Consider the following 144,179-nt stretch of genomic DNA (forward strand, 5'->3'; position numbering starts at 1 on the left):
TGGAAAATTCGGCAGCATTTCCCCTGTAAATAGGCCATCCCGAGAATTTAACTCGCTCAAAATCAACAACAACAACCACAATAACCAACCTAGCAACTCCAATAACCAATCCGAAAGACAATATTACATTAATACTCTCTTTTTCATCATTCGACAACTTTCCAAATATTCAATTAATGGCTTACTTTCAAGCCAACATCAACGCCTATACATTCAAATACTAACCCAAACCCATACTAACAACATTCAAGAATATTCTAAACAATTCACATAATATTTCCAACGATCCAACAATTTCTCCAAATTGGGCCGAAAACAGCCCCAAAACCGAGAGCAGCCCCTTTACCACATTCCTCATTTTCAAGTCATGATTTGTATCAACAATCTACACTATAACGATATAATTCTCATAAATATAAAGATTGCATTAATTTCACAAAATTCTCCAAATCAGTCCGCAATATTCACCATATCAATTTGGGACATTAAACTCTCATTTCCAAACTAGAATTCATAACGACGACAACTAAAACACTAAGCGATATTGATTCATCCTTTGCCAAACATTGGGGCTATACACGGCCACACTACACACATATACATATATTAATGATTTTTATTCTCTTCTCCACTCTACAACAATCAAACATGCTACAAATTTTTTTTTATTCATTAACCCAATCACACCCCCATTTACACGGCTAACTCCCCAAGCACACAACCCACTTCCAACATACGATATTTCACCAATTTCATCCATATTAACATACCACAATATGCATAAAACATTTATATCCCATAAAACAATAGAAATTTTTACCTTTGTTCTTTACTCCACAAGAAAGTTAGGGTTTGCGATTTACAAAAATGGATGGTTTGATCGCTCCAATAATGCTTCCACGCTACTTAAGGACCTCCAAATAGTGGGTTAACACCAAGGAATTATTTTTGGGAAGGCTAGAAATGGGGTTGGATTTTTCTCCTCTTGGCCGTGAATAGTGACGCCGTGAACAGTGTGTCGTGAACAGTTCCGCCGTCGTGAACAGTTCCGGCGTGAACAGTAGCCGCCGTGAACAGTAGCCGCATGAACAGTTCCGGCGTGAACAGTAGCCGCCGTGAACAGTTCCGGCGTCGTGAACAGTGACCGAACTTCTCTCTCTCTCTCTCTCTCTCTCTAGTTTGAGAGCTTCTCTCACTAACTCTATTTTGATGGATGAATTTTGTGAATGAAATGGTGTATTATGAGTCATCTTATGACCATATATATGTAGCCCATAACATTGACACATGTCCCACTAATTTACTTGGTTAACTTTAATTAATCAATATGTGCCACTTAATAACTTAATCATAGTTAAATAAATCTCTAATCTCCACTAATATTTTCATACTAGTTGAAACTTATAAACACTCGTGCACTCATTAAAATTGAGAATTAAAAGTTCCTATTACATATCCCAAAATAATCCCGTCCTTAACTTATGTCGATTAACTTATGAATAATTTGACGTATAAAAATACGGGGTATAACATTCTTCCCCCCTTTAGAACATTCGTCCTCGAATGTTAAACTGGTCCTTAACTCCCAATACTTACTCAAGTGTTCTCTTATTTAATTATGCTCCTCACGTGCCTCTTTCATTGGTTGATTCGCTTTAATCCATTATAACGTACTACAGGTCTTTACATAGTCATTCCTGTAATATTTCCTCTTTCTGTTGCTTCCCGAGGTAATAATTCCACGTCATTGCCTTCACTCTCCTCTTACTTCGCTGTCCGTTGTCAGTTGTATTGCGAGCTCTTCCGTTGAAATATTACTTTCTTCCTTGTGCGTTTAGTCTTAACTTGACTCCTTCTTCTTCCAATTAATCCTCCTCTTCCTGTGTTCGCTTTCACTTTTGTTACCACTTGACTTTTATCCTAAATTTTCCCTATAGAACTTTGTTAGTCTTTCTTATTTTATATTTGCTTTCCCGTTTCACACTAATCACATCATATCCTCTAGTTACTTCCTTGCTAGGCTTCACTCCCTTCTATAATAATCCTTATGGTTTTCATATTACATCCTGCGGACTAGGCGTACCTAACCCTTCACCTTTTCTGATTGATCTTGCCCCATCGGTATAAACCTTCAAGGCACATTATGAACCTATATTTCATTCTCCTTTTTACTTATTCCCGGAAAAATTTGGGCAGAGGTTCCTCTGTATTTCTTACTATTCCAAAACCTGTACACAGAAAATACCAACCATGCCTCACAGGGCCAACACATATACTTATTTATATATCATATCATATCACATCGTAGCCACACAGGGCTAATAATTACAAATAAAAGTATACAGATGTCGAGACTTACCTCACACGCCCACCTCAAACGGCACCGGTGACATTTCCCGGTTTATTTTCTTTTCAACCTTCAACTTTATATTTCCATCATACTTCAAATAACTTCTCCAATACACCTCTTTCGCACCATTACTTACCTGCGCACTGTGTAGCTTCCCATATCATCAATCACTGTCTTCTGTCGATACCGTTCTTCGGCTGAAATCAAGGGTTAGTAACAAAAGGGAATTCATTTCCTACGGCTGGCTCTATCGCACGATCTAAGATCCAAAGAAAGGTAACATCCTAAATGTCCTGTAGCCTCCTGTTTATAGATGTGGTGCACAACACACCGATAAACAAGACTCTACTAGACACGGTCTGTAGACATTCCGAGGACAAACCGCTCTGATACCACTTCTGTCACGACCCAGCCCCGTGGGCCGCGACTGGTGCCCTACTTGGACACCCAGACAGACAAACATATCAAATCGTAACACACTTATCCAAATCAAATCACAAACAGATAGCATATACGGCCATAATTACTATATGCCGTCTCAAACTATATCAAACTGTTCAAACACATCTCAACGCAACCGTATGCAGATATATATGTACGCCGACAAGGCTTTATTTCAGATTTAGGTAATTTCCAGAAAAATTTCGGCAGAGTTTCCTTTGTTTTACGGACTATCCAATATACCCTGCACGCAGAAAATACCAACAAAAGCCACACAGGGCTAACCAAGCAATATATAAACATATGCGGACCGGCCGCCTCGGCGTATAGGATCGCCCAAACAACATATGCGGACCGGCCGCCTCGGCGTATGGGATCGCCCAAACGACATGTACATACATCCATACAGAAAGACCCTAACCCACAAACATGTCCACAGACCTCTAAACAGACCGACAGAATCATATGACGGGACAGGGCCCCGCCGTACCCCTGAACAAATACATATATACATAGCGAACAAATGTATACCAAAATGTGTGCTCTGAAATGAGAAGAGCACTCCAAACAGCAGAAGAGGATGTCCTAAATGGGTAGATCACCAAACTGTGCGTCTGTACCTGCGGGCATGAAACGCAGCCCCCCCCCCCCCCCCCGAAGAAAGGGGGGTCAGTACGAAATATGTACTGAGTATGCAAAGCAGAATATACAGAAAACAAACCTGAGACATAAACGAAGCAGAAGTGCCGAACCTAAGTACAAATCCAATCATATCAAAATGTTTAGTTTCAAACATGTAAGTCATGCATAGGGTACAGAAGAATATGGTCGCCCTCCCGTCGATGGCGCCATAACACAGCATAACACCAGAAAGTTTCAAATCTCCGTATCCCCGTCACATATCACATCACAACATAACGCCATACACAGCATAACACCAAATATATGTGGAACCCGACCCTCATTAGCGAGTAGCTCGGAGAACCATAACACAACATAACTTCGGAGTATATCAAAGTGCGCACGATAACAGAACCGGCCCGGGAACCGGCGAAAGATATAACAGAACGCACGAGTAGAGTCGTGAGTAGTCATATGCATAAAATCATTATCATAAATTCAAACATAAGTAAAAATGATCATATTTGAAAATCGAAATAATAGTCTTAACAAATTCTTTCCAAAGTTTCCAAATTTCATAAAGGAAAGTCGCGGGACCCACGGGTGGGTATTTACCCGAGTCGGGCCCGCCTATAGAAAACATACATATCATATGTCATATAGACTTCTACAAAAATATTTGAGTAATCCGAGCATATTTGTGAAAGGTATGGCATTCCAAAAATTACGAACTTCTTTAAAGTGAACCCTTTTTATGCAAAATTCGGAAAACGATTATTTCAAAGACATAAGGGTTCATATTTCATCAAATCATACATAAGAGTGCCAAAGAACATATACGAATCAAAACATGCTCGGATTTCGGATTTGGAATTTCCTTAAGGCTCTAATTTAGCCTATGTAAAACTAAGACATGCCAAAAAGAAAGGAGGTTACTTTACATACCTCGTACGCACTCCAAGCTAGCCGATCTAAAGTTAATCCCAATCTACGCCTCGGGCTCCTCAAGGTCTACAAATATGCCAACCAATATCCAATATTAACCATAGGCACTTAAGCAATTATTCATTCCAAACTAACTCTAAATCCTATGGAAAATTCGGCAGCATTTCCCCTGTAAATAGGCCATCCCGAGAATTTAACTCGCTCAAAATCAACAACAACAACCACAATAACCAACCTAGCAACTCCAATAACCAATCCGAAAGACAATATTACATTAATACTCTCTTTTTCATCATTCGACAACTTTCCAAATATTCAATTAATGGCTTACCTTCAAGCCAACATCAACGCCTATACATTCAAATACTAACCCAAACCCATACTAACAACATTCAAGAACATTCTAAACAATTCACATAATATTTCCAACGATCCAACAATTTCTCCAAATTGGGCCGAAAACAGCCCCAAAACCGAGAGCAGCCCCTTTACCACATTCCTCATTTTCAAGTCATGATTTGTATCAACAATCTACACTATAACGATATAATTCTCATAAATATAAAGATTGCATTAATTTCACAAAATTCTCCAAATCAGTCCGCAATATTCACCATATCAATTTGGGACATTAAACTCTCATTTCCAAACTAGAATTCATAACGACGACAACTAAAACACTAAGCGATATTGATTCATCCTTTGCCAAACATTGGGGCTATACACGGCCACACTACACACATATACATATATTAATGATTTTTATTCTCTTCTCCACTCTACAACAATCAAACATGCTACAAAAAATTTTTTATTCATTAACCCAATCACACCCCCATTTACACGGCTAACTCCCCAAGCACACAACCCACTTCCAACATACGATATTTCACCAATTTCATCCATATTAACATACCACAATATGCATAAAACATTTATATCCCATAAAACAATAGAAATTTTTACCTTTGTTCTTTACTCCACAAGAAAGTTAGGGTTTGCGATTTACAAAAATGGATGGTTTGATCGCTCCAATAATGCTTCCACGCTACTTAAGGACCTCCAAATAGTGGGTTAACACCAAGGAATTATTTTTGGGAAGGCTAGAAATGGGGTTGGATTTTTCTCCTCTTCGCCGTGAATAGTTCCCTACTTGGGCACCCTGACATACCTATCCATATCGAATCACATACAAATAGCACATGCGGCCATAAATACTATATGCCGTCTCAAACCATATCAAACTGTATCAGACCCATTACAACGCAACCATGTGCGAACATATATATATATATATATATCAAAAAGCCGGCAAGGCTGTCAAATGTATCAAGAGCCAACAAGGATATCAAATGGCACAATGGCCCAAAACACGTATACAAAATGCACGCCGACAAGGCTGCCATAACAAATGAGATCATACAAACCCAACTGTACAAAAGTAGGCACACACACCCACAAATACGTCTACAGACCTCTAAACAGACCAAACGAATCATATGGCGGGACAGGGCCCCGCCATTCCCCTGAACGAATACATACACACATAGCGAACAAAAGATATGCTCTGAAAGGAGAAGAGCACTCCAACAGCAAAAGGGGTGTCCTAAACCGGTGGATCACCAAACTGTGCATCGGTACCTGCGGGCATGAAACGCAGCCCCCCGAAGAAAGGGGGTCAGTACGAAATATGTACTGAGTATGCAAAGCAGAATGTACAGAAAGCAAATCTGAGATATAAACGAAATGGAAGTATCAAACATAAGTGCAAATCCAACATATCAAAATTTGTTTGCTTTCAAAAACATGTAAGTCATGCATCGGGTACAGAAGAATATGGTCGCCCACCCGTCGATGGCGCCATAACACAGCATAACACCAGAAAGTTTCAAATCTCCGTATCTCCGTCACATATCACATCACAACATAACGCCATACACAGCATAACACCAGATATAAGTGGAACCCGACCCTCTTTTGCGAGTAGCTCGGTGAACCATAAACACAGCATAACTCCGGAGTATATCAAAATGTGCACGATAACAGAACTGGCCCGGGACTCGGCGAAGGGAATAACAAAATTCACGAATAGAGTAGTGAGTAGTCATATGCATAAAATCATCCTCATAAATTCAAACATAAGTAAAATGATCATATTTGAAAATCGAAATAATAGTGTTAACAAATTCTTTCAAAAGTTCCTAAATTACATAAAGGAAAGTCGCGGGACCCACGGACGGGAATTTACCCAAGTCGTGCCCGCTTATGGAAAACATACTCGTTATACGTAATGCAAACTTTTATAAAAATATATCTTGGAGCAATCCGAGCATTTATGTGAAAGATATGGCATTCGGAAATTTCGAAGTTCTTTAAAGTGAAACCTTTTTGCGCAAAGTTCGAAAAGCGATTTTTCGAATACGTAAAGGTTCATATTTCATCAAATCATACATAAGAGTGCCAAAGAACATATACGGATCATAACATGCTCGGGTTTCGGATTTAGAATTTTCCTTAAGGCTCTAATTTAGCCTATGAAAACTAAGACATGCCAAAAAGAAAGGAAGTTGCCTTACATACCTCGAACGCACTTCCAAGATAGCCAATCTAAAGCTAACCCGAATCTACGCCTCGGGCTCCCCAAGGTATACAATTACGCCTCGAATACCAAACATTAGCTAAGGGCATTTAAGTCATTCATTCCAAACTAATCATTAAATTCTACAGAAAATTCGGCAGCACTTCCCCTGTAAATAGGCCATCCCGAGAATTTAACTCGCTCAAAATCAACAACAACAACCACAATAACCAACCTAGCAACATCGGTAATCAATTCGAAAGGCAAATTAATAATAGTAGCTCTCTTTTACACCATTCGACAACTTTCCAATTATTCTGTTCAATGGCATACTTTCAAGCCACAATATCGTTCGTACATTCGATTATTAACCCAAATCCATACTAACAACTTTCAAGAACATTCTAAACAATTCACATAATTAAATGTGTGACCGATGTGGTGGCTTGAATGTGAGCCGTTGAATTGAATATTTGGAAAGTTGTCGAATGATGAAAAAGAGAGCTATTAATGTTATTTTGTCTTCCGAATTTATTATTGATGTTGTTAGGTTGGTTGTTGTTATTGTTGTTGATTGATACGGCCGAGTTAAATTCTCGGGGTAGCCTATTTACAGGGGAAATGCTGCCCAAATTTCTGTCGAATTAAGGGCGAAATTGGAATTTAATGCCCAAAGAGTCTTTAGCTAATGTTTGGCATTTTAAGGCTTATTTTTAGATCGTGGGCAGCCCGAATCATAGTTTGGACTTAGCTTGAGTTGGATCATATTGGAGAGCGTTTGAGGTATGTAAAGGAACCTTCCTTCTTTTGGCATGCCTTAGTTTCACATAGGCTAGATTAGAGCTTTAAGGGAATTCCAAATTCGAGATCCGAGCATGTTATGATCCATATATATATTATTTGGCACTCTTATGTAAGTTTTTATGAAATATGAACCATGATGTATTTGAAGTAATCGGTTTCCGAAATTCGCATAGAAAATGTTCACTTTAAGGAATTTTGTAATCTCTGAATGCCATACTTTTCGCATAGAGGCTCGGATCGCTCCAATAATTTTTATAGGAGTTTGCTTGATGTATAATGGGTATGTTTTTCATAGGCAGGCTCAGTTCGGGTCTATACTCGTCCGTGGGTCCCGCGACACCCTTTATGTAAATTCGACAACTTTGAATCAAAAAGTGATAATTATTATTCCGATTTCGAATATGACTATTTTACTTATCCTTCGGATTTATAATAATGATTTTATGCATATGATTCCTCACTACTCCGCTCGTGCCTACTATGATATCGTTCGCCGGTTCCCGGGCCGGTTCTGTTGTCGTGCGCTTTTTGATACATTCCGGTGTTATGCTGTGTTTATGGTTCACCGTGCTCCTCGCTCGAGGGCCGGGTTCCACTTATGTTTGGCGTTATGCTGTGTTGTGATGTGTGACGGGGATTCAGAGATTTGAAACTTTCTGGTGTTATGCTGTGTTGTGGCGCCATCGACAGGCGGGCGACCACATTTTCCAGTGCCCTATGCATAATTTATACTTTGGAAATAAACATTTTGATATGTATTATTTTCTATATATCTGATTCGATTATTATTCAGATTTATTTCTGTACCTTCTGCTTTGCATACTCAGTACATATTTCGTACTGACCCCCTTCTCCGGGGGCTGCGTTTCATGCCCGCAGGTACAGACGCACAGCCTGGTGGTCCACCTGTTTAGGACACCCTTTCTGCTATTCGGAGTGCTCCTCTCTTTCCGGAGCTTATACTTTTGGTATATATATTTATTAGTGCATTTGTATATATTCGTTCATGGGTACGGCGGGGCCCTGTCCCGTCATATGATTCTGTCTGTCTGTTTAGAGGTCTGTGGACATGTTTGTGGGTTAGGGTCTTTCTGTATGGATGTATGTACATGTCGTTTGGGCGATCCCATACGCCGAGGCGGCCGGTCCGCATATGTTGTTTGGGTGATCCTATACGCCGAGGCGGCCGGTCCGCATATGTTTATATAATGCTTGGTTAGCCCTGTGTGGCTCTTGTTGGTATTTTCTGCGTGCAGGGTATATTGGATAGTCCGTAAAACAAAGGAAACTCTGCCGAAATTTTCTGGAAATTACCTAAATTTGAAATAAAGTCTTGTCGGCTTCCGCCATATACTAGAATGAGTTGATAGAATTTGAGATAATATTTGATAGATGGGTTCGGGTGCCCAGATCGGGCACTAGTCACGGCCTACGGGGTTGGGTCGTGACAAAAGTGGTATCAGAGCGGTTTGTCCTCGGAATGTCTACAGACCGTGTCTAGTAGAGTCTTGTTTATCGGTGTGTTGTGCACCACATCTATAAACAGGAAGCTACAGGACATTTAGGATGTTTCCTTTCTTTGAATCTTAGATCGTGCGATAGAGCTGTGCTATTAGGATGATTCTGTTCTGATCTGTTGTTGTTTTTCTTTCAGTGATGCCTCCGAAAAAAGCGACGGCCGCCCAGAAGAAAAAGGGCGTAGTAGGAGAGACCAGCCGGGCTCAGAAGGATACTCGGACCCTTGCTCAGATGATGCGTGATATTACGTCCCGGCCAGCCAACTCTGCTACGTCTTCATCGTCAGAGGAGTCTGGAGTAGCTTCACCATTAGCTCCAGGGGCTCCAGCTCCTCAGCCAGGGGCGGAGGACAGGACACTGAGAGAGGCTGTGCAGTTATTGACCACTCTGGTAGCGGGACAGGCTCGCAGACGCGGGCGGAGAGATGATGATGATGACGATAGGCGTGACAGCCTGAGGGTTCGAGAGTTTCTATTATGTGGCCCTCCAGAGTTTTACGGGTCTAAGCCCAACGAGGACCCCCATGACTTTATTCGGGGGATGCGGCGCTCACTAGATTTGGTCAGGGCTTCAGAGACTGAGTCTGTTGAGTTGGCTTCGCATAGACTACGGGATGTTGCTGCTCACTGGTATGAGTCCTGGGAGCTATCCAGGGGTGAGGGTGCTACCCCAGCTACTTGGGACGAGTTCGTGACTGCTTTCACTCACCACTTTTTGCCCCTAGAGTTACGGCGGGCGCGGGTTGACCGATTTTTGCATCTGCAGCAGAGGGGTCGGAGCGTCCGTGAGTATAATGTGGAGTTTGATTCTTTGGCCCGGTATGCACCTGCCATAGTAGCAGATATGGCCGATCGGATGCACAGATACGTGATGGGGTTAGACCGCTATTTGATTGATGGTTGTATGGCGGTGGCATTGCAGGCAGACATGGATATTGCCCGACTACAGGCTTATGCCCTGGGTATGGAGGACCGACATAGAGCTGATTATTCTAGCAGAGATCGGGACAGGAGGTCGCCCAAGAGGGCCAGATTCGCAGGTTATTCTGGAGATTCTCGAGGCGGACAGCCTCAGCAGCAGTAGTCAGGCAGACATCCTCCTCCGTCAGGCCGGGGTACACAGCCAGCCGGTAGGAGATTTGACAGTGCAGGACAGTCTGGGGCCGGTCAGAGCTCCAGAGCATCAGGGTCACAAATAGCTAGAGGTCCCAGCCAGTCCAGACCACCCAGGCCCCGTTGTTCCCATTGCGGGAAATCTCACCCGGGAGAGTGTTATCGACTTACTGGAGCTTGTTTTTCATGCGGTGGTCAGGGCCATCTTATGCGAGATTGTCCGTTGGCGAGCGGTTCTGGTAGTGTGGCTCAGCCGACGGGGTCAGCCGCTGGTTCATCATCTGCTCCATCAGTTGCACGCCCTGCGGGGCGAGGTATGCCTGCACCGGCGGGACGCAGTCGAGGTCGTGGCAGTGCTTCAGGTTCTAGCGGTCCTTCGAACCGCATTTATGCCTTAGCCAGCAGACAGGACCAGGAGGCTTCGCCTAATGTCGTCACAGGTATATTACTGGTTTTCTCTCGTGATGTGTATGCATTGATTGATCCTGGTTCTACATTATCATTTATATCTCCACTCGTTGCTGATACAATTGGGATAGAATCCGAACCGATAGAGCCTTTTGAGGTAGCTACACCGGTAGGGGACTCTGTTATAGCCAGTCAGATTTATAGAGATTGTTCTGTGATTATCTGTGGCCGCTGCACTAAGGCGGATTTGGTGGAGTTAGATATGATCGAGTTTGACGTGATTATGGGTATGGATTGGCTAGCTTCTTGCTATGCTAATGTTGATTGTCAAAAGAAGATAGTCTGATTCTAATTCCCAGGGGAGCCAATTATAGAGTGGGCAGGTAATACAGTATCGCCGAGGGGTAAGTTTATTTCATACCTCAAGGCTGAGAAAATGATCAGAAAGGGGTATATTTATCATCTGGTCCGTGTTCATGATTTAGAGGCAGAGGCACCGACTCTTCAGTCAGTCCCAGTGGTTAATGAATTTGTAGATGTATTCCCAGAGGAGCTTCCAGGTCTTCCTCCCGAACGGGAGATAGAGTTTGCTATTAATCTGTTGCCAGACACTCAGCCTATCTCTATTCCTCCGTACAGAATGGCACCTGCAGAATTGAAAGAATTGAAAGAGCAGCTGAGAGATTTATTGGAGAAGGGTTTCATTCGGCCTAGTGCGTCACCCTGGGGAGCTCCGGTATTATTTGTGAGGAAGAAAGACGGCTCGCTGCGGATGTACATTGATTATCGGCAGTTGAATAAGGTAACCATCAAGAATAAATATCCCCTCCCCAGGATTGATGATTTGTTTGATCAGCTGCAGGGTGCCAGGTACTTCTCGAAGATAGACCTGCGATCGGGTTACCATCAGGTACGGGTACGAGAGGCTGATATTCCCAAGACAGCATTCAGGACCCGATATGGGCACTATGAGTTCAGAGTTATGTCTTTTGGGCTGACAAATGCCCCAGCAGTATTTATGGACCTGATGAATCGGGTATTCAGACCGTTCTTGGATATGTTTGTGATCGTATTTATCGATGATATTCTGGTTTATTCTCGGTCAGAGGCAGAGCATGCGGACCATTTGAGGACGGTACTTGGCACACTTCGGCACCAGGAATTATATGCTAAATTTTCTAAGTGTGAATTCTGGTTATCTTCAGTGGCATTTCTAGGACATATTATTGGGGCTGATGGCGTCCGGGTGGATACCCAGAAGATCGAGGCCGTAAAGAATTGGCCTAGACCTACGACGCCGACAGAGGTGCGTAGCTTTCTGGGATTGGCTGGTTATTATCGGAGATTCGTGGAGAAGTTTGCTTCCATTTCAGCGCCTTTGACAAGGCTGACTCAGAAGGGAGCTAAGTTTCAGTGGTCAGATGCTTGCGAGCGTAGCTTCCAGTTGCTGAAAGAGAAGTTGACTACGGCTCCAGTCCTGACTCTTCCGGAGGGTCCAGATGGGTATGTGATTTATTGTGATGCCTCTGGTATTGGTTTGGGATGTGTGTTGATGCAGCACGGCAGGGTGATAGCTTATGCTTCCCGGCAGCTCAGAAAACATGAAAAGAATTATCCTACTCACGATTTGGAGCTGGCCGCGGTCATTCATGCTTTGAAGATGTGGAGAAATTATTTATATGGGGTTCACGTTGACATTTATACAGATCATAAGAGCCTTCAGTACATCTTTAGGCAAAAGGAGCTGAACTTGCGGCAGCGGAGGTGGTTAGAGTTGCTGAAAGATTATGATGTTGACATTCTCTACCATCCTGGGAAAGCTAATGTTGTGGCGGATGCACTCAGCCGCAAGTCTATGGGCAGCCTAGCAGACGTGCCATCAGAGAGTAAAGAAATGGTTCGCGATATTCATCAGTTGGCTAGTCTTGGAGTTCGCTTGGCTGATTCTGGAGATGTTGGGGTTTCTATTCGAGGTGTTGCTGAGTCCTCTATTACAGAAGATATTAAGCGGCATCAGTATGAGGATCCTATTCTGGCACAGTACAGAGACGCAGCGCTGGCACAGGAGAAGACTCCGTTTGAGATTTCACCTAATGGAGTGTTATTTCACAGAGGCAGATTGTGTGTACCTGACGTTGCAGGGTTGCGGCGACAGGTTATGGGCGAGGCACATTACGCCCGATATTCTGTTCACCCAGGGTCGACGAAGATGTACCATGATATCAAATGCCTATATTGGTGGGACGGTATGAAAAAGGATATAGCAGAGTTCGTTGCCCAGTGCCCTAATTGTCAGCAGGTGAAGATTGAGCATCAGAAACCCGGTGGGTTATTGCAGGAGATGGAGATACCAACGTGGAAGTGGGAGATAATTAATATGGATTTCATTGTAGGCTTGCCTCGCACTCCACGGAGGTACGACTCCATTTGGGTTATTGTTGATCGGCTGACGAAATCAGCCCATTTTCTTCCGGTTCGGACCACCTATTCAGCTGAGGATTATGCCAGGCTTTATGTCAGGGAGATTGTACGACTTCATGGAGTTCCTGTGTCTGTTATTTCCGATAGAGGTGCCCAGTTTACAGCTAAGTTCTGGAGATCGTTTCAGGAGGGATTGGGGACCCAGGTGAGCCTGAGTACAGCCTTCCATCCCTAGTCCGACGGACAGGCCGAGCGCACTATTCAGACATTGGAAGATATGTTGCGTGCCTGTGTTATTGATTTCAGGGGTAGCTGGGATGACCATTTACCGCTTGTTGAGTTTGCGTATAATAACAGCTACCACTCCAGTATTCAGATGGCACCATATGAGGCTTTGTATGGCAGGAAGTGTAGATCACCGATCGGTTGGTTTGATGTTGGGGAGACTGAGTTGATTGGCCCAGATGTGGTCCAGCAGGCCGTGGATAAGGTGAAACTTATTCGAGAAAGATTGTTGGCAGCCCAGAGCCGACAGAAATCTTATGTCGATAAGCGACGTCGACCGTTAGAGTTTCAGATTGGCGATTGGGTGTTCCTGAAAGTGTCACCGATGAAAGGTGTTATGCGATTTGGCAAGAAAGGAAAGCTCAGTCCGAGATATGTTGGGCCCTATCTGATTATTCGCAAAATAGGCAAGGTGGCCTACGAATTGGATTTGCCAGCTGACTTGGGAGCGGTACACCCGGTATTTCATGTTTCTATGCTTCGTAAGTGTATTGGTGACCCTTCCAGAGTCTTTCCTGTAGATGATATTCAGGTCACCGAGGAGCTATCTTATGAGGAGCAGCCTACAGCCATATTGGATCGCCAGGTAAAAAGGTTGCGGAACAAAGATATGGCTTCTGTTAAAGTGCTGTGGCGGAACAATAACCGAGAGGAAATGACCTGGGAAGCTGAGGAGCATATGAAGAAGAAGTATCCTCATTTATTTTCAGAGACTACAGGTAATCCAATTCTCTATTTGACTATGTTGTTTGATAAATGAATCGTTGATCAATGATTGTATTGTTGTGATAGTTAGTAAGGAAACTCCCCCAAATTGTTGTATGACCGGTAAGGTTAATCTGACATTCGAGGACGAATGTTCTAAAGGGGGGAGGATGTTAGAACCCGTGTTTTTGTACAGTGGAATAATCCGAATTTATTTATGATAAGCTAAGGACAAAAAAAAAATTCGGGATACAAAGTCGGGATTCTTAACCTTCGATTTTATTTTGAGATATAAGTTGTGCATGAATTTATTGGTATGGGACACTTAGGAAAAATTGGGACCACAATTCATAAAATTTGAATTAAAAATGTTGTGCAATAATTGGCCCTTTTAGCCGTGTGGTCCATTAAATGGTCCCACACCTTGTGTGGCCAATTTTAATTGGTCCAACACATGTGTGGGCCCAAGGACACATAGAGGAATTTTGTGGAGGTAAAAAGAGGACTTCTAAGTCATCTTTGTCACTTTCAACACTTAGTAAAATATCAAGAAAATTGAAGGCCATCACCAAGCACCTCACGGCCAAGAACAAAGGAAAACCCAAATCAAATTCAAGTCACTCCAAAATTATTTCCTTGATACAAATCCACTATATTGAAGCCCCTAAGTAGCGTGGAAGTATTGTTTGGGTCATCCAACCATTAGTTGTACCCATTTGCAAACCCTAACTATTTGGTGGATTGAAGAAAAAAGGTATGTTTTGCTCTTGTTTTTGTGTTGTGAACATTTATTCATGTTATGGTATGTTAATAGGGATGGAAATCATGAAATATAGTATGATTGGAAGTGGGTTGTGTGATGGGTGTTCTAGCCGTGTATATGGGTGTGACAAATGGAATTGATGAATTAATTCTATATTATGTCAGATTGGTATCGAGTGGGGAAAAGAATAAAAATCATCGATACATGTATATGTGTAGTGTAGCCGTGTTTATAGCCTCCAAATTGTAGCAAAGAAGGAATTAATCTCGCTTAGCGTCGTAATGGTTATTGTGATGACTTGTAGGTTAGAAATGAGAATTTAATGTCCCAAATTGACATAGTAAGCGTTGCGGACTGATTTGGAGAACTTTGTGCATTGAATAAAATTTGTATATATAAGAATCATTAACATGTGTATGTGTGTGGCGCGGGCGAATGTGAGTTTTATAATGTGTCGAAGATCGTAATACTATCGCTTAGTATTTTAGTTATCGTCGAAACGAATTCTAGTTGGAAATAAGTGTTTAAGTGGCTCAAGATTGATGTTGAGAAATTGTGGGCTGTTTTGAGGCTAGTTGTGCGTTTGACGTAAATTGTATATTTTATGAAAATCATATCGTTATATTGTGGATTGTGGTACAAAACATGACTTGAAAATGAGGAATGGAAAAGGGGACTGTTTTCGGCCAAACAGTGGAAAAATTTTCGGGTCGTTGGAAATATTATGTGGATTGTTTAGAATATCCTAGAATATTGTGGTAAAGACTCGGGTGGATAATTAAATGTGTGAGCGATGTGGTGGCTTGAATGTGAGCCGTTGAATTGAATATTTGGAAAGTTGTCGAATGATGAAAAAGAGAGCTATTAATGTTATTTTGTCTTCCGAATTTATTATTGATGTTGTTAGGTTGGTTGTTGTTGTTGTTGTTGATTGATACGGCCGAGTTAAATTATCGGGGTAGCCTATTTACAGGGGAAATGCTGCCCAAATTTCTGTAGAATTAAGGGCGAAATTGGAATTTAATGCCCAAAGAGTCTTTAGCTAATGTTTGGCATTTTATGGCTTATTTTTAGATCGTGGGCAGCCCGAATCATAGTTTGGACTTAGCTTGAGTTGGATCATATTGGAGAGCGTTTGAGGTATGTAAAGTAACCTTCCTTCTTTTGGCATGCCTTAGTTTCACATAGGCTAGATTAGAGCTTCAAGGGAATTCCAAATTCGAGATCCGAGCATGTTATGATCCATATATATATTCTTTGGCACTCTTATGTATGTTTTTATGAAATATGAACCATGATGTATTTGAAGTAATCGGTTTCCGAAATTCGCATAGAAAATGTTCACTTTAAGGAATTTTGTAATCTCTGAATGCCATACTTTTCGCATAGAGGCTCGGATCGCTCCAATAATTTTTATAGGAGTTTTCTTGATGTATAATGGGTATGTTTTTCATAGGCGGGCTCAGTTCGGGTCTATACTCGTCCGTGGGTCCCGCGACGCCCTTTATGTAAATTCGACAACTTTGAATCAAAAAGTGATAATTATTATTCCGATTTCGAATATGACTATTTTACTTATCCTTCGGATTTATAATAATGATTTTATGCATATGATTCCTCACTACTCCGCTCGTGCCTACTATGATATCGTTCGCCGGTTCCCGGGCCGGTTCTGTTGTCGTGCGCTTTTTGATACATTCCGGTATTATGCTGTGTTTATGGTTCACCGTGCTCCTCGCTCGAGGGCCGGGTTCCACTTATATTTGGCGTTATGCTGTGTTGTGATGTGTGATGGGGATTCGGAGATTTGAAACTTTCTGGTGTTATGCTGTGTTGTGGCGCCATCGACAGGCGGGCGACCACATTTTCCAGTGCCCTATGCATAATTTATACTTTGGAAATAAACATTTTGATATGTATTATTTTCTATATATCTGATTCGATTATTATTCAGATTTATTTCTGTACCTTCTGCTTTGCATACTCAGTACATATTTCGTACTGACCCCCTTCTCCGGGGGCTGCGTTTCATGCCCGCAGGTACAGACGCACAGCCTGGTGGTCCACCTGTTTAGGACACCCTTTCTGCTATTCGGAGTGCTCCTCTCTTTCCGGAGCTTATACTTTTGGTATATATATTTATTAGTGCATTTGTATATATTCGTTCATGGGTACGGCGGGGCCCTGTCCCGTCATATGATTCTGTCTGTCTGTTTAGAGGTCTGTGGACATGTTTGTGGGTTAGGGTCTTTCTGTATGGATGTATGTACATGTCGTTTGGGCGATCCCATACGCCGAGGCGGCCGGTCCGCATATGTTGTTTGGGCGATCCTATACGCCTAGGCGGCCGGTCCGCATATGTTTATATAATGCTTGGTTAGCCCTGTGTGGCTCTTGTTGGTATTTTCTGCGTGCAGGGTATATTGGATAGTCCGTAAAACAAAGGAAACTCTGCCGAAATTTTCTGGAAAGTACCTAAATTTGAAATAAAGTCTTGTCGGCTTCCGCCATATACTAGAATGAGTTGATAGAATTTGAGATAATATTTGATAGATGGGTTCGGGTGCCCAGATCGGGCACTAGTCACGGCCTACGGGGTTGGGTCGTGACATGGATGACCCAAACGATACTTCCACGCTACTTAGGGTCTTCAATGTAGTTGATTAACACCAAGAAATTATTTTTAGGGAGGCTCAAAATGGGTTTTGGATTTCCCCTTGGCTGGCCGAAACAGTGGAAAAAAAAAAAGGGCTCTCAATGTCTTGTTTTCTCTTCTAAGTGTTGAAATGAGTGAATGAGGAAAGAAGACTTGGTTTCATCTTTTAAGTCCCCTAAAGAAATATCTCCATATTGTCATTGGCCCACACAATGTGTTGGACCAATTAAAATTGGCCACACAAGGTGTGGGACCATATCAACTTACATGGCCACCAAGGCATTTTTGCACCACATTTTTAATTCTAATTTTATGAATTGTGGTCCCAATTTTTCCTAAGTGTTCAATGCCATCAATTTCATACATAACTTATATCTCAAAATAAAATCAAATGGTCAAAAGTCCCGACTTCAAATCCCGGAATGGTCTTGGCCTTGAATTATCATAGTTAATCCGGGTTGTCCCAATGTATAAAAATACGGGACGTAACAATTACTAAGTGTTGCGAGAGCCTTTTAGGTGAAAATAATCTACAGCATCAAATTCCTTTTTTTTTATATTCACAAATAGTATCAGCCACACAGCATACAGGAAAAGTTGAACTCCGGCTATGAAAATAGAATTGCAGGATTAAATGGCTTAATTGTATTCATATAAACCTAAATACCTTACCCCCCTGACATTGATTTTAAGAATAGTACAAAGATGTCTTATCTACAATGGGATTCACCTTCTACAAACAATGATTGGAACTTAATATGAAAAAACTAGTGCCCGGATCTGATCTTCTGGTGCTGTTCAATCCGTTACTGGTTATTCTGTGCCTTCAGACTAGGCAATTTCTGTCGATGAGTCTGTCCAAGAAATTGAAATATGCTCGTCTCCATGTCTTTCGAACGAGTAAGATACTGTAAGGAACAAGAATACCTGTAATAAATCCCAATCCAACACTCACGTAAAACCATCTATCATGAAATTCGCCACTGCTGTCATTCTCTAGTACTGTTCTATTGTCTGAGTTTCCATTTTGGCATAGTACTAGAAGCGGAGCTCCACAAAGATGGGGATTCCCCTCAAATGCAGACTCTGTAAAAGTTGTCATCTGACCCTTACAAGGAACCATACCAGATAAATTGTTGCTTGAGAAGTTGAGATAGCTCAAGAATGACATTGATTCCATGCTTGATGGGATGACTCCAGAAAGCATATTACTCGAGAGATCAAGCGACGCCAACTGATGTAAGCTTGAAATGTTTTCTGGGATTTGTCCACTGATTTGGTTTCCAGACAAGTTCAAAACCATGAGGCCATGCAACTTTGTCAATTCCACAGGAAATGCTCCATTGAAGTTGTTCCTAGACAAGTCTATTGAGGTCAGAAGTGATAGAGTCTTAGTGTACTTTTGAAACTGGTTTTTCAAATTCACTCCCAAGCTTTCTTCATAGTAAATCCCTCTATACTTCCCGTACAACAGATATTCATTCACCTTTTGCTCCTGTACCATGGCCTTCAGGTCTCCTAAGCTTGTTGGAACGGTGCCAGTCAAGTTGTTTTCTGCAAGATCAAGGACCTGCAATGAACTCAGATTTGATATTTCTGAAGGAAGTTCTCCAGAAAATGAGTTTGACCTTAATCTGAAGATTCTAAGATTTGGAAAACCATCAGAGATCCAAGAGGGAAACTTTCCGGATAGTCTATTGTTACCTAGATCAAGTGTTTCCAAACTAGATAAATTTTTCCAAGAAAAGGGGATCCCTCCTGAGAATTTGTTGTCATTTAAGTGAAACGACTGAAGCTGGCTCAATTGGCCCAAAGAACTTGGAACTGAGCCAGATAAATTATTGCTCCCAAGGTCTAAAGCTTTCAAGTAAGAGCACTCCCCGATGCTTGAAGGGATGCTTCCCGTTAGCTTATTGTTTGATAAATCAATGACTTGAAGAAGGGTCATCTTTCCTATAGTAGCTGGTATTTCACCCAAAATTTCATTACCCGAGAGAGACAAAAATATCAAGTCTGGCATGACTTCAGAAATATTCTGAGGGATTAAACCTTGAAACTTATTGTTTGAAAGATCAAGCAATTCAACTGGGACACTAGGTAAAGGAACGGTTCCCTTAAATAGGTTAGAACTCAGATCAACATCTGCAAAGGGGAACACTGATAATGGATTTGGTAGATTACCGTTTAACTGATTAAAAGAACAATTCAGCAGGGATAAATTAGATGAAATTTCCCAAAACCAGCCTGGAATGGAATCTGAAATACTTGCATTTGAAATGTCTAGGAACCTGAGCTCCTTTTGAGACTTGAGCCAAGTAGGAAAAGAAGGACCTAAATGGCAAGAACCCATGTCAAGATTTCGAATCTGAAATGGAGGAATCCAGTTGGGGTTAACGTTCAAGGTGAAGGAGTTGGATGAAAGGTCAAGAATCTTCACTTTGCGCAGGTTCTTAAAATGAACTTCTGATAGAGTACCAGTGAGGAAATTAGAAGAAAAATCAAGTACAGACAATTCAGAAAGCTGGCCAAAACTCTCCGGTAGAGTACCATTTAGCTGGTTTCCTGAAAGTCCCAAGTTGGTCAAATTATGAAGCTTTCCTAAAGAAGCTGGTATAGGGCCTTCCAAAAAGTTGGAAGCTAATCCAAGTTGTTGAAGGTTTTTCAACTGACCCAACCATTCTGGTATTTTACCAACAAGACTGTTGCTGCTCAGCCTCAAGTACATCAAACTAGGCAAAGGCCTCTTGGAATCACATTTCTCCATTCCTTCGAGTATCTCAGGTAGACTTCCTGTCAAGTTGTTTCCTGATAAATCGAAGCTGATTAAATTGCATAGTCCTCCAGTAGTACTTGGTATTTCACCTTCAATTTTATTAAAAAGAAGATAGAAGTGAGTCAGATAAGTCATACTCCCGATGGATCTAGGCAATTTTCCATGTAGTTTGTTCGAACCTAAATCAAGAACTTCTATCTGTTCCCAGCTTCCGCCAAATAATTCAAGGCAATTGGCGCTAAGGTTGTTGTTTAGCGCAAGGTTCAAGTATCTTAACCTTGGAATCTCACTGATGCCAAGTGGAATTCTGCCTCTAAAACCACAGTCGCTTAAGTCTATATATTCAAGAGTGCTGATATTTACAAGCCAACTCGGGAACATTGAGTTGAAACTATTGAAACTAAGATCAATAACAGCTAATGAAGTGAAGTTGACAGGAGTAAGATATGAAATGGAGCCAGACAAGCCACAAGTTGAAAGATGCAACTCTGTTAACTGTGGAAGCTGGTTTAGCATTTTCAACCAATTTGATCCTACCATAGAGAGCTCTACTTGGTTCATACTGAGATACTTTAAAGAAACAAGATCAGTTAACCACTGAAAACTTTCAACAGTCAAAGCTGAGAATTCTGAAGAAACATCAAGATACTGCAAGTGAGAAAGATTTCCCAAAGTTGGAGGTATTGTGCCAAAGAAACCAGCTTTTGATAGATTTAGATATTCCAAGTTCTTCAAAAAACCAAGAAATCTTGGAATTAGGATTCCACCAAATGCGTTTAGACTCAAATCCAAGTATCTTAAAGATTGAATTTTTACCAAAGAGGGCCTAATCTCCCCACTCAAGTTCCAAAAACCATACCTGGTAACATCAGCAGAACTGACTGGAAATGGATTGTGAAGGTCTATTTTGATAACAGAACCAGTAGTGTTACTGCACCCTATTCCTCTCCACTTACAACAGTCTTTTCCTTGCCATGAGGAAAGCCGGTTCTCAGGATCATTCAGGCCATTCTTGAAATCAACAAGTGCCTCAAGATCATTAGCTGAACAATTGCTAGCACCGTTTTGGGCCTTACAAGCAAATTCTACTGCTATTGAATGTAAAATGACAAGAAAAAGAATATACACTTGAAGCCTCTCCATCAACTCCAAGTCTTGGAAGCAGAACAAGCACCCTTTTCTTCAGGATGGGATTAGATGGTTGAAGACAAATGGTGTATTATCAAAATGGTTGTCACTTCCCATTAGCTGTATAAAGTACAAAAAAAGGGATAAGGAAATTGGTTTGCACGTTTAGTCAACTGGTCTCTATTATCATAGGATTTGGAAATGATTTTGTCATGTTTTCTTGAGCGTCAATCTTTCGGCTATTGTCGTTAGCTTTTGTTCTTTATCTTAACAACTTTCCAGAAGTCAGCAATATAACAATAAACAAAAGATAGATCTAGAAGAGTTAAAGATGGTTTCTTACAATTATTTTTCTTTTTGAGTATTATGTGTTTTGAAGTTGACATTATTTTGGCACACTTTAAAAGAAAAGTGAAACTGAAAATATTGTTCTCAAATGATAGCAGACCAAAAAGAAGACATGTTTTGAACAAATCTACGGCTATCGAGACAATTGAGGCAGGTTTCGGTTTTAGTGGTATTACTTTAGCCATTCAAGTTAAGATGATAATCATGCTGGAGCTGTATAGCTATTGCTTTTACGTCAAGATCAGACAAGGGGACAGTGAAGAAGCGAGACTTTGTGGGGAAGTGGAATCCTTAATCTTAACTGAAGGAAAATCCATTGTGTATTTTTGTTGGACATTGCTAAAAAGGTATTTCAAATTTGCAACAGCTTAAGGAACAAACAATTTTTTCCCAAAGGAAGCATACAAGTCCCGTTTTGTTCTCAAAATTAAACAATATCTGAGAACTCATACAACTTAGTGCCTTTCGTAGACCCTGGAGCATCAGTGTATGTACAAAATCTTCATTGCACTGGGACATCTCGTATATAAATCAATTAATACTCAGTAACACTATGAATTAGTGGAGGTGAAACAGGAAGAAAAAAAAAATTCAAAGATGTTACAAGCCGAACTCCATCTGAGCAGTATCGGTTCCTTTAAGATGAGTATAAACGTGACTGCTCATTATAGCTATCTGATAATAATGAATCAACCACCACCACTATCTCATATGAAAAGGTTACTCCCAGGAATTGAAGCAGGAAAACAAGCATCTTTATGATTCTCTTTGGTACTTCATCAGAAAATGCAGTATACATATATACTGGCTTTCTGAATGCATATGCTCTTCAACATCATGATGATAGATTACCAGGCTTCTCCTCATTTTCTGAAAGGACATTGTTGGGTTCCTCTTCTGTGTTGGTACCCTCAGTTGGTTCAGTACTAGGAATCCCCCCATTTTCCTTATTAGGCACGTCACCATTTTCTGATATACTCTTGGCCTCAGAATTACGAACTGGTTTTGGAGGTTCTCTAGTTGCCAATAATCGGCTAATTCCATCAAAAAGAGTTTTTGCATCGGCTATAAGAGCAGCTCCACCAGGATAACAACGGCCAAAGCAAGTAACACAGTGTGGGAAAGCTACCTGGAAAGGTACATAATTTGTCTATTTGAGTCAACTGGGGCACAAATCTCAATTGTACATGAAGGTCAAACAAGTTCATATGACGCTACCTCAATAAATGCTCGACATAGTGATAGGAAAAGCAGAGACTCGTTCTCTCGAAGCATGCGAGTAGTGTTATATCTCAGTAAAGCATCAGAAACAGCCTGCAATCCTTTCACCAGTTCTTGACCAAGCACGTGTTTTAAACTTAAGGGAGCACAAGGCCTTAATTCATTCATTGCCGCAGAGACACCTGCAAATTACATACAAAGGATGCAAAAATAACTGGATTAGTGTAAAAAGACTATTTAGCAATTAGTTGAATCATAAAGCCAACAATTTCCTTTCCCTTTTTTTGAGCTTTAAACATAAAGCCAAAGGTTATTTGATCAGCGCAAAGGTCAGTAGTTGGAAAAGCTATTATCTTATAGATACCAAATACAGTGGCCAAACTGACTTTCATTTGTTCCTTTTTTATTGGCGCGGATGGGCCCGTGAATTGTGATGAATGGAAGGTATAAGAGGAAGCCTTCGGTGGATTAGAACCTGACACCTAATTGATGCAGGGTGGTGTTGAAACCATTAGTCATGACAGTATCAGCTCAATAGTAAATTGATCGAGATAACAATTCATACAATATGATACTCTGCAAACGTTCCCGTGATTTAATAGAAGCTCAATCTTCTCCCTATATCAAAGACTCAGCTTTTACCACCTGTAGGTCGTAGCACTCAATGAAGATACTTTCACCCAAATTAGATATCCTTAGATTAGATTACTAGATAAACAATTTTCAATTCTGTAGTTGAGTTCTCAATTATAAGATAATCAGATATCATCATTAGAATTCGAAAATTCCGGCAACCACAGACGTTTTTCAAAAATGACTTAAAATCAATTTCAACAACATGAAACAGAGTGAACTCCACACAAGTTACAGAAAAGTGAGTGTCAATCTCTAAGGTCTTTATTCTTTGTTTACTCATGGAAAATGCAAAGAATGAACTTGTAGGATTCTAAAAGACGTTTGCCTTTGCTTGGTACGAGACCACAGGCAGCGCCACAGACATTAAAGCATTTTTTATGACATACTTAAATCCATAACACCATTACTTTGTTAGAGTACTCCAGCAGGAGCCCAAAGCGCAAATTTGAATTCAAAACCTAGATATTTCTCATGCTGGCCTAGTAATCTCATATTTTGGTACTTGTCCTTTTCTTAGTGCATTAACTGTTGCAGGCAATGAACAAGAGGGAACCTTTGCAAAGGAGCTTAAGTGAACAAGAGGGAACCTTTGCAAAGGGGCTTAAGTAGTGAACTGATTATGTAACGTACCATTGACAAATACAGCCAGAGGTGGGTGCTCCATTAGACTTGAGGGAGGAGTAACATCTTCATGACTTTCTTCACTCAAACTGCTGGCAGGAAAGCCGACTGCTGGTAATGGAACCCAGCGATGAGAATCGAGGACCAACTGGAATCAAGTGAAGTATACATATTACCAATCCTGACTGAAGAATGATACTGCTTACTTCAAAAGATAACTTCAGGTCAAAGTGTTCCCATTTAGGCCGACTGTTAGGTACAGAATTTTTACCATTGGTCAAAAATATATACCTGGAAATTCTCAACAGCGGCATTCATGTTCTTCAAAAACAGATTTAGGACCGCCCTGCAAAAGTCATCAGAAAATGAAATGCATAAAAGGACTAGCTTAATGACCAATTTTAACATTCCAAAATCAAAAAGAACACAGGAATGTACTCTTCAAAAAGAGGGGGAAGCAAGCCACGGAAGTCCAATCCAACCCAACCAAGCCCCATAGCACAATACTGTCAACAACAAAGGATTAAAACATCAATAAGTGAAATAAATCCAAGATTAAACGCGTGAATAAGTATATAACAAATGCAACAATTTAAACAACTATTGCAAGGCTACGAAACAAGCAATAACAATCTCGCCAATGCAACTAAGAAATATGAACCCCTAAATAGATTAAAGAACCTTTTGACTAAACCTAATGGCTTCAAATAATACTGGTTTTCACCTGAACTCGTAGATAATAACCAGCGAAGAACTGATGCCTGCTGAATCCCTCTTCAATCCCCCCCCCCCCCCCCCCAACCAAACCAACTCACACAGAAAAACCTCCAAAAGAAGGGGTGGGGAGAAGCATACTTCCTAGTTCCCCCGTCGCAATTTACATGACAGTCTTGCCTTTGGAAAATGTTTGACATGCTTCTCAAAATAATACAATTCTATAAAAGTTTCACAAATTTCAAGAACTTAATCTCACTTAGTAAGCAAATTTTAAACTTTGATATCATTCATACTTCCAACTATTACTAATATTCAGACATTCCATTGATTCTTAGTCTGTGGGCTGAAAAAGCTCGCCGATCCAAGTGAATAATTCTTCTGGACTCTCTTTGCTTCCCACCCCGAAACTGACCCACGGCGCAACGCCCATTCGCTTCGCGCACGGGAAGGCAATGGTCAAATTAACATCTTAACATAAAACAGGATGGAGAGAATATAAGAAAAAGTCCGCAGGCATACTCTTGTAAGTAATAGTTCTCGTTATAATGGGACATAAAATAAAGATATTTCTACCTTATTTTATGCCATCAGAGCCAAGTCAGTTTAGATTTTAAATCTGTCAAGTAATTGAAGTTTTCAGCCTGCAAAGATTTGAATTTATTTCCCATTTTTAATGTGGGAGAAGGACAAGAAAGTCAATGCCATCTGCGTTGGTTTCATTGAGGTAGGGGCCAAAGAGTGGAGAAAGATTAAATTGAAATAGACTGAGTAAAGTGAAGCGACTAGAAGAAAACAAAGGGATGGATTTCGACGCTACTCTTTTAGGTTTCAGTCTAGCTTTTGAGTTATATTGCTCTTCTGATTAGCTCAGCACACAAGTATACCCAAAGGTGAATATGCTTCGTTCCTTTTGTGCTCCACCACCCGCCTTCCTGCCCCACCAGAGAGAGGGAGAGAGAGAAGAAAATACAATTGCCTGCTTTTTGCCTTTCATAAATCATATCAAAGTCTTGATCTGGAATGTTTTCAGCAGGATGGCCAAAGTGCAACAAATTACTTGAATAATACGGGCAAACTTAAACTATCTTTCTCCAACAATTTCTGGGAATTTGCGATCCCTTTGTTTTGTATTCAAAATGCAATACATTTTATTTCATGTGTTTAGTATTCATGGTGATTGCAAGCAGAAGACCTCAAGGTTGATCACAGCCAAATAGACCTTTTATTTCAGCAAAATGAATTTAGAGGAGCTGCCTAGCACAAATAAATATGTGCTCACCATGCACTGATCAAGAATGTTTGATAAAGAACCTCCTTCAGTGATCTTCGGTAGCATCAATTTTAGAGTTCTAAGGTGAGAAGAAATTTGATGCATGGCCCAACTGAAGAGAAGTCCACCATCATAGTTTTCTTCCCTCCCTGAAGTATCATCAGCAAATATTGCACGGTACTGATTAACAACATCAAAGAGATGCATCCGATGACATTGTATCATCCCTTTAAGGTATTCATAAGCATTTCTCTGATCCAAGTCATCAAGGATCCCAGAAAGCCATGCCTGACGGCACCTTAGAAACTGTTGAAGGGGCAAAATTGGTCAACTATTGGTAAAAACAGAAAAACTAAATGCAATAACTGAAGACTAAAAGCAATTGGGAGAAGTAGGTGTTGGGTAAAACCCAGTGTTGTTCAAGTATATCAATCTCACCTGTAAACGCATCTCATACTCATTGAATACTCCTATTCGACGCAAGTATCCAATGATACGCAGGCATTCTGGCAACTGCAACATTAAATTGTAAACAGTAAGGTCTTAAGCTTCATAATTTGTGGCGAACTTCGATTCAAGTATGCTCTAATAGCATTACTGTAACAAGGTACACATAATCTACGCCAGACATCACCTGAATGTTTGACCTAAGTCTTTGGAGAAGCTGAGAAAGAAGAGATTGGGTAGTTTGCCGAACTTCTGCAGCAAGTGCTTGAATGACAGGTAACCTTCAGGGGAGGCGAAAAAGAAACAGAAGTATCTTAATAAGCTTTCATCAGATTCAGTTTAGATCAGTTCATACAGAAAAACAAAGAAAAGGACTCACTTGGGGTGCATTGCTGATAGCTTGGAAACAAATGCTTCTAAATCAAGGGCTTCGTCATAGTTTCCATTCCTCACACATCTGAAAAACCAGGAGACCACTTAAGTCTAGCACCACCAAAGCACTGAAGGTAAAAAATATGATATTGGTCATTCACTAATATGAAATATTAATAATTAATTATACACATTATGTTCTGAACACATAAAGCTTCTTCTTCAAACTTGACTAAATATAAACAAAAAACTTAGGTCTTTTTATATGCTAAGCCCCACACCCAAACCCCTCTACCTAGAACCAAACACTACCTCCTCTCACTTTACTCTCTTGGTGACTCGAACTACCAACCTCATGGCTCATGGTTTGAGGTAAAAGGTCCTTTCCATTAGGCTAAGCTTCCTTGTCTAAAAGGAAAAGTTGGTTATTACAACTCGATTACAATGTCTGCACCCAAATCAATCCTCTCACAAATTTACTTGCCAAATACATAAACTGCACTTATGAAGGTGGGTTGGTGATACCAAAGAACAAGAGTATAGGAGAAAGAGATTGGGATGAACTTCGTGTTAAAGGTCCTATCTATTGTAAAGTTGATTGAAGTGCAAACTTATGTTATCTTTTGTCATCATTAGCAGGTACCACTGAAATTTTATCCCTTCAAAATCATGGATGCAGTTTCAATTCTAACGTGTGATCCTTACAGCATTGACGAAAACATACGTGTCCATTAGCTGAGGAATTTCAAGCAAGTCAAGCAGAGTACTATGATTTGCAAGCAATGTTTGGTTCATCTTTCTCTTCTCCAGGATATGTTCTGCAGAGGTGCTGAACTCGCTGCAACCAGAAGTTAGCTTAGGTATCTCATTGATCTGCAAACGAAGAAACACAACCATAATCTTTTTCGCCCCTTTCTACCTAAAATTTTTTATGTGAGAAAGATATGAATTGCATCTTCAAACTTGCACAGTTACAGGTGATAATAAAAGAAAGCAAGAGCAAGAAACTAGCCAATAGTTTTGCAACTACAACCGCAGCATATAAAGGTGAATTGAATAAATAATGAATCACCAGCAGTGAAGCAGTCTTCTTAAGCTCTGCCCAAAACAACGGCATATAGGGTTGAGATAAAACAAGTATAGCATACGAGATGTTCCTTGGTTCTGATCACTACAAAATTTGATGTAAAAGTTGAAAGGTTCAGATAAATATAAACTTGATTTTGACTCAATATGATTAAATCTAGTAACAAAGTTAAAGGGAAAAATTTGCACATTCATTCTCTCAATTTGAATTATTTTAAGCTGTTGTGGGATTACACGGGGTATGTTGTTGTTCTCTCAATTTTGAATTATTTTAAGCTGTTGACGTAACATTTAGTTCTGAAAAAAGCAGAGGGGAAAATTTTTATTAAAAAAAATATTCAATGTAAAGACGAGCTGATGACTTGATTTTTATACGGATAAAACAAATACTTCTAGCTTCAAATTGCTCAATCCTCGTAGCATTTTAAGGGTTTCTCTGATTAATTTTGGTTGTACTTTGAGTTAAATGGAGAGAAGTTGCCCATATTTAACAATATTTCATGTTATCAATCAATTTCAAGAATTAAACTGTACCAGCCTAGAATAGGTTTGATCGTAACATTTGGTGGGATGATATCTCTTGAGTTTATTTTCCAAAAAAAACAAGTAGTTACACAAGATATAGTAATTTTACAGGAGGCGTGACACGCTGGCCGCTGAACTGTTTCGAGGAAGAAGTGAGCCCACCGGTGCTCAACAAGGAAATATACTGTGCAAGACAGGAGTAGCTAAGATGACTTTTTTATTTTTTGGAGGCGCTTCTACAATCCAGGAAGAGATTGTTGGCCACCCACCTCTACTCGGAAAGGGCTTACCCGGCTCTACTAAGGAAAAGCTTATAACTTTTGAAGGTTTATGGTTTTGACCTCTATAGACAGAGAACAAAATAGGTTTTGAAGAATAAATTGAAGAAGGGCCAAGAACACCTTTGAGCTTCAAAGACAGAGAGAAGCCCTTGGATGACAACAAGAAAAGTAGGAAAATTCGGAATACAAGATCAAGCCATGCTAACAGCATTCATGTTCTTCTTCAATTGTAATTAGCATGATAATATCTTGTGTGCTTCTCTATGCTTTGTTAACGCTGGTATGGAGTAACTATTTCTGTTACAGTTGAGGATTCAAAACCCATGACTTGAGTTTATTTCATTGATCTCAATGCTTTTTGGTTGGTTGATTTTGAGTTTAACACATTGCTTTATTGAAAAGAGAAACTAAGTTAGATAAATTTTCTAATGAATAAATTCAAAGATACAAACATTGAAGCCAATTATAACAACAACAGCAGCATACACAGTGTAATCCCACAAGTGGGGTCTGGATGTACGCAAACCTTACCCCTACCTTTGTGGGGTAGAGAGACTGTTTCTGATAGAGCCTTGGCTCAAAAGAAGTGTAACCAAAGCAGGATAGAAAGGAAAATAACAACAGTAGAATTGAAGCCAATCATAAGGCACACCTAAATTGAATAAGCTATCCGAAAGGATCCTTAGAAGTTTTGTGTGGTTAGCTTAAAGGAAATAGATTTAACCAAACAAAAACTCATGCACTAATATTCCAGTCACACTTTTTTGGAAATCTATTCGAGCTATAGCAATGCAACAGACCAAATCCTTAATGTGAGTCTCAGTTAGTAGTCCTTAGGATTACTATATTTTTTATATACACTTCTAAATTAAATGAGTACTAAAATAGCTACTCCTTTTATCCCAATTTATGTGATACTTTCCGCTTGCCGAAATTCGCATGAACTTTGAACAACATTTTAAGATGTATTATTTTCACCAAATTGATATGAGAAAAGTTGCAACTTATAGTACTTCTCATGTAGCTTTCAAATATATAAACTTTAATCTTAAAATATAGAGCTGATGTAATCCAATAGTTGAGTCTCGAAAAGCGAGAAAGTATGGCATGAGTTGGGAGAAAGGGAGTATTAAACAAATTTAACAAAAATTCTACGAGGAAAAGATAAAAATTACCAAGGAGTGAAGATGGTTATCAACAAAAGAAACTTGTTCGCGAATGGCATGTAACGCATCAGCAGCAGATATAAAAGCGCGATAATTACCAACGGCAACCTCTTGCATCTGCCTTCGAATCCTCTCGGCATCTACTCTCAGCAGTTCCGGTTCCTGCACAAATAGAAATTCACATAAGGAATTCATCCAAATGAAATGAAGTAGGACATTTGAAAGATGCGTTATTACTTTGTGAAGGCGATCGAGAGTGAAAGAGAGGAGTTCGGAGACATAAGGCTGTTGTGAAGCCGATGCAAGTGGGAGAAGTCCGGTCACCGGTGATGATGAAGCTTCCTCCATCCGATCTTCCGAATCCATTGTATCAGATCTGCAATTTCACGGGAGGATCTCGGCTTCCCCAGAAATATATGACTAAACAAATTTACAATAGCTGTAAAAATGGAATTCCCAAATTTTAACTACTTACTTATTCACTGCCAAAACTTTTTGTTGCTCAACACCGTTAAAGCTCCATTAGTCCTTCATACTTGGTAGCATGCTACTTTTACATAGTCCACTTTTAAATTATTGATTATAATGACTTATGGTAATTTTGATGTAGTTTTCCAATACATAAATTTTATTTTAAAAATTTAAAGATTCTAGGTTCAAACACATGATAAAAATTAGAAAGTTTGACTCTCCAAAAGTGAAAAGTGTCAAATAAATTAAAATAGAGAGAATAAATAAAAGTGTATTTTTACTGTATTACTTTTATCTCTCATATATTGTATTCTAATCAATAAAGGTTACTTCAAAAAACAATTGACGTGAAGGACAAAATAGGAAAATTTTAATTAATTATATCTTAGTTTTATAAATTCACAAGTATTTTGGGACCGATACTTTTAGGAATGTGGACAACTAATATTTCGGAATTATTTTCCTTTGGGGAAATTTGTCTTTTAGGCCTCATTTGTTTGCACTTAATAGAGGTCTGAATGATTCAGACTTTAAGTCATTAAGTGCATTTGTTTACGTTAAGATCTAAGCAATAAACTGCTCTGAATATGGTTTAATCATTAAGATCTTGGACAAAGTCTTAATATCAATAAAACATATTTTTGTATGAATAATTTTTACCACCGCTCTATCCACAACCACCAGCTACACCCCATATCACCCTACCACTATTGTCACGCCCCGAACCATGGCCTGGACGTAACACGGCACTCGGTGCCTGACTGCATGTGACCGAGCGAACCACATGGCTTGCTGAATCATCATGATACATAACATAAGCGGAATATAACGTGAATGCATGATGAGCCTTTATAAAACATGGTAAGTCATAATACTTAATAGAATACTTGTTTAAACATGAGTGAGCCAAAATGGCTATACGACTCCAAATGTCTGACATGACATAACTGACTTGTCTAGTCTATGAAACCTCTATCATGAGTCTGACTGGAAAACATACTTACTGGGACAAAGCTCCCAGCATACCTTTAGATGCAAAACTAAATAAAGAAATACAATGTCTAAACCCCGAATGAGATGGGGCTCACCAATAAGTTGGTACGTGCAAATCCTAATGAGTAGAAGCGTCGTCCTGTAAATCCGTACCTGCATCGTGAAATGCAGGCCCCCGGGCAATAAAAAGGGGACGTCAGCACATTGAATGTACTGGTATGTAAAGCAACCGAAAGAAACAACATGGGACATGGAATAACATGATAAGAACTAAAACTGAAAACTTGGACATGAACATGAGCATGAGCATGAGTACATATATATATATAACATGAGTAAAACATGATAAGTAGGGAGAGCATTTCATAAACCGACACATGATATCACCACGTGGATACGTGGAGTCTGGTACCTTGCCGGACCAGCAGAGCCCCTATACCTTGCCAGGGTATAAGGTGGTAACGTGCCTAATGGATCCATTCAGTGTAAAATTAAGGTATCGTCCTAACTGGGCGGAGCGATCCTTGTCCTATGGGGCTACATAGTTTCAGGCTATCTGAGCCTTCTCGGTAATTCGGGCAACTCCCAAAACATGAACATAATATAGTTGGCTAAGAAGCCCATGACTTTCGTGAATTAACTTGTACTTTTCTTGTAATCATGATTTCACGAAATAACTTGTAAACATGGTTTCATGAAATAGCTTGTAAACATGTTCTTGATTTATGAGTAATACAATAGTTCATAATCATATATTTGTAATTGACTTGAAAACATGCTTGTAACTTGCAAAATAAAATCATACAGTTTCATATGAACATAATGAGAACACATGAGAAAGAATTCATGATTCATATCTTCTTGCTCCGATCTCTGATTGGCTTGGTCCTTATATCGTTAGAAAGGTATTTCTACATACTACAACCTCATTGAGGGTACTTTCCCAAATTCCAAACCGATCAAGGAGTTATCGCTGCCCGAAATAGGCTTATCAACCATTTTCGCAAAACGTTCAAACCTTCAGTGTTTCCACTAGAACTCTAATGATATGAGCTTAAACTCAGTTCCAAGATGCGGGGTGTTACAATATCTCCCCCTTGGGATCATTCGTCCTTGAATGATGGGTCATGGTTAAGAATATGGCTGGACATGGCTTGACTACATGAACAAGAAGGAAACATGACATGAAATATGGAGACTGAACTAACATGACATGGTTATATGGAAACATGAATACTGAGGCATGAACATGGGCACTGGATAGCTGACATGAGCGTGGAACATGAGACATAACATGACATGGTTACCTGAAAAACTGACATGACATAGTTTCATGAAAACATGACTGCTAAATCGTGAGACATGAATAGAAAATACATGAACTTGAACGTAAAACGTGAGGCATGAATACATAAAGGACATGACATGAATACTAAAGGCATTTACCTTGAAGTCTATCTGCTTTCTCTTCAAACAAGTGAGGATATCTGTTTTTCATGTCTTCTTCGGCTTCCCATGTAGCCTCTTCAACCTTTTGGCTCCTCCATAAGACCTTTACTGAGGCTACTTCCTTAGTTCTCAACTTGCGAACTTGACGATCAAGAATGGCTACAGGGATCTCCTCATAAGTCAACCCATCCTTAACTGTTATAGTATCAGTAGGAACAACCAACGATGGGTCTCCTACACACTTCCTCAACATGGACACATGAAACACGGGATGTACAGCAGCCAAGTCTTGTGGCAACTCAAGTTCATAGGCCACTAGACCGACCTTTCGTAGAATTCTGTAAGGTCCAATATATCTGGGACTTAGCTTCCCTTTCTTGCCAAATCTCATAACACCTTTCATGGGTGAGACTTTAAGGAACACCCAATCATCAACTGAAAATTCTAAATCCCTTCGTCTCACATCTGTATAAGACTTCTGGCGACTCTGAGCTGTTTTCAAACGCTCCTGTATTAACTTGACTTTCTCCATAGCCTGATAAACTAAATCTGGTCCTAACAACTCTGCTTCACCAACATCGAACCAACCAATTGGTGATCTGCACCTTCGCCCATACAGAGCTTCAAATGGTGCCATCCCAATACTAGCATGATAACTGTTATTATAAGAAAACTCAATGAGTGGTAAGTGATCATCCCAATTACCTTTGAAATCCAAGACGCATTCCCTCAACATATCCTCCAGAGTCTGAATAGTACGCTCTGCCTGGCCATCTGTTTGTGGATGAAAAGCTGTGCTGAGGTTCACCTTGGTACCCAATCCTTTCTGAAAGGATTTCCAGAAGTTCGCTGTAAAATGAGCACCACGATCTGAAATAATGGACACTGGTGTCCCATGCAATCAACCAATCTCATTAACATACAGCTTGGCATAATCTTCTGCTGAATCTGTGGTCTTGACGGGCAAAAAGTGTGCTGACTTAGTAAGCCGGTCAACGATCACCCAAATGGAGTCATGTCTCCTAGATGAACGAGGTAAACCTGATACAAAATCTATATTTATCATTTCCCATTTTCAGACAGGAATATCAATATTCTGAGCCAAGCCACCAGGCCTCTGGTGTTCGGCTTTCACCTGCTGACAATTCGGGCACTTAGCTACAAAATCTGCCACATCCTTCTTCATATCGTTCCACCAGTAAATATCCTTGAGATCATGATACATCTTAGTGGAACCTGGGTGAATGGAATACCTGGAATTGTGAGCTTCTGACATGATTCGCTCTCTGAGCCCATCTACATCTGGGACACATAATCTACCTCGGTACCTCAAGGTACCATCATCTCCCCCTTGTTCGAAAGTCGTTGTCTTATGCTTGTGAATCCCCTCCTTCAGCTGCAATAAATAGGGATCACTAAATTGTTTCTCCTTGACTTCAACGACTAAAGAGGAAAGAGCACTATTCCGAACAACCACACCACCATCTTCGGAGTCCAAAAGTCGAACTCCAAGATTGGCCAAACGGTGAACTTCCTTTGTCATAACTCTCTTATCCACGTCTACGTGGGCTAAACTTCCCATGGAATGTAGACTAAGAGCATCAACTACAACATTCGCTTTCCCCGGATGATAGAGAATATCCACATCATAATCCTTAAGCAATTCGTGTCATCTTCTCTGTCTATGATTTAGCTCCCTTTGCTTGAAGATATACTGCAGGCTTTTATGATCTGTGAAAATATCAACATGCACTCCATATAAATAATGACGCCATATCTTAAGTGCAAAAACTACAGCTGCCAACTCTAAGTCATGAGTCGGATAATTCTTTTCGTGAACCTTGAGCTGGCGAGATGCATAAGCTACAACCTTACCATGCTGCATCAAAACACATCCGAGACCAACTCCCGAAGCATCACAATAAACCACGAACCCTTCAGTTCCCTCTGGCAAAGTCAAAACTGGAGCAGAAGTCAATCTCTTCTTTAACTCTTCAAAGCTTCGTTCACAAGCATCTGACCATTGGAACTTAACTTTCTTCCGAGTCAACTTAGTCAACGGATCAGAGATAGAAGAAAATCCTTCTACGAAGCGTCGATAATAGCCTGCCAGACCCAAGAAACTTCTTATATCGGAAACTGAGGTGGGTCTGGACCAACTCCTTACGGCATCAATCTTCTGAGAATCAACTTTAACACCTTCACCTGAGATCACATGGCCTAAGAATGCCACTGATTTAAGCCAAAACTCACACTTTGAGAATTTTGCAAAAAGTTCGCGATCTTTAAGAGTCTGCAACACTATTCTGAGATGTTCTGCATGATCAGCCTCATTACGGGAATACACCAAAATATCATCAATGAAGACAATGACGAATAAATCGAGATAAGGTTTGAAGACCCTGTTCATAAGATCCATGAAAGCAGCTGGCGCATTTGTCAACCCAAATGACATAACAAGAAATTCAAAAAGGCCATAACGGGTCCTGAAAGCTGTCTTCGGAATATCAACTTCCTTAACCTTCAACTGATGATAGCCTGTTCTGAGGTCAATTTTGGAATAACATTGGGCGCCCTGCAGCTGGTCAAATAAATCATCTATTCTAGGAAGAGGGTACATGTTCTTAATGGTGACCTTGTTCAGCTGACGGTAGTCTATACACATACGTAAGGAACCATCCTTATTTCAGACAAATAAGACTGGTGCACCCCAAGGTGAAACACTGTGCCTAATAAACCCCTTATCAAGAAGATCTTTCAACTGGGCTTTTAACTCTTTTAACTCTGTTGGAGCCATCCTATATGGCGGAATAGATATCGGCTGAGTATCGGGAAGTAAATCAATTCCAAACTCAATCTCCCTGTCAGGAGGGACTCCTGGAAGATCTTCTGGGAAGACTTCTGGAAATTCATTTACAACGGGAACAGATTGAAGAGTTGGACTCTGAGCATCTGAATCCTTGACTCGAACTAGATGGTAGATATAACCTTTGGAAATCATTTTTCTGGCTTTTAGGTAAGAAATGAATCTACCCCTGGGTACTACTGAATTACCCTTCCATTCTATGACTGGCTCATTAGGAAACTCGAATCTTACCACCTTAGTTCTACAACATACTGTGGCATAACATGAAGCTAACCAATCCATACCCATGATCACATCGAAGTCTACCATTTCTAATTCCGCTAAATCAGCTATGGTTCTGCGGTGATAGACTAAAACTGGGCAACCCCTATACATATGTCTAACTGTGAGTGATTCCCCAACTGGGGTGGACACCTCAAAGGGTTCATACAATTTTTCAGGTTCAATACCAAATTTCTTAGCAACAAAAGGGGTTACATAAGATAGGGTGGATCCTGGGTCAATAAGGGCATATACGTCGAAAGTGAAAACTGTTAGAGTACCTGTAACAACATCTGCACGAGCTTCTGTATCCTGACGGCCTGTCAATGCATACAAACGGTTTCGCCCCCCGCTTGTGTTTCCAGACCTAGTTGCATTGTTCCCCTGCTGGGCCTGATTATTACGAGGGACTACTGAATTTATGGATTGCGTCACATTACCTCCAGTACCCTGTCTGGCTGATGGACAGTCTTTCTGAAAATGACCCTTCTGACCACATCTAAAACAGGCATCAGTACCCACACGACAATCACCTGAGTGTCTCTTATTACACTTGCCGCACATCGGATGAGTATAAGTCGACTGACCCCCACTATCCTGAGAGTAAGAACTTGATGGCCTGAAATTCTGCTTCTTATCATTACGGAACTTAGGAAGTGGGGCACTTGCTGTGGACGGAGCAGGTACTGCTGACCTGTTCTTAAAGAATTTCCTGCTTCGGTTCCCGCTGAACTGTCCGGTAGACTTGACCCTCTTGTTGAACTCCTTGTCTTTCTCTTTTTGTAAGGTTTCTTCCTCCTTTAGCCTTGTCTCATTGCCCTGTACAAAAGCAACCATCTTGGAAATGGTCATTGCCCCATTCTGTGCAACAATATTGGCTTCATCATACAAATGGGAATCAAGACCTCCAACGAATCTTCTCACTCTTGCCCTAATATCGGGTAACATGTGTGGGGCATGCTTAGCCAGGCTAACGAACTCCAAATAGTAATCTTGAACTGGACTGCCATTTTGTTTGTGCTTCAGGAATTGTTCAGCCTTAGCTTCTCTGACCTCTACTGGCATAAAGTGGTTTAGGAATGCACTAGCAAATTCATCTCATGTAGCATCAGGCGCATTCTCACCTAGGGACAATTCTCAAGATTCATACCACGTGTTAGCAATGCTCTGCAGCTGATGAGCTCCAAAAGTAGCTGCTTCGGTTTCGGTAACTGTCATAATCCTGAAGATCTTTTGGAAAGCATCAATGTAGTCCTGAGGGTCTTCATCCTTCTTCGTCCCCGTGAATACTGGGGATTCATTCTGAGAAAATCCTTCGTCTTAGAAGACTCTCCATTACCTCCTCAACTTGACCCAGATTCCTGACGTTGGGACTGAGCTGCTACCAGTTGTGTGAGCATATTGATAGCATTCCTAACATCCCCATCTGAAGCACTAGGAGGTGTAACGGTAGGGACGGCTGGAGCTGTTGCCTGAGTCGGAACGGTATCTTCGTGAGCTACTTCCGCGGCAGCCCTTTGGCTGGTGGCTGTGTTTCACTTCTTGTAATTTCTTTTGTAAGGCATTTTCTGAAAAATACGTACACGCACGAATTAGGAAGCCATCCTAATAATACTGCTCTAACTGCACGATCTAGAATATGAAAGAAGTGAGACAATCCTGAATGTCTTGGTGGTCAACTGTTTATATGTGTGGGGCCCTCACACATATAAAAGAGACCCCACTGGACACGGTTTCATAGACTCCCTAAAGATCCTTGAACCTAGGCTCTGATACCAAGATTTGTCACGCCCCGAACCATGGCCTGGACGTAACACGGCACTCGGTACCTGACTGCATGTGACCGAGCGAACCACATGGCTTGCTGAATCATCATGATACATAACATAAGCGGAATATAATGTGAATGCATAACGAGCCTTTATAAAACATGGTAAGTCATAATACTTAATAGAATACTTGTTTAAACATGAGTGAGCCAAAATGGCTATACGACTCCAAATGTCTGACATGACATAACTGACTTGTCTAGTCTATGAAACCTCTATCCTGAGTCTGACTGGAAAACATACTTACTAGACAAGGCCCCCAACATACCTTTAGATGCAAAACTAAATAAAGAAATACAATGTCTAAACCCCGAATGAGATGGGGCTCACCAATAAGCTGGTACGTGCAAATCCTAATGAGCAGAAGCGTCGTCCTGTAAATCCGTACCTGCATCGTGAAATGCAGGCCCCCGGGCAATAAAAAGGGGACGTCAGCACATTGAATGTACTGGTATGTAAAGCAACCGAAAGAAACAACACGGGACATGGAATAACATGATAAGAACTAAAACTAAAAACTTGGACAAGAACATGAGCATGAGCATGAGTACATATATATATATATATATATATATATATATATAACATGAGTAAAACATGATAAGTAGGGAGAGCATTTCATAAACCGACACATGATATCACCACGTGGATACGTGGAGTCTGGTACCTCGCCGGACCAGCAGAGCCCCTATACCTTGCCAGAGTATAAGGTGGTAACGTGCTTGATGGATCCATTCAGTGTAAAATTAAGGTATCGTCCTAACTGGGCGGAGCGATCCTTGTCCTATGGTGGCTACAAAGTTTCAGGCTATCTGAGCCTTCTCGGTAATTTGTGCAACTCCCAAAATATGAACATAATATAGTTGGCTAAGAAGCCCATGACTTTCGTGAATTAACTTGTACTTGTCTTGTAATCATGATTTCACGAAATAACTTGTAAACATGGTTTCATGAAATAGCTTGTAAACATGTTCTTGATTTATGAGTAATACAATAGTTCATAATCATATATTTGTAATTGACTTGAAAACATGCTTGTAACTTGCAAAATAAAATCATACAGTTTCATATGAACATAATGAGAACACATGAGAAAGAATTCATGATTCATGGATTAAGCTAGGATTCCTAATATCCGTAATGGAAGATTAGGAATACAATAACGAACATAGATACAAAATTCACGTACATACATACATAATTACGAGCTACCAATATGTTGGGTTTAATGCCCTAGGATTTGAACTTCATAGATTTTATGAAACGGATCATGGGGCAGAACGTAGAGATTCCCACATGTGGATGGAAGTTCTACATACCTTAACTTCCTGCTTTTGGGTGTATCACAATGTCCTCCAATCCCTTCAACTTTAATCTATAGCAATACAGGTCATAGGGATTCTATATTAGCAACAATATCCATGCTTTGTTCATCTAAGCATTTTATCAAACACTTGGTGGGCATGAAGCTCCACAACCCTCATTAATGGCGTTTTCTTCACCAAATCCTCATTCTATTACTTCTAGTTAATTATACAATCTCAATTAGATGTAATTAACATCATTCTTCATCACTCATATGAATACAACAATCCCAAGTCAACAATTCAACAACTCTAGCATAGTTCATATAATTCTCTTCATCAAACCCAATTATTATTCTCCCAAGAATTCATCAATTCACAACTATAAATGATTAGGGAGTAAAAACATTACCTTTTATGAGTAATCACCACGAAATCAACATCCCCAAGTTCGATTTTTAGCTTAGAATGACGGCAACAACTTGTACTACACTTTATCCTTCACGATCCTCGGGATTCGGGGCCTTCAACTTGGTTGATTCTCTACTTTCTCTCTCTAACTCTCCCCCCTCTCTCTCTCTCTCTCTCTCTCTCTCTCTCTCTCTCTCTCTCTCTCTCTCTCTCTCTCTCTCTCTCTCTCTCTCTCTCTCTAAAATCTGAAAATTGGATGAAATGTGGCTGCTAGGGTTAACATTTCCCTTAAATACCAAGGGGAAATAGGTTTGACCCAACTTGAAATCGGGTTAGGACCTTTCTGTCTTAAAACATCCATATCTCCCTATCCCGATGTCACATGTGGGCCCACGACCTATGGTTGGAAAGTTATTTAAATTATCTACAACTTTCGTTCTTTGGGTTTTCCCAAATTCCCAATTTATGATAGGGTTATGGCCTCTCGAAATCAGGTGACCCGAAACGTACTTACGGACCAAAATACGCCCCATGTTACAGTCCCGTAACACGAAGTATGGACCGTAACTTGGTACCGTACCTTGGTGAAAATTTCCAGTGAGGTTCTGGAAATTTTTGGTGTGTTACGGCTCACTGTTACGGCCCGTAACGTCACCGTAACGCAGACGACATTTCCAGCGAACAAGCTTCAGTAAAATGGGCATAACTCTTTGCACAGATGTCCGTTTGACCCCCATAATATACCGTTGGAAAGATATTTCAAAGGGATACAACTTTAATCAAGGAATTTATCCCAAATTCCCAACTGATTGTCACAAAAATTGACTGGAAGGCAGACGTATCGAAAACTTAGCCGATTCTATAGGATTTCAAGTGCCTTACTATTAGCCATATTGAGACGATCATATCTCCTTGCTCCGATCTCTGATTGGCTTGGTCCTTATATCGTTAGAAAGGTATTTCTACATACTACAACCTCATTGAGGGTACTTTCCCAAATTCCAAACCGATCAAGGAGTTATCGCTGCCTGAAATAGGCCTATCAACCATTTTCGCAAAACGTTCAAACCTTCAGTGTTTCCACTAGAACTCTAATGATATGAGCTTAAACTCAGTTCCAAGATGCGGGGTGTTACAACTACTAACCACCTTTGTCATCACAACAACCATCACTATCACTATCACTGTCAACCACCACTACCACTAACCACCTCTGTCATCACAATCACCACAACTGTCGCTAACAACCACCGCTGACAATAACTATTGTCAGTCACTACTATACTGTTACACCCCGTAGTTTCGTATGTTGAGATTCGAGCTACCTTTCAGGAGGTATATGAGATTATATGCGCTTATCTTATGGTTATGAGGGTTTAAGTTCATACAATAAGCTATGGAAGGATTGGAGGACATGTGATTTAAGGAAATTAAGTTTGTTGGAACTTTGGAGAAAATATGTAGGGCAATTTTGGCCCAACTTGGAGAAAAAATATCTTTTAGTATATGTGAAATTTTGAAGCAAAGCAAAAGTCTAAAGTGAAGTTCATGAAGTGTAGTTTCCAACACAACAAACCGTGTGTCGATCCGACATCGGAATAAAAAATTATGAGCATTTTAAGATGGGCTGTCAGAGCAGGGAATTAACCCTGCGTGAACGTGCCAGAAAGTGGCGCGAACTAGCAGAGGAGAACCCAGCAACTCAGCGCGATCGCGCTGAGCAATTTTTGAGTCGGTGCTAACCGACTCTAGCCAAGTATAAAAGGGGGTTTACCCCCTTATTTTCAAACCAAATACCCTCTAAAAGTTTCCAAATATTCTGGAGAGTTCCCCCAACTTCCATTCATCAAATTTTAACGCAAATTAAGTGAAATCTCCGGATTTAGGTCCGGACAACGTATAGTTATGATTATATTATCGTATTGCGACGAAACTTGGCTCGGATTCAAGGTGAATATTGAGGAGATTGTGGTTCTAGGGGAAGTGAGGTATGAACCTTCTTCCCTTATAAATATTGATTTAAGCTTGTTTACGGAAGAAAAGTTATTAAACGATCATATAATGAATTTATGGGTTGAGAAATTGGATAAAACATCGTGTGGGATGTTTATGGAATTTATTGGTATTGATAATATTATTGTTGATGTTGGTATTGTTGTTGTTGTTGTTGGTTGTTGGATTTTTATTTCGGGCTAGGCATATAAACAGGGGATATGCTGCCCGAATTTCGGCAAATTGTAAAAAGATTTTAATTAAAGGCTTGAGACAATTGTATGATGGTGAGCCTAACAATAGTATGAATGGTTTTATATGTAGATTACGAGACTATGAACGATCGTAAATAGATTGCAAGACGGGAGGTAGGTTGGAAAGTCGAGAAGTGATTTTCCAGATATGTTAAGGCTAAACCCCCTTCTTTCATAAGGCATGATCCCTTTGTTGTGAACCTATATATGATATCCTCAATAACTCTATTTCTAAAATACCAAAGCTTACAGTTCCCGATGTTCCTGTGATACCATTGAGCTTGTTTCATGGCTATTGATGTTATTCATTGATGTTGATCTCACCTTATGATTTTGTTCCTTCAAGGTGAGATGTGTTCATGGTGATGGTTCCATAATAATAATCCAACAAGTCTAGGATCAGGTTCTTAAGGAATGTTTTGTAGGGCATGAATAGAGTGCTAGTAGAGGATCCCTAATGAGGTATTTAATGTTCGAAGAGAGGTTTATGTTGTATCTTAGGATTAGGGTGATTGTCTAGTCAAGCGGGAAGGAGTACTAATGGCCTGAGTTGTGGTTATAAGTCTTATGAGATTATGTAGACACTACGGGTTGAGTGATGATGTCAAGTCCCGAACCATGGCCTGGGCGTAACACGGCACTCGGTGCTTGGCTGCATGTGGCCGAGCGAACCACATGGCTTGCTGAATCATCATGAGGCATACATGAGCGGAAATATAACGTGAAGTGCATGATGAGCCTTTATAAAACATAGTAACTTATAATATTAAACATAAGTACTTGGTTAAGTCATGAATGCAGACAATATCATAAATGAGCCAAACTGGCTAACCAACTCTGGAAGTCTAATATGACACTTGTCTTGTCTATGAAACCTCTAACATGAGTCTAAAACACGTAATATAATTTCTGGGACAAGGCCCCCAGCATACCTTTAGATGCAAAACTAAATAAAGAAAGACAATGCTTAAATCTCGAATGAGATGGGGCTCACCAATAAGTTGGTATGTGCAGATCCTAATGAGCAGAGGCGTCGTCCTGTAAATCCGTACTTGCATCGTGAAATGCAGGCCCCCGGGCAATAAAAGGGGACGTCAACACATTGAATGTACTGGTATGCAAAGCAACTGAAAGAAATAACATGGGATATGGAATAACATGATAAGAACTGAAACTGAAAACCTGGACATGAACATGAGCATGAGCATGGGTACATATATATATATATATAACATAAGTAAAACATGATAAGTAGGGAGAGCATTTCATAAACCGACCATGTGATATCACCACGTGGGTACGTGGAGTCTGGTACCTCGCCGGACCAGCAGAGCCCCCATACCTTGCCAGAGTATAAGGTGGTAACGTGCCTGATGGATCCATTCAGTGTAAAATTAAGGAATCGTCCTAACTGGGCGGAGCGATCCTTGTCCTACGGTGGCTACGTAGTTTCGGGCTATCTGAGCCTTCTCGGTAATTCGTGCAACTCCCAAAAACATGAACATGATATAATTAGCTAAGAAGCCCATGATTTTCGTGAATTAACTTGTACTTGACTCGTAATCATGATTTCACGAAATAACTTGTAAACATGGTTTCATGAAATAACTTGTATTTAGCATGTATGTATCTTGTATCATGGCATGAAAGTAATTATATAATGTAGTTGCATGAAAATTTGTAGACATGTAGGATATTCATAAAATAATCATTTTTAGCTAAAAACATGCATGCAAGAACCCATAGAATACAAGATATGGGTTTTCATGGATTACGGACTGACTCTCAATAATCATATGGAGTTATTAAGAATGCAATGATAGAATAATAGCAATTCATACATAATATAATCATGGACATGGACCTACGGTTGTTATGAGCATGGTGTAGAAACCCTAGTTTTCGTAAAGAATCATACTTTATGGATTAAAAGGCGTGGGGAAGAACAATGATGTTCCCACACGTAGATAGCAACTCTACATACCTGGTAATGCTCCAAACTTGAATTAAAGATTTTAATTTTGAAGAAGATTTCCAAAATCTTGAATTCTTGAACCTTGAGATGAGTTTTCTTGAAAACCCTAGTTTAGGAATGATGATTTCTTGTTTAGATTACAAGGATATGTATTAGAATTGACTTGGAATAATCAGAGTATGCTTACCTTGGTGTTCTTGATGATGGAAGAAGGTAGGAGGTCGTTCTAGGGCTTGAAAGAATAAAAAATAATGATTTGAACTAATATGGACGAATATATATTGTTCTGGAAAATTGAATTTTACGCCCAGCAAAATACTGGCCGTATTGAAAGACGGGCCGTATTTTGAAATACGGTCCGTATTCCGTGTGGACTGCACTGCGTATCTTTAGTAAAATTGTTATAACTCTTTGCACAGATGTCCGTTTGACCCCCATAATATACCGTTGGAAAGGTATTTCAAAGATCTACAACTTTCATCAAGGAAGTTTTCCCAAATTCCAAATAAATTTTGAAATACGGGCCGTATTTTGAAATACGGTCCATATTTAACAATGTAACATCCAAATGTCAAATTCCAGAATGCTCAGAAATCTTTGGTACCAGTTTACGACTTGAAATATGGCCCGTATACTGAAATACAGTCACTGTTCATGGGCGTAAACCCCCATCTTACAACTGAACAGGAAAATTCCAATTCCCACATTCTTTATCTGATTTTCTAAGTCCAGGATCATGGTCAAAGCTTAGGTTAAAGATACGAGGTGTTACAGATGACCATGAGAAGTGCATAGAGATTACTTGTAGAAGTTGGTTATGATGTCGATTATAATTACCACTGGTCTACGACCAGTCGGGCAGATGTTACCACCGGGCAACGGCCGGTTGGGAAGATATGCGTTTACCACTGGTCTACGACCAGTTGGGCAGATATTACCACCGAGCTACGGCCGATTAGGCAGTTACCACTGATCAGTCGGGCAGTTGCGCTCTACCATCGGGCGATAATCGGACGGGCAGTTATTACCACCATGCTTTGGCCGGTCAGGCAGTTACGACTGATCAGTTGGGTAGATAGTACCCTAAGGATACGCAGGTGAGGATCACAGTATTATACACAGATGTAGTTGAAGCTATGAGAGTATGGAGAGATTTATGTGCTAGATTCTCATTAGTAAGTCAGAAGTGCCAAGTTGATGCTTATATTTTTCCCTACAGTACATACTTATTATATTACATTTTCGCCTTACATACTCGGTACATTATTCGTATTGACGTCCTTTCTTGTGGACGCTGCGTTCATGCTCGCAGGTGTAGACAGACGGGACGAGGATCTTCCACAGTAGGCTGCTTTCAGGTACTAGTTTTGATTGGTGGGCTCCTCTTCTTCCTGGAGCATTGCCGAGTCTGGGTTGTATATGTATTTTGTGTTAAGGGTATGTCGGGGGCCCTGTCTCGACTTATGTACTTCAGTCATGTTCATAGAGGCTTTGCAGACAGATTCCTGTGTATCGCTTAGTTATGTTTTGTTAGTGGATATGTTGACGTCGAAAGCCTATTGTACTTATACGTATGCATAATATTCTATTCATAGTTGGCTTCTTGGCCTTATTTTTCCATTGGAGACATAGATGATGCGAGTTACAGTTTGGTCCGTTCGGCCCCAGTAGGGTGCCGGGTGCCAATCACGCCTCACCGAGGTTGGGGTGTGACATACACCTACCACCTCCATCATTATAATTATATCAATAACCACAACTATCGTCACCGTCATCATCGTCAGTATCCCTATTGTCGCCGCCACTACCACCGTTCCGACCAATCCGCACTACTAACCACCTCTACCATCATAACTAGCACCGTCGCCAACTACCACCAACACCATCATCAATCGCCGCACATTTTTCAGCCACCACCACCACCAATTACCAACATCAATCAACTCCACCATCACAACCGCCACCATCGCACCAATCAGTACAATGTCATCCACCTCCACAATCGCAACTTTCACCACCACCCTTATTAGCCACTAGCACCAACCATCGCCACCATCACTAAAAAGCTCTTCACCATCACTAGAGAACAAAAATGTTTTTTTATCAAATAATTTTGTCGTTTTATTAAATTTATATTTATTTTCTAATATTTAGCTATCTTTTTATTAGTATATTTTTTATGTTTAAATAAATATATTATGATTGTCAAAAACAAAAAAATATATACTATGCACATTCAAATGTTTAAAAGTAAATAGTCTTAATCATTTAGTGTTCAGATCTAGAGACAACATCTTAATCATTCAGATGTGCATTCATATTCAGACGTCTTAATCTTAATGAAAATAATGAGGCCTTAGTCCCTTTAATATCAACAAATTTTGCTTTAATCCTTTTGATATTTAATTAAGCACATTTAATCTACAATTTATTGAAATCGAGTATGTTTAACCTCTTGTGAATCTTGGAAAATTTAATGAATTATATGTCATTCCATCATTAGTTTATTCACGTGTTACATTAAGTTTTCCCCCATTATTCCATATTTGAATGTAATATAGTTTTAAAAATAATTAAATATGACATATTATCTATACAATAATTAAATATGACATATTATCTATACAAGGACAAAAACACATATTTTGATTAATTAAAATTTAAATGTGCTTAGGCCTCATTTGTTTTTATTGAATGCACTTTTGTATATTACGATGTGCATTAAGTTTAGATGCATGAATATGAATACACATCTACTATTAAGATGTGTATTAAGATCTGAATACAAAATAATTAAGATTGTTTATTTTCTTAATATCTGAATATATAATACTCGTCTTTATTTGTTAATAAATATAAATTACAAATAAGATACTTAGTACTACAACATCAATAAAATATTTTTTTTTAAATTACATGGCTGTTGGTAATGGTGATGGTTAATAGTGGTGGTTGTGTGTGTCAATTAAAAATTGTGCTAGGTGATGGTGGTGTTGTAGGTACTAGCTAGTAGCTAATGCTAAAAATGGTTAGCAGTAGTGATTATCGGTTGTTGTTGATCTGGGTAGTTGGTGGTGACAGCTAAATATTGTGGTGGACAATAGTAATAACTAATGGTGGGGGTGATATATAGTGGTGAATGATGATGGTAGATGGTGATACATAGTAGTGATGTATGGTAATGATTAGTGGTTGTAATGGTGGTTGACGATGATGATTGTAAATGGTGATTAATGGCGGTAACAACTGACTACAGTGATTGGTAGTGGCGATGTTCGTGTCTGAGGATAGTGGTTGTGATTGATAGATTGTTGATGATGGTGGGCGGCAGCAACGACTAACTATGAAAGTGGATGAAGTGGTGCACTGTCATCTTTGTAAAAATTCTTGAATAAACACCTATTGACATTAAGACTTTGTGATAGATCTTAATCATTCAAATCAATATAGATCCATTGAGTGGTTGTAAAATTTAAAAAAACAAACACACTTACTGAGTAAAATTTGAATGACTAAATTCATGCCTAATAAACAAAAAGACTTAGAAACTGAAATCCAAATAATTAAGATTAACACCTCATTTGTTTGCACTTATTGAAAGTCCCAATTTTTTTTTATCATTCAGGTCTTAGTCATTAAATGCTTTTGCTCTTTAAGCTTGATAATCATTTATATCTCAATTATTAAGCGCATCTTTTTTTCTTTTTTAATTATTTAATGAGTTCGAGCAAATTTCAATGATTAAAAAGTATAATAAGGTCATAATATATTAGTAATATTTTGTTTATTCATTTTTTTTTTTTTTTTTGCAAAAACTAGTATTTTCATCCATTTTCATCGCTAACGGTCGTCGTCTTAACCTACCATTATTAACTAACATCCAACACCACACCAATCACTACATTTAGCCATCATTACCTGTCTATAATCACTCTAACTATGTGTTTGGAAATTATACATACAAATTTTAAAAAATATGGACAAAAAATCAACTTAATTTATTTGGTTACTTTTAAAAGGAAAATTAATTCAAACTGAACCATAAATATTTGTACCGCCAATATCAGTAATAAACATTCACCTTCATCTACTATATATCCTTTAACTATAGCTATAGTCATTATGTAAGTAATTATCACTATCATCCATCAAAATTATCAGCAACATATATCAATTACCACGATTAACTACTAACCCTGCCACCATTTTGATAACTACTGTAGTTTTTTTACCAAATTTAGGCAGAGCACGCAGAAAGAAACATCCTGCTGGGAGAGTGTGAAGGAAAAAACAGAGGAGGGGTTCTAACATTTTAATATACTAGTTTAGTGTAAGTGTTAAATTCTTCTGCTTCTCTCCAGACTCCTAATGCTTCACCAGAATTTTTCCTGGAAAGCACACCCATGAGAACCATACCAAAAGAATACCAGAATCTCATCAAACCTCTGTCTTTAAAAGAGTTCCAACTTGTCTGCAAGTTTTTGTATCATCACACACATTGTTTTTAGCCTGGTCGTCCACATTTCATTAGATTTAGATGGGTTCCATTAAGTTTTTGCTTAACTTAAGGAACCTATATTCCAAGTCATATTATAATCACCAGTATAAAATTTACCCCTAACAAGTAACAACAGCATAATAAAATAATGGTTTTGATTCTTTTTCATTTAAAGACATCGTGAATACTTCCAAGAGAATAATATATATTTTAAACAAACGGCTTATATGGCCAAATACAAGGCACTGTTTTTTTTACTTTCTCTATATTGTCTTTGAATAACTTGAAGTAGCATCTGGCAATGGAAAGCAAGAGTGGAGAAGGAAAGGTTGTATGTGTAACAGGGGCATCTGGTTTCATAGCTTCATGGCTGGTGAAGTTGTTGCTACAGCGTGGCTACATTGTCAATGCTACTGTTCGCAACCTCAGTCAGTTCTCTCTTTTTCTTCTACATGTTTGTCTTTCGATTTCTTTTGCAGTGATTTGTATATCATTGTGACTTTGTATCCTTTTGAATCTTGTTTATTATATTTGATTTTCTGAGTTGATATTATTTTCTTGGTCAACGTTTATATCCAATGTCCAAATTCATATTCTCCTATTATTCCTGATTGTTACCCTGGCTCCAAGATGTAGTAGGCTTTGGACAACATATTTGGTCCAAGTCGGTAAATAAATTCAGAAGAAAATATGCAGAGTTGGATTGGATCTCTCCAATAATATCTCGGTAAATAAATTCAAAAGAAAAAGAAAAGAAAAAATGTTATGGTATCCCTATACTCTCTTCTACCACCATGACAGTTGGCTATACATACTTTAGATGGAGACTTGAGTGCTAGTAATATTACCTGAATTGGCGTCTGACAGAGTGCTACTAGTCAAACCTTCGTGAAACCTCATAGATTAACCGAAATACAACAGGAAAGATGAATTAGAAGGAGAATATGAAAACAAATTGGTTATTCATAAAAAGAAAGAAAGTTTTCTTCTAAATCCGCTTCTTGCTTCTTTCAATTCAGAAAGACTCGTCGGAAATCGCCGATTGGGTTGGTATGACCAAGAAAGACATGGGACTTTTGGGCATGGCTTTGACCGAGATAGGCTACTTCAGCAGCTCGATACGTATTTCTTTTCCTAATTCATCATAAAACTATGAGAATTTCTAACTGCAAATAGGGAATTAATTCTTATTATGCATAGAGGATAGTAGAACTAGAGTAGGACTGGCCAAACTGTAATTGCAGATACATCAGGTTTGAGCCCAAATGTGTAGTGGATAATAAGAAAAAACTTTATATTCAACAATATAAAGTGTTAAAAGCCTACATTTTTGGTTTGAGCACATAAGTTTCCTGGCCTTTCTTAGCTTCCGTTTTTGTAAAAATGGATAAGTATTGAGTCTTTCATTGACATTGACTTTTTAGATTTAGACAATGAAAATTTGATCATTCTCTTACTGCTGACGACATTCCTAAAGATCGTAAGTTATTGGAAAAATCTAGGACAGTTCCATATGAACTTTTGACTAAAAGATCCCTAATATGAGATGCTTATGAAATTTCCATGAACTGGAACCCCTTTGGCGGTGTTTGGCTAATATCTTAGAAGGACAAATGAGAAAAATGTTCAAACTGTCTGCAGCATGTGGATAGTCATGGATCAACTTTCCAGATGAAGTAGTCACAGTTCCTATGTCCTTTTTTATCAATCACGTGTAACTATTGAAAAATGTTCTGCGTCCATTATTGACCATAGAGGGCTCTATCATAAAAAGTGAAGTTAGTTTCATGTATACTCACTAAGCTCATGTATACTCACTAAGCTTTATCTACTATAACAGTAAAGAAATAGATATACTTTTTGTCACATTGAAAAAACTGTATGTTTATCCCGAATTCGGATAATCAATTAAATTTGTGGGTGAGGTATAGAATATGTGGTTATGCCTTGAATCTATTTGATAGGGAAAAGAAATATATGAGTATGCTATAAAGAAGCAACTGATGGTCGATGGTTCGCTATAGACTTGTATGTATACTAATATATGAGTGCTACTTGATTGAAGCAATGTAAGAGATGAACACGACAAGTGTGGATCGAAATCAGATATTTGAGAGAGAGAGTTCTATATATCTTTTGCTATTACAAGAGTTCTTGATATCAAGGAGTCAACCCTTTAAAAGGAGGACAATGCCCCTTATTTATAGTATTGTCCCATGGGCTTCATACAATATGAAAAATAAAATAATAAAGAAAAAGCTCTGAGTTGGATTAGGTTGGGTTAGGTTGACCGTACGATCTGACACCCGTACGATTGACAGTTGAACATGGCAGGACGTTATCGACGCGTGGCAACCGCGCAACGGATCTCCCAGACCAACGGCCACGATCGAACGGACTAACGGCCTCGACCAATCGGACCAACGGCAACGACCAACCCGGTCATGGGGGAACCGGACCCAATGATGCTCTTCCTTTGCTCCGGTCCAAACATTCCTCCGGTTCAGAATGGAAACCTTCGTGCACGTTCTTGTTCCTTTCTTCCTTCGGTCTTTGGTCTCACCGGTTTAATATACATCCGATTTTTACCGTATACAGATAGTCCCCACACTTCCCGGATCGTAGGTTTATCGGAGTAACGGGAAGTGGATAAGTCCAGAAATCGGCAACTCCGTTTGTCCGTTGTTATCTTCTCATTTTGGTGGGAACAGTTGCGTCACGTCCCTTTTTCATCGGCCACGTGTCTTATTCCAGATGGTCAACTCTGACAACCGCCGTAACGCACGTCGCTTCAGGTCATTCCTCATTAATTATGGGACACGTGGCTCCCCCTGGTTGGCTGGCATCGGTAACCGTTCCGCTCCCATGCCTATATAAGGCTCTTCACCTCTCCATTCAAACATTTTCGACTCTTCCATTCATTTTCTCTCTTCTGAAGTTCTTCACTTCTCATCTTTCAACTCTCACAACTCTCATTTATTTGTTGATTCGTTGTTCGTACTACGCAAAAAGGAAACGATTTTACCAACTTCTTCAATAGTTGCTCTTCTGCGTTGCTGCTTCTTCCTCTTGTTCTTCACCCCTCTTTTGGAATTCTCTGACTGTTTCCTTTACCCCTTTTAACTTCCTTTTCGCATTCTCTCAATATCTCTATCCCATATTTTCAAATGTCTGCCAATACTGAAACTACTTCCCATGATGTCCCCTCGGTTTCTTCTCAAGGAACCGAGCCACCTTCTCCAGCTAAGGCCAAGAGCACCTACGAGCCCACTGCCTCGGACATCATACCGGCCAAGCCTAATTTCAACAAAGATTTCGAGGTCGAAAAAACTTTCCCGGTATCTGATAGAGGATTTGATGTGAGACGATATCCCTCGTCCATTACCGAAGGAAAACTCGACTTAGTCCGGGCCGATTGCGGGTGGGACACCCGTTCAGTCCAAGTTTTTGCCCCCGGGCCAAGCGAATCAGTTACCGACCACCGGGAAGGTTTCTTATACGTGTATACTTATCCATTCACTCTCAAGCTCGACCCCCCGGTCGATCCGATCATCTTAGACATGTGCCGGACCTATAATGTTACCCTGGCACAGATTGGTCCGATCGTTTGGAGGGTCGTGGCCTGCCTCTGACTGCTGGCCAATAACGTTGGGAAGGAGCTCACGCTGGCCCACCTGATACGCCTATATTCCCCGAGGTTGTTCCGGGGTGGCGGAATAAAACTCGCAAAACGTAGCCGGAATCCATTTTTCTCAAAAATGGACGAAGATAGAGATAGGGGCTGGTTGGAGCGATATGTCCGGGTGCGGACCTCGGACATCAGCCCGGACGACTACATGCCTTTCCCGGAAAGGTGGAATAATAATCGTAAGTCTGCGTTCTTTTAATAATTGCTTGCGTGCTTTGGTGAACTGCAACTTATCCACCTTCTCACTACTCTTCTTATCTATGTTAGCCGAGGGTTGGATTCCTCCGGTCGTCCGGGATCTAAACGAATGGGTCGCTGCTCTCCTCAGCCAATATGCCCATGACGATCGGTCGTGGGGTCACCTTTCACGTGGCCGGTGGGTCGCCCAAAACCACGGTAATACTTTGCTTCTACCCGTGTTCACTGCATCTTCTACTACCCGTATTCATTGCGTCTTTGATTTTCAGGTTTGCCCAAGGGCTCGGTGGATCCCAGACCGGAGCCGGCAGCCGAACCCACAACGTCGGCACCCGAGTTCGATTTAGCGGGTGTATCTCGTATCCTTGCTGCTGCTGCTGCCAAAAGAAAAAGGCCCTCGGACAAAGGGTAGAAAGCAAAGAAAAGGGCGAGGAGCGTCGTTAGGACTTTACGAGACGAAGCGAAGCCTGAGCTCCTCGTCCGGAGTATCAGTGAGGCCCCTTCCGTGGCCGCCATTCCGGAGGAGGGTATCGCCACTTCACCCCTTCCTTTGGTTCCGGCATTATACACAGGTGCGGAAGAAATTCTTTACCCGACTCCTCTAAGGTCGATTGACTTCGTCGACATTTCAGGTGAAACTTCTTCCGAAGAAACCCCCCTACAAAGGGCAAGTAGATCTGGGGGAGGCTGCTGCCGAAGCTGGTAAAAGAACTGAGCCCGCCCCCGAGAGCGAAGCTCCAACGGTCACCGACCCGTCGCCCGTCTGTGAGATTGCAGCAACTCCGGAGCCCCCTGCCTTTGCTGAAGCTGCCGAGGCTGCTCCAAGTTCTCCAACTCTGGCTTCAAGATCGGATGAGTTCGAGGACATGTTCTCGGGCACTCCTCCCGCTACCGGTGAAGCTGCTGGATTCGGACATCTCCCGATCCCTCGGGCCACGAGGGCGGCTAGCCAGACCTCCGAATGTGGTGCCAGGGACGGCTTGGTGCGCATCTTTCCGGCCCCAGGCGTGGAGCCGAGGAGGACAAGATCGGCTACGATCACCGTTCCTGAGGATTACGGCTTTCTTTCTCGCCCGGTGGGCATAGCAAGCTATCTGAGGCCTCTTGTCTCGGACTCGGACAAACGAAAGATGAACGGGGTCTCTTGGCAGTGCCTCATTAACGAGGGTATGCACGCGGGCAACCGGGTAAGTTATCAGCCATCCTTGCGTAATTTCACCGAGAATTTTAGTCTCGTTTGTTCAAGTTTTTAACTTGCTTCATTTACAGAGTATGATGATCGTCAACGAGGCTTTCGTCCATGCCCAGCAAGAGGTGGACGACCTCAAGGGCCAGCTGGATGCTCAAAGCCGAGAGACTGAGAAGTTTCTGCATCTTCTGCGGGCGAAGGAGGATGAGTTGAATCAAGCAATTACTCTTTCCAACCTCCGACCAGAGCTCGACGCAGCAAAGGCCGAAAATCGTCAGTTAAAAGGTGAGCTGGCCGCGATGGCCGAATATAATCGGAGTCTCGAAGCTGACAAGATCGGCCTTAGCCGAGACAATACTAATTTATCCTCAAGGCTTGGTGATTTTGAAACCACCGTCGCTCAACTCCGGGGGGAGCTGGACTCGGTGAAGGCTGATGCTGCGAGCTTGGCCGAGAGGAATCGGCTGCTCGAATCTGAGAGTGCCCGGTACAAAGAGCGTATGAGGGTGTTCGAGGAGAAGGCGGAGAAGAGGGCCCAGATATGTGATGATCTGAAAACCGAGCTTAAGGAGACGGCCGATGCTAATGACACCCTCAAGGCCGAGCTCGGGTCGGCCATCCACATGTAAGATGTCCTCGGAGAGGCTCGGGATGTTCTGGCGGCAAAGTTAGCCCAGGCCGAGGCCTATTTGGAGGAAGCTCTGAAGAGCGTGGAGGCCGCCGAGGCTTATGCCACTATTGCTGCCGAGTACGAAAAATGGAAGTCTCGGAGGGTCACCCTCAAGCAAGCCGAGCATGGCTTTACGGATCTTCCGGCCCTTATTCTCGAGGCTAAAAGAATAGAGGAAGAGGCTAAGGGTGCCCTCGGGGATGACTCCGACGACTCTGAGCGGACAGTGTCCGAACACTCCGGCTCCAGCCATTCCGGATAGACTAGGGCCTGTACTTAGCCTTTTTTATTTTTTGCCTTTGTAGTGGTCTCTGATGTAAAATCCTTTGTATAAATAGAATATGTATTTTCCTTGATTCTTTTCTTCGAATGAATGTTTGTTATGATTTCCGCCCGAATTGTTGGTTCGTTTTTAAGGAGTCATTATTTCTGACTGTGCCTACATATCGGCTTTTCTCCTCCTCCGGTATATGTATCCGGGAATTTTTTGGAGTTTTTGCCCATGGGATTTATCGTACGCTTTTGTGAATTTGGACGTCTCCGAATCACAACGAGCGTTGTTAGGGCCGGTATTTTCGGACACCTGAGTCTCAACCTTAGCTGGATTTTGATGTAAAAGTCCCCGTTTGTGGGGTTAACGATTTTGGCTTGGTTCGCTATGACCTTGTTGCCTTTGTCGAATTTCGACCGTAGTGCCCGGTGTAGGGTGTATGAATGAAATAGTGCCGAAATACAGCGGTTATCATCGGGGTGAACTGTTTTAACAGGAAGACATCCGAGATATCGTTTATCCAAACTTTCGATAATTTTTGCATTGCAAGTGTTTATGTACATGAGAATGAATTTTTCCCTTCCGCCTTTGCCGTAGCAAATACTAAATGGACACGATTCATTCTGATCGTTTGGTCCTTACATCGGAACCTAATGCAGAAGATCCGGTTCTTGGTTTTGCCGTAGCAAATATTATGTGGACACGATTCGTTCTGATCGTTTGGTCCTTACATCAGAACCTAATATTGAAGGTCCGACTTTGTTTTGTTGAGGGCGGCCTTCGGTTTCAACTAACCGGGGTAAACTTCGGAGTGGGTGTGATAGTCCCCTAGCTCTTATCCGAGCTGCAAGATCGGGTGAGTGCTATTAAGTCCCCACCTATTGGCTGCGACGCCGAGTTTCCGGGCGTCTGTCTTCGTCTTTGTCGAGTAACACGTTATACTTGTTGCCTCATTAAAAACCTTGTCGGAAAACTCATTTTGGGACAAAAACGTACTAAGGAAAAGAGTGCAACACGTGTTTTCAGGCCTAAATTCTAATTTTATCCGGTTCTCGATTTCCTGCTAAAGAGAAAGGTTAAATAGAAAAAATACGAGGAGCCCATACCTTAGAAGTAGTATCTTTTCAGATGAGCCACATTCCAGTTATTGCGCAACCGTTGCCCGTCCACGGACTCTAACTGGTACGATCCTTTGGGCATTATCCCGGTTACCTTATACGGACCTTCCCAGTTCGGGCTTAGTTTTCCTTCGTTGGGATTCTTGGTGTTCAAGGTAACTTTTCGAAGCACCAAGTCCCCAACTTGGAAATGCCGAAAATTGTCTCTTCGATTGTAGTACCTTTCCATTCTCTGTTTCTGGGCTGCAATACGGACTAACGCGTTTTCGCGAAGTTCATTCGTGAGGTCGAGTTTTACGGCCATGACCTCCTCGTTTGACTCCTCGGTAGTATAGCTGAACCGGAGAGTGGGTTCGCCAACTTCCACGGGAATAAGGGATTCAGCCCCGTAGACCAACGAGAAAGGATTTTCCCCCGTACTTGATTTCGATGTGGTTCTGTATGCCCACAACACCTCCGGTAATACTTCCTTCCAGTGATGTTTTGACGCTTCAAGTCTTTTCCTCAGATTTTGGATTATTGTCTTGTTCGTGGATTTCGTCTGTCCGTTTGCACACGGGTGATATGGAGTCGATACGGTTTTCTTGATCTTCAACCCCTCGAGGAAATCGTTGACTTTGCCACCCACGAACTGGGGTCCGTTATCACAAGTTATCTCAGCAGGGATTCCGAAGCGGCAGATGATGTGGTCCCATATGAAGTCAATGACTTCCTTCTCTCTGATTTTTTCAAAGGCCTGCGCTTCAACCCACTTAGAGAAATAATCAGTCATAAACAGGATAAATCGGGCTTTACCTGGTGCCCATGGCAATAGACCGACAATGTCCATCCCCCAGTTCATGAAAGGCCAAGGTGAAACCACGGAATGCAGCAACTCCCTGGGGTGGTGAATCATCGGAGCATGTATCTGACACCCGTCACATTTTCGGACAAAATTTTTCGAATCCTCCTCCATCCGGTTCCAGTAGTAACTGACTCTTATAATTTTCCGGACCAAGGCTTCTGAACCGGAGTGGTTGCCGCAAGTCCCCTCGTGGACTTCTCTTAAAACATACTCTGTTTCTCCGGGACCCAAACACTTAGCCAGGGGTCCGAAGAAAGATCGTCGATACAATTGGCCGTCTACCAAGCAGAAACATGTAGCTTTGGTCCTTAACGACCGTGACTCTTTTGGGTCATTCGGGAGCTTTCCATCACGTAAGTAGTCGATGTACTTGTTGCGCCAATCCCAAGTTAAACCCATTGTGTTTATTTCGGAATGTCCGTTTTGTATCGCCGTGTTCAACAAGTGTACCGTGGTTTCGGGGTTGATTTCTTCCCCTTCGACCGAAGATCCCAAATTGGCCAATGCATCGGCTTCGCTGTTCTGCTCCCTCGGTATGTGCTACATGGTCCATTCTCTAAACCGGTGTAGTATCACTTGGATTTTTTCCAGATACCTTTTGTCACGCCCCGAACCATGGCCTGGACGTAACACGGCACTCGGTGCCTGACTGCATGTGACCGAGCGAACCACATGGCTTGCTGAACTATCATGAGGCATACATGAGCGGAAATATAACGTGAAGTGCATGATGAGCCTTTATAAAAACATAGTAAGTCATAATATTAAATATAAATACTTGTTTAAACATGAGTGCGGAAATAACATGAATGAGCCAAAATGGCTATACGACTCCGAATGTCTGGCCTGACATAACTGACTTGTCTAGTCTATGAAACCTCTATCATGAGTCTGACTGGAAAACATACTTACTGGGACAAGGCCCCCAGCATACCTTCAGATGCATAACTAAGCATAAAACAAAAGTTGACTAAACCCCGAATGAGATGGGGCTCACCAATAAGCTGATACGAATGCTGTCTTACTGAGCAGATGTGTCGTCCTATATATCAGTACCTGCATCGTGAAATGCAGGCCCCCGGGCAATAAAAAGGGGACGTCAGCACATTGAATGTACTGGTATGTAAAACAACTGAAAGAAATAACATGGGACATGGAATAACATGATAAGAACTGAAACTGAAAACCTGGACATGAACATGAGTGCATACATATATATATAAAACATGGTAAAAATATCATAAGTAGGGAGAGTAATAACTTATAACCGATCCATGGTCTGGTGCTTGCGTCCCGCCAGCAGAACACTCAGTCCTTGCCAGGGAACATGAGATTTAATAAAATATGAAAGGATCCAGTCATTATGAGAGATCGTCCGGGACATGGGTGGAGCGATCCTCATCCTACGGTGGCTACGTAGTTTCAGGCTATCTGAAGCCCTCCTCGGTAATTAATGCAACTCCCAAAACATGAACATGTAAAATAGTGGCACTTGCTGCCCATGGTATATCATGAATCGTAACTTGCTTGTACATAGTATTCATGATCATAACTTGCTTGTACATGGTTTTCATGAATCATAACTTGCTTGTACATGGTTTTCATAAATCATAACTTGCTTGTACATGGTTTTCATAAATCATAACTTGTAAATATAGTTTCATAAGATAACTTGTCATAGTCTTGCAAAACATGTTTTTGATGCATGAGTAATAACAATAGTTCATGATCATATATATATATATACTTGACTTGAAAACATGCTTGTAACTTGCTGGATGAAATCATAAAGTTTTATATAAACATAATGAGAACACATGAGGAAGAATTCATGATTCATGGATTAAGCTAGGATTCCTAATAACCGTAATAGAAGATTAGGAATACAATAACGAATATAGATACAAAATTCATGTACATAAATACGGGCTACCAATATGTTGGGTTTAATGCCCTAAGATTTGAACTTCATGAATATCAAGGAAACGAAGCATGGGGAAGAACATAGAGATTCCCACATGTGGATGGAAGTTCTACATACCTTAATTGCTCCAAAACTTGAATTAAAGACTTGGATTTTGGAGAAGATTTCCTAAATCTTGATTCTTGAATCTTGAGATGGGTTTTATTGAAAACCCTAGATTAGGATTGATGATTTCTTGTTTAGATTACAAGGATATATGTTAGAATTGAGTTGGAATAATTAGAATGGACTTACCTTGGTGTTCTTGATGTTGGAGGAGAGTAGGAGGTCGTTCTAGGGTTTGAAGGAATGAAAAATAATGAGTTGAACTGATATGGATGAATATATACTGTCCTGTGAAATTGCAATTTACGTTCTGAACAGTGCTGGTCGTAAATTCAGTTTACGGGTCGTAAACTGCAATACGGGCCGTATTTTGCAATACGGACTGCACTGCGTCTCTTCAGTAAAATGGCCATAAATCTTTGCACAGATGTCCGTTTGACCCCCGTAAGATACCGTTGGAAAGGTATTTCAATGCTCTACAACTTTCATCAAGGAAGTTTTCCCAAATTCCAAACACGTTTGTAAATACGGGCCGTAAAGTAAAATACGGTCCGTATTTAACCATATGACCTCAAAATGTCAAATTCCAGAATGTTCAGAAATTCTTGGTTTCAGTTTACGGGCACTGTTCATGGTCGTAAATTGGAATACGACCACTGTTCATGGGCGTAAACCACCATATCACAACTGAACGGAAAAATTTCAATTCCCACATTCTTTATCTGATGTTCTAAGTCTAGGATCGTGGTCAAAACTTTCGTTAAAGGTACGGGGTGTTACAATATCTCCCCCTTGGGATCATTCGTCCTCGAATGATGGGTCATGGTTAAGGATATGGATGGACATGGCTTGAATACATGGACTTGAAGAAACATGACATGGAACATGGAAAACTGACATGACATAGTTTCATGAAAACATGAGTGCTAAAACGTGAGACATGAATAGAGAATACATGAACTTGGATGTGAAACGTGAGGCATGAATACATAAGGGACATTATAACTCTTCTCCAAAATGTCATTAAGCCATCATTAATTCGATACTTGTAATTCTTGCCCGACACACAACATATACCTTGCTTTCCTTAACAACTTTCGTCTCTTACCTCAAATGTCTTTTAAATCTCATTTAGAATCATTAAATATTACTTCTTACTCGTCAACATATCGTATACTTCATACCATTTGTGGTTCTATTCGCGGTACGCTAACGGGGAAATTTCCAAGGTGTAACATTCTCCCCCCTTTTTGGAGCATTCGTCCTCGAATGTTAAACATTCGGGATTCTACAAAAATTTCGCCAGAGTTTCCCCTGTAATATGGCACTACCAACCTGTCACAACAGCCCATAATATCATTGCCTCACAAGGCTACATCACAATAGCACTATAAATTGGCCACACACAACCAAAAACATGAAAAGAAAGCTTACATACCTCAAAATCTTGGTGTTTCATCATAATTCTCTTCTGCGGGCTGAAACAAGTGCGGGTACATGGATTTCATACCCTCCTCGGCTTCCCATGTAGGTTCCTCAACCTTCTGACTCCTCCACAGGACTTTCACTGAGGCTACTTCCTTAGTTCTCAACTTGCGAACTTGACAGTCAAGAATGGCTATGGGGATCTCCTCATAGGTGAGGCCATCCTTAACTGTTATAGTATTAGCAGGAACAACCAACGATGGGTCTTCTATACATTTCCTCTACGTGGATACATGAAACACTGGGTGTACAGCAGCCAAATCTTGTGGCAACTCAAGTTCATAAGCTACTAGACCAACCTTTCGTAGAATTCTGTAAGGTCCAATATATCTGGGACTTAGCTTCCCTTTCTTGCCAAATCTCATGACACCTTTCATAGGTTAGACTTTAGGGAACACCCAATCATCAACTGAAAATTCTAAGTCCCTTCGCCTCACATCTGTATAAGACTTCTGGCGACTCTGAGCCGTTTTCAAACGCTCCTGTATTAACTTGACTTTCTCCATAGCTTGATAAACCAAATCTGGTCCTAACAACTCTGCTTCACCAACTTCGAACCAGCCAATTGGTAATCTACACCTTCCCTCAAAAAGGGTTTCAAATAGTGCCATACCAATGTACCTCTTAGTGGAGCCTGGGCGAATGGAATACCTAGAGTTGTGAGCTTCTGACATGATTCGCTCTCTGAGCCCATCTACATCTGGAACGCATAATCTGCCTCGATATCTCAAGGTACCATTATCTCCCCCTTGTTCAAAAGCTAAGGCTTTCTATTCATGAATCCCTTCTTTCATCTGCAGCAAGTAGGAATCACCAAACTGCTTCTCTCTAACTTCGATGACTAAGGAGGAATAAGCCATGTTCCGGGCAACAACTCCACCTACTTCGGAGCCTGAAAGTAGAATTCCTAGCTTGGATAAGCGGTGAAATTCTTTCACCATAGTTCTCTTGTCTGTCTAAATCATGAGCCATACTTCCCATACTTGATTTTAGATACTTCCTAAAATACTCATAGTACTGTTGTGCGCTAAGTCTATGACTAGCACCCTAAAGATTAGAGTCTCATGTAATGACACTACCTTTGTGACACATAACTGGGCATGATCTTATAGCTTTTCTGTGATCGCCTAATTGATAGTAATTGAACTTGACACGATTCGTTTGACGATCATTCTACTCATTTTGGGTTAGGCATATTCCCTATGGAGGCTATCTCATTATGCCAACCTAACTGAATTAAGCTTCTTCATATCTCATACTAACCCTTCGGGTCTTCAATTATCTCACTGGACTTACTGGAGATTTATGCATCTCCCCCTTAGACCAAGGCTAACATCTTATACTTACAAACTTTTCTCCTTTGATGGGATCCAATTAACATTCCTTATCTTCTGTAATTCCTTTGTACTTGACAACATTGATGAATCTTTCGACTCCCATTTGACCAATTTCTCATGGGGAAAAACTAAATTTACTTACATGAACGGTTGCTACTGTATTCATAACTGGCATACTCCATCTTAATGACTTTACTCTGCTCACATTGTAAATCTTAGGTCAACCCCTTTTGACAACTCTTAAAGGCTACTCTTCTATAGTTTGTTCTCTTACGGTTTAGCTGATTTCTTCTTTCACTAATCACTCTACTCTACGCTTAACGTAAGCCCTTGGTTTCTAACACACGTTCGGATGTATCCGAACTGTCACCTACTCAAGGTATTCATCTGAATAGGAAATAAAATCATATTTCTCAAAGTCAGCCGTACTAGTAAAGTCAAATCTTATCATTACTGTTGACATGGCTTTTCCAGACATATTACAAACTTATATCTCATTCTCCTTCTATTTCTAGGAAAATTTTGGCAGAGTTTTCTCTGTATTTCTTACTATCCCAAAAACCTGCACGCAGGAAATACCAACAATGCCTCACAAGGCCAACATATATACATATATATCATATCATATCATAGCCACACAGGGCTCCCAATTTCAACAACAGTATAAAAATGATGAACTTACCTCATATGTCCAACTCAACTGTACCTGTTACAATTTCCTGTTTATTTTCCCTTTCAATCTTTAACAGCAGATGGAGTGGGTCCTGATGACCTCCGGTAGAAAACTGTCTGCCACCACTTCCTTGAGATCCTTCATGATTTACGTTTCTTGCAGACTTAGCTCCTTTTCTAAATTCTCTAATATCCTCTCCCTGTGGTATCCCATTCTCCTTTCTCAAGAACATCATTATCATTCAACATACTATTCATTCCACTACACCCCTTCTCGGGCAACTTACATTGTATTCCACTTTCAATAACACTTGAAGTCTCATTTGTTACCAGCAAGTGCTGCACAATTGTACTCCCTATGGGTAAACATCCTTACTTGGACCTTGAATTACCTGTTCATCTCTTGCGCATTCGAAACGTACGTAATTCGAGAGGAAGAGAAGTTACTTATTGCTCTAAGCTTCATGGCACGATCTAGAGTAGAAAGAAATGAGACAAATCCTGAATGTCTTGGTGGTCAACTGTTTATATGTATGGGGCCCTCACACATATAAAAGTGACCCCACTGGACACGGTTTCATAGACTCCCTAAAGACTCTTGAACCTAGGCTCTGATACCAAGTTTTGTCACGCCCCGAACCATGGCCTGGACGTAACACGGCACTCGGTGCCTGACTGCATGTGACCGAGCGAACCACATGGCTTGCTGAACTATCATGAGGCATACATGAGCGGAAATATAACGTGAAGTGCATGATGAGCCTTTATAAAAACATAGTAAGTCATAATATTAAATATAAATACTTGTTTAAACATGAGTGCGGAAATAACATGAATGAGCCAAAATGGCTATACGACTCCGAATGTCTGGCCTGACATAACTGACTTGTCTAGTCTATGAAACCTCTATCATGAGTCTGACTGGAAAACATACTTACTGGGACAAGGCCCCCAACATACCTTCAGATGCATAACTAAGCATAAAACAAAAGTTGACTAAACCCCGAATGAGATGGGGCTCACCAATAAGCTGATACGGATGCTGTCTTACTGAGCAGATGTGTCGTCCTATATATCAGTACCTGCATCGTGAAATGCAGGCCCCCGGGCAATAAAAAGGGGACGTCAGCACATTGAATGTATTGGTATGTAAAACAACTGAAAGAAATAACATGGGACATGGAATAACATGATAAGAACTGAAACTGAAAACCTGGACATGAACATGAGTGCATACATATATATATAAAACATGGTAAAAATATCATAAGTAGGGAGAGAAATAACTTATAACCGATCCATGGTCTGGTGCTTGCGTCCCGCCAGCAGAACACTCAGTCCTTGCCAGGGAACATGAGATTTAATAAAATATGAAAGGATCCAGTCATTATGAGAGATCGTCCGGGACATGGGTGGAGCGATCCTCATCCTACGGTGGCTACGTAGTTTCAGGCTATCTGAAGCCCTCCTCGGTAATTAATGCAACTCCCAAAACATGAACATGTAAAATAGTGGCACTTGCTGCCCATGGTATATCATGAATCGTAACTTGCTTGTACATAGTATTCATGATCATAACTTGCTTGTACATGGTTTTCATGAATCATAACTTGCTTGTACATGGTTTTCATAAATCATAACTTGCTTGTACATGGTTTTCATAAATCATAACTTGTAAATATAGTTTCATAAGATAACTTGTCATAGTCTTGCAAAACATGTTTTTGATGCATGAGTAATAACAATAGTTCATGATCATATATATATACTTGACTTGAAAACATGCTTGTAACTTGCTGGATGAAATCATAAAGTTTTATATAAACATAATGAGAACACATGAGGAAGAATTCATGATTCATGGATTAAGCTAGGATTCCTAATAACCGTAATAGAAGATTAGGAATACAATAACGAATATAGATACAAAATTCATGTACATAAATACGGGCTACCAATATGTTGGGTTTAATGCCCTAAGATTTGAACTTCATGAATATCAAGGAAACGAAGCATGGGGAAGAACATAGAGATTCGCACATGTGGATGGAAGTTCTACATACCTTAATTGCTCCAAAACTTGAATTAAAGACTTGGATTTTGGAGAAGATTTCCTAAATCTTGATTCTTGAATCTTGAGATGGGTTTTATTGAAAACCCTAGATTAGGATTGATGATTTCTTGTTTAGATTACAAGGATATATGTTAGAATTGAGTTGGAATAATTAGAATGGACTTACCTTGGTGTTCTTGATGTTGAAGGAGAGTAGGAGGTCGTTCTAGGGTTTGAAGGAATGAAAAATAATGAGTTGAACTGATATGGATGAATATATACTGTCTTGTGAAATTGCAATTTACGTTCTGAACAGTGCTGGTCGTAAATTCAGTTTACGGGTCGTAAACTGCAATACGGGCCGTATTTTGCAATACGGATTGCACTGCGTCTCTTCAGTAAAATGGCCATAAATCTTTGCACAGATGTCCGTTTGACCCCCGTAAGATACCGTTGGAAAGGTATTTCAATGCTCTACAACGTTCATTAAGGAAGTTTTCCCAAATTCCAAACACGTTTTTAAATACGGGCCGTAAAGTAAAATACGGTCCGTATTTAACCATATGACCTCAAAATGTCAAATTCCAGAATGTTCAGAAATTCTTGGTTTCAGTTTACGGGCACTGTTCATGGTCGTAAATTGGATTACGACCACTGTTTATGGGTGTAAACCACCATATCACAACTTAACGGAAAAAATTCAATTCCCACATTCTTTATCTGATGTTCTAAGTCTAGGATCGTGGTCAAAACTTTCGTTAAAGGTACGGGGTGTTACACCTTTGCATCCGCTCGTCCTTGACCTCGAAGACGCCGTTCACCTGGTTTACGACCAAGAGCGAATCGCATTTTGCCTCGATGATTTCGGCCCCCATACTCCGGGCCAATTCCAAACCTGCAATCATAGCCTTATACTCGGCTTTATTGTTAGTCAATTTAACAGTTCTAATAGACTGTCGAACGGCGTCCCCGGCCGGGGTCCTAAGGACGATTCCCAGCCCGGAACCTTTGAGGTTCGAGGCTCTGTCCGTATGTAGCGACCAAATACCCGAGGCCTCTCCCGAGGTTAGCAGAAGTTCTCTGTCAACCTCAGGGACCATGGCCGGGGCGAAATCCGCCACAAAATCGGCCAAGATCTAGGACTTGATTGCCGTTCTAGGTTTGTATTCAATATCATACCCGCTAATTTCTACGGCCCATTTAGTGAGTCTACCCAATAATTCCGATTTGTGCATGATGTTTTTTAGGGGATAAGTAGTCATTACACATATCGGGTGGCATTGAAAGTAGGGCTTGAGTTTTCTAGAAGCGCTTACCAATGCTAATGCCAATTTTTCCAAGTGGGGATAACGGGTTTCCGCATCCCCCAAAGTTCTACTTACATAATAAATAGGAAATTGCGTACCTGATTCTTCTCGGACCAAAACACCACTTACCGCTATCTCGGAAACGGCAGGGTAGAGAAAAAGCTGCTCGTCCGCTTTGGGCGTGTGCAGCAGCGGTGGGCTAGACAGGTATCTTTTTAATTCTTGTAAAGCTTTTTGACACTCCGGTGTCCAAACGAAGTCGTTCTTCTTCCTTAGCAAGGAGAAGAAGCAGTGACTTTTGTCCGAGGACCTCGATATGAAACGACCCAGCGCCGCTATCCTTCCGGTGAGCTGCTGCACACCTTTGACGCTGTTCACTACCTCGATATCTTCGATGGCCTTGATCTTGTCCGGGTTGATTTCAATACCCCGGTTTGACACCATGAAACCCAAAAATCTACCGGATCGGACGCCGAAGGCACATTTCTCCGGGTTGAGCTTCATGTTATACTTGCAGAGCACATCGAAGGTTTCCTGCAAATGCTTTAAATGGTCCTCTGTTTCCAGGGATTTAACAACCATGTCGTCAATATAAACTTCTATTGTTTTCCCTATTTGTTCTTCGAACATTCCGTTAACAAGGCGTTGGTAAGTTGCACCCGCATTTTTTAGTCCAAAAGGCATGATATTATAACAGTAAGTCTCGTATCGGGTAATAAAGGATGTTTTCTCCTGATCCTCCGGGTGCATCCGAATTTGGTTATACCCGGAGTAAGCATCGAGAAAACTTAACATCTCATGTCCGGTCGTCGTATCGATCATTCTATCGATGTGAGGCAACGGAAATGAATCCTTCGGGCATGCTTTGTTTAAATCCTTGTAATCAACACACATTTGAAATTTATTACCTTTCTTTGGCACCACTACTACTTTAGCTAGCCAGTCCGGGTACTTTACCTCCCGGATAGAACCTATTTTTAAAAGCTTCGTTACCTCGTCTTTTACGAAGGCGTGTTTTGCTTCCGCCATGGGCCTTCTCTTCTGTTTCACCGGGGGAAACTTCCCGTCTAAGCTGAGCTTATGAGTTGCTACTTCCGGTGGTATACCTATCATATCTATATGGGACCATGCGAAGCAATCTGCATTAGCTCAAAGAAATTCAATTAACTTGCTCCTGAGCTCCGGGGTTAACCCCGTGCCCAGGTATACCTTTCGGTCCGGTAGATATTCGAACAAAATGATCTGCTCCAGCTCCTCTACTGTCGACTTGGTTGCATCCGAGTCATCCGGCATGACGAATGATCTGGGTACGTCGAAACCATCATCTTCATACTCCGGGTCCAATCCCGAGTGCTTTGATTGCTATTTGGTGTTCGGTCCCCCGGTTGGATCCTCTTCCTTGTGATCCGATTTTTCGGGCTTCGGTGTCGCCTCCTCGACCGCGAACATCTCCCTTGCAGCGGGTTGTTCACCTCGGATCGTTTTTATTCCCTCCGGGGTCGGAAATTTCGACAGCTGATGTAATATTGAAGGCACGGCCCTCATGCCATGTATCCAAGGTCTACCCAGCAATGCATTGTACTTCATGTCCCCTTCGATTACATAGAACACCGTCTGCTGGATAGTGCCGTCGATGTTCACCGGCAACGAGATCTCCCCCTTTGTGGTTTCGCTCGCCATGTTGAACCCGCTGAGTACTCGGGCTACCGGTACGATCTGATCGGGTAGCCCTAGCTGTTCGACCATTCTCCACCGGATGATGTTGGCCGAGCTACCTGAGTCAATCAAAATACGTTTAACCTGAGTTTTAAAGATAAGTACAGAAATTACCAATGCATCATTGTGCGGTTGAATGATGCCTTCTGCATCCTCGTTGCTGAAAGAGATAGAACCCTCGGATAAATAACCCCGGCTGCATTTTTCGCGAACAACAGAAACCTTAGCCCGTTTCATCACCGGCCCTCGAGGGGCATCGGTACCCCCAACTATCATGTTGATTATATGCTGGGGTTCTACTAGCTCAGCCCTTTTATGAGTCTCCCTTTCCTTGTAGTGACTTTTGACTCGTTCACTCAGCAATTCTCGGAGATGACCATTCTTCAGTAACCGGGCTACCTCTTCTCTTAGCTGGCGACAATCCTCGGTTCTGTGACCATAGGTTCCGTGGTATTCACACACCATGCTCGGGTCCCGTTGGCCAGGATCCGACCTCAGAGGTCTTGGCCATCTTACATCCAGGACGCGGCCAATAGCCGAGACGAGGCCCGAGGTACTTACGTTGAAGTTGTACTCCGATATCTTTGGCAAATCCTTGTTGCCGGCAGAGCTCCTGAATGAGAGACCCCGACTGTTCGACGGGCGCTCGACCCGTTTATTACCCCGACCGGAGAAATGGCTTGGGCTATCCCTTGATTTCTCCAACCTAAAGCTTGGCTTCTCCGAATGGGAGTATGGCCGATACCTTTCCCTCGACGATTCGGCCTTCATTTTAAAACCTTTCCTTGGTCTCTCAAAACTCTTGTTCACATTTATTGGCCCCGGGGGAAGCTCGAATTGATCATCCTCCACCCGAATCTTCGACTCGTATCTGTTATGGACATCAGCCCATGTCACAGCCTCGTACTCCAGCAGGCTTTCCTTCAATTTGAACGAAGCCGTCGAGCTCCGAACATTGAGCCCCTTCGTGAAAGATTGTGCAGCCCATTCTTCGGGAACCAGAGGGAGCTCCATTCGTTCCCTTTGGAACCGGTTGACAAATTTACGGAGCAACTCATCGTCTCTTTGGGCTATACGGAAGATGTCCGCCTTGCGGGCCTGCACCTTTTTGGCACCGGCGTGAGCTTTTACGAAGGCATCGGCGAGCATTTCGAAAGAAGTGATTGAATGCTCAGGCAGATGATCGTACCACGTCAATGCTCCTTTTGACAAAGTCTCCCCGAACCTTTTCAGCAATACTGATTCAATTTCATCCTCCTCCATGTCATTGCCTTTTATAGCGCAGGTGTATGAGGTCACGTGCTCGTGCGGGTCCATTGTGCCGTCATATTTCTGGATATCCGGCATTTTAAACCTCTTTGGGATTAATTTCGGAGCTGCACTCGGAGGAAAAGGCCTTTGGATGTACCTCTTAGAATTCGGCCCCTTCAGTAAAGGCGGAGCCCCCGGGATTTGGTCCACCCGAGAGTTGTATGTTTCGACACTCTTTTCGGTTGAGTCTACTTGTATGTTTCGACCCTCTTTCGGTTGAGTCTACCCGCTTTGCCAAAGTTTCGAGCATCTTCAGAACCTCGGTAGAGGAACCAGCTCCGGACCCATTGCTTTCAACCATCCGTGCTTCACCCCTTCTGGTTTCAGCAACATCCTTCGTCTTCTCCGGGGTCGTTTTACCTTTTCCACTTTGCAACTGGGCAATTGCGATTCCTTGTTCGGCAATCGGCTGCCCTCTGTTCCTGCAACATTTCAAAAATCAAACGTAAGTCAATATTATCATTCGGGGTATCCGGTTCTTTCCGGCCCTGTGTCCGGGACAAAGTAACTGAAACGTGGGTATTTAAAGGGTCAGTGCCCGGCTGGGCGGCATTCTCCTGATCCACGGTGTTTTGATGGTTGAGGCCCTCCCTCGAATTAACGGGGTTAGGGTCAGCGGGGTTTGGTAATCCTCGTGGACCGCTGCCTTCATTTTCGGCCACGATCTCGTTGGTGTTGACGTGACCAGATTGCCCACTATTAGCCATTTAGTCCGTTATTTTCAGAGACGAACAAAAGTTTTTTTTTTTTTTTTTTTTGATTTTGACGAGTATGGTAGAGATCAAGATCAAAGACCACTATTATCCTAGCCCCACGGTGGGCGCCAAACTGTTCACCCACAAATTTAATTGATTATCTGAATTCGGGGTAAACACTGTAGAGTCACAAAACTTTGTCACATTAAAATATCATGGTAAAGTCACTGAGCTTGTAAGTTATCGATTTGATAACAACAATGTGAAATTAACTCTCAGAAATGTTAAGTACATTCAGTTCTTGTTTTAGTCAAACCGAAATGGTGGTTTCAAGTACATTTGATATTCATGACAAAACATAAATCTGCAATTATTTTATGTGATCATGGGCGTAGCTGTTGCTATTAATCCTTTGTATGTATAAGAGTTTTCCCTGCTTCTAAAATGTTAGCTATAAACATGCAGAGGATACAAGTAAAGTGGCTCACCTGCTGGGCCTTGATGGACCTAATGAGAGGCTGCATCTATTCAAAGCTGAGTTACTTGAAGAGCAATCATTTGATGCTGCCATTGATGGTTGTGAAGGTGTCTTTCATACAGCCTCACCTGTTTCTCTTACAGCAAAATCCAAGGTTAGAAACCTACTGAGATGTCCAAATACGTCAAGAGATGTCTTAAGGAGGAACATGTTTCTTTGCAGCTTTACTTTGCAGTTAAATAGATCTGGAAGCTTTAATTTCATACTAGTAATAAAATATTCTCTTTCTTCATCTTTCAGGAGGAACTTGTGGACCCTGCTGTGAAAGGGACGTTAAATGTCCTTCATTCATGTGCCAAATCACCATCTGTCAGAAGAGTGGTGGTAACTGCTTCTACCTCTTCTGTTATATTCAATAAGAATATGTCCACCCCTGGAGCTGTGGCTGATGAAACTTGGTATTCAGATCCAGAATTCTGCGAGGAAAGAAAGGTTCTATGTGTCTATAAATTGGTAGTTCTTTTCAATTTGATGAGGCTCATCCTTCGGTTTTTGTATCAAGAGGTTTGAAAAATGTATGACTGTCTTTCTTGGAGTTGCATTGGAAGCTGATTTGGTGTTTTGTGCTCTTTTCTGATTTGATCTTTTCCACATGTTTTTATTATGGGCATGGACTATAGAAATATCTTAATGTGATCATCAGTTATACTTGGGGACATTCATACCCTTGCCGTTAAAATACATTCTCGTATTTTCCCTTCACATTTGTCCCTATGTGTGTGCATGCTATCTGGACTTAATCTATGTGTGATGCTGCCCGAGTAAGATATGTTTCTTAGACCAGAAAAAAATTAATCAATTCTGCATTCCCTGTTGTACTGAGCGTGAAAGAAAGCCTTATCTTGTCTTGACTATTGAGATGGTAAGTGTCTGTCCTTGTATTTGCCAGTATGGCAAGATAATTATCACATTCAGTCATGTTATCTGTCTTTAAGGTTTGTGCACAGTGCACACACATCTAATAGCCTTAATCATAAGAGTATTTGTCTAACACCCCCCCCCCCCCCCCCCCCCCTCTCTCTCTCTCTATTAAACATCTCAATTTATTAACAATCCACTAATTGGAGCAGTTAAGGTGAATTTGAAAATAAAAACTAATAAGTGCTTCTTGTTTTTCTATAACGTCAAATATTTTGGGACAAATTAAGTTTGCTAAAATGAAAAATAATATTGATAGGAGATAGTATTAAATACTTCATTCCGTAGATTAGAAGATATCAGCATTCTCTTCACTATTGGCTTATTGAAGTCTTGAAGGTCTAGTGCAGCAATGGTATCAACTCTCCAAAACCCTGGCTGAGGAAGCTGCTTGGAAATTCGCAAAAGAGAATGGGATCGACTTGGTTACACTTCATCCAGGTCTAGTCATTGGTCCACTTCTGCAACCTACACTCAATTTCTCTTGCGAGGCTGTAGTGAACTTCATAACACAAGGTACGTTTGTTCAGTGACATAAGACACCTTGAGATATTCTTACCTTCCCCCCAATCCCTGCTTCTCTAATTAGCTTTATAGAGGACCATTGATGATATATTTATGAATAAAATACCTAATAGGAACATGTGTTGTCTTGTTTGTGTTTGGGTAGCTCGAAATGATCTAGGAATTTAACAATCACTTAACCAGAATCTGCTTTTGTTCCGTACATTTTTCTGTCAGTGTTTCCCCGATTCAGAAATGTAGACCTCTGCTTCTGAAGTTGTTTTCTAACGATTTTGCTTTTCTAAAGCCTTAAAGAGTATAACAAGAAGAACCATTCATATACAGAAGTAAGATTTGCAGAAGGTACTTTCTATTGTTACCCTGCCGCTGATGAATATTTTACGGAACAATCTTAAACACTCTTTATCTTATCTCACACAAAATTAACTCTGAACAAAAATCAGATAATTTGCAAATAAAAATGTTGAGTTTGGTAAATGCTCCCAAAGTCCCTTATTAACCTTCCATCTCCCCTCTGGTTTTCGAGCATGCAAAAGGCATACATGGAACTTAACCTTATCTCCTCGGATACTTCATCAGGACTCATGACATAAAAACAATAGGTGCAACTTTTACTTGATAAAAAATAAAAATAAAAATAGGTGCTTTGGTTTCACTCAAAATTAGAGGTTAGTTGTTTGATAGAGATTCCCTTTACCATTTGGACAGCATTCTGTAATAGCTATTTGAAGGAGTATTTCGAGAAAAGGTGTACGCGAAACAAACATGTTTAGTTAGTTGTAATATTTTAAATTTTGGATGAGTGCTCCCAAGAAGGTTCAGAAGAATACTTTCCTAAAAAGCTTAACCAAATAAGTTGTTTCAAAAAGCTTACAAAGCTTTTCAAGGTGTTGTGTGGCCAAACGAAGTAGATATATATTTGGTGGTGAAATAGCATGAAAAATGGCTGGCTCAATTGATATGTAATGACTCATTTTATTTAACTACTAGAGGAAGGTCCTTATGAAAAATGGGTGGCTCAATTGATATGTAGATGACTCATTTCTCCTTGTTTGGGGTTCAAATCAAGCTTTTGATAATAAATAGTACTCCACTGAAGTTTGACACATTGTCTTTATTTGATGAAGGAAAAGAAGCATGGTCTGGTGGAATATATAGATTTGTCGATGTTAGGGATGTTGCTAATGCACATATTCTAGCATTTGAGGTTCCTTCAGCAAACGGAAGATATTGTTTAGTTGCTGTAAATGGATACTCGTCTTTGGTTTTGAAGATTGTACAAAAGCTTTACCCTTCCATCACTTTCCCTGAGAAGTAAGTCATAATTTTCTTGATATTGGTTAGTTTTCATTACTGGCTTCTTTTTAGTAGAGAAAAAGCATCAATTGCACCCTTTTTCTAGGAAAACTAATGTGTAGAGTGATCTTGCCAACATTTAGCAGATGTGATGATTCAAAATAGGAGAACAACAAAAGCATAAGCAATCTAACAAGTTTACAGTTACTGACTAACTAAAAGTTCTGAAAAGGATAAACATAACAAGGTTCTAATCCCTCCTTCACAACTTGAGTGCTCTACTGATAGTGCTTTAGATAAGAGTTGAAGTTTCACTCCATTTGTATAGACGATCAAACGATGTGTATTAAAGCAGGGGCGAATTTACCTTATGCCGAGGGATGTCCGTGACACTGCTTCGTTGGAAATTTTTACTAAATATGCGTATATATAACCAAAACACAGAACCAAAAACCTATTAATTAAATGTAATGACACTGCTTGGTACAAAGAATTGTGTAGTTCATTTGGTTAGGCGCCTGAGTTTTAAGTTTGAGGTCGCGAGAACGGATCTTTGCAGCTCCATTTCGTGCTTAATTTTTTTTTCCTCTCCTCACTTGTTACAAATAAATACATGTACTGCTAACTGTTGTAGAGGATCGACCCATAACCTCTTGGGAATTATCAAAACAATGAACCAATTAGTCCAAAATTCCTCTTGTGAATTATCAAAACAATGAACCAATTAGTCCAAAATTGAGTTTGTGGTCTAATTTGAGAATAAACTATTTGGAATATGTTGCTGCTTCCATCGTTAAATGTTGTACTATTTGTTTTCCTTTACTTTTCCTTTTGCCGTCTTTCTCACAGGGCAATGTAATTGATTAAGAACAATTTGTGAAATCAACAAAATAAGGAATTGTTTAGTGTCGTTTAATTCCCTATATATGAAAAGTACGACTATTTAATATATTTCTAATGAGGTTATTTTGAATACATTTACGAAAAATCAAAACTCATTGAGAGAGTTGTAGTGATATACATGAATTGTTACTATATATATAGTGTTTTGTTTATTTATTCTCATTATAAAATGTGACACTGCTTGCCCAAAAACCTGCATACGCCACTGTATTAAAGAATTCTTATCACTGTAAATACATGGATCTCATCTTATGCTTTCAATATTATGATATTGTAATGGTATTACATAGTGAAAGTTTCCATTTTAGGATATGCAGCATAATGTTGAAAACAATCCTAAGAGAAAGCAGCATAGTCAATTTGGACATAAGTAGTCAATTTTTGGTTGCTTTAGCTTGTGTATAGTTTCTATGTTTTTTGGAATGAAACTTAGGTATCACTTTTACACCCCATACTGTTGCCATACCAAGTAGAATCAAGGATGGTAATCAAGCTTCTTGTGTGGTGTTCCTTCACTCTTCCAGTTAATAGGAAAGCTTAACCATTAAGTTTCCAGATGATGAAGTAGTATGTCTTGGATGGCAGAGTTGTCGTTGCTTGTGCCAACAAAATTGTTACTATAATATTCCAACTAAATTTACCATGAAATTGTTGCTATTCGATGTCACATGATTTTTGATGAAATTCAGAGGTCTTCTTTTAAGGAAATAATATAAAAATTAAAATAATTATGAGTTTAAGTTTTATGCACTAGTCGTGTAAAGAAATTCTTATATAATCTGATCTCTTAGGTAATTCCAAGTAACTTTATGATAGGCATTAATAGATAACCTAGTTAGAACGGTAACAAACCTACTATCACAAGTTAAATTATATTGGTAGTATAGAAAACCTTACACTATCTCCTTACTCGATCGGAAGGAAAGAAACGCTAGGATTTTCGAGAGCAAATTAAAAGTGAATCTGTAATTGTAGTTAAATACAAATGTATCTCCTTACTTTCCTTTTGCTGCAGCATGTGATGTAGAGAAGCTGTGGTTAAATTTTTTAGCACATTACAGAATATGTAATTGTCGCTAGCTGTTCTATTTAAGGGAAATTTAGGTATTCATAACCCTTAAATTTGGATGCAGTTTTGAAGATGGATTGCCTCTTACGCCACACTTCCAAGTATCGAGTGAAAGAGCAAAATGTTTAGGAGTCAAATTCACATCTCTCGAGTTGAGCGTGAAGGATACTGTCGAAAGCTTGATGGAGAAGAACTTCCTCCATATCTAAACAATCAGTTGGTGAAATACTTGCTGCTCTTGGAGTTTCCACACATTTGTTATATGAGTTTAAGTTAAATGCACCGTCAGTGTAAAAAAATTTAGACCATCAAGTTATCTTTACCTGTAGCAGGTAATATATTTTATTTTCTCTGATGTGTGTGAACTCCTGTTATATTTGGTGTCAAAGGAGCTACTGGCAGTTTATTTCTCTGGTGCTAAAAGGAAGAAATTTTCTACTTGAGAAAATTGTCTGTGTTCCCCAAATTAGAAAAAAATTTGATTTCTCTCAAGTGGGTTCGGAGTGTTAATACTTCTCATGAATGTTGGTAGGTAATTTTTAAAACAATTGACTTCCCTTTTTCTTTAACAAACAAATTAAAGTGATTGTATTTTAACGAGACATCAAACTATTACTAACTATTATTTACCAAACACATAATGTGGATGATCTAATAATCATATGTCACACTTATAATTGGACTTTCATGTATGGACTATCGTTTCTTTTCGACTATAACTTGCAATGGTTAGAACATAAATAAAGTATTTAGATAATATAATCCCATTTTTCTGGCAGTCGGTAAATAAATAAGTAACAAACTCGAATGTATATAGTTAATGCAATCCTAATTTTCTAAGTACAAACATGTATACATAGATAATGTAATCCGATTCGGGGAAAAGAACAAAAATGTTCACTACACAAAATAATTACCGACTCTGTCCTCTTACTTTCATACCTCAAAATTATTTACCCGGATGCACCCAAAAACTATGCTACCAACATGGTATTTTATCTCTTATTTACCATGATGGTATTATGAAGGAATTTTTTTTTTCATTTCTTCAAAAACACTCATCAGCTCTCTATGATACCTATATGATATATATAATATAGTGATAAGGCATCATAGAGGACCATGTTCGTGCATTTAGAAAACCTACTTTCCTCCGAAAAGCCTTTATAATACCATCATGTTATATACATATACTAAGATGGTAGCATGGAGGACTACTTTAGTCCTTCAATACGACGCTCCTCAGTCCTCCATAATACCATCCCGATATACATCATTCACTGAGATGGTATCATGGAGGAATTGTCCATGATACCATCATGATATATAAAGTATACTGATGGTATCATGGAGGAAGGGTTTGGGCGACAGAGTACTCGGGTAAACAGTTTGGGCCTAGTGGTAGTAGTACCAGTTAGTTTATGGATAGGCATTTTCACGTAAATAGTTTGCCTATAATGGACATTTTGTATTGTTACCCATCCTATTTTTCTATTCATTACAGGCTTGTATAAGTAAAATCTATATATAATATAAAGCTAGGCATAGATAAGGTGATGTGACACATTTTATGGCCACCAATGATATTTATCTTTTTTCTCCTTTTTTGAATTTTTCTTCCTATTTCTTCCATTTACAAGCTTTATTAAAAGATTCAATGGACACTTCATAATTATTGTTAAATAGTAATCAATTTTATCCTATTGATTGAATCACTAATTAAAGGCTATAATTTCAGGTCCGTTACAGATCATTTCACCTCCCCTATCTTATCATTTTCCAATATATTCACATAGTTTCACATATATGTTCCATATCTCCATTTCTAAGGAGTTATAATCGTTGCAATTGGTTTCGCATTATAGATATAGTTGTGGCTTCCCAGAATATGAAATAGCAGTGTTCTTGCAGTTCTCTGGATTTCACTTATTGTTTAAGTACATCAATTATAGTTAGTTAGTGCACATTTTATTATAAAATAATAATTTATATTCTTGATGTAACTCTCTTCGTCTATGTTTCTATCATTTTATCCGGATTGTCATTCAAAGTTTGCTATGCTTTTATATTGTTTTTCACATGGGGTATCATCTGAATAAAAAGAAGTGTTTTCATATATGCCTTGAATAAATTTAATTTAGTGTGAGAAAAGCTAGGTACATTCTTTCTCATCACCTAGCTACTTTTCTTTTCAGTTTTTCATATTCTATTTCTTTATTGCTATATTTTTCTTGGTTTTGTTATTTTTATTTCTTCTTCAGTGATTCTAACGGAAAGATATTTCTCAAAGAGACTGAAGCTTGAAATAATTCTCCTCTGAACTTTTGTCGATACTCTTTGCAACTTCTTGTGTGTGTTCAATTTATAGGATAAGCTTCCAATTGAATTTTATGTATTTTAACATTTTGAGAAGTTTGAGTATAAGTATATAATTTGAGAATGAAAAGAAATTATTTTAGAGTGGAAGGTGATAAGACGATAGAGAAAAATGAAAAGAAGGGAAGATAAGACATTTTCATTAAAAAAAAATGAATAAGTAGGGAAATAAGCATGGTAAAAGGAGTTAAGGGTAAACGGAAGGAAAAGGGATGAAAAAATAAGGCGAGAATTATAAAACAAGATACATACAATTTCATTTTGAGGATTTGGTGCAATTTGATTTTATCCTTCTTTATTTTATAGCTGAGTTAGATTTTAATAATTATTTCTAATTAGAGAAAAATATTTCTCCTCTGAACTTTTGTGGATTTTCTTTGCGACTTCTTTCGTGTGTTTCATTTATAGATAAGCTTCCAAATGTTGAATATTTTGACATTTTGAGAAGTTTGAGTATCTGTTAGGATCGGGAGTCCGGGATAGTGCGGAATTAGACAAAGCAGTCAATTAAAGACAGTAACAAAGATAACAGGAGACAAAGATTTAACGTGGTTCGGTCAACTTGACATCCACAACTAAAAGAGGAGCAAATTTACTAACACCAACGGATACAAAAGAGAGTACAAAATTAGAGTAATTAAATACTCTAATATCCCAAAACTCTCAAGATAATAACCGCACAAGATCACTCCAAAGAAGGGTTCACACAAGTGTTTTCCAACACAACTCTCTTACAAAATACTTTCTATAGAAGACCACAAACTCAACTGAGTTCTTCTCAAATTGGTGTGTTTCAAAGGAGGAGAAGTGCCCTCCTTATATAGGGGCAAAACTTGGCCTCCAAGTTGTGCAAAAAGAAAAGAGCAAAATTGCCAATTTTTCTCCCCTACATCACCAAACTTTGGCTCCAAGAAACAATCTCTACCATTAGATTTCCAATTAGGCTCATGCATATTACAAAGGTATAATGAGCCAAAAGATAACCATATTACAGTATCATTTAATTAGACACTTTAACTGGGGTTCAGCTCAGCTCCAGTGAGTTCTCCTCCAGTAAATGTCAGTGCCTATTTAGATTGTAGAAACGTGTTCTTTTAAATCAAAAGGTTAAGCTTTGTTTTCAGTTTAGTCTAATATTAATTAATAGTTAGTGAGCAGTGCCCGAAACCCACCAATTTTCTCTCTTCACAGGAAAAATAATGGTAGTGAAAGTCTACATTGTATTGAAGTGTGCGCGTCTTCTTACTTTTCATTTGCAATATATTTTTATGAATTATTTAATTTAATTAATTATGATTAGTTTCGTTGTCTTTACTTTGTAGACAATATTGAGACTATTAGTTGTTTATTTTTTTTCTTTTATTGTAAAGCATCCGGTAAATATGTTTGTTTGTTTGTCCTAGTACTTCGTAAATATAATTATTACAGTACCTTAAAATATTAATCTACATATTTATATTACTTTTTTCTTTATATTTAATGGATAGCTTTGAGAATTGAGAAAGACATTAATTTGCCATATTGTATAATATACATGTCAATATTACTCTCATGATAAAAAAAAAGAAACTGAAAAATAGTGGATGGTGAATAACTTATTTATACAACATATATCAAGTATTATTTCGTGTCCAAAAAAACAAAAAAAAAAGGGATTGTTATTTAAAGAAAGATAAAATAATCTTGCTCTATTATATTAAACCATTGATAAAGATTATACAACAGAAAGATAAAATGACGGGTTTCGACGACGCTGATTGACTCAAGAATTTTATTTTATTTTTATCTCTTTTAGTTGTTACATTTACTATAACTAAACATAAAACAGATTTTAACCTTTAACATAAAACAAGACACATGTTTATAATCTAAATATGTATTGACATTTACAGGAACAAACTTACTGGAGCAGAGCCAAACCCCTTTAACTGTTCTTGTGATCAGATAGATCACAAGATTCACTACATATGCAAAGTGTCGTGATTCTGTGAGGAGGCCAAAGACATTCTGTTTTGTCCTTCCTCTTTTATTTTGTACTACAGATGGTTAGTTCGATGAAAATTAAGAAATCTCGATGAAAATTAAGAAATCTAACATTTAAGTGATATTTTTAATACATATGTATACATACTTTTACAATTTTACTTACAACAAAATTTAAAAGTCTTTTATACGTTTTTAAGTTTATCATACTAAAATACAATATTCTGTATAAGCACGTAGAAAATATTAGGAGTATATATTTTTACATCACTTTTGCTTTAAGCCAAATATTAATCTTATAAGTAGTTTTTTCATCTTAGTGCTAATATTTTTTTTTTAAAAAACAACAATAGTATTGAATAATACTCTAAAATGGACTTGCATGATTTGTAAATATAAAAGTTGTGTCAGTATCAATGTTTTAAAAGGCAGTTTCACGACTCGCCGCGAGGCTCGCTGCAGGGCAGGGTATTGACAAAACGCCCCGGGCTAACGTATGGGGCTTAGTTCCTATGAGGCTTACGCCCTAAGCGCCCGACCGTATGCCCTAAACACGTCTAATTCCTATTGACACCCAATTTTGTCCCTCCTTTATTTCAATTTATTTTCCTCGGACTTCTAATTTATTAATAAGCCAAATACTTTCTATTCACTATTATGTTATACTATTGCTACTATTATAATAAATAAGTATCGTTGCTTTATTATTACTTCTACAACTATTTTACTATTGCTCCTACATTACCACCTATTTATCACTTGTTAATCATAAAATATAATCTAATTATTCATTACTTTACATATATTCTAGTTATTACTAGTAAGATTATAATACTAAATGTTATGTCCCGTATTTTTATACGTTGGGACAACCCGGATTAACTATGATAATTTAAGGCCAAGACTATTCCGGAATTTGAAGTCGGGACTTTTGACCATTTGATTTTATTTTGAGACATAAGTTTGTTTACCCCGGATTCGGTAATCAATTGAATTTGTGTGTGAGTATAGGATATGTGCTTGAGTCCCAATGTTTATTACAAACCGTGGATGAGAATGCTTATTGATAAACGTGCAAGGAGCGCAAGTGACAGATGACTCCGCGTATGGCCAATTTGATTGAAAAAATATGATATAGATGACAAACTTACAATGGAAAAAATCAATATTGAGATTGCTAGAACTGTATATATATATGTATTGTGTTACAAGTGTTCTTTTGAATAAAAGATCAACCCACCCCCAAAGTGAGGAGGGAATGCCCGATTTATAGTGATGAACCCATGGGTGAAGTAATAAAATAATAATAAAAGGACAGCCCCTGTATGGATGTGATGGGATCTGACTGACGGCGCCGTCTGACACACGCATAGTTGGTAGCCGACCGTGATGTGACACCACTGCTGCGCCCCAGTAACGGTCATAACGGACCAACGGACTCACGGGTACCAGACTTCCGGCGGTAACCCCCCGGAAAGAGATCCGAACCTTCGGTGGCTTAAAAACCGGGACCGATGATGCTTCCGCTCGGCTTTGATCCGAATGCTTATCCGGAAACCCGATGCTTATACACGAACTTTCCTTCCTTTTCCTCCTCCGAGCCACGGTTACCCCGGATTGGCCCTCATCCGGTTTTCACCGTATACAGATAGCCCCGCCCTTCCCGGACCAACGATCTATCGGAGTGATGGGAAGTGAATGAATCGTACATCCGGCCACCAGGTCGGCCAATTCTTATCACTTTATTTTGGCGGGAACGGCTCCGTTTCGTCTTCCTTTTTGCCGCCCACGTGTCCAATTCTGGTTTGTTCGTTCCTGTCAACCGCCTTTTACACGTCGTTTCGCATTAATGTCGCAACACGTGGCGATCCTCGATTGGCCGCCCTCGATAACCGTTCCTCCCTTACGCCTATAAAAAGCCCCTCCTTTCCTCATTTTTCACTTTTCTCGTTTGCTCTCCCTTTTCTTCTTCCTTCTGTGCGTCAACAACCATCCTTTCCGTTCACAACTTCGTTGCCAAACCTTCTCTTACCAATACAAAAAAAAGAAAGGAAAGGGAATTAGCTTTGTCACTACTCTCGTCAATTGCTTCTTTGCTTCTTCAAATCGTCACTTCCTTCGTTTCCTTCACGCCATTCCCTACTTTCCTCCTTTTCTTTCAATTATGTCTGAAACCACTTCTACAGACATTCCTTCAATCTCGTCCCCGAGGGCCGAGGCCGTATCCCCGGTCAAACAAAAGGGTAACCCCGAAACTGCGGCCTCGGATATTATACCGGCAAAATTTAACTTCAACAAAGACCTGGAGGTAGAAAAACCCTCCGTCGTTTCAGACCGGGGATACGACGTGAGGCGATATCCTTCCTCTATAACTGAGGACAGGCTCGACACAGTCCGGACAGACTGCGGGTGGGACACACGCCCGGTAAGGGTTTTCGTACCCGGGCCGGATGAATCCATAACCGACCACCGGGAGGGGTTTTTGTACGTGTACACTTACCCCTTCACCCTTAAGCTCGATCCCCCGGTTGATCCGGTCATACTGGATATGTGCCGGACTTATGGCGTAACTTTGGCTCAGATCGGCCCAACTGTTTGGAGGGTCGTTGCCTGCCTCCGGTTGCTGGCCATCAGGGCTGAGAAGGAATTCTCATTGGGCCACCTAATACGCTTGTATTCCCCGAGGATATTCCGGGGTGGTGTCATAAGATTAACCAAGCGCAGCCGGAACCCGCTCTTCTCGAAGATGGACGAAGACCGGGACAGGGGGTGGTTGGAACGCTACGTCCGAGTAAAATCCGAGGACATAATCCTGGACTCCCATCAACCCTTTCCGGAGAAATGGAACGACAAACGTAAGTTCGATCCTTTGAGTAATCGTCATCATATGTTTAGTTGCTTACGATATTGTTTTCTCACCACCCTTTCGCTACTTTACAGCAAACGGATTTGTTCCCCCGGTTATTCGAGATCTGACTGAGTGGGTCACGACGCTCCTCAACCAGCTTCCCTATGAGGACCGGACTTGGGCCCACTTATCACGCGGTCGATGGATCGCTCAAAATCATGGTAATATTTGGCTTCCCTTTGATCTCGTTTCCTCCTTAGCCATTCGAGGCCGTCAATTTCCTTAACCTGCCTATGCTTTTGTCATTCAGGCTTGCCGAAGGGTTCGGTGGCATCTAGATCGGAGTCGGGGGCTGCTTCCCCTGCACCGGCGTCCGCGTTTGACATGGCGGGTTCCGCTCGCGTTCTCGCCGAAGCCGCCAAAAGGAAACGACCCCCCGAAAAGGGCCAACCATCCAAACGAAAGAAAGCAAGGAGTGTAGCCCGGCCACCGAGGGAGGAGGTGGAGTCTGACATCATTGTTCGGAGGGTAGACCCGGCACCGTTAGCGGCCCCAGTACCCGAGGAGGCTGCCTCCGAACCACCCTTGCCTTCTATGAATGAAGGTATCTTAATTCCCGCTCTTCTTTCAAGCGCGGAAGAAATCCTTTCCCCGGCCCCTCTTCGGTCGGTTGACTTCGTCGACATTTCAGGTGAAACTTCTTCGGAAGATACTCCCCTGCAAAGGAGAAAAGGAGCTGGGGAAACGGCGGTTGCTGCAACCGATCAAGGGACCGTTCCAGTTCCGGAGACCGAAGCCCCTACTCAGGCTCGTCCATCGCCCGGCCACGAACTGGTTTCTACTTCCGAGCCCCCGGCCCTCGCCAGGAATATTGAGTCTATACCGAGTTCGTCTACCCCTGCCCCGAGGGTTGCAGACTTCGACGATATGTTTTCAGCCACTCCTCCGGCTACCGGTGAAGCTGCGGGTTTTGGTCATCTTCCAATTCCTCGGGTCACGAGGTCGGCCAACCGACAGTCAGAATCTGGCTCTAGGGATAACCTGGTGACCATCTTCCCAGCCCCGAGCGTTGAGCCGAGAAGGACCAGATCGGTCGTAGTCACCGTCCCCGAGGATTGTGGCTTTCTATCCCGTCCGGTAGGAGTGGCAAGTTATTTGCGTCCTCTTGTTTCCGACTCGGATAAGCGCAAAATGACCGGGGTCACTTGGCAATGCCTCATGAACGAAGGCATGCACACGGGCAACCGGGTAGAACTTACAGCCATCTTTGTATATCAATCAGATTTTGCGCTCATTTTGGTTTTGATTCCTTATGTTTGCTTTCCTTGCAGAGTGTAGTACTGGTGAACGAAGCCTTCATCCGTGCCCAACACGAGATGGATGATCTCCGAGGCCAACTAGACGCCCAGGGCCGAGAAACGGAGAAATACAAACACCTCCTCCGAGAGAAAGAGGAAGAGTTGAGCCAGGCCGCCATTCTCACCAACCTTCGTCCCGAACTCGATGCGGCTAAGGACGAAAGTCGTCGTTTAAAAAATGAGTTGGCCGCCATGACTGATTACAACCGAAGCCTCGAGGCTGATAAGATTTGCCTCAGCCGAGACAAAGCTCAGTTTTCGTCAAGACTGGACGAGTTGGAGACCACTGTCTCTCAACTCCGAGGGGAACTTGACTTGGTGAAAGCCGATGCGACTATCTTGGCCGAGAGGAATCGGCAACTGGAATCTGATACCGCCCTGTACGAAAAGCACATGAAAGTTTTCGAAGAGAAGGCCGAGGAGCGGTCTCGGATGAGTGAGGGTTTAAAAGCCGAGCTGGAGGAGGCGGTGAGTGCCAACGACGTTCTTAAGGCCGAGCTAGAAGCTGCTGTCCACATGAGGACTATCGCTGTGGCAGGCCGAGCTGAGCTAGAGGCTAAGTTGGCTAAGGTTGAGGCCGACTTGGAAGAAGCCTGGAAAGGCGTTGAGACGGCCGAGGCCTATACTGCCATTGTTGCCGAGTATGAGAAGTGGAAGTCTCGGCGGCTCACCCTTGAAGAAGCCGATCGCGGATTATCCGATCTTCCGGCCCTGATTACCCAGGCCAAGGAGATGGAGGAGGAGGCCAACCGTGCCCTTGGGTCCGACTCGGATGACTCCGAACGAACCGAGTCCGATTATTCTGACTCTAGTCGTGCTGAGTAGCCTAAGATCTTTTTTATTTTTGATGTAAATGTACTCTTTATAAAAGTATCCTTTGCGTATACGAAAGTTACACTTCTCTTGTGTCTTCGTTTGATTGCTTGTTTTTATTCTGCCTTGAACTATTGGTCCGAATTTCGGACAAGATGATCCGTGGTCGTTGATTAATTCTGCCCGTGGGACTTATCTTTAAGGCCGATTTGAGATGACCTCACTTCGCCCAGTTTTTTGGGCGTACAACTTGAGCACTGCCAAAATATTGGTTATTGTAATGACTTTTGTATTACAAGTGTTCGTACATACAGGAGAATTTTCATTCCTTGTACCTTTGCCATAGCAAACACTAAATGGGACACGATTCATTATGATCGTTTGGTCTTTACATCAAAGTTGGGGGCCGGCGGCCGGCCTATGCTTTTGCCGTGGCAAATGTTGAATGGGACACGATTCATTATGATCGTTTGGTCCTTACATCGAAGTCGGTTGTACCTTTGCCATAGCAAACACTAAATGGGACACGATTCATTATGATCGTTTGGTCCTTACATCGAAGTCGGAGGCCGGTGGCCGGCCTATGCTTTTGCCGTGGCAAATGCTGAATTTCTTCCCTTGCTTCTCTTTATCGTGCCATGCCTCGATGTGGGTACTGTGGCCCCTTAACACTGATCCGAGCTTCGAGGTCGGGTGAGTGTTACCAAGCCCTCACTCGGAAGATGCAACCTCGGGTGTCCGAGTTCTGGCCCTTGGCCTTTATTGCGTAGCACGCTGTACTCGTTGCCTCATTAAAAACCTCGGCGGAAAACCCATTTTGGGACAAAACCGCGCTTAAGGAAAAGAGTGCAACACGTGCTTTCAGTCCTAAGTTTCTATTTTTGTGTTGTGTTCGATTTCCTGCAAAAAGACAATACGGTTAACAGAAGGTACATGAGAGGATCATACCTTAGCAGTAATATCTTTTCAGATGGGCTATGTTCCAGTTGTTGCGTAGGCATTGTCCATCCATGGATTCCAACTGGTACGATCCTTTGCCTGTTACACCGGTCACCTTGTACGGCCCTTCCCAGTTTGGTCCTAGCTTTCCCTCGTTTGGGTTTTTTGTATGCAAAGTGACTTTTCGAAGTACCAGGTCCCCAACCCGGAAATGCCAAAATTTGGCTCTCCGATTGTAGTACCTTTCCATCCTCTGCTTTTGAGCCGCAATTCGGACCAAAGTTCTTTCGCGCATCTCATCTGCCAGGTCGAGCCTTACAACCATGGCCTCCCCGTTTAACTCCTCGGTTGCATACTTGAAACGGAGAGTCGGCTCGCCAACCTCGACGGGGATAAGGGCTTCGGTCCCGTATACCAACGAGAAAGGGGTCTCGCCCGTGCTGGACTTCGCCGTGGTTCGGTAAGCCCATAGTACCTCGGGCAACACTTCTCTCCAACGGTGCTTCGATGCTTCCAGCCGCTTCCTTAGACTTTGGATTATTGTCTTGTTAGTGGATTCCGCCTGTCCTTTGCACACGGGTGATATGGGGTCGACACAATCTTCTTGATCTTCAACCCCTCGAGGAAACTGTTGACCTTACTACCGATGAACTGAGGACCGTTATCACAAGTTATTTCGGCTGGAATGCCGAAACGGCAGATGATGTGGTCCCAAATGAAGTCGATAACCTCCTTTTCTCTGATTTTTTCAAAGGCCTGCGCTTCGACCCATTTAGAAAAGTAATCAGTCATAAATAAAATAAAGCGTGCCTTACCTGGTGCCCGGGGTAACGGACCCACGATGTCCATTCCCCATTTCATGAACGGCCATGGGGAGACCACTGAATGCAACGACTCCCCGGGCCGGTGAACCATCGGGGCATGCCTCTGACACCCGTCACATTTTCGGACGAAGTTTCTCGTGTCTTCATCCATCTGATTCCAGTAATACCCGGCCCTGATCAGCTTCCGGACCAGAGCTTCCGCACCAGAGTGATTGCCATAGGTCCCTTCATGTACTTCCCTCATCACATACTCCGTTTCCCCGGGGCCCAAACATTTAGCCAAGGGTCCGTGGAAAGAGCGTCGGTATAATTGACCGTCCACTAAGCAAAATCGGGCTGCCTTCGTTCGTAACGAACGCGACTCCTTCGGGTCGCTTGGAAGCTTATCATCACGCAAGTAGTCAATGTATTTGTTGCGCCAATCCCAAGTCAGACCTGTCGAGTATATTTCAGCGTGTCCGCTTTCTATGGCCGTTCTTGTCAGTTGCACCGTTTCTCCGGAGTTGATTTCGACCCCTTCGACCGCAGATCCCAAATTTGCCAATGCATCGGCCTCACAGTTCTGTTCTCTTGGTATATGCTCCAGGGTCCATTTTTTAAATCGGTGAAGTATCACTCTGGTTTTCTCGAGATACCTCTGCATCCGTTCATCCTTGACTTCAAACGTACCATTCACCTGGTTTGCGACCAAAAGCGAGTCGCACTTTGCCTCGATAGTTTCTGCCCCCATACTCCGGGCCAATTCTAATCCTGCAATCATAGCCTCATACTCGGCTTCATTGTTAGTTAGCTTGATAGTTTTGATGGAATGTCGAATGACATCACCGGCCGGGGCCCTAAGGACAATGCCAAGCCCGGAACCTTTAAGGTTCGAAGCCCCGTCCGTATACAGAGACCAAATGCCCGTGGCCTTTCCCGAGGTCAGCAGGAACTCTTTTTCGACCTCGGGGACCATGGCTGGGGCGAAGTCTGCTATGAAATCGGCTAAGATTTGGGATTTGATGGCCGTTCGGGGTCTGTATTCGAGGTCATAGCTGCTGACCTCTACAGCCCACTTCGTTAGCCTACCCGACAACTCGGGTTTATGCATGATGTTTTTCAAAGGATAAGTAGTTACTACACATATGTGATGGCTTTGAAAGTAAGGCTTAAGCTTTCTGGAGGCGCTTACTAGTGCCAACGCCAACTTTTCCAGATGGGGGTAACGGGTCTCCGCATCCCCCAATGTTTTACTCACGTAATAGATAGGGAATTACGTACCTGATTCTTCTCGGACCAAAACGCCGCTTACCGCAACTTTGGAGACCGCTAGGTACAGAAATAGTGTCTCACCTGCCTTCGGCGTGTGCAGTAGAGGGGGGTTAGACAAGTACTTCTTCAGATCCTGCAGAGCCTCTTGGCACTCCGGTGTCCAGATAAAATCATTCTTCTTTCTGAGCAAGGAGAAGAACCGGTGACTCCTGTCCGAGGATCTCGATATGAAGCGACTTAGTGCTGCGATTCTCCCGGTGAGTTTCTGAACCCCCTTTATGCTGTTCACTACCTCGATATCTTCGATGGCTTTGATCTTGTCCGGGTTGATTTCGATCCCTCGGTTTGACACCATGAAACCTAGGAATCTGCCAGATCTCACACCGAATGCACACTTCTCTGGGTTAAGCTTCATGTTGTATTTGCGAAGCACATTGAAGGTTTCCTGCAAATGCTTTAAATGGTCCTCTGTTTCCAGGGACTTAACAACCATATCATCAACGTAAACCTCCATTGTTTTCCCTATCTGTTCTTCGAACATTTCATTAACTAGGCGTTGGTAAGTTGCACCGGCATTTTTTAGTCCGAAAGGCATGACGTTATAACAGTAGGTCCCGTACCGGGTGATGAAGGATGTTTTCTCTTGATCCCCCGGGTACATCCGGATCTGGTTATACCCGGAGTAAGCGTCGAGAAAACTCAACATCTCATGCCCGACCGTCGCATCGATCATTCTGTCGATATGAGGCAACGGAAACGAGTCCTTCGGGCATGCCTTGTTTAAATCTTTGAAGTCGACACACATTCGAAGTTTGTTACCTTTTTTGGGTACTACCACAACGTTGGCCAGCCAGTCCGGGTACTTTACCTCTCGGATGGATCCTATCTTCAAAAGTTTTGCTACCTCGTCCTTCACAAATGCGTGTTTAGCCTCCGCCATGGGTCTCCTTTTCTGTTTCACCGGAGTAAACTTCCCATCCAGGCTGAGCTTGTGAGTTGCTATTTCTGGTGATATACCAGTCATATCTATATGCGACCATGCAAAGCAATCGGCGTTAGCACGAAGAAATTCAATTAATCGACGCCTGAGCTCCGGGGTGAGCCCCGTGCCCAGGTATACCTTTCTGTCCGGGAGATATTCGAACAGGATGATCTGCTCCAATTCCTCCACAGTTGACTGAGTTGCATCCGAGTCATCTGGCATGACGAACGATCTGGGTACCTCGTAATCCTCCTCCTTATGTACCGGGTTCAACCCGGCGCACTTTGATTGCTATTTGGGAATCTCGCCTCCGGTTGCACTTTTCCATTCCGGCCCCTCAGGCCGAGGTACCGCTTCTTCTACTGCAAACATTTCCCTTGCAGCGGGCTGCTCGCCCCGGACGGTTTTCACTCCTTCCGGCGTGGGGAATTTCAATAGCTGATGTAGTGTTGAGGGCACCGCCCTCATGCTATGTATCCAAGGTCTGCCCAATAATGCATTGTATTTCATGTCCCCCTCGATCACATAGAACATCGTTTGCTGAATGGTGCCACCCACATTTACAGGCAATGAGATTTCCCCCTTTGTGGTTTCGCTCGCCATATTGAACCCGCTTAGCACCCGAGCCACCGGTGCGATCTGGCCGAGCAGTCCTAGCTGTTCAACCACCCTCCATCGGATGATGTTGGCCGAGCTACCTGGGTCAATCAGAATACGTTTAACCTTAGTTTTAAAGACTAGTATAGAGATTACCAATGCGTCATTGTGGGGTTGAACGATGTCCTCTGCGTCTTCGTCATTAAAGAAGATGGATCCCTCGGCCGAATGGCCTCGGGTGCGCTTTTCACGAACAATAGAGATCTTCGTCCGCTTCATTACCGGCCCTCGAGGGGCGTCTGTCCCGCCCACTATCATGTTGATCGTATGCTGGGGTTCGACAGGCTCGGACTTTTGAAAAGATTCCCTTTCCTTATAGTGATTTTTGGCCCGGTCGCTCAGCAGATCTCGGAGGTGACCATTTTTCAATAACCGGGCTACCTCGTCTCTCAATTGACGGCAATCTTCGGTTCGATGCCCGTGGGTCCCGTGATACTCGCATACTACACCCGGATCTCGCTGACCCGGATCCGACCTCAATGGTTTAGGCCACCTTACATCGGGGACACGTCCAATAGCCGAGACAAGTCCTGAAGTACTAACGTTGAAGTTGTATTCCGAAATTTTTGGAGGAACTTTATTGCCGGCGGAACTTCCGGCATCGCTCCTAAATGAGAGTCCCCGACTGTTCGATGGCCGCTCCACTCGTTTGCTGCCGCGTCCTGAGAAATGGCTCGGGCTCTCTATTGCCTTTTCCGACCTGAAACTTTGCTTATCCGGATAGGGATATGGCCGAAACCTTCCTTTCGATGATTCAGACATGGCCTCGTATCCCTTCCTTGGCGGCTCGAAACCTCTACTTATTTTGGTCCTTACCGGAGAGAACTCGAATTGATCATCCTCCACCCGAATCTTTGACTCATACCGATTGTGGACGTCGGCCCACGTTACGGCCTCGTATTCCAGCAAACTCTCTTTTAATTTTGCCGAGGCCACCGAACTTAGCATGTTGAGGCCCTTTGTGAAGGCCTGTGCGGCCCACTCTTCCGGTACCGGGGGTAGCTCCATTCGTTCCCTCTGGAACCGGGTGATGAATTCCCGCAATAACTCGCCGTCCCTTTGGGTTATCCGGAAAATGTCAGCCTTACGGGCCTGCACTTTTATTGCACCGGCGTGGGCTTTCACAAAGGCATCGGCGAGCATCTCAAAAGAAGTGATCGAATGCTCGGGCAGATGGTCGTACCACGTCAACGCCCCCTTTGACAGAGTCTCCCTGAATTTTTTCAACAGTACTGACTCTATCTCATCTTCTTCCATATCATTACCCTTGATAGCACAGGTGTACGAGGTCACGTGCTCATGCGGGTCCGTGGTGCCGTCGTATTTCTGAATGTCCGGCATCTTGAATCTCTTCGGGATCAACTTGGGCGCTGCACTCGGGGGAAAAGGCCTTTGAATATATTTTTTCGAGTTAGCCCCCTTCAGCAAAGGGGGAGCCCCCGGTATCTGATCTACCCGAGAATTGTAAGTCTCTACCCTTTTTTCGGTAGAGTCCACTCGTTTCGCTAAGGTTTCAAGCATCTTTAGTACCTCGGTGGAAGAACCGGCTCCGGAATCATTGCTCTCGACCGTCCGCGGCCTGCTTCTCTCGATTTCCGCTGTTCCCTTGGCCTTTTCCGGCCCAGGCTCCCCCTGCCCGCTCTGCAACCGGGCAATCGCCATCCCTTGCTCGGCGATTGCCGCTCTTTGTTCCTGCAACATCTCGAAAATCAAACGCAAATTAATGTCGTCATTTGGTGCCTCCGGCTCCTTCTGGCTTTGGGTCCGAGACAATGTGACGGAGTTGCGAGTTCTTAGGGGATCAGTTGCCGGTAGGGCGGCGTTAATTTGATCCACCGTGTTTTGTCGGTTGAGGCCCTCCCTCGAGTCGATACGGTTCGGGTCAGCGGGGTTTGGTAGTCCCCGTAATTCGCTTTCCTCATTTTCTGCCACAATCTCGGTATTATTGACATGGCCGGACAGCTCAACATCAGCCATGAGTCAGTTTTTGTCGAGACAAACGAGGCGGAAGTGTTACGGTTTGGAGGTGAGAACGACAAGAATCAGGACCAAGAACTATTATCCTTGCCCCACGGTGGGCGCCAAACTGGTTACCCCGGATTCGGTAATCAATTGAATTTGTGTGTGAGTATAGGATATGTGCTTGAGTCCCAATGTTTATTACAAACCGTGGATGAGAATGCTTATTGATAAACGTGCAAGGAGCGCAAGTGACAGATGACTCCGCGTATGGCCAATTTGATTGAAAAAATATGATATAGATGACAAACTTACAATGGAAAAAATCAATATTGAGATTGCTAGAACTGTATATATATATGTATTGTGTTACAAGTGTTCTTTTGAATAAAAGATCAACCCACCCCCAAAGTGAGGAGGGAATGCCCTATTTATAGTGATGAACCCATGGGTGAAGTAATAAAATAATAATAAAAGGACAGCCCCTGTATGGATGTGATGGGATCTGACTGACGGCGCCGTCTGACACACGCATAGTTGGTAGCCGACCGTGATGTGACACCACTGCTGCGCCCCAGTAACGGTCATAACGGACCAACGGACTCACGGGTACCAGACTTCTGGCGGTAACCCCCCGGAAAGAGATCCGAACCTTCGGTGGCTTAAAAACCGGGACCGATGATGCTTCCGCTCGGCTTTGATCCGAATGCTTATCCGGAAACCCGATGCTTATACACGAACTTTCCTTCCTTTTCCTCCTCCGAGCCACGGTTACCCCGGATTGGCCCTCATCCGGTTTTCACCGTATACAAATTTATATATGAAATTGATGGCATTGAACACTTAGGAAAAATTGGGACCACAATTCATAAAATTGGAATTAAAAATCTTGCAAAATAAAGCCATTGTGGCCGTGTATATAGTGGTGGTCCCACACATTGTTGTGGCCAATTTTAAATGGTCCAACACATGTGTGGGCCAAGGGACACTTGGAAGATTTTTTGTGGGACTTAAAAGATGACCCTTAAGTCATCTTCTCTCATTTTACAACACTTAGAAAAAATAGAGCAAGGAGGTGAAGAACATCACCAACCTCACGGCTAGGACCAAGGGAAAACCAAATCAATTTCAAGCCTCTCCAATATTATTTCTTTGGTACAAATCAACTATATTGAGGTCCCTAAGTAGCGTGGAAGTATCGTTTGGGTCATCCAACCATTCATTGTGTCCAATTGCAAACCCTAGCCATTTGTGGTATTGGAGAAGAAAGGTATGTTTTGCTGTTGTTTTTGTGTTGTGAAGTTTAATTCATGTTGTAGTATGTTAATATGGATGAAATTGGTGAAATATAGTATGTTGGAAGTGGAGTGTGCGCATTGTGTTTGGGCTGTGTAAATGGGTGTTGGAATTGAGTGTATGAATTGATTTTCAAGTAGCATGTTTAATTGTTGTAGTGTGTAGGATGGTTATGAACCACCAAAAATATATATATGTGTAGTGATAGAAGAACATGAGTCACGCTATATGCCAAAGGGCACCTTAATGTCGCTTAGCGTTTGAATGGTTGTTGTGATGACTTTGATGTTGGAAATGGGAGTTTAATGTCCCAAATTGATATAGTAAGTGTTGCGGACTGATTTGGAGAACTTTGTGCATTTAATGCAATCTTTATTTATGAGAACCATCAACCTATGTATATGTATAGTGTGGACGAATGTGGGTCATAGAATATGTCGAAGATCGCATTAATATTGCTTAACGTTTTAATTGTCGTCGTTATGAATTCTAGTTGGAATTGAGCATCTAATGACTCAAGAATTATGTTGAGATGGTATGGGCTGATCTAAGGCTTATTGTACGTTTGATGTAATTCGTATATCTATGAAAATTATGTCGTTATATTGTGGATTGTGATACAAAACATGACTTGAAAATGAGGAATGTAAATAGGGGGCTGCTCACGGTTTAGGGGGCTGTTTTCGGCCACTTTTGGAGCAAATTGTTGGATTGTTGGAAATATTATGTGAATTTTTTAGAATGCCGTTGAATATTGTGGTAAGGATTTTGGTTGATAATTAAATGTGTGAGCGATATTGTGGCTTGAATGTAAGCCGTTGAATTGAATATTTGGAAAGTTGTCGAATGGTGTAAAAGAGAGCTATTAATGTTGTTTTGCCTTTCAAATTGATTATCGATGTTACTAGGTTGGTTATTGTGGTTGTTGTTGTTGATTTTGAGCGAGTTAAATTCTCGGGATGGCCTATTTACAAGGGAAATGCTGCCGAATTTTCTGTAGAATTTAATGTTAGTTTGGAATAAATAATTGCTTAAGTGCCAATGGTTAATATTGGATATTTGTTGGCATATTTGTAGACCTTGGGGAGTCAGAGGCGTAGATTGGGGTTTACTTTAGATTGACAATCTTGGAGTGCGTACGAGGTATGTAAAGCAACCTTCTTTCTTTGGCATGCCTTAGTTGTACATAGGCTAGATTAGAGACTTAAGGAAATTCCAAATCCGGAAATCCGAGCATGATATGATCTATACATATTCCTTGGCACTCTTATGTATGATTTGATAAAAGTATGAACCTTTACGTCTTTGAAATAATCGCTTTCTGAACTTTGTATAGAAAGGTTTCACTTTAAGGAATTTCGTAATTCTTGAATGCCATTTCTTGCACATAAATGCTCGGATTACCTCAATATTTTTGTAGGAGCCTATATGGCATATGATATGTATGTTTTCCATAGGCGGGCCCGACTCGAGTAAATACCACCCGTGGGTCCCGCGGCTGTCCTTTATGAAATTTGGAAACTTTTGAAAGAACTTGTTAAGACTATTATTTCGATTTTCAAATATGATCATTTTACTTATGCTTGAATTTATGATAATGATTTTATGCATATGACTACTCACGACTCTATTCGTGCATTCTGTTATTCCTGTCGCCGAGTCCCGGGCCGGTTCTGTTGTCGTGCGCACTTTGTTATACTCCGGAGTTATGCTGTGTTTATGGTTCACCGAGCTACTCGCAAAAGAGGGTCGGGTTCCACTTATATTTGGTGTTATGCTGTGTATGGCGTTATGCGGTGATGTGATATGTGACGGGGATACGGAAATTTGAGACTTTCTGGTGTTATGCTGTGTTATGGCGCCATCGACGGGCGGGCGACCATATTCTTCTGTACCCTATGCATGACTTACATATTTGAAACTAAACATTTTGATATGATTGGATTTGCACTTATGTTCGGCACTTTTGTTTCGTTTGTGTCTCAGGTTTGTTTTCTGTATATTCTCCTTTGCATACTCAGTACATATTTCGTACTGACCCCCTTTTTTCGGGGGCCGCGTTTCATGCCCGCAGGTACAGACGCACAGTTTGGTGATTCACCAGTTTAGGACATCCCCTTCTGCTGTTTGGAGTGCTCTTCTCATTTCAGAGCATATATGTTGGTATATATTTGTTCGCTGAGTATGTACATATTTGTTCAGGGGTACGGCGGGGCCCTGTCCCGCCATATGATTCGGCTTGTCTGTTTAGAGGTCTGTAGACGTATTTGTGGGTGTGTGTGCCTACTTCTGTACAGGTGTGTTTGTATGATTCCATTCGTTATGGCAGCCTTGTCGGCGTGCATTTGTATATGTGTTTTGGGCCGTGGTGCCATTTGTTAGCCTTGTCAGCTTTTGATACATTTGACAGCCTTGTCGGCTTTTCGATATATGTGCATATGTTCGGCGATGTATATTCCGCCGCCTCTTCTGATTCTGATATGATGTTTTGTACGCGCAATCGTGCAAGATAATATTCGTTCTCAACTCTGTTTAAAAATAATGAATATGAAATCCCTGTTAAGCTTTGCTATGATGATTTAGTCTGTAAAATGTGTCTGATACAGTTTGAGATAGTTTGAGACGGCATATAGTATTTATGGCCGCATATGCTATCTGTTTGTGATTCGATTGAATAAGTACGTCAGGGTGCCCAACTAGGGCGCCAGTCACGGCCTACGGGGTTGGGTCGTGACACTAAATTATATCTTATTTCTTCTGATTATTAAATTTATTATCATAATATTTTAATAATATAAAGAAGCACCAAGGAATGAATTAAAATAAGGAAAAGACCAACATTTCAGCCAACTAATGGCCCAAAATGTAGCCTAAATCCGTTCAAAGTAAGCCCAAACTAGCCCAAGACATAACAGCCCATGTATATGTATTCTAAGTCTTGGTCAAACAATTAAAATACCAAAATACCCCTCATTTAATTTACTCAAATGCTTTGTCCATCTTCTTCGCGTGAGTTTTGACCAAAAATTGAAAACCTTTCCCCTTTCTCTCACTTTCTCTTTACCTTTCCGTTGCAACAGATGTGTTTCATCATTTTGATGATAACAACGTTCACCATCAACACCAACAAAGCTGCCCCGTTCTTGGCTTTTTGCCACGATTCTGTCCGTTTAGAAGCCCCAACATGCTACTCCGTTTAGAAGCCCCAACATGCTACTCTTCCTACATAAAATTTTTAATTTCAAAATATGAGACACTAACCCTAATTTTCTACTCCTATAAATACCTCTTTTAATCCTCAACCGAAGGGAAGTTATTACAAGAAAACCACGAAAAGCTATAGTTTTTGAACACTTTCATACACGTTTTAGCCATAGCAAAGTTTATTCCATCTCTGCTCGTGATTGTTTGAAATAACAGGTTCGAGATTAGATTCGAGGTCGTCGACGCTCCCGTTCGCTGCACCCACAAAAGGTCAGTGAATCTTAAACTAAGATCTTTCTCTCTGTTTTTCACTGTTAATGTGATATGGATATTTCATTTAATTAGGAAATCGTGGTTTATGGGCAACTCTTGTGTCAAAAAATCATGTTCTACTCTTTTGTCTAAAAAATCATGCTCTTAGTATAGATGTGCTCTGACTTTGCAATACATATATAAATATGCTGAACGTTAGTTAATAATTCTATATTTAGAAGCCTATAAGAAATTATGCTCCAATTGTTTATTTGGTTCACTGCCCATTTTGTGTAATGGATAGGTGGTTCATGAGTTTGTTTAAAATTATAAACTATCAAGATAAATGTTAGGTTAGATCTCTCATTAAGTTTACTCTTCCACTACTTTTTTTTTATTTTTTTTTATTTTTTGCTCTTCCTCTGTAATATATGCACTATATAGCACGACTAAGATGGTGTTAGATGTGGTTTCTACCGTAACCAGTAAGTTTCAATACTTGTAATGAAGTGCACTTTAGCAACACTAGAAACCTAGGATATAAATATATTAGTAATTGATTGTTTGTTCGATTCCAGGTTTGTTTCGCGCTTATGATGACTGTTAGAATATATAATATAGACTATCATATGATTCTAGAATTTGATTCATCTTACGTTTTATTTACTGTTAGAAATAGGCTGATTAATCTTTACACTTCTTTCTTTGCATACACCGGAGCCGAAGAGTTCCACTTTGGGACTCAACGTCATCGCAAGACCTGAACGTGCATCTACTCTATCACTCACACCTCGCTCTCTCAAAACTCATCTGAACAAAAATCAAAGAGAAGCGAGATGAAATGACAAACATCTTGCTATACTCTTCCTTTAGTTACTTATTCCGAATATCATACTTGATAGCTTTCTTTCCGTTGTTTTGCCATGACTAGCTATGTGTTTGTTTTTGTTGACTTTGTTTGGAGTTTGAAGTGTCCCAAGTTAACTGATATTTGGTCTCGTCGTCTAGAGAAGCACATAATTGAATTTAGACCCCCTTTTAATCAAGAAGCAGGTCTCATGCATTTTACTCGTCGATGGAAGTAACTAGGACATTTAAAATCAGTTAAACAATTGGAAGTTTGATGAGTTAAGACACGTTTTTAAATCAGCTGAGCTTTCAGAGGAAGTAATTTCAGAAAATCTTGACATTCGGATTTTATTAAGGTCCAAAGTCGCTTTCCTACAAATTGAAATGTAATGAACTATTACCTAATTTTTCTAAGTCTTTAACCCAAAGCCAGCTATTTCTTTTTGAGATGTGTAACTATTTTCCATAAGTTTAATTTTTCTCAACTATTGTACTTTTTTATTTTAGTATTTTTATCATCTATGTATGAGCTTTATAACTTCCACTCATATTTAGCATCAGTTAACTATTTTCCTCTCAATACTTGGACTTTAAGAAAATGTTTATGTTTTATCTTATACTTACACTTAGCCTTATAAATAAGTCCGGTCGGTTAACCATTTTTAATGGATCTTAAAGGGTGCTTAGTACCTTCCCTTTAGATTAATTGAACCCTTATCTAGAATCTCATAAACTTAGAAGACCATAAACGGAGTTAACTTTAGACGATAACTTTAATAAACTTTAGGTGTCCTAATTCACCATAAATAATTAGGTGGCGACTCCTTAACTTTAATTAATCCCGGAATTACCGGAATGTTGTAAACCATTTTGACTCCGGTTAAAATGGGGTATAACATCTTGGCGACTCCGCTAGGGAATACTTAGTTTCTAACCATAGCAGACTTAGTTTAAGTAGGTTTTATGTGCTTACTTTACTTAGTTTATTTGTTATTAACTGTTTTTACATGCTATTAACTATTTGTTTGATATAAATTGTCATTCCGTTTCACTTTTCTCCACTTCTGGAAATTCACACTATCACACGTATACGCGAAATGTGTTTTGCGCACCCACAAATTTCTTTCAAAATCTCAAATTTTAGGAGAGTTGGCATATGCGGGGGGTGTCAGGATTTTCCGTGTGACCGCGTAGCCTTCTCACTCGATTTGTCCACTCAGGAACCTTGCGTCTAGTGAATCCACTCTTAGTCAACCTAGAGTAGAGCTAAACCAACACCCTTTATTAGGAGCATTCATTTCATGACCTAGGATGTTTAATACCCTTGGTGTATTAAGCCCATTAGATGACTTTACCCAAACGTCCAAGTGGGTCCACGACCCCAGGTGACACTAATCATATTTTATGTGCATGTTTGAAGGATAATTGTGCCTAAATATTGACCATTTGCTCTAACTAATTCAACTTTAGTGGGGAGAGAATGACTAACCTTTCTGTGATAGGTGTGAAGACTTTACCTAGGAGTGCGTCTTCGATCAACAACTGACGAAAACCGAGGACATCACAAAATGGAGCCAAGAAATTTAGACATGACAAATTATAGTTATTTTATTTGGATAGCACTTTATGTTATATTCATTTGGCATGTAATAAATATTACACCACATTTGTATTTTATTTTTGAGAAATAGAATTTGTTTAATTAGCTAAGAGCAGTGGGATGACGTATTATGGTACATTTTACCCTTCAAACAAACATTAGGCTTACCTCTGGCACAAAGAGGTCACATGCATATTGTTACGCCCTATTTTGAACGGGTCCAAGATAGTTTGCAACTTCACGGTTCTTCTAACTGACTTTAAAACTGTTAGAGTCGCCACCTTATTTTTTAGGAAAATCAGAAAACCTATATGTATTTGTGTGTCTACTCCATTTTAGTCCACGAAACATATGAGATTCTAGATAAGGGTTTTATTTACCCCGAGGGGAAGGTATTAAGCAGCCCTCAGAGCCCGTCCGAAGACAGTCCTTAAACTTAGTTTAACTGAACACTAGAGGGGGATTATTTATCTGCTTATCGTTATTATTACTTGTTTTCAAAATGTTGTGATTTCATGAAAAGCTACACTAGGTGATAATATGCTAAGTGTATACAGTGTATAAAAAATATATGTATATCAAGTATCAAGAATTTATGAAGAATGTATATCGATATGAATGTACAAAGGAGTGTAAAGAAAACATACCTCGTTCGTATGGTAGTGTATTTGTTAGTAAAAACAAGTGTATATCTATTGGTACAAAGGTATATCAGTTGGTGTAAAGAATATATACAACAATATAGAAGATGTATAAAAAATATAAGAGTATGTAAAATAGGTATATAAAGAATGTGTGTCTATAAAGGAATGTAGGTATGTGAAACATATAAAGAATGTATTTCAAATATAAAAGAGTGTATATCAAATATAAAATGTCTAAAGAATTGTATAACTAGGTATATTAGTGCATAAAGAATGTGACAATAATCTACGAATATTCATTGGTGTAAAGAGTTTATATAACAAAATTATTAGAAAAAGTGAAATTGATCTGACTTGTTTCTACCGTTTAGTTAAAAAGAGTATTCATTTAATGAATATCCTATCAAAAGAATGAGGCAGAAGGGTAGTAAAAACAAATTGGTAAAAAATAAGTATAAGGAATTATGTATAAAAAAATGAGTGAAAAAGATATAATGCCTTTAAAAAATAAAAGATTTGTAAATGGATGGCCTAGTATTTACCTAGCGTCAAAAATGTGGATTTAACTTAACTAAAATATATATTAGTGTATACGAAACAATACAAAATGTGTGTTGTATTAAAAGTGTGTAAAGAATATAAAATAAAAGATGGACTAGTATTTTTGGCTAAACTCCAAAAGAGTGAATTTAATTAACAAAGTATTTATATCGAGTCAATCTAATCAATTTATGAAAGTGTAGACGGCCTAAGTCTTGCCTAAAGCGAATAACGAACTTTAAACTAAACATATAAGCGACAAGTAATTAAATATCCCCACCCAACATTAACGTGAAGTTTTCACTACTCCAAGTTTATGTTTTGTACAATTTTAAATAACGCGCGAAAGTAAATACAAACAAGGATTCGATGAAGTCTTCGGGATGTGTCTCCGGACACCGGTATAAACACTTAGTAAAAGTGTTAGTAAGAGAATAAATAATTATCGAATGAATCAAAGAAATAATGAATAAACTTAAAATAAAAATCCGTCTTTTGTACATGGGAGGCCTTGAAAATCAACGAAAATTTCTTCATCGGCCAAAAGTATAGTTTGTAATAAATTGCAAGATGAAAGAAAAAATATGTTAGTTAAAATAATTTGAAAAAAAAAAGTATGAGATGTGATATAAAATCTTTAAAAAGTGATTTGACATAAAGTCATTGAAAAATGATTTGACACAAGGTCTTTCGACAAAAGAGAGATGAAACTTATTTTGACTTAGAATTGGCGTAGTATACACGGTATAAGAATGTATATGTATATGATATGTGTAAAAAATATAGACAATGTAGAGAAAATATAAAGAACAAAATGTGTAAAAGAAATAAAAATAAAATGAGCATTTAGTGTGACATTATTGACAAAAGGTAAAGAAAATGCTTGCAAATGTAAAGAAAAAGTAGAGAAAAAAAAAACTAGATAGGGTATGTAAAAAATATAAATAAAATGCATGAAAAATATGAGACAATGTATGGATAAATGTAAATAAAATGCATGAATAAATGTAAAGGCAAGTGCATGAATAAATATAAAGACAATGCATGAATAAATGTAAAGATAAATGAATGAATCAATGTAAAGGAAAATACGTGAACAAATGTAAAGACAATGCATGAATAAATGTAAAGATAAATGTATGAATAAATGTAATGTAAAGACAATGCATGAATAAATGTAAAGATAAATGAATGAATCAATGTAAAGGAAAATACGTGAACAAATGTAAAGACAATGCATGAATAAATGTAAAGATAAATGTATGAATAAATGTATGAATAAATGTAAAGACAATGTATGAAAAATATAAAGACAAGAATGAATAACTATAGAGAGAGAAAGAAGAGGCTAGTCTTGCTAGTCTTCTTATGAAAAGAAAGTGTAGAAAGTGTAGAGAGAAGAAAGAATATGTGTGGCAGTGTGAAGTGGTTGGTGGCTTAAAATGGGAGAAGGGATGAGAGATGATTAAGTTTAGAAGAATGAAGGCAAATCTGGAAAATGTTTTTGGTCTTGAATGCAAAAGCCTCTTCCTTTTCTATATACTACATTTTAGCCCCTTCTATTGTCCAAAAAATAAAGTGTCGTACCGCTTTGTCCCCTTGATGCTACTTTTAATCTCTAGGTTATTATTCAACGGGGGTTTTCATCCTTTTAACCAATGTATAAGGATATATTAATCAATGGATGAAGAACTCAACCCATCACTTCAAATGTCACTTTTTTTTAAAAAAAATGACAAGACCTTGACTTGATCGAATTCTTGCTCTGTGTTTAAGAATTAATTGCTCCGATTTTCTCTATGCTGACGGACTGTACTAAAATATAGTTAACTAATACACGTATAAATAATAATGTAAGTATAAAATATGAATATTCATGTATAAGATACAAAAATGTACTATCATAAAATAAAGAAACAATTATTAATTGCACAAAATGATTGTATTATGCTATACATGTGCAAAAATAATGATTCTCGAAAAATGTCAATAAATTGATAAAACTCCTAAAATGAGGATAATTATCAATAAATCATCAAAAATGTAAAAAAAAAAATGTGTAGAAAGTGTATTTCGTGCTCTTTTAACTACCAGGGCTCCCCGAAACGTTAATTTTAAGCACGTCGACGTGCTTAAAATTAGGTGTCAACACATATTAGGACGCGTTATTGTTGTTTGATATACTTGTTTAAATGTTGCTTGATAACTTATTTGCCTTTATTTGATGAATTATTTGCTACATGACTTATTTGACTCTATGTGATCATGACTTCACTTAAATATTTTAATATGAGACTAACATAATTTGCATTGTATGTTTCTTTCTTTTTAATTTTTTTGTTACTCCCAAAAGAGTTGATTCGTTTTGACATTCGAACTAGCCGATCATCTTTACTTCACAAGGTCAAAGACGTCAGCATTACCTCGACATAGTTGGGTTGTTCAAGGAAGTTAAACTACTATCTCTGATCCAGCCGCATCTATTTCAACTAGTTTGGAAAACATCGTGATCCCTAATGATCCTCCCGAGACTTCCGAACATAGAACTACTATTCAACATGATGAACATATCGTCCGCTTGACTCAAGAGATTGAGGATTTACGTGGAGAATTGAATCGGGTTAGGGACTTGACCAATTTGTCTATCACACTCCAAAGTCCACCTCCTGAACCTAGAAATGTCGCACCAAAACCACTTCGTTTTCCATCACTTGAATCACCAGTTCCTGAACATTTCCCTCCACAAAATCATGCACCTACCAATAACAACTTACCTCTAATCACCCCCGTAAATCCACCAAATCCATCATCCGTCTATACTCCTTCACAAAGTCAACTACCCACCTACACTACCTATGCTACTCCTAACCCACCACCCGTTAACCCAGCAAGTCAATCGCTAGTTCACACTCCTTACGTTCATTTATCCACTAACACTAATCCACCACCTACAACTACTCATCTAAACCCACCGAACCAACGACCTATCAATACCACTTATAACACACTGCCTCCAATCCATAACACTTCTACCGTCCAATCCACAACACTTCTACCATCCAAACTTATCCAACCCAGTATATACAAGGGGCACATTTTGTCACTCCTAACGCGCAATATGTTTCTCTGGTATATGCAGCGGAAACACAAGCCTTTACCAATCCGGTGATGGTCAGGTTCCAACCCGAGGTAGATCAATATGAGGAAATGGAAAAGGATGCAAAAGCAAGGGCAGATGATCTGTTGTTAAAAGAGATCCACAGTCTCAAAGAAGCAATGAGAAACCTTCAAGTTGCTAGGGGAAGCAAGAGTGTAGAATATGAAGATCTGTGTGTTCACCCTGACGTTGATTTGCTCGTAGGCTACAAACCACCAAAATTTGATCCATTTAATGGAACGGGCGATCCTCATACGCATCTAAGGGCTTATTGTGACAAACTGGTTGGAGTAGGTAGAGATCAGAATATAAGGATGAAACTATTCATAAGAAGTTTATCTGGTGAGGCTCTTACTTGGTATACGCAACAAGATATCCGTAAATGGCGTGGTTGGAGTGATATGGCACAAGACTTCATGGATCGATTCAGTTTCATACCGACATCACACCAGATAGAGTCTACATGACTAAGGTAACAAAGAAGTCAACTAAGAAGTTTCGCGAGTATGCGCTACGTTGGAGGTCAGAAGCAGCCAGGGTTCATCCCCCAATGAGTGATAGAGAAATGACTGCTACTTTCATTGAATGCCAGGTTGGCACCATATACTATGAGAAGATGATAAGCATGATGGCACAAAAGTTCACAGAAGTTGTTAGAATGGGGGAAGCCTCAGAAGAAGGAATCAAATCAGGAAAAATTGAGGATCTCACAGCCTTGCAAACTGCAAGCAAAGCTATTCAATTTGGTTCTATCAGCGGGAAAAAGAAGAAGAAAGAAGATGTAGATGCAGTCATGAATATCCAAGGACATAAGCCAAGCCAAGCTATTACATACCTTAACCATCCACATCAATCTTTCTACCTTTATCAATATGCTGAGCCTTACTAAGCTCAACCAACTCCTTACCCTGTCTACAATGCCCAAGCAAACTACTACCAACCTCGAGCCCTTGCCTACCAAAACCCACGTCCATACCAACCCGTTCAAGCTCCGACTTACCACAATCGCCCACATGCTGGACCTAGAACCCCTCCAAATCCTGAAATCAGAAATACCCGTAACCACACCCGATTTGCCGAACCTTTAGCTCAATTATTTGAAAGATTGAAAACAGCAGGCATGATATAACCAATTGAAGGGAAAATTCCCGATCCTATTCCGAGATGGTTTGATGGTTCCAAGCATTGTGCATATCATTCTAGAGTTGCTGGGCACAATACCGAGGATTGCTATGGTCTCAAAAACAAAATCGAAGCCTTGATTAAGGAAGGAGCAATTCAACTTACCAGGGTTCAGCCCAATGTGGACAACAATCCTCTACCTACTCACGAAAATGCTAATGTGAACATGATAATTGTTGAGGAAGATTGGGATTTGAAAGAAACCATCATGCCAATTGGAAAGGTGGAAAAGGGCACGTCATCAACCTTTGTTGTTGTTGTGGAAACAGTCCAAAAACAAGCACCAATGAAGGTTACTTCTACAACTACTCACAACACCGAGACACCGACCATTTGGGGTGTCGAACCAGGAGAGACTTTGAAGAATTGGACTTGTACTTCGTCCCTGGTTCGCCGGGAGTCTTGGTAGATCGAACATGGAGTGAACTTTTGAAATAACACGATTTTAAAAATTGAGGCCTGAATCGTGCCCAAAACTTTTTGTTGCTTTGCCTCATCTTTTGGAAGCTTAATTGCAAAATCTATGAATGCATTTCCTATTTTCCTTAACTGTCTATTATTTGTTATTTTCTATTTTCTATTTTATTTAGTATATAAATTATCAAATCTGCCAACGTTATGATTGTGACATATAATGAAACGAATGAATAAGTTTATGTGTCTAACACGATTATGAAGAACGGGAAGACAACATACATCTCGAGAGAATAACAGAGAAATTCGAGGACCGGACAAGATTCCACTCGGAAGAAATTGAAATAGTCGATGGATAATGACACCAGCATGAAGGCTATCATTTCAAGAAGAAATCAAAGGACGACTTTAGATTAGATTGCTTTAGTTTGTAAATTTCATTTTTAATGTAATTACGAACTACGCTGACCTGATTCCCTCGGTGGGATACGTAGGCAACCCACATAGGGCTCGGTTTCATTGTAGTAAAAACAAAAAAAAAATCCTAATTATTTGTATATAAGGAGAATTACGAACTACGTTTTGACCTGATTCCCTTGGGGGGATATGTAGGCAACCTATATAAGGTTCGATCACACCACAACATAAGTTTAGTGTACCCTCCTGAAGTCAAAACTAGGGCAGACTTTGGGAAGATATAGACAAAAGAATGCATGGACATCGACAACATTCAGGCTACCAGACAGGAAGTATTATAGAAAAAGGACGTTCTAATTTGTTTCGGAAGTGTCACAATCTAAAAAGTTGGCAGAAATTTTTGCAACCCGTTTACATATATTTACATGCATATCTTTTCCCTGTGTACATATACTTACATACAAATCTTTCAAATGATACATTTTCTTCCAATTGCTCACTACTATTCATCTAACAATGGTTGAACGGAGATCACAAGGTCCGAAAAAACAACAAGAACAGAGCGCCAACACCGCCGAGCTTTGAGTCAACACGAATCAACTCCCCCTCCCAAACTAATAATTTTTCTTTGAGTGCAGGAATAAAAAGACTGCGAGATCAATGGTCAAGTCTATCAATCATGGCCGAAAAGAGTCATTTGGCTCGTCGTGGCCTCGCCTTAAAAGACAAACAACTTTATTTCTAACTTTATCTTTAATTTTATTTTTTTTTCAAAATAACTTTATGACTTTATTAACAAATACACCTATTTTTGCAGGTTGTCGAGATCAAAGGCGAATTAACATCAAGATTATATGTCGAAGATCGAAGACGTCATTAATTTGTCCTGTCACGATCTCGTCAACATCATTAGCCGAGCGAACTGACTCTTACTTTACTCTCCATTTTATTATTTATTTTAACTACTTTAATGACTTACCTTAAATTTTACAGACATCGTTTATCATCGAGTCCCGGAAGACAGCCGGAGTCCTCTTTTATCATTTTATCATTAAAATCTCTGAAGACAACCGGAGAGATTATTGCGTCTTTTGCATAAACATCACTCATCATTCAAGTCCTTGAAGACAACCAGAGACAATAGATGTAGCAGTAGCTTGTTGGAACCCCAGAGTTTTTACTTGATCCAGGATATGTGATGTATAAGCCATTCCGATGTTTGGCCACATGGCCTCGTCATTTCATAAGCCACACGGCTTCATCCTCATGTTTATACAAATGTTATTAACGTATTACTCTATTTTGTGCTTTTAACTTTATTCCAAACTTTACTAACAACTTTAACATTAATTTCAGATAGCTTTTGCTTAAGACATTACAACAACATCGTTCGAAAATAGAGACGTCATTTCGACTCACTACATTTTCATTTTCCTAGCCATACGACTCTACACTTATCTCAATTTATATTTCATTTTATATTCTATTTTATCTTACTTCATTTGCTAATTGTTTTACCTTAAGTTTTGACAAAAAATACAACCCACATTAATTACAATAGATGCAGCGCAACGTGGAACTCTCTCTTATGCAGTGAACTGAGGCAATATGCTGAAGAGGAATATCAAACTCGCTAGGAAAGATCACGGATCTACTCTCGAACTCAACTCCGCCTACGTCCACAAACAAGTAATACGTAGGGGTATCCAAATTTTCTTTCATATCCACCGCTAAAACTCTACTCACTAAACTCTTTTCACAATCTTATCCCAGTGTCACTATATCTCAACACTGGGACAATTTTTGAGAATCTGCATCGTGTCTAATAGAGTCCTACTTATGGGTGTGTTGCGCGCCACATTTATAATTAGGAGGTTATAAATATATGTTCCTTTCTCGAACATTCTTATTACCTGCCTTTAATCCCTCGAGTATACAACTCACAACTCATCCAATATCTTTTCAAAATCATTAACATCTCTCAATACCCCATCAATCTTCACTGCATAACACCCTAGTCTCACCATAATTCAACACTGGGGCAAAAAACGCAGGGTCGATATCGACTCGGTTCTCTCGAACTATTTACAGCCTGATTCTCATGCAAACCGAGATATGTAGGCAACTCGATACCGGGGTTCGGCTATAATTTTTCCAACATCCCTTCCATCCTATAATCTTTAAAACATCTCATATTAGTCTAATGATCTTTACAAAATCATCTACCATATAATCTGTCCAACACCCCCATTTTCTCAAATCCTTCCAAGTCGTATTTTTCGTTCGGGACAAAATTGGCTACTACATCAACTTTTTTGCCCGAATACTCTTACATCGTCTCTGGTCAAAGAGGGGCAAGCTGTTGACATCCAATTTTGTCCCTCCTTTATTCCAATTTATTTTCCTCGGACTTCTAATTTATTAATAAGCCAAATACTTTCTATTCACTATTATGTTATACCATTGCTACTATTATAAGTAATAAGTATCATTGCTTTATTATTACTTCTACAACTATTTTACTATTGCTCCTACATTACCGCCTATTTATCACTTGTTAATCATAAAATATAATCTAAATAATATTTTCATTACTTTACCTATATTCTAGTTATTACTAGTAAGATTATACTACTAAATTATATCTTATATATTCTGGTTGTTAAATTTATTATCATAATATTTTAATAATATAAAGAAGCACCAAGGAATGAATTAGAATAAGGAAAAGACCAACATTTCAGCCAACTAATGGCCCAAAATGTAGCCCACATCCATCCAAAGTAAGCCCAAACTAGCCCAAGACATAACAGCCCATGTATATGTATTCTATGTCTTGCTCAAACAATTAAAATACCAAAATACCCCTCATTTAATTTACTCAGCTGCTTTGTCCATCTTCTTCACGTGAGTTTTGACCAAAAATTGAAAACCTTTCCCCTTTCTCTCACTTTCTCTTTACCTTTCCGTTGCAACAGATGTGTTCCACCATTTTGATGATAACAACGTTCACCATCAACACCAATAAAGCTGCCCCGTTCTTGGCTTCTTGCTACGATTTTGTCCGTTTAGAAGCCCCAGCATGTGACTCTTCCTATAGAAAATTTTGAATTTCAAAATATGAGACACTAACCCTAATTTTCTACTCCTATAAATACCTCTTTTAATCCTCAGCCGAAGGGAAGTTATTTTTTTTTGGACACTCACAAGAAAACCACGAAAAGCTATAGTTTTTAAACACTTTCATACATGTTTTAGCCATGGCAAAGTTTATTCCATCTCTGCTCGCGATTGTTTGAAATAGCGGGTTCGAGATTAGATTCGAGGCCTTCGACGCTCCCGTTCACTGCACCCACAAAAGGTCAGTGAATCTTAAACTAAGATCTTTCTCTCTGTTTTTCACTGTTAATGTGATATGGATATTTCATTTAATTAGGAAATCGTGGTTTATGGGCAACTCTTGTGTCAAAAAATCATGTTCTACTCTTTGGTCTAAAAAATCATGCTCTTAGTATAGATGTGCTCTGACTTTGCAATACATATATAAATATGCTGAACGTTAGTTAATAATTCTATATTTAGAAGCTTAGTTAATAATTCTATATTTAGAAGCCTATAAGAAAATATGCTCCAGTTGTTTATTTGGTTCACTGCTCATTTTGTGTAAATGGATAGGTGGTTCATGAGTTTGTTTAAAATTATAAACCATCAAGATAAATGTTAGGTTCGATCTCTCATTAAGTTTACTCTATCACTACTTTTTTTTTTTTTTGCTCTTCCTCTGTAATATATGCACTATATAGCATGACTAAGATGGTGTTAGATGTGGTTTCTACCTTTGACCAGTAAGTTACAATACTGAGACCATCAACAATGAGTAAGATCAAGGGATTCATGGAATGACTCAATAATCTCATAATGCCCTCAAATCAAAGCTTTGGAATTTCTAGAATAGAATCATCATTGTCGTCACAATCATTATAGAACATTTTACATTTAACATCATAAGAGCTTTGGAAATCTTGAATTCTTACTTTTGGGAATAAGAACGGCATAGAAATATAGACGGAATCCTAGCTCAAGAATCATGCCTTTGAAAGAAAGGGACTAGCCTTAACATACCTTTCGGTCGCCTTAGTTGCGGATAACTTGACCAGTAAGTTGCGAATAACACCGAGTCCCGAAAGGTACGGGTACGGATAACACCAAGTCCCGAAAGGGCCGGGTACGGATAACACCGAGTCCCGAAAGGGCCGGGTACGGATAACACCGAGTCCCGAAAGGGCCGGGTACGGATAACACAGAGTCCCGAAAGGGCCGGGTACGGATGACACCGAGTCCCGAAAGGTATGACAAATGTATGTATAGTAAGTGTATGTGAATGCATATGTATGTATGTTGTGTATGGATGTGTATGAAAAGTTTTTCCTGTAGACGAGTAGTTTACATGACAAAGATCTTAAGAAGAGTACGAGGTATAACTACTTACTTTATCTTATGTTATCTTCAATCTGATATCATACTACTATTCATGCCTTACGTACTCAGTACATTGCTCGTACTGACGTCCCTTCTTGTGGACGCTGTGTTCATTCCCGCAGGTGTAGATATATAAATTGTGTTAAGGGTACGTCGGGGGCCCTGTCCCGACTTGTATACCTCAATCATGTTCATAGAGGCTTTGGAGACAGCTCCTATGTACAGCTTAGTCATAGTGTAACAGTAGTAATGTCGGCATCATGGGTCTATTGTACATATACTTATGCATGATATTATGTTCATATTTAGCCTCTTTATCTTATTGTTGCCATTCGAGACATAGAGGATGTGAGTTGTAAGTTGGTTCGCTCGGTTTCCGCAAGGTGCCGGGTGTCAATCACGCCTTACCTAGGGTGGGGTGTGACACTTATAGAGCTATTAACATAATTTCCAAATATGTATATATTCTATGTCAAAAAATTAAAGATTCTTTGACCGAATACACGATTGAAATTAACATTTTTGACTCTCAAAATCCGAATTGTTCTACATAATTGGGGCATTGGGAGTATTTACTAATATTTAACATTATACTTTTTGTTTTACCATAAATGATACTCCCTCCGTCCCAAAAAGATTATCTTAGTTTGACTTGACACGGAGTTTAAGAAATAAAAGAAGACTTTTAAAATGTGTGGTCCAAAATAAGACTTAAATATTTGTGTGGCTATAAATCATTTCATAAAGTTATAATATTTCTAAATATAGTAATGTGTCAATCTTTTTAAGATAAACTAATAAGGAAAGTAAAACAATCTTTTTGGGACGGAAGGAGTATGATTTATAACCACAATAATATCTATAAGTTATTTTAGATCATAAATTTTAAAAATATTCATATTTTTAATTTTGTATCCAATCAAATACAATTACATAATTTAGACGAAGGGTGTACTACGGATCAAACAACAGCAGCAACGTGTCCCTTGGAAAAATATTTGATTTCCCTGACCTTGTGGACTCCAATCCTCCATCAGTTAACGTGTTCCTGTTTTCTTTTTTCAGAAATGCAGTGGTCCTATGTATTGCAGTTTTTGCAGGTTACTTTTTTCTCCTGAATTTTTTCGTATTGCTTTGATTGCCTATCGCACAGTTGGGTAAATAAAATCTATGAGATGAAATTAGATATCGGCAGGTGGACCAATTATAGGTCAACACGTGCAAGTATAGGTTCGGCCCGATCCAAATTAGCAAAAGGTTCCTGGTCACGACCCGAAAGCGCGTTTGCATCGTCGACCAGGAACGTTTTGGACCTCTGCTACCCCAGGGAGACAAGGATATATACTCCGAGGTCGAGTAGGTAATAGAGTCGTTGCTATGTACGAGGTCTTTTCACTCGGTCACGGTTTCTTTTCTAGCTGGATTGCTTTCGAATTTTTGATCGAAATAAGCTATTATTTAAGCCAATTCACCAAAATAATACATTTGTTTTTACAGAACTAGCATAAACGTATTCCTGAGTAACGTATTAGGTATTATTTTATTAAAAAATTCTAATGGGAAAAAAAGCTAACAGTTAGATGGCGGTAGTCGTTACTGACAGTAACGCTTTATGCCTATTACGTAATTGTCAGTAACGACTTGAATTAGAAAATTTGAGAAGGGGTGGGTGGTTGGATAGAGCGGTGTTATGGGGTGGGTGGTAGTGTGGGATAGAGGTGGGTGAAGATGAAGTGCGTTCGAGGGTGGTAAAGGGTGAGGGTGGGTGGGTGCTTGGGGTGGGGTGCGTGGGTGGGGGGTTGGTGTGGTATGGGGTGGTGGGGTTGGAGTGGGGTTGGTAGGGCTTGGGTGGGTATTTTTCGAAAAATGTTTCTACCAACCAACTGAACATGAAAAAATAAGTAAGAAATTCGCTTATTTTTCATTACTAAACTGAACATGAGAAAATAAGTAAAAATTTACTTATTTTACAAGAACACATTTTCAGAAAAACATTTTCCTCCGTACCGAACACACCCTAAAGGTCAAATTTAACCCTTCCACCAAATATTGAAATTGTTTCGTCTCATTCCTCCTCTTTCCCTGCCTTCACCACCAATCAGCCTTCAACTTTATTTATTTCTCCCAAAGTTTATTTTTCTAACATCTGATATATATCATCAGAAAGTGCTATATATTATATTTAGTTGTTGCTTTAGTCAAATCGGAAAGGCGGTTGACATGCATTTAATAATCAGGACAGAATTTGAGAATGAAAGTGCTGCTTCTAAAATGCTAATAATAGTTATAAACTGGCAGAGGATACAAGTAAAGTGGGTCACTTGATGGAGCTAAAGGGAGGTTGCATCTATTCGAAGCAGAATTACTTGAAGAGAAATCAAATATGCTGCTATTGATGGTTGTGAAGGTGTCTTTCATACAACCTCACCTATTTCTTTCATACCTAAATCCAAGGAGGAACTTGTGGAGCCTGCTGTGGAAGGAACATTGAATGTCCTTCGGTCATGCGCGAAATCAGCATGTGTGAGAAGAGTGGTGATAACTTCTTCTACGGCTTCAATGATATGTAATAAAAATCGTTATGTCCCTGGAGCTGTGGCTGATGAGACTTGGTATTCAGACCCTCAATTCTGCGAGGAAAGAAAGGTTAATTCCTTTCATGTATCTACACTTTGCTACTTCTTTCAAATTTGATTAATGGTTTGAAACATGTAAGTTATATGGTAAAAACTTACCTGCACAACTTACCATGGTTAAGTAATTTAATGAGTTAATAATTTGTATTGATTAATTAACCATGGTTAAGTTAAAATGTGTGTGTGCAAACATTGACGTGCATCTATTGGTTTGGTATAAACACCCGGTGCGAGTAATTTTTTATCTATGCTACATTGTGTTACAGAATCATAGAATCAAGCTTTAACATCAATAGCTAAAATCAAGCTAGCTATATATAATAGTTTAGCTTATTTTTGTGATTCTAGTTAGCTCGCTCCTCACATGTATTTATATGGGTGTATGTATTCTTTGAGTAATAGACAGAAATTCCTTCAATACCTTGTTCCATATATTTCGAGCATTAGAGTGTATATACATTTAAAGATTACACGCGCACACATATTTGTATATCTGTGTGTGCGGGTGCTATCTGGACATAATCTGCCCAAGTAAGATATGGTTAATTCGTATACCAGAAATTTACTTAATTCTTCACTCCCTATTGTACCGAGCGTGAAACAAAGCCTTTATCATACTTGAGATGCTAATCTCTTAATAGAATATATCAGCTAGCATGCAACTTCACTATTGCTTATTGAAGATCTATTTAATTTGTTTGCAGCAATGGTATAATCTGTCAAAGACCCTGGCTGAAGAAGCTGCTTGGAAATTTGCAAAAGAGAATGGGATTGACCTGGTTACACTTCATCCAGGTCTTGTCATTGGTCCATCTCTGCAGCCTACCCTCAATTTCTCTTCCGAGGCTATACTCAACTTCATAACACAAGGTAATCCTGACATGTTAGAAGACACATTAGATGCATAATAGGAATAATCTAGGATTCTAGACATACATTTAAACAGAAACTGATTTTGTCTAGTGTTTCCTTGATTCAGAAGTGTGTACATACATATATATATATATATATATATATTGTTTACCCCGAATTTAGGTAATCAATTGAATTTGTGAATGAGGTATAGGATATGTGAATGAGCTTTAATCTATTTGGTTGGAAGAAAATGTATATGGATTTTCTATGAGCAAGTGAATCGAAATCGGTGATTTACACTGAATATATATGTACTAAATAATATTTGAGTATTGGATGAGTAAATAAACCTAAAGAAGAACACACAAATCCGGACCAATATCAGAAATAGAGAGAGGGAGAGATTTTTTATATTTTGCTATTACGATGTTCTAGGTCTGAAAAAGCCAACCGTTAAAAGTAGGGAAATGCCTCCTATTTATAGTTTTGCCTTATGAGCCCTCTATACAACATAAAGCCCTTTTGAATAAAGAAAACCCTAAAAGGATAAGGTTGGGTCGTACTGTCTGACACCCGTACGATTGGCAGTACAATGTGGCAGAACGGTCTTCACACGTGGAAATTATATAACTGATCACCCGGACCAATGGCCACGATCACACGGACCAACGGCCACGATCAACCGGACTAACGGCCACGATCAACTTGGCTATGGAGAAACCGGACCAAACAATTTCCTTCACTTTCTTCTGATCAACCACTTCTAGTGCGATACCCCCAGTCCGGAAGAAAGTCTTCATGTTCGTGCTTGCTTCTTTCTTCCTTCGATTCCCGGTCTCACCAGTATAGCATAAGTCCGATTTTTACCGTATATAGATAGTCCCCACACTTTCCGGACTGTAGTTTTACCAGAGTAACGGGAAGTGGATGAGTCACGAAACCGGTGGTTCCATAAGCTCGTTCTTATCTTTTCATTTTGGCGGGAACAGTTGCATCACGTCCTTCTGTCATCAGCCACGTGTCTCATCCCGAATGGCCAGCTCTGGCAACCGCCGTAACGCACATCGTTTCAAATCACTTCTCATTAATTGTGGGACACGTGGCATCCCCCGGTTGGCTGGGATCTGTAACCGCCTCGGTTCCCATGCCTATATAAGGCCTTCAACCCCTTCACTTCTCCATTTTACTTATCTTCACTTTTCCACTTCTAATCATCTTCCATCTCATATTTCTTACTGATTCAACCGTTTTATCCCCCTTGATTCATTGCTTATATTGTGTGAAAGAAAACCAACTCCGCCAACTTCTTTATTTGTTGTTTTCCTATCGAAAGTGCTGCTTTGTTTCTTCTCACTTTACCAATTTAAATTCTTCCGACTGCTTCTTTACTCTTATTTTTTAACTTCTCCCTTTTCGAATTCGCCAATCTCCTTTTTCATAACTTCCAAATGTTTGCCAACACCGAAACCACCTCCCATGATGTTCCCTCGGTTTATTCTCAAGGAACCGAGCCAACTTCTCAACCCAAGGGAAAAATTGCCTTTGAGCCCACTGCTTTGGACATTGTACCGCCCAAACCCAACTATAACAAGGATTTTGAAGTTGAGAAACCTTCTCCGGTTTTTGATAGAGGGTTTGATGTAAGACGGTACCTGTCGTCCATTACCGAGGACAAACTTCATCAAGTTCGGGCTGATTGCGGATGGGATAACCGTCCGGTACAAGTGTTTGCCCCCGGACCTGATGAATCAATCACCGATCATCAGGAGGGCTTCTTATACGTTTACACCTATCCTTTTACACTCAAGCTCGACCCCTCAATCGACCCGGTTATTTTAGATATGTGCCGGACATACAATGTAAACCTGGCCCAAATTGGTCCGATTGTCTGGACGACCATGTCCTGCCTCCGGCTGTTGGCCAACAACTTGAAAAAGGAGTTTACGCTGGCTCACTTCATCCGATTATATTTCTCGAGGTTGTTCCGATGGGGTGTAATAAAGCTCGCCAAGCGAAGCCGGAACCCAATCTTTTTGAAGATGGATGAAGATAGAGACCGGGGTTGGATAGAGCGCTACGTCCGGGTGAGGACCGCGGACATTATTCCGGCCAACTATATGCCCTTTCTGGAGAGGTGGAACGATAATCGTAAGTGTCTCAGTTCTTCTAATAGTTACTTTTGAAGGCTTTGTCAAATACTAGTCCTTTCACATTCTCACGATTTATCCCCTTCTTTATACTAGCCGTGGCATGGATACCTCCGGCTGTCCGGAACATGAACGAATGGGTTGGTGCTCTCTTTAGCCAACACACCCATGAACCACGGACATGGGGACTCCTGTCACGTGGCCGATGGGTCGCTCAAAACCACGGTAATACTTTGCTTCGATCGGTATTCATTGCATTTTCTACCTTTCCCTTTTATAACATCTTCGGCATTCAGGTTTACCCAAGGGCTCGGTGGACCCAAGACCGAAGCCAGCGGCCGAAACCGCTGCGGCGGCACCCGAATTTGATTCAGCGGGTACATCCCGTATTATTGCTGCCGCCAACAAGAGAAAAAAGCCCTCGGACAAAGGGCAGAAACCGAAAAAGAGGGCAAGGAGCGTCATTCGGACTCTAAGAGACGAAATAGAGCCCGATTTACTCGTTCGGAGGATCGGTGTGGCCCCTTCCGTTGCTTCTATTCCGGAGGAGGGTACCACCATTTTATCGCTTCCTTCAGCCGGGGAAGGACCGTCAGCTCCGACATTGCACACAGGTGGGGAAGAAGTTCATTGTCCGACTCCTCTAAGGTCGATTGAATTTGTTGATATTTCAGGTGATGCTTCATCCGAGAAAACCCCCCTGCAAAGGACCAGAAGGTCCGAGCATGCACCAGCTGCCGAAGCCGATCAGAGGGCTGAGCCGGTCCCCGAGACTGAAGTTCCAATGGATGTTGGTCCACTGCCCGGCTATGAGACTGCTGTAACTTCCGAGATCCTTGCCTCTACCGATGCTGCTGAGGCCGCTCCGAGTTCTCCAACTCTAGCTTCAAGGTCGGATAATTTTGATGACATGTTCTTGGATACTCCTCCTGCTACCGGGGAAGCTACCGGTTTTGGACATTTCCCTATCCCTCGAGTCACGGGGGCGGCTAGCCGGTCCATCGAGACTGGTGCTAGGGATAGCCTGGTGCGCATCTTCCCGACCCCAAGTGCGGAACCTAAGAGGACAAGATCGGCCGTGATTACCGCCCCCGAGGACTGTAGCTTTTTGTCTCGTCCGGTGGGAGTAGTAAGCTACCTAAGGCCCCTCGTCTCGGACTCGGAAAAATGGAAGATGAACAGAGTCCCTTGGCAGAGTCTCATTAACGAGGGCATGCACGTGGGTAATCGAGTAAGTTTATCAGCCTATCCTTGCATAATTCAATGGGAATTTTAGCTTCTCGTTTATCTGAGCTTTAACTTCTTGTTTCTTTTACAGAGTGTAATGCTTGTTAATGAAGCCTTCGTCTGCGCTCAGTAAGAAGTTGACGATCTTAAGGGCCAGCTGGATGCCCAGGGTCGAGAAACGGAGAAGTTCCATCACCTTTTGCGGGTGAAGGAGGATGAATTGAACCCTTTCCAACCTTCAACCCGAGCTCGACGTGGCGAAGGCTGAAAACCTTCAGTTAAAGAATGAGTTGGCCGAGATGGTCGAGAAGAACCGGCTTCTAGAAGCGGACAAGGTCGGCCTTAGCCAAGACAACACTCATTTTTCTTCGAGGCTTGGTGAGCTCGAAACCACTATCTCTCAACTCCGGGGGGAGCTTGACTCGGTCAAGTCTGATGCCGTGAACATGGTCGAGAGGCATCGGCTGCTTGAATCTGAGAGTGCTAAGTACAAGGAGAGGATGAGGGTGTTCGAGCAGAAAAGCGAGGACAGGGCCCGGATATGTGATGAGCTGAAAACCGAACTCGAGGAGACGGCCGAGGCTAATGACCTTCTTAAAGTCGAGCTCGAGTCGGCCACTCAAATTTAAAGAGTCTTTGATGAAGAGAGGGATGAACTAGTGGCCAAGCTGGCCCAGGCTGAGGCTAATTTGGCAGAAGCCTTTAGGAGTATGGAGGCTGCCGAGGCTCATACCACGATTGCGGTGGAGTATGAACGGTGGAAGTCTCGGAGGGCCACCCTTGAGCAAGCCGAGCATGGCTTTGCGGATCTCCCGACCCTGATACTCGAAGCTAAAAGGGTCGAGGAAGAAACTAAGAGAGCCCTCGACACTGACTCTAAAGATTCCGAGCGGACAGTATCCGAACATTCCGGATCCAGCCACACCGGATAGACCAGGGCCTGTATTTAGCCTTTATTTTGTCTTTTGCCTTTTTGGCTTGAATTTTGTTTTTCAACTTCGTAGGGATTTCAGGTGTAAAAGACCTTACATAGATGGAATGTGCATTTTTCTTTACTTTATTCTTTTGCTTGAATGCATGTTATGACTTTTGCCCGAATTGTCGGTCCGTTTTAAGGACAAGTAGAGACTCGAAGTCATTATTTTGGATGTGCCTGAATATTGGCTTTTCCCTTTGTCCGGTACGTTTTGTCCGGGAATTTGATCGAGTGGTTTGCCCGTGGGACTTATCTATGCTTTGTGAATTCAGACGTCTCCGAATCACGTTAGGCATTTTTAGGGCTGATATTTTTTCGGCTATTCACTTATCATAGATTAGGTTCAAGCACCTGAATCCCAGCCTTAGCAGTCCCCTTTCGAGGGTGTTAAAGATTTTGGCTCGGTTCATTGTGACCTTGTTGCCTTTTTCGAATTTCGACTGTAGTGCCCGGAGTAGGGTATATGAATAAAGCGATGCCGAAATATGGCGGTAATTACCAGGGTAGGGTGTTTTAACAAGAAGACATATCCGAAATCAATAATTCGAACTTTCGATAATCTTTGTATTGTAAGTATTTGTATGTACATGATATGAAAATTTTTCCGTTTCCTTCTGTTTTTGCCGCAGCAAATACTAAGTGGACACGATTCATTCTGATTGTTTAGTCCTTACATCGAAACCTAATACAGAAGGTTCGATTTTGGTTTTGCCGTAGCAAAAACTAAGTGGACACGATTCATTCTGATCGTTTGGTCCTTACATCGAAACCGAATACAGAAGGTCCGGTTTTGGTTTGTTGAGCTCCTCCGTTTTCGACTAACCGGGGTAAACCTCGATGTGAGTATAATAGTCCCCTAGTGCTTATCCGAGCTGCAAGATCGGGTAAGCACTATCAAGTCCCCACTCGTAGGGTGTGGCCCCGAGTTTCCGAGCGCTTGTCTTTGTCTTTATCAAGTAACACATTGTGCTTGTTGCCTCGTTAAAAACCTTGTCGGAAAATCCATTTTGGGACAAAACCGTACTAAGGAAAAGAGTGCAACACGTGTTTTCAAACCTAGCTCCTAACTTTATTCGGTACTTGACTTCCTGCAAAAAAGAAAAGGTTAATAAATAAACACAAGGTGTGCATACCTTAGCAGTAGTATCTCTTCAAATGAGCCACATTCCAGTTATTGCGCAATCGTTGCCCGTCCATGGATTTCAGCTGATACGATCCTTTTCCCGTTACCTCGGTTATCTTGTACGACCCTTCCCAGTTCGGATCCAGTTTTCCATCGTTGGGGTTCTTGGTGTTCAAGGTAACTTTCTGAAGCACCAAGTCCCCAACTTGGAAATGTCAAAAATTGGCCCTCCGGTTGTAGTACCTTTTCATTCTCTGCTTCTAGGCTGCAATACGGACCAACGCGTTTTCGCGAAGTTCATCCGTGAGATCGAGTTTTACGGCCATGGCCTCCTCGTTTGACTCCTCGGTGGAGTACCTGAACCGGAGGCTCGGTTCACCAACTTCTACGGGAATGAGGGCTTCGGCCCCGTAGACCAACGAGAAAGGTGTTTCTCCCGTGCTTGATTTCGATGTGGTTCTGTAAGCCCATAATACCTCTGGCAGTACTTCCCTCCAGTGATGCTTTGACATTTCAAGCCTTTTCCTCAGATTTTGAATTATTGTTTTATTCGTGGATTCCACCTATCCGTTCGCACACGGGTGATATGGAGTTGATACGATTTTCTTGATCTTTAACCCTTCGAGGAAATCATTGACTTTGCCGCCAACGAACTGAGGGCCATTATCACAAGTTATCTCAGCCGAGATGCCAAAACGTCAAATAATGTGGTCCCGAGGTTAGCAGAAGTTCTTTCTCAACCTCGGGGACCATAGCTGGGGTGAAGTCCGCCACAAAATCAGCCAAGATTTGGGACTTGATGGCCGTCCACGGCTTGTATTCGATATCATATCCGCTAATCTCTACGGCTCATTTAGTTAGTCTACCCGATAATTCCGGTTTATGCATGATGTTCTTTAGGGGGTAAGTAGTCACTACACATATCGGATGGCATTGCAAGTAAGGCTTGAGCTTTCTAGAAGCACTTACCAATGCCAATGCCAACTTTTCCAGGTGGGAATAACGGGTCTCCGCATCCCCTAAAGTTCTACTCACATAATATATAGGGAATTGCGTACCTGATTCTTCTCGGACTAAAACACCACTTACCGCTACCTCGGATACGGCAAGGTAGAGAAAAAGCTGCTCGTCCGCTTTCGGTGTGTGCAGTAGCGGCGGGCTGGACAAGTACCTTTTCAATTCTTGCAAAGCTCTTTGACACTCCGGTGTCCAAACGAAGTCATTCTTCTTCCTTAGTAAGGAGAAAAAGCGGTGACTCTTATCCGAGGACCTCGATATGCAACGACTCAGCACCGCTATTCTTCCGGTGAGCCTCTGCACTCGTTTGACGTTATCTACCACCTTAATATCCTCGATGGCTTTGATCTTATCCGGGTTGATTTCAATCCCCCGGTTTGACACCATGAAACTCAAAAATTTACCAGACCGGACACCGAAGGCACATTTCTCCGGGTTAAGCTTCATGTTGTACTTGCGGAGTACATCGAAGGTTTCCTGCAAATGCTTTAAATGGTCTTCTGTTTCCAGGGACTTGACCACCATGTCGTCAATATAAACTTCTATTGTTTTCCCTATTTATTCTTCGAACATTCCATTAACTAGGCGTTGGTAAGTTGCATCGGCATTTTTTAATCCAAAAGGCATGACATTGTAACAGTAAGTCCCATACCGGGTAATAAAGAATGTTTTCTCTTGATCCTCCGAGTGCATCCGGATTTGGTTATACCCGGAGTAAGCATCGAGAAAACTTCACATCTCATGGCCGGTCGGCGCATCGATCATTATATCGATGTGAGGCAGCGGAAATGAATCTGTCACACCCTAATTCCGCTAGGGTGTGATGGGCACCCGACCCCACATCCGAAGCCGAGAGAACCCACAGACCTTTAGAACACACATAATCCTAATAGACTTTCTAAATCAAATAAAAATAAAATACACGATAAACTCTCAAAATATTCTTGTCCGATGTTTTCCAAATCAAACATGATCTATGATCATACAGAATTTAACACATAGTACAGAACGACATATCGGATGATGAAGCCGCATACACAACTGACATACTATACCCACGACTCTGTCTGCAAAGTCTCTAACAAATAATCAGAAAACATAGCATACACTCTGACTCGACAGCACTCCAGGAGCAAAAGGAGCTTGCCAATTCTACTGGAACATCCTCTATAATAACTTCGCATCATCTGGGTGTACCTGCGCGGCATGAAAACGCAGCCCCCGAAGAAAGGGGGTCAGTACGAAATATGTACTGAGTATGTAAAGCATAAGGCGCAATAAACAGAATCATAATCTGAACAGAGGATACAGAAAATAAGTATAGTAACCGGAGTATCAAAAATGCTTACTCATAAAACATAGGTAATGCATGTCAGAGCATATGCCATATCCGGCCCCATTATGGGACACGGTGAATAGAACGTGGTCGCCACCCCGTCACTGGCGCCACAACACAGCATACTCCAGAGTAGGGAATAGCTCCGTAACATATCATATCATATCAGAATGTGCACATATCAACATAGCAGATGGCCATATCATATCATATCATCATATATCAGAATGTGTGTACATGGCACATCATACTCCACAACCCATGTACATATATACCTGCCCCCTCACATCGAGGCACGACGAACAATGCAGTGGAATACGCGTGATAACATATCCTGGCCCGGGCTCAGTGAAGGAAACATTGAGGCATCCACGAATGGAGTAGTGAGAAACTATTGCAATATAAAATATAACACATTTACGGAGACTCAATAGCATAATTCAGATGACAAACCATATAAAGAAACTAAACGGTAATCATAGCGTATGCCTTACGGATGTCACAATGGTTTATGTCAAAATAAGTTTTCTGAAATCGTTTTCATGTTTCAAAATACGTTGTGGGACTTACGAAATACTTCAAAACAACTGTCGTATAGTAGTTAGAAAAGTAGCCAAGAGTTTCTTTTGAATTCCACTTCAAAATAAGTCAAACGGAACAAATCAGAAAAATCCGGGAATAGTGGGCCCACCTGGGATCAAACGAGGTGGCGTACATAATTTACGGACATTAGGACTTATGGAGTCGTCTACGAACGTTTCAAGGTAATCCGAGTCTATTTGTAAAAGTTACGGACGTTTTATGGCGCAAAACACTTTTAAAAATAAAAGTGTTTAAGTTATTTTTCATCAAAGCATAGAGTTTACAATTCAATTATATTGAATCGAATAAGGGTCAGAACTATGCTCGGATTTCTAAGAATGGAGTTTTTCTCCAAGACACGTATCATAGCCTATTACGACTAGGACATGCCAAAAGAAAGAAATGTAGGCTTTACATACCTTATTTGCTTTTTTTACGCTTGTCCAAACTCAAATCCCGTTTCCTCCAAAATCTACAATTGGTCACAATTGCCAAATATTAATTATAAGCCTTTGGGAATTCAATCTTAAATCCATACTTGTCTATAGAAATTTGGGCAGCATCTCCCCTATACATACAACACCCCCGAGATTTTAACTCGGCCAAAATATCAACAACCATACCAACAGCAATACCAATAGCATCAACAATCGATTTGAAATGCATTCTAACATAAATTGTCTTCTTTTCTAAATAGTGCAACAACTTCCAAACCAACTTTGCACTTTCAAATCAATATCACCATTTTCATATTCATGTACTAATTTAAGATCATTCAAACATAGGCCAAGAACATTCCAAGCAACCTATACAATATTCAACAATTCCATCAATTCCATATTCCACCCGAAATTCCTACATACACAACAAAACTACCACGACGCATTTTCTACTTTCGAATTCATAATCAACAACAACAATCCACACTTTAACTACTTCATTTCCATAATATCATAAAATCATATTAAAATGACATAATCTTCTACAATCAATTTCAATGCCAACGGACGAATTTATATCGCTATTTTCCCGTTCTATTCCGTTAAAACTTTAAATAAACTTGTTGGCAATGAAAAGGAACCTTAATATTACCTCAAGTGTGCAGCCACCACGTCCACCCTCTTCTCTTTAGTTGATTTTTAGCTCAAATCGAAGGCAACGCGACGTAGAACACTTTTCTCTTCATGGGCTTCGGGATTCGGGGCTCCGATTTTGGTCAAAAATTAGTTTTCTCTCTAGGCTTTCCTCTCTCTTTTTCTCTAGGCTTTTCTAGGTTCTCTTGGTCTGAAAATGAGGGAGAGAGACCGAAAATTTTAATTAAAAAGCATGGGTAATGGGCCTGACCCGAATTGGATTCGGGTTGGGCCGGATTTACTGTTCAACTCGACCCTCCTGCCTTAAAATGTTCATATCTCCTTATCCTGATGTCACCTGTAGGCCCGCGACCTACCGTTGGAAAGATAATTCAATTATCTACAACTTTTATTTCTGGGGGTTTTCCCAAATTCCAAACTTATAATAGCGTTTTGTCTCCTCCAAGTCAGGTCATCCGAAAACGTATCCTTAAATCATCCTTTTGGAGGGCTTGTGTCCATATTTGGCTTAAGGGTCCTTCGTGAGTTGTGTTTAACTTTACATATGTGATTCATATAACTTTTCACATGTTCCAAAAAAAAAAATCTTGACGTGTGGGCCCCACCTCAGCTTACAAATAATCCGACGTTCAAAAATACGGGATATAACAGAATCCTTCGGGCATGCTTTGTTTAGATCCTTATAATCAACGCACATTCGAAATTTATTACCTTTTTTTGGCACCACTACTATATTAGCTAGTTAGTCCGGGTACTTTACCTCCCGGATAGAGCCTATTTTCAAAAGCTTCGTTACCTCATCCTTTATGAAGGCGTGTTTTGCCTCTGCCATGGGCCTTCTCTTCTGATTCACCGGGGGAAACCTCCCGTCTAGGCTGAGCTTGTGAGTTGTTACTTCCGGTGGCACACCTGTCATATCTATATGGGACCATGCGAAGCAATCGGCATTAGCTCGAAGAAATTTAATTAACTTGTTCCTGAGCTCCGAGGTTAACCCCGTGCCCAGGTATACCTTTCTGTCCGGTAGATATTCGAACAAGGTGATTTGCTCCAACTCCTCTACTGTTGACTTGGTTGCATCCGAGTCATCCGGCAAGACGAATGATCTGGGTACACCGAAATCATCCTCTTCATACCCCGGATCCAACCCCTTCTGCTCCGTTGTCGAACCCGTGTACTTTAGTTGCTATTTGGTGTCCTTGCCCCTGGTTGAATCATCTTCCTTTTGATCCGATTTTTTGGGAAGAGGTGTCGCTTCCTCGACCGCGAACATCTCCCTTGCAGCGGGCTGTTCACCTCGGATGGTTTTTATTCCCTCTGGGGTCGGGAATTTCAGCAGCTGATGTAATGTCGACGGCACGGCCCTCATGCTATGTATCCAAGGTCTACCCAGCAATGCATTATACTTCATATCTCCTTCGATTACATAGAACACCGTTTGCTGGATAGTGCCATCAATGTTGACCGGCAAAGAGATCTCCCCCTTCGTGGTTTCGCTTGCCATGTTGAACCCGCTGAGCACCCGGACTACCGGTACGATCTGATCGAGTAGCCTTAGCTGTTCGACCACTCTTCACCGGATGATGTTGGTCGAGCTACCTGGGTCAATCAAAATACGTTTAACTTGTGATTTAAAAATAAGTATAGGGATTACCAATGCATCATTGTGCAATTGAATGATGCCTTCTGCATCCTCGTTGTTGAAAGAGATGGAACCCTCAGGTAAGTAATCCCGGCTGCGCTTCTCACGCACAATAGAAACCTTCGTCCGTTTCATCACCGGCCCTCGTGAGGTATCGGTACCCCCGATTATCATATTGATTATATGCTGAGGTTCTACTAGTTCGGCCCATTTATGAGATTCCCTTTCCTTGTAGTGACCTTTAGTCGTTCACTTAGCAATTCTCGGAGATGGCCATTCTTCAGTAACCGAGCCACCTCCTCTCTTAGCTGGCGACAGTCCCCCGTTCTGTGTCCATGGGTTCCATGATATTCACACATCACGCTCGGGTCCCGTTGGCCCGGGTCTGACCTTAGTGGTCTCGGCCATCTTGCTTCTGCGATACGGCCAATAGCCGAAACGAGGTCTGAAGTGTTGACGTTGAAGTTGTACTCCAATATCCTCAGCAATTCTTTGTTGCTGGCCGAGCTTCCGGCATCACTCCTAAATGAGAGACCTCGACTGTTCGACGGGCGCTCGGCCCGTTTATCACCCCGACCGGAGAATTGACTCGGGCCAACCCTAGATTTCTCCAACTTGAAGCTTGGCCTTTCCGAATGAGAGTATGGCCGATACCTTTCCCTCGATGGTTTGGACTCCGGCTCGTAATTTTTTCGCGATCTCTCCGAGCTTTTGTTGATATTCACGGGCCCCGGGGGGAGCTCGAGTTGGTCATCCTCTACCCGAATCTTTGATTCGTATCTGTTATGGACATCCGCCCAAGTCACAGCCTCGTATTCTAGCAAGTTTTCCTTTAGTTTGAACGAGGCCGTCGAACTCCAAGGATTGAGCCCTTTGGTGAAAGCTTGTGCAACCCATTCCTCCGGAACCGGAGGGAGCTCCATTCGTTCCCTTTGGAATCGGTTCACAAATTCACGCAATAACTCGTCATCCCTTTGGGCTATACGGAAAATATCTGCCTTACGGGCCTGCACCTTTTTGGCATCGGCATGAGCTATTATGAATGCATCGGCGAGCATTTCGAAAGAAGTGATTGAATGCTCAGGCAGATGATCGTACCAAGTCAATGCTCCCTTCGACAGAGTTTCCCCAAACTTTTTCAACAACACGGATTCAATTTCATCCTCTTCAACATCATTGCCTTTTATGGCACAAGTGTATGAAGTCACGTGTTCCTGAGGGTCCGTTGTGCCGTCATATTTCTAGATATCCGGCATTTTGAACCTCTTCGGGATCAATTTCGGAGCCGCACTCGAAGGAAAAGGCCTCTGAATGTACCTCTTCGAATCCGGTCCTTTCAGAATAGGTGGAGCCCCCGGGATCTGGTCCATCCGAGAGTTATATGTTTCCACCCTCTTCTCAGTCGAGTCTACCCGCTTCGCCAATGTTTCGAGCATCCTCAGAACTTCAGTGGATGAACTAGCTCCGGACCCATTACTCTCAACCATCCGCGTCTCGTCCCTTCAGGGTTCGGCAACACCTTTCGTCCTCTCCAGGGTCGTTTTATCATTTTTTCTTTGCAACTGGGCTATTGCGACTCCTTGCTCGGCAATAGTTGCCCTCTGTTCCTGCAACATTTCAAAAATTAAACGTAAGTCAATATTATCATCCGGGGTATCCGGTACTTTCCGGCCTTGTGTCCGGGACAAAGTAATTGAATTGTGAGTATTTAAAGTATCGGTGGCCGGCGGGGCGGCATTCTCCTGATTCACGGTGTTTTGCCGGTTGAGGCCTTCCCTCGAATTAACGGGGTTTGGGTCGACGGGATTTGCTGGTAATCCCCGTGGCCCACTGTCTTCATTTTCGGCCACAATCTCGTTGTTGTTGACGTGACCAGATTGTCCACTGTTTTCCATTTGGTCCGTTTTCACAGAGACGAACAGAAGATTTTTTCGATCCTAACGGGTAGGAGATAGAAACCAAGATCAAAGACCACTATTACCTTGCCCCACGGTGGGCGCCAAACTGTTTATCCCGAATTTAGGTAATCAATTGAATTTGTGAATGAGGTATAGGATATGTGAATGAGCTTTAATCTATTTGGTTGGAAGAAAATGTATATGGATTTTCTATGAGCAAGTGAATCGAAATCGGTGATTTACACTGAATATATATGTACTAAATAATATTTGAGTATTGGATGAGTAAATAAACCTAAAGAAGAACACACAAATCCGGACCAATATCAGAGATAAAGAGAGGGAGAGATTTTTTACATTTTGCTATTAAGATGTTCTAGGTCTGAAAAAGTCAACCCTTAAAAGTAGGGAAATGCCTCCTATTTATAGTTTTGCCTTATGGGCCCTCTATACAACATAAAACCCTTTTGAATAAAGAAAACCCTAAAAGGATAAGGTTGGGTCGTACTGTCTGACACCCGTACGATTGGCAATACAATGTGGCAGAACGGTCTTCACGCGTGGAAATAATATAACTGATCACCCGGACCAACGGCCACGATCACACGGACCAACGGCCACGATCAACCGGACTAACGGCCACGATCAACTCGGCTATGGAGAAACCGAACCAAACGATTTCCTTCGCTTTCTTTTGATCAACCACTTCTAGTGCGATACCCCCGGTCCGGAAGAAAGTCTTCATGCTCGTGCCCGCTTCTTTCTTCCTTCGATTCCCGGTCTCACCAGTATAGCATAAGTCCGATTTTTACCGTATACATATATATATATATATATATATATATATATATATATATATATATATAGACCTGCGCTTCTGATTGTAGGCATTATATATTAAAGAGTCATCTAGATCTCTAGTACAGTTTCTAACCATTTTCTTTTTTAAAGCCTTCAAAGAGCATAATAAGAAGACAGAAGAGGCTATTTTTTGGCAAATGATCTGAAGTGTCTCTAGAAGCCAGATTTGCAGTAATTTTACGTACATCCTATTGGTTAGGGAGGTAGTAGTTAGATGGAGTCTTTCCTCTGCACGGGTCGGACAATATTTTAGAAAAGTTTCCTGGACTAGTATTTCGGAAAGAACTTAATGCATAACAGTATATAGTTGTAGTTATTCTTAGGTTAAGATGAGTAAAGTTTCAACAAAAATACTTCTCTGAAAAACTTAATGTAATATGCTGTTTCAAAAACTTGCTCGGCTTTGACACATTGTCTTTATGCGATGTGGGAGAAGAAGCATGGTCTGGTGGAATATATAAATTTGTCGACGGTAGGGTTGTTGCTAATGCGCACATACTAGCATTTGATGTTCCTTCAGCAAATGGAAGATTTTGTTTAGTTGGGGTTAATGGATACTCTTCTTCGCGTTTGAAGATTGTTCAACGCTTGATCCAGAAGGTGGAATATATAAATTTGTTGACGTTAGGGATGTTGCTAATGCGCATATAGGCGTCAATTTCACATATCTTGAATTGACCGTGAAGGACACTGTTAAAAGCTTGATCCAGAAGAACTTCCTCAAAATCTTAGTCCAAAATTAGTCCTTCTGTTCTTGGGTTTGTTGTTATTGGTATCAAAGACTTAAATAGAACTATTATTATCCTAAATAAGTGTGTGAAGTAACGAGAACCACTACAAAAACTTTATGTGATGGAACAGCATGTGTCATCACAATGATTTATTCCTGTATTAGAGACGATGATTATCATCTAATGAAAATACCTACATATTTATTAGACTAACTAGAATGGTTTAAAATACACAGTTTGCTTTCTCTTCACATATACATTATCACTAACTATAGTAATACTAACAATGATCTTCAATTAATAACCTGATTTATACTGGTGTCAATCATCCAATAATTATTTGTTCCAATAAGGTAACTTCATAAAAAACTGCTAATGTAATAATTGAGAGAATACTTATCACTACAAGAAATAGGACTTTTGTCAGTCGTCACAGAAAGTGAAAATTCGGTAACAAAGGACTTTCCGTGGTGATTTAAGAGGCAAGAATTGTCTCTATACGCAGTGACCTTGTGTATACTACCTTAGGTAGACTTTAGTAATTGATTCTTGGAAACAAACGATGGAATTGATTTGCTAGTGAGTCGATCCACCTTTCCTATAGTATAATCCTTAAAAGATGTAAGTCGATTTGGCTTTGGCAGAGTAGCAGAATCAGTTCGAAGCAGTTGTAAGTCTTTCATCTAAATCATTTTGAACGCATAACAGTCCAATATGTATACTTCTCATGATTTCAGACCTTGAATTTGAGTCACCAATACGAGTTGGATCTACAAGTTCCATAGCTTTGCCATCTTTCCACAGCTTCCAAGCCGATAAATATTAACATAGAGTATTCATAGCGTCCCCCAGATCAGGTTGTAGAACAATCGAATGTTGTAGAAGGATAATGTTAATAAAAGGAACTCTTAAGTACAATTAATTTGCACTTACATGGGTAAGAAGGTCATCAAATTGATCTTCTTGGTAAAATGATCTATTTCTCTTTCCACTTATTATCTCCAGAAGAACTACACCGAAACTGAATGCATCAGACTTCACCGAGAATTGACCATGCATTGCATATTCTGGGGACATGTAGCCGCTAACAAAGAAAAATAAATCACATTAATAAACATTCTCCTATAACGAATTCACAGGAAAAAAAATCAAGTTTTTTGTTAACACCGTAGCAATAGAAACAGAATTAATATGATGGATCTAACGAGAAAGGAGGGGTATATGAATGTATCTATAGTTCTTTGACAAACATTTACTATTTGCCAACAACTATGTCAGTGCTTCCTTCAGTTTGATCAACTCCAAATATCCTAGCCATGCCAAAACCTGAAATTTTTGAGTTCATGTCTTTGTCTAATGAAATGTTACTTGCTTTGAGATCTCGACGTATGATTCGAGGACTAGAATCTTCATGAAGATAAACTAATCCTCGTACTATTCCTCTTATAATCTTGTCACGCACAAACCAATTCAACGCTGCTTGCTTCTTCGTATCTTAAATATACCAAAAGAGTTAGTAAATATAGAAATTTATATTCTTTTCTAGACAGATTAAAAAGAAAAGTAAAACTTAAATTGAAAGAGGCAGTATAAACAAACCAACCAAATAAGAAATAGTCGAGGCTTTTGTTGGGCATGAACTCGTAGATGAGTATCTTTTCTTCTCCTTCCAAGCAAAAAATTGAAATTGTCGAGGCTTTTGAGTATCTTTTCTTCTCCTTCCAAGCAAAAACCGAGCAGTCTCACTAAATTTCTGAGTTGAAGCTTAGCTACAAGTACAACCTCATTCTTAAATTCTTCTACACCTTGGCTTGACCTTCTTGATAGTCTTTTTACAAGCTATTTCTTGTCCACTAACAAGTTCCCCCTGAATGAAAGAATTATGAATGGATATTTTGGATTTACAACCAAGTCTAACTTTAATACACAGACAATATAAAATAATTTTGAGTTTAAGTCTTCTGCATTGATGGTATGAGAAATACTTATCAATCAGGTCATTAATAAGGTAATTACAGGTTTATTTTAACGATAACCACAACTAATTGATAACCTAATAAAAATGGTACTTGACCTACAGGCTACAATAGTAGGTTAAATTACATTGATCGTGTAAAAAGAGATTTAGCTTAAAAAAAAGAAATTTATATATCGTCTAATCACTTATGAAAAGTAAACATCCATAAAAGGTTAGGATTAGCAAACTGTAAAAGAAAAAATTACACAATCACTATATATTAGTTAAATCCTTTACAACTTTACCTTATAGACATCACCAAATCCACCTACACCAATTTTGTTTTCCATAGAGAAGCAATTAGTGGCAGCTTCAATTGTACCAAAGTCATATTGCAAGGATTCAGCTGTTAGAATCCCACCAAGATCATCTGCAACATATATAAATAGAAAAAACAAAATAAGGAAAATGAAAGACTTCAATTGTACTTATAAAGAATATTGGTATTTTAATTTACCGTTCATCTCATTTACAGTATTATTTATTTTCATCCTTCTTTTCCTCAGTAGCAAAGGTAAAACTCCAATGGATAGTAGAATCAAAATAGTGACAGCAACGACTACACAAACAATAAGTGCCTGTTTTGGGATTTTATCATGCCCTGCATTAACAATTCAAGAATTCAAATTCATATAATGCTTTATATTTAAACTTTGATATAATATTTTCGTGTCTTTCCTGTAAGAAAACATGTTTGGTGTATCTTGCCATGTTTATTTTTAGTTGTCCAAAATATGACCCTGATAGGCCCGTTAAAGAAGTAAAGTGCTCCCTACCGAAAGATTTAAAGGTGGAGGAATACCAACTATTTCATTACAAGGGGCAGATGTAGGGTGCAGTGGCGGAGTCAGGATTTTCAGTAAGGGGGTTCAAAAATATGAAGAAGTAAACATACGAAGAAGCCAAGGGAGTTCAACATCTACCATATATACATAAAAAATAATTTTAACCTTCAATATACACTGTAAATTTTCTGCTGAGGGAACCCCCTCGGTTACACTTGGCTACGCCCCTGGTAGGGTGATAGATACGAATTAATTCGAAGCCAGTATCTTGACAAAATAGAAAAGAAACTCATGTTTGGAATACAGACTAACATTGTAAAATGTACCTTGAGCAGGTAGCTGGCTATTGTAGAATTGGTACACTTCATACCTCATAATGCAACTAGGAAATCGAACTCTAGCACCCCTATATTCATCACAGCACTTATGGAAAATATTGATCACATTCCAAAGGCACTTGTGGCAATCAGAAGAAGAAATATTGGGAATGCATTGAAGGCATAAATTGTTATGTTAATTTGGTTTCTCTAGTGACAAATTTCTTGCCTATCAAACGATCACTAACAGCTCGAGTTGCAACGTCATCCATCATTTTTCCCAGCTTCTGTTTAAACCTGCTCTGTTCATCAGTGGTAAATTGAATAATATTATGTAGATATAAGGTCTACCTGTTTTTTTTTTTTTAAATTATGGATTGATAATCTGGCTCGGGGAATATTGTTCGATTCGAATAACGTAACAAGAAACCGTCCGGCCAATATACCTCCAATTTTCGGTCGGTGCAGCCCTGGATTATTTTTTTAGCAGCACTAGTCACACAATCTTGACATGCCACACTGGAAATATCGCCTCGACACATAAACAGACCGTAAATTCTTTCAGAATTACCATTGTTACCGCTGCCACTAGTGGAGGAATTGTAAAAACTATGTTCTTTAGAGGCATTAGAAAGGGTTAAAAGTAGCAAAATGAGGTTGGAATGATAAGAGGTGTTTGTATTATAAGTAGTTGTCTTTGGGCAGTAATAGTCATCATCAGCTGATACTGTGCTACAGATGAAGAAAAGCACAAGGTATAATAGGATATTTAAACTAGGCATTATGCAAATTGAACAACTCATCAAGTTGAGAGAAGGCAAATTTATAGATGGTGAAAATTGAGTAGGACCATTTAATTAGTACTAAGACTTCACTATATTGCTGGTTGTTGACGCTCTGGTGGACTTGGAATTCATTCACGAGTTTTTGCCGAGTCTGGCGCCGAAATGGCACAAAATTGAATCAAAATTTCCAAAAAGGGTTGTGAAATTTGTGATAGACCAAAAGGGGTTAATCGTGCACTGCTACACGATTTACCCACAATTCATTGACGCCCTGCTTTCCGTCTGTTAACTTAAAAAAAGAAAAAAAATTAAAGGGCAAATCGTGGACCAGTACACGATTTGCAATTCGTTTTGCAAATCGTGTACAGGCACACGATTTGCAAAATTAATTTTGGCAAATCGTGTCCATGTACACGTTTTAGCTTAATATATTTTGCAAATCGTGTGTAGGAACAACTTATGACTTGCTAGGGAATCATCATTTCATGATAACAATATAATCATTCGGTGGATTACTATACCAAAACTCATCATTCTCATGAAATGAAACATAAATTTCCAATATAGCCCTATAAGCATTTTGAGGAATTTTAAACTCATTTGACACGTCTGTAGAATTCTCAACCTCAAACCATCATTTAACCTCAAATGTATTTCATATTCTTCTTACCATCACCATATATTTCTTCAACAGGATAAAAGTGAATATAAAGTTTCACATGATATACACCAGTATGCAAATCGTGTGCATGTACACGATTTGCAAAAAGAATTATGGCAAATTGTGTACTGTTCCACGATTTGCCCTTTAACATTTTTTTTTAGTTAACGGAAGCAAAACGTGTAGCAGTGCACGATTAACCCCTTTTGGTCTGTCACAAATTCCACAACCCCTTTTGAAAATTTTGGTCCAATTTTGTGCCATTTCGGCGCCGGACTCGTTTAAGTTATATGCATTATTAATGTAATAACGTCATCAAGTTAAAGTCACTTATAGTAATAGGTAATCGTCATGGAAAACCTCATGCGGTAACTTGAAAATTAGAAGAGTAACTTGTTACAACCAATTAAATTAACATGATGGTGTAGAAATTATTTTACCAGAAAATGATCAAACATACTCCTAACGTATTGGAAATGATTTAAATCAAATTTGTCCTTCTTCCACTTACTGAACCGTAATTGACCTTAACATTAATTTTCAGAATAAAAATGCCTCTCCTTCTATCCTATTGAACCGCGATTGCGCTTTTATGGTTTAAAATGTCCTTTTAACGGAATTTTGAGGGATATTAATAAAATAGGTAGTACTGATTTATCGGTCCACGTGAATGTTAAACTCAACCCACAAAATAATCCAATTCATCCGAATTTCAGTGTTTGGAATTGTTGGGGCTGGATTTCAAATTAATTCCAATTCACCATTGTTAAAGGATGAAGATGTTGAATTGAACTTAAATCTGGAACCGATTGGAGCTTGTTTGCACCGATTCTGAACCAAAAAACGTAACTTCAAATAGAAGATATTGTTATCTTTTGAATCCATTAAGTCGCAAAACGTGAAGCATCAGAGGAACTGGATTGAACAAATAGTTTCTAGTTATTTCGGGTTAGTCCGAATGAGTCGAGTTATTTAAGGTTGGTGCCACGTAGACTAAAAAGTCAGTGCCACCTTTTTTCATTAAGGACCACATGTTTCATCTCTTAATTTTGTCAAAAAGAAGGGGGGAAGGTGGGGGGTAGCCGGAAAATTAACATTAACGTCATTTGGGATTCAATAAGTGGAAAGAGGGCATTTTTAACACAAAACAATGCTACAGATTGGGGCCCGATAGGTGAAAGAAAGGTAAATTTAAGTTATTTCAATATGTGAAGGATATTTGATATTTTTTCATTATTTTATATAATCAGTGTATATAATTTAAATTCTTCATTGACTGGCAGGTCAAGTTTGAACGTCAGTGATTGATGGAGCACCCTCTAAGAAACTTCCTTATTGCCTTGTGCTATAACTCAAATAAACATGTTCTAATAGAGTTAAATTTCATAGAATGATCATGTTAGTAGATTTGGGCTATTTGACAAATGACAACCAGTTCCTTCCCAAAAGAGACCTTTCTAATTTGGGAGTGTCCATATCGCCGAGCAATAATGGCACCTTGGCCCCCTTTTCCCTCTTTTTCTTGTCCGGTTCGTGTAAATTGGATGTTAAGTGTTACTACTTCTATTAGAATTTTAATCTCATATTGAAAACCTTGTAAAACTAAATTTGCCACCAGTATTAGGTAATAAAATTCTGTCAAATTGCAAAAAATTCAAATGGTTGGGAAAAACTTAGATTGTGGTGTCAATTTTAATGGATCACAAGAATTTGGTCATGAATCTTGACGGATTTCATATTAATGGACAAAAGTTTCATTGTCAAGGATCTTGAGGCATCGCCAAAATTTACTGTGTAAGAATTTCACAGTTACTTTTTTTGCTTTAAGAAAGAGAAAATTGTCATATAGCTACTTAATTCCTGGCTCCTTCTTTAGGTAATAAGTTTGCCACCCCCTTTTATTCCCTATAGGTAAAAGGTAAAATTTAAGTTATTTCAATATGTGAAGGATATTTGATACTTTTTCATTATTTTATATAATCAGCGTATATAATTTAAATTCTTCATTGACTGGCAGGTCAAGTTTGAACGTCAGTGATTGATGGAGCACCCTCTAAGAAACTTCCTTATTGCCTTGTGCTATAACTCAAATAAACATGTTCTAATAGAGTTAAATTTCATAGAATGATCATGTTAGTAGATTTGGGCTATTTGACAAATGACAACCAGTTCCTTCCCAAAAGAGACCTTTCTAATTTGGGAGTGTCCATATCGCCGAGCAATAATGGCACCTTGGCCCCCTTTTCCCTCTTTTTCTTGTCCGGTTCGTGTAAATTGGATGTTAAGTGTTACTACTCCTATTAGAATTTTAATCTCATATTGAAAACCTTGTAAAACTAAATTTGCCACCAGTATTAGGTAATAAAATTCTGTCAAATTGCAAAAAATTCAAATGGTTGGGAAAAACTTAGATTGTGGTGTCAATTTTAATGGATCACAAGAATTTGGTCATGAATCTTGACGGATTTCATATTAATGGACAAAAGTTTCATTGTCAAGGATCTTGAGGCATTGCCAAAATTTACTGTGTAAGAATTTCACAGTTACTTTTTTGCTTTAAGAAAGAGAAAATTGTCATATAGCTACTTAATTCCTGGCTCCTTCTTTAGGTAATAAGTTTGCCACTCCCTTTTATTCCCTATAGTATGGCTCAGCTCGGGGTTCCCAACAATGTCATAAAGTATCTGCATTCATGAAAAATAATAAACCCCGAGCTATGATACAAAAGGATCATGATTACTACGGACTAGTGAGCTTAAAGCTAACGCAGCCATTTTGGTAAAACGATAAATTCATAATATTAAAATGTGATTATAAAATAATTAAAATAGTGTAAGCAGGGGCGGATGTACCAAGAGCCCAGGGTGTTCGAACACCCTGGATAAAAAATTACAGTGTATATTTAGGGTAAATTTTATGTGTTTATGTACATATATTAACTTTGGAACACCCTGAACATATATTACAGTGTATATGTAGGTTCAATTATTTTTCCGAACACCCTGAATGAAAATTCTGAATCCGCCACTGAGTGTAAGGTAAATTATTAATCCAGTTCACGACCATGTTTTACAATTTGAGGAAAGGGTTTTGTCATTGTTATTGATCACATTGTCATAAATATAATTATTTCAATTTATGTGATGATATATCTCACAGGGCATATAGTTTTAAAAAATTAAAGATATTTGGAATTATGGTCTAAACAACCAATAAATATTTGATTACCATAATCATTTCTTAAGATAAAATGAAAAGTTTAAAATTAAATATTTTTAATATAAAAAGATATAAGTTTCTTAACAGATTGAAAAGAAAATATCATCACATCAATTGAATCGAAGAGAATATGGTGCATCTTGAAAATACAGTAATTGGATTATGTCTTCTCCTTAGCTGCCTTGTTCCTCTGAGAAGCATTCACTTATTCCAACAAAAGAAAAGGTGAATTCCAAAGTAGAGAATTTGATGAAAAGGGGTTTGGTAGCTAGAAATTTGTGTCCCAAAAGCCTCTTTTAGAGTTCTAACATTCGAAGCCTATGCTAGGTGGTAAACGAACATTCAGCATCCTCGGTCAATCTCAACATTTTTACCCCATCATTAAATTCATACCTATTTAAAGAAAAATAAAGACTTTTGAAATTTGTGACTTAAGTATGTCATAATATTTGTATGTATGGCTATTGAACTTGTGAGTTATGACCCTACAAATGTGTCATAACATTTATATGGTTATAAATGCTTTTCATTAAGGGTTAAAATGAAAAATTAATTATTTTCAAATTTATATTTATGTGATTTATTTCAAACAGATTAAAAAGGGAAGGAATATGACTTTAGAGAAATGCGGTTATTGTGTTATTATTTTTTTCCTCCTTTCTTCAGATCAAGATTGTAACTCATATAAAATGAATACAATTAGTGAACAACCTCGTTGGTATTACAATTCTTAGATGAAATCATCAACTTCTATTTATACATGGGGAAGTTTAGCTAGAATAATTGAAGTCGCCAGAGTTGTCACTGTTATCTTTCTATATTCGAAAAAATATTCTAGAAACAGAAACTAAACAAAATTAGAAACAGAAGAAGCAAAATTAACGATGAATAAATCTGAACCCAAAGGAAATTAATGTCCAAAGAGATGCAACACGACGACGATGTGAGGGGAGACTCTCCTCTCGAATCTTTATGAGCTAGAAAAAGTGTTTCTACATATAAGCACACTAGTCTTATTTTCTTCTACCAATGTGGGACAAAATTCCACTGTAAAAAGGAATTTTTCATTTCCCTCCATTTTGAGTTCTTCCATTTTCCATTCACACCTATCCAAAAACCCATCAGTCACGCCCTTTCTTTTATCACCCAAAATACAAAGATTTGGTGGTCTAACTCTACAATGTGAAACCATTGTTTTAAAAGGCAGTGTCAGGACTCGCCCCGGGGCTTGCCTCGGGGCAGGGCAGTGGCAAAACGCCCTGGGGCTAACGTGCGGGGCTTAGTTCCTATGAGGCTTACGCCCTAAGCGCCCAACCGTACGTCCTAAACACGTCTAACACCCAACGCCCAGGGCTCGCCTAACAGTTCTTACACAAATTATATTTTAAATTCCTTAATTAAAATAATTCACCCTCATAATTGTTTAACAAAATAATGATACTTAATAGTTTTTCATCTATAGAAATAGCAGATTGGGTGTAACTCATTTAACAAGTCGTAGTATTGGATATTTACTATTTGAGAACGTCGTGAGGGTGAATATCACTTAATTGTTTTTAAAAAAAAACACATAGCGGAATTGTACATTTTCACTTGTCATTGGTCATAAGTCCTATGTATCAGAATTATCATATAATTTTATTTTTTGTTCATGAAGAAGTTATGTTTTAATTGTAATATGATAAATTTTATTGATTATTTGCTTATAGGGAGATAAAATGAATAATATGATAGTAATAGTGTTTTAAGAAACTGTGTTTTTTTCCGTGTTTGAAAGTTAAAATGTTAGAATTGTTTTGCATTTCATAATAGCTTTTATTTCATTGTATTATTTATACTTGTAAAATTATGTTATATATAATTACAAGTTATAAGCGGTGTATAATATAATGGATTGATTTGATCATTTTTTTGTGAGGATCAAGCGCGCGCGCGCTCACACACACACACACACACATACATACATACATACATATATATATATATTTCATTTATTTATAGTTTTTTTTTTATTTTTTAATGTAATTTTACCTATTTAAAAATATTTATTATAATTATATTATTTTAAGAAATACTAAAAATTAAATACCCATGGGGCTTACGCCCCGTGCCTCGAGGCTTACGCCTCGTCGAGGCATATGTAAAACGCCCCCGCCTTTTAAAACACTGTGTGAAACAACCAATTCCCAAACGGGAAAAAAAATGGCATTTCCGCTTATTACTCGTGTTAATCTCCTTAAAATATCTTAGTGAAACACTAATTTTACGAAGGGAGGCTACCCCTTTTAATTCTTTCTGTAGGTCTTTTGGGATTAGGTAGAAAAGCAAGAAAATAATTTAGTAGAAATGGAATTGTGAATTGTGCTATTTTTGTTAATTTTTTGAGGCTATGTATGATCACAAAGATTAAATAAACATTACCCCCAGCATTACTCCATTTGAAACATCAATTCAATGACGTTGATCCTTCCTAAGATGATAGGTGTTTATGTTGTTTATGAGGGTTAATTGGTTTTTTTATATTTATGCATGATTACATATTCCTCATGTGACCTCTATAGTAATTAAAAAAGAGGGAATTATCATTAACGAAGTCATTATCTGATGGATTGTTAATCAAGGAGAGAGACTAAATGATAGTACTAGCAGAATTTGCGTGATAATTACTCTTCATGAAAATCATAATGAAAATCATCCAGTTATGTCTGCTTAGTTAGCATTCTAAGCTCTCTTTAATCACCAAATATTTCATTGATGAATAATAGAAAAAACTGTACTTTTCATGTCAAATAGTGTCAACTTATCGTCATTCGTCATAATTCGGTTTTAGTCAAATCTCTTGTGTATGGAAATATAATAGTTTTAAAGCCTTACTTTTTGTCACAAATTAATATCAGTTTGCTTTATGTTATATTTTTTTCAAATGATGCCAGTGTTGTATATATACATTTTTTCTAAAAGATATATACATGTGGAACTAGACTAAAATTTTAAGGGGGTTTACTTGGGATTTTTCCATGGTGAAATAGAAAAATTCCTTTATTCATGATTTTTTATCAAATTTCTTGCGGACTTTTAATATTTCTTTGCGGAAAAATTCCCAAGTAACTTACATATGGATTTAAAATCCCCAGGTAAGTTATCTGGGGATTTTTAAATCCGCAGGTAATAATTACCCACGAGCTTTTTTTTCCTTCAGTTTATTATTTGCAGAACATATATATGTTTATGAAGCCAACAACCACTCATTTGAGCCAGCGGATTCTAATTCTACTACGCAGGTGTGCTAAGCAAGCACGCCTCGCGCTAGGCGCTCACCTTTTTTGGCAGAGCCATATCATATCTTGCTGGTAATGGATTGATTCTTGAATCTTGCTTGGTTTAGGCATAGAAAAATTCACAAGAAACTCATTTACCTGTACAAACCCCAGAAAAATCCCTAGAAAATTAGCACTTTTCTAGTGGTGCGAAAGTTTCGACTCCGACAGTCGGAAATTATTTTCTGACCATCATTATTATGATTGCTCAGAAATGGTCGGAAAGTAGTCGGAAAAACCCAGTGTCGACTATTTTGGTAGTTGGAAAAATGAGATTTTCTAGTAGTGTATTGCCTATATAAAAAAAAAAAATCATTGTGCCCCATCTTTAGCTAAGTTGCATTGATTCCAAACAATTGTAGGTCTTAGATCGTCTACCTCGACCCCTTTTAGCATCTTCATTCACCATAGTTTCATACCTATAGACCAGTACATCTGTAATTGGTCGATGGAGGACATGATAATCACCAAACTATCTAAAGCGGCCTTTCTCTCATCTAAACATCAATGTGTGTTACTTGCATTTTCTAGGTCATTTTTAGTACTAGTTTTTGGACACGTGCAAAGCACGTGTATCCAGAGGCGGACCCACCCCATTAGGAGGAGGGTCACGTGATTGTATATATATGATGTATACACAGTAAAAATTTTATGTATATTTAAAAGGACTCCTGAGATATATCCACTACTTTGGTGCAATTGGTTGTTGGGCCCCTTATGTCTTTGCATGAAACTTGGGTTTGAGTCTGGCTATAGCAGTTTAGTTTCTACTTTTTGTTGAATTTGTTTTGTAGATTCTCTACAAATAAATAAATAAGCCCACATATTTCTTTTGCCTTTTCTTTTTTTTTTTCTTCTTCTTTAGTCCTCCCTTAACCCCCCCCCCCCCCCCCCCCCTCCCCTCCCCAACACACACACACACACACACAAAAATAGAAGAAGAAGAAGAAGAAGAAGAAGAAGAAGAAGCCCCAAATCAAATCTTTTCCCCATTCTAAACACATTCTCCTCTTTCCAATGTTGAAGTTTATACTATTTTACTAATACCTTATCATAATTATTAAGTTTTCAAAGAGTTGCACGCCAAATTTTGACAGTAACAATTGACATGTCTACATTAAGGAATTTGGTCATTAATGCCCCCTCTGCGTCAAAATTATGGGTCCGCCTCTGCGTGTATCCCATGTTAATCAATTCAAACATTATAAAATATTAAAATTGAAAGTGCAAGAAGGGGGTGAATTGTAACTTTTTCGTTTAAGCAATCGACTATCTGAACAAACTAGTCGACTATAAAGTAATCCAGAAATTAACTTGCAGAAACTAAATAACACCAGATATTTTATACTGGTTCAGATTCAATATGAATCCTAATCCAGTCCCCTTGGGTTACAAGGGTGTTCTCTGCAGCTCTTTTGTAAAGGTTTGGTACAATGGTTGTTTGAATGGAGCTCCTACGTCTACACTCAAAACACTCGTAATCTTTTGATACAATGCCTCACAAACTATCCTATATCTCTCCTTTCTTTTTTGTTTACACTATATCACTCAGAAAAACAATGTTTATGAAAAATAAAGCAGAGAACTTAAGAGAATGAGACAAAGGTATATTTTTCTTCGTCTCTAGAGTCTTGTATTTATATTCCTCAATTGTGTAGCTGTTAGACTCTTTCAGCAGAGATGTCAACCCAAGAGAATTGATCCTTGTAAATTAGGAATATTGAGGATCCTAATTTTCAAGAATAAGGCAAGAGCTATTTAATGTTGTACGACTTTTGAATGGTTCAACTTTGGTACTTGTTTCCTTGTAGATCCTGATCTGATTAAACTTGAAATCTTCATGATTTGCACTGATTGATCTCTTAACTGATTCCCTTTCCTTTGGCATAGCGTAAGATTTTGTAATCTTACTCAATTGAAATCTTGACTTGATCTGGTACTTGTTCCAAAAATAAGCACAGGCTTATTTTCTTTGCACTTCGTGGTTGTTTCCCTTTACAACCGACTGAGCTTCATTTGGGCTTATTTTCTTTGCACGTCGTGGTTGTTTTCCTTTGCAGCCGACTAAGCTTTACTTGTCAATTAGGCTTTGTATGTCCAGTAGGCTTGCTGCATCTTTGGGTTCCTTTGAGTAAAGTACCTACATAGAAATAGTTTGTCATCATTAAAATCTTAGCACTAACAAAAACATGAAGAATTTATAGATAAGAATGCAAGCTCAAACTGATGAATAATGACTTAGTGAGTCTATTCCATCGACGAACTTGATTGTTGCATACAAAATGATGAGGTATCGTTTGACCTGCAAAAATGAAAATCTAAACTTAGGTTGGTAATTACGTATAATGTGTAATGAGATTCATTTTGATGTGTTTATATATGACAAAACTATGCGAAATAATCATATTTTATTTACCTGATAGTTCGGTTTAAACGTGATAGAACCTATGGGTTCACACTTTACTAGTTCACAACTTGAGAGTTTACTAAAACAGTCTAAGGGACCATGTCCCTAAGCTGTTTTCACAGATAATGACAGAAGGTAAATAAGACAAGTAATTTTACGTGGAAAACTCCTTACTCAAGTGATTAAAAACCTCGACCTACCCCAGTAGGATTTCCAACTTCACTAAAACGAGCAACTTCAGATTACAACCTATTGCAACCTAGGAATTAAACTCTTAATTCCTAACCCTTACAATACACCCATTGTAAGCACCTTTACAATAACTCTATTGCAAAGCTCCAAGTCTTGACTAACTCTAGCCAACGACTTAACTGATACTTAGCTAACTCTAGCCAAGAAGACAAAGTTACAAAGATTGAAATTTGTCCTACTATGATGCTTCTTGACAAGTAGTGTAGAAATACAAATTAAGAACATGAAACAAGACTCAACTATCCTAAGGCCTTCAGATGTCTTCAGTGGCAGGAACTGGTCCCTCTGATGGTTGAGATCTTGTTCTTGTGGTCACCTCGAGAAAGGTAGCCGCCCATACTTAAGAGAAATATAGCCTTTTTGATTTTGCAAGTGTTAGGTCAAAAAGTCCCAACATGTTGTGTGTGTGTATATATATATATATATATATATATATATATATATATATATATATATATATATATGAGACCAAATAGAGAGCATGTGAGAAACATGTGACCATTGATGGGGACTTTTCAAGGGCTTTTAGCTTCTAGCATACATACAGCTGTGTTGCTGCAGTTCTGTCTGAACAGCGCAATAGATTTACAGTTGTTAAGTATCGTGCAATACTCCCATGGGACCTAATGGAGGGCCTGGTCCTTGGCTCGTTTGTCAAATCATCAAAACTGTGAAATGCTATAACTCATCAAAACGTGCATGTTCTATTCTAATATTTCGATTGCTCTGTTTGCGTTTTAAAATTATTGAGTCCAGTTTTTGGTTCGATTTGATCTCCAGTTTCTATTAATTTATACATTTGCTTAGGACTTCAAATCTTAACACAATCCGATTTTGAGAGGGTGAAGTCCACTGGAAGCCGATAATTACTCATTATGGAATTACACCTTTAAAAAATTACAAATACCTTCTCATCATAAAGAAATGAAAGACATCATTTTTTTTTCTCTACATAAAGTAGAAACGACTTAAAGTAAAAGGATATTTGAATGATAAAATTCAAATACAACGTGCTAGAATAACAAAACACTCTGTCTAAATTTTCATGAATAAGAGGGTGGGGGAGCTGATTCTGTCGGAATCTACTCTCTAAGTACTTCCCCTGCTCTCGATGTCCTCCTTTTTCTGCAAAAAGAAAAAATAAAAATAATCTGCTAAAAAAGCATCCCAAATGCTAGAGCCAGAAAGATGGTGAGGGAGAATTCAAAACCCTTTCTGGCCTTTTATAGCTCTTTGCTGCCTTGAGCCTTTCCTTACCCCCTTACACGTATTTATCACTTTTAATTTAATTACTCAATATCACTCTTCCACTTCTCCTAATTATTTATGGCAATGAAGAGGTTGTCTAATGCATGTAAGGTTGATTAATATAGCAATGTGTGATCCATAACGTCTTATTAATTTAGTTGGGAACATAATAAGTATAATTATTACGCTATTCGTAGGGAATACTAAAAGTACCCGAAGCCAAATAGCACCAGATACATTGCATATTGTAATATAGTGTTCTTCCGTTTCTGCACATTAATTTTGAAGAGATAATATTTTTCTTAAATGGTGAAAAGGTCCATCAACTTTTCATTGATATTTTGATTCATTTATTATTTATTGGTCGGTAAATTTACTATTTGGTGTAAAAATGGTACAGAAATAGTGTTTAGATAAGGGGTAAAAATGCAGTTTAACTTTTAATGGGCATTTTGATAATTCAACTTTTCAACTTAGAATCTTCCCACTTTTAGAATAGTATGATGATAATGCGTTCCCAAAACATGCTATGCTCAATTTTATATGCCACTTTTTTTTCCGTATGTTCTAAAAAGAATGATGTTTGCATTTGTGTCCGAAACAAGTTAAATATTTTAAACTCAACATCCACTTTTTTTTCCGTATGTTCTAAAAAGAATGATGTTTGCATTTGTGTCCGAAACAAGTTAAATATTTTAAACTCAACATTTTTATCCATAAAGCCGCTAAAGAAACGTTTTAACACATTTAAAACCGCAAGTTTAGAAGTTCTCTTAGCATGTGCCAATTTTTTTCTTTAACTCTTCATTTTATCCGGTCAAATATTTGTATATGAACCAAAATGGAGGAAATATATCCTAAAGCATTCGTGTCACGCGTTAAAAAGCTGATGCAACCTCGTACCACATTTAGGAAATGTGGCACAACCTTGAAAACAATCCCTAAAGGAAGTAGGATAGATAGTTTGGACGAGTATATGGCACAATTAAAAACCCGACACAATTCCTCTATGGGGTGTGAAAAAAGGCTTTAATAATTCTACAGTAGAAAATTAATGGAGAACAAATTTCTTTTTCAAGTAATGGAGAACAAGTTAAATGATGTAATTGTTAGACAGGCTTACAAACTCAATGAGCAGGGGATAAAGGGGTTCGGAGCCCAAAGGGTATAAAAATACACGGTCTTTACCAAAAGGGGCTGGCAAAAAATTAATATACCAAAACGGGTATATCGTGGATCAGCCCACGATATACCCCAAAAAAAAATTTCCGTGTCTAACAATTCAACGAAAATAAAATAAAATTGTATAACGTGGACTGATCCACGTTATACAATATAAATTGTATAACGTGGATCAGTCCACGTTATACAATTTAAATTATATAACGTGGATCAGTCCACGTTATACAATTATAACTTGTATAGTGGACTGATCCGAATGAACTCACTCATTCTATCCTAATATTATACAATTAATGCATGTTTGTTTTTTAATATCAGGTGGGTGAAGTGGGATACATAATATTCTTTGATTTCCTTTGCTTTTTTTCCTCCTTTGTATAACGTGGATATTTTTTTCATACTCGGTAAGACGTTACCTAGATTTAAATCATATTCGGTTATATTTTTAATAAAAAAAATTATTGATTTTTTTAATTTTTAAAGCATGATTAACTCAAATAAACATTTTAACACATGCAAATAATTAAATGTGTTATATATGCAAACAGAAATAAAAAATTAAATATAAGTTAAATAAACGTCACACATTAACTGAGTAGTAAATGTTAAATTACATACTAACTATTAAACGGCACAAGACATGTTATATATTCTTGGAAGAGTACATAAGGAAACAACAATCGTACAAGTTAAGAAAAAACATAAAAACCAACAAGCAACAACAACTACTGATTTCTGTCGGGGCAGCGATTCTTGTTATGACCTGTTTGCTTGCACGTACTACACTATATTTCCGCCCTTACCTACGTGCAAGCAAACAGGTCATAACAAGAATCGCTGCCCCGACAGAAATCAGTAGTTATTGTTGCTTGTTGGTTTGTATGTTTTTTTTTAACTTATACGATTGTTGTTTCCTTATGTACTCTTCCAAGAATATATAACATGTCTTGTGCCGTTTAATAGTTAGTATGTAATTTAACATTTACTATTCAGTTAATGTGTGACGTTTATTTAACTTATATTTAATTTTTTATTTTTGTTTGCATATATAACACATTTAATTATTTGCATGTGTTAAAATGTTTATTTGAGTTAATCATGCTTTAAAAATTAAAAAAAAAAGTTTTTATTAAAAATATAACCGGATATGATTTAAATCTAGGTAACGTCTTACCGAGTATGAAAAAAATATCCACGTTATACAAAGGAGGAAAAAAAGCAAAGGAAATCAAAGAATATTATGTATCCCACTTCACCCACCTGATATTAAAAAGCAAACATGCATTAATTGTATAATATTAGGGTAGAATGAGTGAGTTCATTCGGATCAGTCCACTATACAAGTTATAATTGTATAACGTGGACTGATCCACGTTATACAATTATAACTTGTATAACGTGGACTGATCCACGTTATACAATTTTTTTTGTTTTGTTTTTCGTTGAATTGTCAGACACGGAAAAAAAAATTTGGGGTATATCGTGGGCTGATCCACGATATACCCGT

At 39.9% G+C, this 144,179-nt stretch overlaps 3 protein-coding genes, 1 long non-coding RNA gene and 2 pseudogenes across 5 annotated transcripts; 3 read left to right on the forward strand and 3 right to left on the reverse strand.

Moving 5' to 3' along the window:
* The first annotated feature begins 14,744 nt into the window (after window positions 1–14,744).
* On the forward strand, window positions 14,745–17,415 carry LOC132599795 (uncharacterized). Its single transcript, XR_009567019.1, has 3 exons — window positions 14,745–14,942; window positions 16,026–16,091; window positions 16,992–17,415. It is a non-coding gene; the product is annotated as an uncharacterized LOC132599795 (long non-coding RNA).
* Window positions 17,416–18,196: 781 nt separating this feature from the next.
* On the reverse strand, window positions 18,197–21,825 carry LOC132644740 (receptor-like protein EIX1). Of its 2 annotated transcripts, XM_060361348.1 has the most exons (2): window positions 20,560–21,825; window positions 18,197–20,469 (listed from the first exon to the last, which is right to left on the reverse strand). In XM_060361348.1, exons 1-2 carry the CDS (start codon window positions 21,521–21,523, stop codon window positions 18,434–18,436), a joined length of 3,000 nt encoding a protein of 999 aa, XP_060217331.1. In that variant the 5' UTR covers window positions 21,524–21,825; the 3' UTR covers window positions 18,197–18,433. The 2 variants fall into 2 exon arrangements, with proteins under 2 accessions (XP_060217331.1, XP_060217330.1); XM_060361347.1 differs by having other exon boundaries at window positions 18,197–21,824.
* Window positions 21,826–22,344: 519 nt separating this feature from the next.
* Window positions 22,345–30,692, reverse strand: LOC132644741 (conserved oligomeric Golgi complex subunit 8). The gene is made up of 13 exons (XM_060361349.1): window positions 30,674–30,692; window positions 30,436–30,574; window positions 30,208–30,360; window positions 27,865–28,013; window positions 27,148–27,225; window positions 26,956–27,049; window positions 26,760–26,834; window positions 26,331–26,627; window positions 24,773–24,840; window positions 24,626–24,680; window positions 24,344–24,482; window positions 23,075–23,259; window positions 22,345–22,985 (listed from the first exon to the last, which is right to left on the reverse strand). The coding sequence occupies exons 2-13, from the start codon at window positions 30,562–30,564 to the stop codon at window positions 22,692–22,694; spliced, it is 1,716 nt and encodes a 571-aa protein (XP_060217332.1). The 5' UTR covers window positions 30,565–30,574; window positions 30,674–30,692; the 3' UTR covers window positions 22,345–22,691.
* An 18,110-nt stretch (window positions 30,693–48,802) lies between these two features.
* LOC132644176 (phenylacetaldehyde reductase-like) lies at window positions 48,803–74,819 on the forward strand. Its single transcript, XM_060360755.1, has 9 exons — window positions 48,803–48,929; window positions 49,926–49,981; window positions 53,038–53,370; window positions 53,657–53,861; window positions 69,550–69,716; window positions 69,863–70,054; window positions 70,891–71,056; window positions 72,193–72,379; window positions 74,398–74,819. The coding sequence occupies exons 1-9, from the start codon at window positions 48,803–48,805 to the stop codon at window positions 74,540–74,542; spliced, it is 1,578 nt and encodes a 525-aa protein (XP_060216738.1). The 3' UTR covers window positions 74,543–74,819.
* A 28,394-nt stretch (window positions 74,820–103,213) lies between these two features.
* LOC132644177 (phenylacetaldehyde reductase-like) lies at window positions 103,214–126,494 on the forward strand (annotated as a pseudogene).
* A 280-nt stretch (window positions 126,495–126,774) lies between these two features.
* LOC132644748 (cysteine-rich receptor-like protein kinase 10) lies at window positions 126,775–130,509 on the reverse strand (annotated as a pseudogene).
* Between the last annotated feature and the right edge of the window lie 13,670 nt (window positions 130,510–144,179).

The sequence above is a fragment of the Lycium barbarum genome, chromosome 6 (genome assembly GCF_019175385.1).
Source record: "Lycium barbarum isolate Lr01 chromosome 6, ASM1917538v2, whole genome shotgun sequence".
Classification (NCBI taxonomy): Eukaryota; Viridiplantae; Streptophyta; class Magnoliopsida; order Solanales; family Solanaceae; genus Lycium; species Lycium barbarum.

Coding starts and splice junctions, on each gene's coding strand:
- LOC132644740 (XM_060361347.1), bottom strand. CDS start 21,523: ATGGAGAGGCTTCAAGTGTATATTCTTTTTCTTGTCATTTTACATTCA.
- LOC132644741 (XM_060361349.1), bottom strand. CDS start 30,564: ATGGATTCGGAAGATCGGATGGAGGAAGCTTCATCATCACCGGTGACC. Junction 27,226..27,864: donor ATTCCTCAGCTAATGGACAC/GTATGTTTTCGT, acceptor CTGGTTTTTCAG/ATGTGTGAGGAATGGAAACT. Junction 24,841..26,330: donor ACATTCTTGATCAGTGCATG/GTGAGCACATAT, acceptor TGTTGTTGACAG/TATTGTGCTATGGGGCTTGG.
- LOC132644176 (XM_060360755.1), top strand. CDS start 48,803: ATGGAAAGCAAGAGTGGAGAAGGAAAGGTTGTATGTGTAACAGGGGCA. Junction 69,717..69,862: donor CTCTTACAGCAAAATCCAAG/GTTAGAAACCTA, acceptor TTCATCTTTCAG/GAGGAACTTGTGGACCCTGC. Junction 70,055..70,890: donor AATTCTGCGAGGAAAGAAAG/GTTCTATGTGTC, acceptor GGTCTAGTGCAG/CAATGGTATCAACTCTCCAA.